Source organism: Oncorhynchus mykiss, chromosome 19 (assembly GCF_057628025.1).
Source record: "Oncorhynchus mykiss isolate SJ-2025 chromosome 19, ASM5762802v1, whole genome shotgun sequence".
Taxonomy (NCBI): Eukaryota; Metazoa; Chordata; class Actinopteri; order Salmoniformes; family Salmonidae; genus Oncorhynchus; species Oncorhynchus mykiss.
The window spans coordinates 52,142,871-52,252,010 of NC_143040.1; the positions used below are offsets into that span (position 1 = coordinate 52,142,871).

The window sequence follows — 109,140 nt, forward strand, 5'->3', positions numbered from 1 at the left end:
GAATAGCCGAAACTATAGTTTGTTAACAAGAAATTTGTGGATTGGTTGAAAAACAAGTTTTAATGACTCCAACCTCAGTGAATGTAAACTTCCAACTTCAACTGTATATTTGACATTGTTTGCTAACTGATATGTGACACGTATTAATGCCAAAATAACATGCAAAACAGGCAAGCCCCCAAATATGTTGGGCTCAAAATGTGACGGGTCGCCACTGCATGTTTCACCCTCTCATGTCTAGGCCACTTACTCATTGAGCTTTCAGGGTAACTCCAATCCCATCCTCCCCTCAGTGTATTTACCCAATCTGCAGGGACACTAGCATATTGCTCGTCCACATTGTTGACAGACACTCAGATTGTGCTTGACTTAACGCTGTGAGTTCAGGAGCGGTGAGAGCAGAGAGCAATAGTCCCAGCAGACCAGAGGAGAGCAGCCGGGGCGGTAAAGGAGCCAGGCAGGCCACCGGCGAAGAGCAGACGAGCTAACAGCCTCGGCCTCCACTCAGCCAGGCCAGGAGCTATGGAAGTGAACCATAGAAAATGCATTCATCACAGGAAACAGGCAGACACGCTAACACTACCGGGGGAGGGGGAGGACTGGGATGGGATGGGATGGGATGGGGGAGGTGTGGTGGAGGGAAGATGGTTCCATCATTTCAGGAAGCTGAGATTCCTGGGACTTGCGTATTCCCTGCTCTATATAATTATAAGAGGCAATTTCCTTTTTTGAAATAATGTCTAGCTAACCAATTAATTGTAATAATCCTCCATGTAAAGACGGCAGTATTAAACGACACGAGACAGCGCCAGGGTGATGGTGGCTTTAGGTTGACTGATGGAAGAAAGCAAAGGAAAGGAGGGTGTATTTTCTCTGTCGCTGTGGGGTCAGGTAGCTCCTACACATACTGTGTACACATCTGAGTTGTAATGGGTACATTTAGAATTATGTTGTTTTCATGCTAAATTAGGATCTTCCAGCCTTTCCAGATATCCCAAGCTGTACAGCACCCTCTCAACTGAAAATAGGCAGTTGTACAGCACCCTCTCAACTGAAAACAGGCAGTTGTACAGCACCCTCTCAACTGAAAACAGGCAGTTGTACAACCAGCCAGCTATTGACAAGTAAAAACACCTTTCATTTCTTTCGTTACAACGCATCTCATCAGAATGCAATCTCGATTGCAGGTGTATGACGGCTGTGTATTGCTTAAGTGTGTTTCATTATTCTCTGAGCAGCACTGATGATGGGAAGGGAAAGGATTACACGTCAGTGTGAGTGATTGGGTTTGAACAGAGCTGCTGCACAGACTTTGCATCAACCAAAGGCCCAAATTACACTTAGGTTGAAAACGGAGCACGCAAATACCCAGGAGAACATGTGGCACAGATATAAAGCATGGGCCACCATCTCTCTCCCTGTCTCGCTCTGTCGCGCTCTCTCTCCCTCCTTTCTCTTTTTAAATCCTCAGCTGCTCTGTACGATACGGTTGAACTTATAGTGAGACTGACTTTATTGTGTTAATTTATTGCTCCATTTGTGAAATTTGAGGCATTGCCAGACAAGTCTATTATTATTGAATAACAGGAGCGGGGCATATTTCACAACCTAAGGGTATCAGTGTCTAAGGCAGCACAATGTACAGAGAACTTTTACGTCATTTACTTCCAAAAGTAGGGTCAAATACTGTAGTATTGTGTTATATTTTGTATCCTCTTAACAGGGGAAAAGCTGACTAAGATTTCCCAGGACAGGACCATGTATCCTGTAGTGTTCAGTACTCAGGTTGACTAATGTAATGTGTAATGTAAGTGCTCAGCTGAATGAGGTTGTGGCCAGGGGCCAGGGGCCAGGGGCCAGTGGTAGGTGTTACTTTGGACCAATAAATCCTATTGCCCTTTTAGACTGGCATCGCTCCATTCACTGTGCCTAAATAAACACTGGCTCCATCCCCATCTCTTGCCCATATTCTGTTCTGTACACCCTCGGTTAGTTGTACCTTGTACCTGATTCATCTTATTCTACTGCAGTATACTATATAAAATATATCCAACCAACCATTTTTTCAATGTCATGTTTTTGTGAATCGCTCTCCCATTGTACCTGTTACTCAAGCATAAGATGATCCATGAAGCCAACACCTATGACCCTCCTTTGGACTCTGTGTGGCTAATCAATAGCCTCTAACTGCCTAGCAGGCAGACTGGGCTACAGCCCATCTGAGATTTCCTCCTTTCCCTGTCCAGCTTCACTGTTTTAAGTGCATTTATCAGGTTACACGCCTACTGTCCTCCCCATTTAATGCACTGGAAGCAGGGAGGTCAAGCTGTTGTGCGTACACGGCCCTCACTGAATCAGCATGCAGGAGTGTTTTGGTCCTGATATCCACTCAGGCCTCACACGCACACACTCACACACACACACATACACGCACGCGCGTACAGAGGCTGGGGAAGAGTCAGCCGACACTCAGTTGAGAACATAGCCCATTCTGGAGCCTGTATAGTGACATACCAGTGGAGTGCATCCTGTGAGCTGATATGGTTTCTGGACAGAGCACTCACTGAGGTCATTCACACCAATTGGAGAGAGCTGCCTGAATGGCCCTTCCATTTCAGCTGATCAACACCATAGAAATGAAGTGATCCAAAAAATCCCCTGAGCAATGGTCCTGAGGGAGCAGACAGAGGGGAAAACGACAGCAGTCCTCAGAGAGAGAAGCAAGCATGCCTGTCTATATAACACTGACTCCACTAATACTAAAACGTACTGCAAAAAAGTGCACACTTCCCTTATTTGTTTAGTATAAAAAGTATTTCTGAGACTATAACAATGCAAACACACACACACTACATAATCCTACCTGAAGTTTTGTTCCTTCATTTGAGATTTATATGGCTGGCTGTATCTTTATCTATACGGCTCTATATGGTGCAGTGGGGAGCAGAAATATCCCTGCTATCTGTGGAGTCTATCTTCTATTGCCGAAGCAAAGCCCTGGTGTAGTGGGACTGCTTCTCCCTCTGTTTTATTTTATTGCTTCTGCCATGTATTCACACGTTCTTATGGGATTTTCCAATTTACCCACTGGTTTGGAAATAATGAAGGTAGATAAGGAGCTCGGATAAGCATGAATACGTCCATCAAATGGAGAAAAACTCAGAGAGTATACTCACTTCACAGGAATTGAACACAATCACCATGGCATTAAAGACCAGTACTGTAATGTGTACACTTACAGCTAGATAAAGACATTCATTTGATGAATGTGTGCAAGAACACTTGAGCATAGCGCGTGCTGATTTTAGTATACCACTGCTGTACTATTGTCTAGTATTTCCTCTAGTGTTTACCTTGTAATACAGTATTTTTTATCTCAAATGTGGATGTCCCATACATCGTTTTTTCAGATGTGAATAAATTAAAATATTTTCACCACTGCTCAAAACCCAAATTTAAGATGTATTCATATTTTCTCAAATGATCAAATCTGCAAAGGGTTTGTTTGAATTTAAGCAAAAAAGAAATTTCATAGAAACACATTTTGATTTGGTAAATTATAACCAATCCTTACTCAACAAGATCTTTGCATTGTACTCGTATATTTATTTAGAGACATACAGCATATCACGTGTTCATGCATTTGTGTTTGTCGTTTGACCATGTGACTTTCTCAGTGATAGTAGCAGTGGCAGTAGTGACAGTGACAGGGTGATGGCAGGATGGGACATTGTGTTTCTTCACTTGCATGCGGAGTTCAGGCTCCTTCAGAGCCCCAGCCAGATAATAAAATGGTCAGGAGTAACTCACAGGGGGAAGCCAGGGATGGACGTGACCTTTTCTGCATGTCAACCAAAGGTTAGAAATCTCCCCTGGCCTTAAAGGAAAGGCACTTGTATGCCATAATGGAGGAGGCCCCTGCTTATTCTTGCAAACAGGGAGAGACCAGGTCCAATCCCAGGAGAATAACCCTGGCTGCTGTGGAATTCTTTCTGCAAATACACATACATACTCTCTATCCTCCCTTCACCTTTCCTTCTGCCTCTCAGTCTCATTCTATCGCTCTCTCCCCCTCCCCTCTCCGCAGCCTATTGGTTTCTGATATCAAACAAAGCCTTTTGAGAATCAAAATACTGTGTTGCTGCTCAAAACGGAGGGTGAAAATATAGCTGGTCAAAGACAAAAAAAAGGTGTATGTATTTTTTTTATTAACAGGAATTCATAAGTATCTTGAAGTTAGAATATATTTACTTACATTTCCTACCATTTTATATTTGAGGAGGTTTAATTGTCAAACGTGTAAGGAGATGATAGGAATTCATTTGATGGAAGGAAATAGGTGATCAACTGCCTAAAATAAATCCGCCCGTTCCTTATCCTCTTATGAGACATAGAAATCTAGTAAATATTGGTGTGGTACTTTGTCTGGAGCCCATATACATATTGCACATCATATAACACATATGACCGCTCTCAATTCAAACATTTATATTAAAAAATGTGATTTTGTATTTAAAATATGACTCATAAACCATGATATATGGAAATTGGCAGATCATATGTGATTCCTAAATGAAATATCATATAGATTACATGTTTGATGTCCTTTCCTTTTCGCCTGAGAAAGGAGCATTGACCATGCAGGTCATTTACAGTGTTATGGGAGTGCAAAACATGCTGTAAATAAATAAGAGTCGATCCGTTTCATTTTAGAACAGGGGGAGGTTAGCCCCCCAATGTCCCCTGAAGTGGTTGTCCCTTCACAATGCACATCTGTATATCACACAGAGAGGACTGGACAGCAAATGGGGAAGCAAGCGACACTCTTCAGTCCATTTGTTAATTTCAGTATGGTGTCTGTCTGTGTGGTTATGGCCTTGGGCACGGTACAGTAGCAACCCCCCTCTTACCACACCACTCACCCCATCTCTCCATCTCTCCCCCTCTCTCCCCGTCTTTCCCGTCTCCCATATGTCCCTTTGACCTTGCTCTCAATCACAGAAAGACGTAATAAACACACACACACACATACACACACATGCACACACACGCGTCACACACGTGCAGATGCTACCATTGCGATGTCATGGACATAATGCCATTTAGGAAGCCTTTCAAGCCTTGTTAACGACTTGGTGTAAACAAACCATCTCTCAATCACATGCCGACATAGCCTACACACACAAATCCACAAACAAAGTATAGATGGCACTCTAAAGAAAAGGTTCAATGTAAAATATAATAACAACAACAAAAATAGCATGACTTCCAAATTCATGAATTCATTTAAAAAATGTGACAGTGCTCTTCAGATAGGTTTTTTTAACCATAAAAATACTGTAGAAAGTGGCTTTTGCTTTTTCAGTCTAGAGCTCTACGATGTGAGACACAAAAGGTACCTCTGTCAAGTCCTGACATCCATCAATACCATCAAGCTATAGCTGCAGGGCTGGACTATTGTCTTTGTGTAGTTAAAGCTCACATATCGGCAGGTATTTTGGGACACTTTTCACTGGAATTAACACTGTCACTACACAGCTAATGAGAATGGTCAGAGAATAGATTATTGTAGAATAGATTATTGTAAGCACTTCAATAGGTATATGTAGCTTAATTGTCCTTAGTCTCTGTCTGCAACTGCAACATGTTCTGTGCATGGGCATGTTTGGATTGTCCCGACTGACTCAGTAGCAGAATGATGGGACAGCTGCACTAGCATGATACAGTACATGCATCATCATACTGGAGAGCTAGTGAATGAGGATCGCCCCGGTGTATAAGATGTTTATCTAATTTAAAATCTATTTTATATGTGTTGTTTCCCATCTTTTTACATTTCTAATAAAAAAAACACAAATATGTCTCTTATTACTTCTTCAGTCCCATGATCTAAGATGGAGGTGATGGTTTTGCCGACACTTGGCCCTAGACGTGGAGACTGACGCCCTTTACTGGCTCAGGAATAATGATCAAAACCCATCCAATGAATTTATTTATTGTTGTTACTGTTTCATTTGTGTGTGTGTGTGTGTGTGTGTGTGTGTGTGTGTGTGTGCGTGCGTGCGTGCGTGCGTGCGTGTGTGCGCGTGTGTGTGTGTGTGTCTGTTGATGAGGTAAAACAGAGAGAATATCACCCAATCCTCTCCATGCATTATTGTAATTATATTTCCCAGGATAGCTCAATTAAGTCATACTGCTCCAGGGAACACAGTGGTTTATGGTTTGACACTCACAAGGGGTCCAGTCTGTTAAGTAAGAAAAAGGAATACAACTATTAAAATGGCCACAATATCCATTTAATGAAGAAATCATTGTAGGCCCCCCCAGCTGGTGTGGATCATATGTTTTTAACCACTTTGTGCTGCTCAAGGTCAGATAAAGGTAGCTTTCTCCTCTCTGCTCTGACCGACGCTCCATGGGAGATGAACGGACACATAACATGAAGACAGGCTTTTAGCTAATGTAATGTATTCTAATGAGAAGAGCTCCATCTATGGACCACCTGTTGAACTGCATTTATTATAGAGAGCAGCTTGACAGCTGGATTTGTCAGTTCCATCTCCATCATGGACTGATTCTGAAGCTTGGAATTAAATTCAGGAATGTCTAAAAGGAAATGCTTGTAAATGGCACTATTTTCTATTTTCTTTTGTCCAGTTTATCTGAGTATAAATGACATTCAGCTTGAAAAATGTTGGAGGTCAGCCTTTATGATTATATATTTGTGTGAATCAGAACAAATGTGAATATTTGAAAGAATTGCATGTCATGCCTGATGACACAGGTAGATTCAGCACTTTAGATGAAATGTGGTTACATCACTGTCCTCAAGGCTGGGCCTTATGCTGGGCCTCAAGGCTGGGCCTCATGCTGTGTCTCATGCTGGGACTCAAGGCTGGGCCTCATGCTGAGCCTCAAGACTGGGCCTCAAGGCTGGACCTCATGGCTGGGCCTCATGGCTGGGCCTCATGGCTGGGCCTCAAGGCTGGGCCTCATGCTGAGCCTCAAGACTGGGCCTCACGGCTGGGCCTCAAGGCTGGCTCCCAAAAATATCCAGTAACATTTCCTTTTATTTACAGTATATTCGTAGACCTTGGCTGAAATAAATGAGTTGAGACAAGTGTGAGGAGCTGATGTTATCAACAATTTCTTCCAGACATCGGGAAACGAGTATGCGCTAGACATTCAACTCTTTCACTGCCAGTGTCCTGACAGGCAGCAGCCCCAGTAAGGGGGGGGGGGGTGCACCATCGTGAAACTCGTTGTGTCATTCATTATCTTAAATCTTAACTATCCTGCTGGATGGAAGTGTAAGAGACAGCCATATCTGTCAGGGGTGAGCAGAAAATGCTTTATACTCTGTGTACAGTGAGCACACCCCCTCACACAGTGAGATTAGCAGTCTGAACCGTAGACCACTGCTCTGCATGGCACTCTAAAGGGGTCATTCTTGCAGCGTGCCTTAAATTTACTGCCTCTTTTAATATTCTGTCATAGTTAAACATTTTATTGGTATTTTTTATGACCATATCCTTATGTCCCAAGCTTATGAACTTCTCTATGCAAATCACTCACTTCTCTCCCTATCTTTACAAAAGTGGTGGTCTTCTGGTATCCCTTTTGTTGAGGAAGGAAATGATTCAATGTAGACTAGTCTCAATTCGGTGAACAGGGTTGCTCTTCATACAAACAATATAACTATTTGTTGTATTTTACCTATCCCAAAATGCAGTGCTTCAGGGCTGGTGTATGTATAGCACAGCTCAGCAGAGAGCTGGCCATTAAACCATTGGAGTTATACTGTGAGTTCCTGTTCCAACATATTACTGCTCTGGTGAAGTTAATTGTAGCCAACACATTTCTCCACCTCATTTGTCAATGTAAGTCTTTGCTTTAACTTTGTCGATTTCCTCTTAACCCCCTGAATTAGAGGCAGCTAAGGCCCTCACGGGGAGATAGAGGGAAGAGAGCTGTCGTCGGCTACAAATGACTGAAGGAACTGGTGCCTGCCTCAGCCATAAGGAATTCATGACATTGCCTCTCCACTGTGACTGTACGCTCTTTGGGTTGGCCACTGTAAGCTCAGGACAGGCAGAGGAGAGAAGCTTTATGTATACATCAAAGGTGGCTGGTGGGAGGAGTTATAGGAGGACGGGCTCATTGTATTGGCTAGAATGGGAAAAATGGAACAGTATCAAACACCTCAAACAAATGGAAAACACATGTTTGACTCCATTCCATTTATTCCATTCCAGCCATTACAACGAGCCTGTCCTCGTATAGCTCCTCCCACCAGCCTTTGGGAGGAGCATTATGGTGAGAGCTGAAAAAAAGGATGAGCTGACACTGTTTTTCAACCTCGTCTTGAGTTTTCCTTGTGATTCTACTGCACTGCACTACTCTGGACTGTAACACACAGGGGACTGGCTTCTCTGAGATCAACACTTGTACTCACTTCACCTCTGTTGCTCTCTCCATTCTTGTTTTTATTTTTCCCCCTCTGAGGCCAGATGAGCCAGCAGCCAGAGACAAGGGGGGGAGAGGATGAGCAGGAGATTTACCAGCGTGGATCTGACACTTCGGGCAGGGGTTTATGAATTTGATTTTGTCCCCTGACTTTGACTCCCAGTGCACTTCTCTCTCAGAGATACACATAGAGAAGAGAACGTGGCTACTTTTAAAGATGGAGCAGTCAGACTCATTCATAACCATGTGTTGTTGTTTTTGTCTGCGGCCGTGTGGATCCTTTAGAGACAGGCCAGTGGAGGGAGGGGGCCCCGTGGAGGGTAGAGGGCCTGCCTACAGGCTGCCAGAAGACAGAAGAAGAGAGGACTGACCAGTGGCCAGGGACCTGAGCTATTGTCCTGGTGCCATGGTGACTGTCTGGGAGTGATCAATATTACATTAGGAAAATCTTGCTATATGTATTCGACTCTCTCTTCCTCTCTGCCCTCCCCCTCTCTCCCTGCCTCTCTCTCCCCGCCTCTCTCTCCCTGCCTCTCTCTCCATGCCTCTCTCCCTGCCTCTCTCTCCCTGCCCCTCTCTCCCTGCCTCTCTCTCCCTCCCCCCTCTCTCCCTGCCTCTCTCTCCCTCCCCCCTCTCTCCCTGCCTCTCTCTCCCTACCCCCTCTCTCCCTGCCTCTCTCTCCCTCCCCCCTCTCTCCCTGCCTCTCTCTCCCTGCCTCTCTCACCATCTCTCTGTCTCCTGCATGGTTTTTAATGGTAGTTATTTGATTGGGGAAGGTGCTTTAAGGAGAGAGCAGCCTCTAAGTGTTCCTGAATGGTCCTAATGAAGGTGGCAAATGGAGACATAAAGAGGGAATGGGTACACTTTTCACTTTTCTCTGACATACCGTCACTGCCCCCCGAAGCCCTTGAGGGGGCATTTGGAGAGGGTGCGACCATGCTTAAAATTCCCCTCCTCCTCCTCAGACTAATCCTTGAGGATATTGACCTTGGAAAGGGGCGAGTATCGGAGAGGGGGTTGGGTGAGGGCCGGGGTAGAGGTGGCTCTCTAGGTAGAGAATATGCACGGGTTAGTTGACCTACAGAGAAGCCACGCCCTCATACAGTACAACCTGCCTGCATGCGCCCAGCCTGAGCCTACACATATGCATGTTGCTCATAAACAGGAAGTCAGAGGAGAAATCAAAAGGAAACACACAAATCAAAAGGAAATCAAATGAACATGGCATCATAACTGCTGGAATCAATCATTCCAATTTCAGTCCTCATCTCCAACCCTTGGCTATCGATTGGAGTGTGCCGTAGTCACACACAGCACTATTGGATCCATGGCCCAGAATGTGGGTGTCTCTCAAACACCACTCCCCCTAGCCCCTGTCCCTCACCCTGACCCATCTCCATGTTAGACAAGTTCACCATCCTGTTCTCTCTCAAGCCCCAGTCAATGGGTGTCAATACTGTGGATTGTCTCAGCGACAGGGGGCTGGAAGGAGAGTCGATGAGGGGCTGATAAGCGAGAGGCTGCTTTGTTTTAGTAATGATGGATTAAAAGAATGCCCTGCCCCTTCCTTTAACCTGCAGCAAAACCTCAAACACAAAGCAACATCAATACAGGGCTGCTGGACACAAACCTTGATCCCTGTGTTAGATCAGACATTCTGCATGTCCACAGAGCACTCACACTGTATTGGTGAAAGACTGCATTTTTAAATTCTACACTGAAAGTGATGTATAAGATACTGCATAGCTTGCAGGTTCTTTTCTTATTCTGTAGTTTATGATAGTTACGGCACATGAGGCATCCTCTCAGAGGAATGTTTGTAGGATTCTGTTGAAAATGGTGCTGAGCTTAAATCCCAAGTGGGAGTACTACTGAAGCATAGTCTACAGGGATTTATCCTGAAACACTCAATGGAAGGAAGAGGGCAGAAATCTATAGAATTTGGGGCTATAAAATTGTTCATTTTATTTTTCGAGCTGATTAATTGCTAAGTTAATGATATTTTATAATGTTACATTAACACTTTAACGATTTAATACTCTTGGTTCTGCACTGCAATATCCAAAGTTCATTAGAAATGAATCAAATCTCACTGCTGATGGTGCAGCAGTCATTAAATTTGTTGTAATTATGATCTACTTCTCAATAAGACACTAAGGTTGGAAAAAATAGTGGTGCTTTGACTTTATTTTGGACACACAGTCATGTGTGCACACACACACACACACACACACACACACACACACACACACACACACACACACACACACACACACACGTGCGCGCGCGCGCGTGCACACACACACACAAACAAACAAACACAGACACAATACAGTACACTAGAGACGGCACTGTGCAAACGTAAATCAGAATATATGTTTTGGTTTTCACAAGCATTGATTCAGTCTGCTGTTTGTTTTGTGTCTGGTCTGCTCAGTCCCTCGTCCCCACAACCAACAAATCACATCTCAATGTATTTCAATACAGCCACAAGAGACCCACAGTGGATGCTGAAACCATGCAGCTACTACTGTCCTCTCTACCAAACATTTCTGGTATCGTACCATACAGTTACCAGTGGTACATGCTTCCTCTAGTGTTAGGGGACAGAAACTGCATTGCCTCTGCTGTTACTAAATAGGGGTAGCTATGATTTTATTGCAATATTGATAATAATGGGTGTATCATCCTATATTCAGTACACAAAGAAAGAGACAGTAGAAAAACACAATGATCTTTTAAAAGGCTCATTGGTTCTGTTTCCATTTTGGTACCTGGCGGATTCTCCCTTTCTCTAACCAGATACTTCCAGCGATGTTAGCCTGCAAACAATACAGTCTAACAGTCCTCCTCCTCTCCACTGACAGGCCTTTTATGGCGCGACAGTTACACTACACCTCCGCAATTACTTTTCAATTAGCACCATGAATATTTCCAACACTGCGGCGCAATTATTTTATAGCCCAGTGTCTTTGCCCATTAATGGTGCTACCAACAGCACGGGAGTGATAAACCATCTGTCCAGGCTCCCAAAGAGATAGAGAACACTTAATGGAGTGAAAAAGTAAAAGCAATTAATGTCACATTAATATAATGATAATAATGCCTTCCCTTGCAGCACTGGTGAGCAGGGGGCCTGGGGACTAGGAACTGGGCTTCCACTGGGGCTGCTTCCCTGCTAAACAGAGGAGAGGGGACCCATCCTGCCCAGGCTGTTGGTCCCAAAACAGCTCCCACTATGGGTTGGAGGCCAAACAAACCCCGCTTAAAGCTGTACTGTAAATGGGTCCCGTTTTTACTCTATGAAAATATATATCGGTGAAATATTGGTTTACCTGTGTTTTAGTGCACGTATGTTAGTGCTGAATTAATGGATAGATGGCTGAATGGCTGAAATATTGAATTGAAGAAATAAAACTCGAGAATGCATGAATTCCTGTATTTTAGAGTTTTAGGTGATCCCACTATGTGTGTTGGAAAATATACACTGTAGATGAGGCTTTGGAGTTTTGAGTGCTTTCAAGGCATATGTTCTTTAAGAATTTAAGTTCTATTAGTCCTGTGGGAGGGTGTGTATGTATTCATGCAAACGTGTGTGTGTGTTGGTGTGTGTGTGTGTGTGTGTGTGTGTGTGTGTGTGTGTGTGTGTGTGTGTGTGTGTGTGTGTGTGTGTGTGTGTGTGTGTGTGTGTGTGTGTGTGTGTGTTGGTGTGTGTGTGTGTGTGTGTGTGTGTGTGTGTGTGTGTGTGTGTGCTGTCTCCTGAGTGGCTCCCTTGTCCCCTCCTATCTCCTGACCCTTCTGTGTTCCTGCCGCCCTGCTCTGTTTGTGTTAATTCCTCTACATCTCCTGGGTGGCTTACATTAGAATATCTTAACCACTGGGCTGCATTAGCATAGCGTGATGGATGCCACTGAATCTCCGTGCCAGATAACGTCCACATTTTGCATTTTAAACTAAGCTACGCCATGGACGTGCTATCCATTTTCACATGGGGAAATTAGGCCCTGGTGGGAGAACGCCTGGCACTCTGTCATCCCAGGCAAAGCTCCCTGCCCAGGTTTTATGACACCTCTGGGGCACCATACTGAGACAGGTTGAGGGTCACTGACTGTCCAGAGCTGGAATTCTATGATGTCATTGAAAAAACATTGAATAAACTTTCAAATTATTCGACTTCTTGTTGTGAAGACTGAACAAAGTAATGGATGTTGGGTGTTTTCAGACAGAGATATCTACTTCCTTTAGTTAGGTCTATGTTTTCTGAACTCCTATAGCAGTCAATAGCAGTCCCATTCAACACTGAGCTACTTACAAGTGAAGCAACATACATCATACATCATGTTCTATTTAATCTGTATAATTCTCCAGATGCCACCTGTGCATTGGTCTCAATGCATTCAGGCTCCATCTCCTGTGTGACTGTGAGCGGCTGGGTGTTGATTTCCTTTACAAGGCTGTCACGGCCCCCAGCAGCTGATCAATAGGAATAAATCAGCCCGCTCCTTTATGTGACATGAGATAGTTGTACATTTATAAGCCTCTTTATGAGATAAGATCTTGAAACTTGAGCTTACGTCATACTTAGCGACACACTCACAACCCCAGCAGCAGCTCACAAGGTGATGCGATGCTTAGTGGGTAATAGAGAGGCAGAGTCTATATCAGACCTCTGCTAAAGAGGAGTAATGGAATAGCAACTTATGAAAAAAAATGTAATCATACCAATGCAGTTTTCAAGATACAGTACATTTTAGAATTATGTTCATATTCATATAAAAAAAGTCTGAAACTAAACAATTGTGATCTGTACAATTAACGTCTAGCAAATGTGTATGCATGTACTATTTTAAACATCACACCTTAAGCACTTCAGAATGAATGTGTCTGTAATACTGTACTGTCTGTGAGACTGATGAATTGTGTCTCTCCTTGCTTTCTCCTTATAGAAGCATGAAATACATTCCAGAGCAGCTCAGTGATTCTGTAATGTTCCGCTAATTACGTTTGACTAATTATGATTCTTTTACGTGGCAATATTATATGCTGGGAGTTTCCCCCCTCATAATGCTGTGGCCCCTCTTTCTGCTTCATTGATCATGATTGGATACAAGGGCCTCTATTTTTTTTGTTTATTTTCTAATTAAATATAAGCTTTGACCACTTTATGGGTGATAATTAAACTATTAATTCCCCACTCATTGACCGCCCAGAATGTGATCAAGTGAGACTTGGGAATTAATGTGATGGCTGGACATATTATTTTTTTCCTTCTAGGTTAGGAAAACCCAGACAGGATGCTTTCAACGTTGAGCACATTGACTGGGATCAAATTACATCCGCTTCTACAGTGAGTACAACATTGATCTGAAAGAAAAGCCTGTCTTTACAACCTAAGTGTTTCTGAATACAGCACCACACATTGCTCCCCTCTGTCCTCTCACATGCCCCATGAAGTCAGATCCCCTAGAATGGAGTGTGGAGTATGTGAACAACAGGGTAGCTAATTTAACAGCACATGTGCTGCAGATGAGGAGGAGGACCTACAGTGGCAAACAAAAGATGTCTCAACAGAGTGGTGCTGAGAGAGAGAGAAAGAGAGGGAGAGAGAGAGAGAGAGAGAGAGAGAGAGAGAGGGAGAGAGAGAGAGGGAGAGAGAGAGAGGGAGAGAGAGAGAGAGAGAGAGAGAGAGAGATAGAAGAGAGAGAGAGAGAGAGAGAGAGAGAGAGAGAGAGAGAGAGAGAGAGGAATGGGAGGGAGAGGGGAGGGGAGGTCGAGGGAAGAGAGCACGGCTGTGCTTTCCTCTGATGATGGATAGCAACAGTGGGGAGAACAAAACCAAGCATTCCTCATGCTGTCACCACAACGAAACAGGGACATAACAGGATTTGGTCACGATGCGAGCAGAGCACTTCAGAGAGATACCAGGCCATCATACCATTTCTACTGGAAGTCAACGACTCCATCCATCACACTGCAGGTCCCCTCAGCATCTGACTGCCAGGGCTCCCCTCTCCGCTCCTCTCCATGTTGTCTGTCTGTCTTTCCTGGGACTTCCCAGAGTAGCTCCAGAACCACTTTGATGCATTTATTTTTGTGGCCATTGTTGTTCTGTTGTTGGTATTCCATTGAAGTTGAAGGCAGGCGGGGGGGGGGGGGGGGGGGGGGGGGGGTGAAGGCGGGGGGGTGAATGGTGTAATGTACTGTATGTGTACAGCTGGCTGCGGTCTGAAACACAACACAACTAGATAGGTTTAGTTGTGATGGTTTAAGCTGATCTCATCAATCTTACTGGACTCCTCCAGTACTGAGATCAGTTTCTCTAATTCAGATAAATTATGCTTTGCCTACCTCACATTGGTCAATCTAGTTCCCAAACAACAAAATAGGATTAAAATCTTCAGTTGTTTAAATTCAAGATTCTGACATCAATAATCAATTGTTTTATTACATTACATTTTTCTATGACAACATAATTGTATTTAATGTAATTTTTTAACCTTAGTAAGAAGTGTACAAATAAAAGTCATGATTTGAATTGACTTGTGGACAGTCCATCTGGGGGAGCACTGTGATAGCTGACTGACCCCTCAGTGTCCAGAGGTAAGAGATCAGCACTATCAGTATAGCGGGTGAGATCCCCTCTGTAGAGTGTAGCCTCCCAGTAGCCTCCCAGCCACACCATAACAGAACATAACAGGATAGAAATCCCACTTCTTCACAGAGCTGTATGGATGCTGGTTGTTGATTAACATGATCGCGTATTCCTCCGATGTGATATGAAGGATTAGGAGGGTACAGTTAGGGAAGGGGGTATTCTCAAAATTAAAAGTTGTAGCCTATTAGTCTGTATTAGGTAGCTGAGCATGCTCCCATGCCTAGCACAGCGGCTAATAGGAAAAGATGTCTGGAAGTGTATGATTTATGGTTGCACGCAGGCAGGGGTGGAATAATTTGGTGCAGAACGGGTACTTACTGAACGGAAACAACTCAGCTACTTATCCGTACTTTCTGGTGATAAATTAGCTCTTGTTTGAAGTAGCCGGAGACCCATTTTTCATTTCGATTACTACACTTGATATCTCTTTCTTTCTTACTCTTTCTTTGTCAGCAGTGGTCCTTGGCAATTGTTGTGTATTGAAGCAATGTGTTTCAGTAGCTCTGTGCTCAGCTCAGGGCTGGTTCTTAATACTTCTCTGCCTGGAAGCTGCTCTGTGTTTTATTCTCTTTCCCCACCTTGTTGTTTTTAAAAGCAGTAATTTTGTTAATTGTGTTGTGGCCCAACATGAGAAGTAAGCAACATGGCTTCTCTCATTGACCGTGGGCTGTCCTGTCCTGCTGCCAGCTGGAGGCTGGGGTCCTGTCAGTCACTGGGCGACCCCTGCCAGGACCTTCCCCTGCTCAGACAAGGTTCCCATTGATCCCCCCGTCGGCCCTCTGACAGGAAGCAGCCTCGGCAGGGGAAATAAGCAGGTGAAATATTAAGTTATAAGGCAGCTTCCAATCAATAAACAGGGCTGGGACCGCGAGGGGCAAAGCCAGGTCCCACAGCAGCAGCTACTGTGGTCCGAGTTAATGCGATTGAGGACTGTGGATCACCCCCAAAGACCTGCAGGCAGAGCCCCCCTTCACTGACTGGAGCTATCACACTCTGTCCATGGGCAATTATCTGTAGAAGTCTGGCACCTGCTCCTATTGTCCTCTCCCTGGCACTGCCAGCCGTGCCCAGGCCCAGCCTATTGCTGGCAGACCTGGACACTCTACAGACAGCATAAATAAAACATATGAGAGCTGTAATGAGGACAGAGCTGCTGGGCCAACACAGCCAGAGAGCTGCGGGCACAGCCACAGACAGGTTCAGGGTCCACTGTAGGGCCAACAGAGCCAGAATGCCGCAGGTTCTCCAGATCCACTGGCTCCACCTTTAGTTGTCATTGAGAGCTACACTGAGATACTAACCATACAGTCAGTCCAGTGTGTGTCCAGATGTGTCTCAAGTCCATTGTCCAGACGTGGCTTTGTGATTCAGTGTGTTTCTTGGCCCCTGAGTGCAAAAGCTTGGCAGGTGTCATTACTTATCTTAGCCTTTACTCTTTGAACAGGACAGCTGAAGCCATGGCATGCACCCTCCTGTCAGGCCTGTCCCCTGTCCCTGTTAGCTCCTGAGGGGACAGGGGAGGAGGGGAGGAGGGCCAGGCCAGCGGGGCAGGGCGGCTCACTGAGAGGGCCCTTGGTCTAGGAGGGCTGGGTCTCCAGGGCCTGGTCCTCCGGCCCCTCTCCCCCTCTCCCACCCCACCACTGCTGACTGACAGCTATCTTCCAGCTGCGGGACACGCACTTCAGCAACCCGGCGCTGATAAAATGTTAATGTAATTAACAGATAATGGCTGTTGTTTTTAGCTGTCAATACTCGGACCGTGAAGGGATAAAGGATTGGAGCTCACAAAGTCACATTCAGATATCTGCTAGCCAATGTAGAATTCAATTATTTCGCTAACACTACACCCACGTTTCTCCTGCAGCCCCTACACTCCTCCACCTGTCTCCAGTAGCCCCCTACACCCCTCCACCTGTCTCCTGCAGGCCCTCCACCTGTCTCCTGCAAACCCTCTACCCCTCCACCTGTCTCCTGCAGCCCCTCTACCCCTCCACCTGTCTCCTGCAGCCCCTCCACCCCTCTACCTGACTCCTGCAGCCCCTCCACCCCTCCTCCTGTCTCCTGCAGCTCCTCCACCTCTCAAACTGTCTCCTGCAGCCCCTCCACCCCTCTACCTGACTCCTGCAGCCCCTCCACCCCTCCACCTGTCTCCTGCAGCCCCCTCCACCTCTCAAACTGTCTCCTGCAGCCCCTCCACCCCTCCAACTGTCTCCTGCAGACCCCTCCACCTCTCCAACTGTCTCCTGCAGCCCCTACACTCCTCCACCTGTCTCCTGCAGCCCCTAGACCTCTCCACTTATATCCTGCAGCCCCCTCCACCTCTCCAACTGTCTCCTGCAGCCCCTTACACCTCTCCACCTGTCTCCTGCAGCCCCTATACTCCTCCACCTGTCTCCTGCAACCCCTACACTCCACCACCTGTCTCCTGCAGCCACTACACCTCTTCACCTGTCTCCTGCAACCCCCTACACCCCTCCACCTGTCTCCTACAGCCCCCTACACCCATCCACCTGTCTCATGCAGCCCCCTACACCTCTCCACCTGTCTCCAACAGCCCCTACACCTCTCTACCCATCTCCTGTAGCCCCTAAACTCCTCCACCTGTCTCCTGCAGCCCCTATACTCCTCCACCTGTCTCCTGCAGCCCCCTACACCTCTCCACCTGTCTCCTGTATCCCCTACACCTCTCTACCTTTTCCTGTAGCCCCTACACTCCTCCACCTGTCTCCTGCAGCCACTATACTCCTCCACCTGTCTACTGCAGCACCTACACCTCTCTACCTGTCTCCTGCAGCCCCCTACACTCCTTCAACTGTCTCCTGCAGCCCCTACACCTCTCCACCTGTCTCCTGCAGCCCCTCCACCCCTCCAACTGTCTCCTGCAGACCCCTCCACCTCTCCAACTGTCTCCTGCAGCCCCTACACTCCTCCACCTGTCTCCTGCAGCCCCTAGACCTCTCCACTTATATCCTGCAGCCCCCTCCACCTCTCCAACTGTCTCCTGCAGCCCCTTACACCTCTCCACCTGTCTCCTGCAGCCCCTATACTCCTCCACCTGTCTCCTGCAACCCCTACACTCCACCACCTGTCTCCTGCAGCCACTACACCTCTTCACCTGTCTCCTGCAACCCCCTACACCCCTCCACCTGTCTCCTACAGCCCCCTACACCCATCCACCTGTCTCCTGCAGCCCCCTACACCTCTCCACCTGTCTCCAACAGCCCCTACACCTCTCTACCCATCTCCTGTAGCCCCTAAACTCCTCCACCTGTCTCCTGCAGCCCCTATACTCCTCCACCTGTCTCCTGCAGCCCCCTACACCTCTCCACCTGTCTCCTGTATCCCCTACACCTCTCTACCTTTTCCTGTAGCCCCTACACTCCTCCACCTGTCTCCTGCAGCCACTATACTCCTCCACCTGTCTACTGCAGCACCTACACCTCTCTACCTGTCTCCTGCAGCCCCCTACACTCCTTCAACTGTCTCCTGCAGCCCCTACACCTCTCCACCTGTCTCCTGCAGCCCCTACACCGCTCTACCTGTCTCCTGCAGCCCCCTACACCCCTCCACCTGTCTCCTGCAGCCCCTACACCCCTCCACCTGTCTCCTGCAGCCCCTACACTCCTCCACCTGTCTCCCGCACCCCCTGCATTCCTCCACCTGTCTCCAGCAGCCCCCTACACCTCTCCACCTGGCTCCTGCAACCCCTATACTCCTCCACCTGTCTCCTGCAGCCCCTACACTCCACCACCTGTCTCCTGCAGCCCCTACACCTCTCTACCTGTCTCCTGCAGCCCCCTACACCCCTCCACTTGTCTCCTGTAGCCCCTAAACTCCTCCACCTGTCTCCTGCAGCCCCTATACTCCTCCACCTGTCTCCTGCAGCCCCCTACACCTCTCCACCTGTCTCCTGTATCCCCTACACCTCTCTACCTTTTCCTGTAGCCCCTACACTCCTCCACCTGTCTCCTGCAGCCACTATACTCCTCCACCTGTCTACTGCAGCACCTACACCTCTCTACCTGTCTCCTGCAGCCCCCTACACTCCTTCAACTGTCTCCTGCAGCCCCTACACCTCTCCACCTGTCTCCTGCAGCCCCTACACCGCTCTACCTGTCTCCTGCAGCCCCCTACACCCCTCCACCTGTCTCCTGCAGCCCCTACACCCCTCCACCTGTCTCCTGCAGCCCCTACACTCCTCCACCTGTCTCCCGCACCCCCTGCATTCCTCCACCTGTCTCCAGCAGCCCCCTACACCTCTCCACCTGGCTCCTGCAACCCCTATACTCCTCCACCTGTCTCCTGCAGCCCCTACACTCCACCACCTGTCTCCTGCAGCCCCTACACCTCTCTACCTGTCTCCTGCAGCCCCCTACACCCCTCCACTTGTCTCCTGCAGCCCCTACACTCCTCCACCTGTCTCCTGCAGCCCCTTCACCTCTCTACCTGTCTCCTGCAGCCCCCTACACCTCTCTACCTGTCTCCTGCAGCCCCTCCACTCCTCCACCTGTCTCCTGCAGCCCCTACACTCCTCCACCTGTCTACTGCAGCACCTACACCTCTCTACCTGTCTCCTGCAGCCCCCTACACTCCTCCACCTGTCTCCTGCAGCCCCTACACTCCTCCACCTGTCTCCTGCAGCCCCTACACCTCTCTACCTGTCTCCTGCAGCCCCTACACTCCACCACCGGTCTCCTGCAGCCCCTACACCTCTCTACCTGTCTCCTGCAGCCCCTACACTCCTCCACCTGTCTCCCGCACCCCCTGCATTCCTCCACCTGTCTCCAGCAGCTCCCTACACCTCTCCACCTGGCTCCTGCAACCCCTATACTCCACCACCTGTCTCCTGCAGCCCCTACACCTCTCTACCTGTCTCCTGCAGCCCCCTACACCCCTCCACTTGTCTCCTGCAGCCCCTACACTCCTCCACCTGTCTCCTGCAGCCCCTACACCTCTCTACCTGTCTCCTGCAGCCCCCTACACCCCTCCACTTGTCTCCTGCAGCCCCTACACTCCTCCACCTGTCTCCTGCAGCCCCTACACCTCTCTACCTGTCTCATGCAGCCCCCTACACCTCTCTACCTGTCTCATGCAGCCCCTACACTCCTCCACCTGTCTCCTGCAGCCCCTACACTCCTCCACCTGTCTCCTGCAGCACCTACACCTCTCTACCTGTCTCCTGCAGCCCCCTACACTCCTCCACCTGTCTCCTGCAGCCCCTACACCTCTCTACCTGTCTCCTGCAGCCCCTACACTCCACCACCGGTCTCCTGCAGCCCCTACACCTCTCTACCTGTCTCCTGCAGCCCCTACACTCCACCACCGGTCTCCTGCAGCCCCTACACCTCTCTACCTGTCTCCTGCAGCCCCCTACACCCCTCCACCTGTCTCCAGCAGCTCCCTACACCCCTCCACCTGTCTCCTGCAGCCCCTACAGATCACAGACCCTCGTCTCAGAGCCACATCTCAGAGGCAGATCACAGACCCTCGTCTCAGAGCCACATCTCAGAGTCACATCTCAGACCCTCGTCTCAGAGCCACATCTCAGAGCCAGATCACAGACCCTCATCTCAGAGCCACATCTCAGAGCCACATCTCAGAGCTACATCTCAGAGCCACATCTCAGACCCTCGTCTCAGAGCCACATCTCAGAGCCACATCTCAGACCCTCGTCTCAGAGCTGTAGTCAGTACAGCTGGGATCATACATCATGTGACTGAGGCAGGCATGCAGCCACTGAGCCCCTCTCACCTCAGACACAGCGGCAGGCGGATGGTGACGAGGCAAGCCACAAGACAAATGTATTTATTTTAAACCAAAAACACAACGCCTAACAGGACATGGGCAGTGCTGCTTTGGGTGTCTGCTCCCTCACTATTCTCGTATTTTAATAAGTATCAAGCCCAAACAAGATTAGGCGCTTCCAGTTTACGAAATGTCAGGGAAGGCAGCGCTATCGCTCATAATAAATGGGTTTATGCAAACAGTGGGGTTTTTGCCATGCATAAGAGCTTGTTTGGTGCGCACTGCTGTGATGCTGTGTGCTGATATGCAATTATTCTAAAGAGTATCAAAGTTCAGGTGTGAGTCTGCCGCCTTGCTGGAGAAGCCAGGGATACTCTGAGCAGCTACAGATTACCACAGGAATATTTCATGAATAAAGAGATGGGAAAATATCTGAGACAACAAGCAGAAACCTGAAAGTTTGATAAAAATGCATTCAATAATGGATGATTCGCTGTGTATTCATAATAGTAAATAGATGTGGTTTTGGTTACAGTTAGGTAGCTGATAGAACTGATTACAGCAGTGTGCTTGTGTTAGGTTGGGTTACCCTTCATGACGGTAGACCTGAACTTTGATCAGTCCATCTAAAAATGTTTGTGTGTCTGCACTCTAATTAACCCAGTTTGTGTGTGCTGCTAATGATGCCTAATTATCATTTGTGTAACAAGATTGCTCTCATTGGCTGCTTACAACTGGCTTTCTACACTTATTAGTAGAGTGTTTATGCAATTATGGTTAATTGAAGTGTTAATTAAATCAGGAATACAATTTTTCTAAACCAAGACGCTAACAACACATGTGCAGGGAGTTCTGTATACATAACAACCATGCAAACCACCCGGTTCTCCTCCCCTCCTCTCCCTTTAACCCCATCACAGTGTACAGACCAGCTACCCTTCACCTACCTGCCCCCCTAACATCCACACCAGGGGGACTCAAACCAATCACAGCTGATTGGCACTTTGACTGGCTACTGAAATCAGCTCTCTCCCTCCCACTCCTTCAGCGTTAATTGCCATGCAGGAGAGGCGTGAGAGGCAGGAGGCCCAGCGGCTCTTGACCTTGTGTCTACTTCTCTGAAAATATAGTTTACCAAGCTACTAATTACTTCACACTGGAAGAAGTTAAGGTACACTAAAGCTACATTTAGAAAAATATGGTTGAATTAATAAAGACATGCTCCGGAACTTTGGCGACTACTACTGTAAGCTTTTTTAAACTTCCCGCTTTGGGCTGGATGTGTCAATGTGTAGTTCATACATGCATCATCTATGAACAGAATGACTTAACTCAATTAGCCAGGAAATCCTTAGTTTGAAAGATACTGTTTTTCTGGAAGCTGTGCTGCGCCATTTGCCCTAGATTTTTTCCCCATTTGGGCCAGCCCCCTAGAAATTAGAGTTCTAGCGTATGAGCTTAAGTCCCACGCCATTTGAGAAACAGCTAGCAAGATGCACACACAGCAGAGCGAGAGAGAGCGAAATGACCAGGTGCACATTTCTGCACATACAGTATGTGACGTGGTACACAGTGTTCGGGGACAACTTTTGGTTTGTGAGCACTACTTTCAGAGGTACTGGCTGAAAAACATACAAAAGTACTGAAGTATCTCTTTAAATAAAGTACTGAAGTATCTCTTTAAATAAAGTACTGAAGTATCTCTTTAAATAAAGTACTGAAGTATCTCTTTAAATAAAGTACTGAAGTATCTCTTTAAATAAAGTACTGAAGTATCTCTTTAAATAAAGTACTGAAGTATCTCTTTAAATAAAGTACTGAAGTATCTCTTTAAATAAAGTACTGAAGTATCTCTTTAAATAAAGTACTGAAGTATCTCTTTAAATAAAGTACTGAAGTATCTCTTTAAATAAAGTACTGAAGTATCTCTTTAAATAAAGTACTGAAGTATCTCTTTAAATAAAGTACTGAAGTATCTCTTTAAATAAAGTTATTTTGAAAAGGTAGTTCACTACATCCACTACTTCATGAAAAATTATAATGAAATGAAGTAGAATACTATTTGCAAGAACAGATCACTGTAGTCAGATGTTAACAGAATGTGTCATTTATCCTATTAAACACAAAAACAATGTTTCAAGTGAGAACTAGGCAGGTCTGATGCAGAAAAGAAAGGAAATTATTGCCTACTTCCACAATGTTTAATTTTTGCATAAAAAAGTAGTGTGTAGTTCAAGTAGATAGCTACACCTCTACATGGTAGAAAATTAATAAACTACTGACAACTACCAAGATTTAAATTTAGTTCAACTACTATTTTAATTGAGTTTTGTTGCTGCAAAATGTAGTTTAATCACTGGTTGAACTACATGTAGTTCACTACTAAAATATAAACCAGCCATCTATCAGATAGAATGGTTTCTACATTTATATTTTACATTAATGTCATGGGGCATTTAGTGGAAGAATTTGGGAAGGTTGAACACCAGGTGGGTTGCAGCGTTCTGGATGAGTTGCATGGGTTTGATGGCACAAGTGGGGAGCCCAGCAAGCAGCCAGTTGCAGTAGTCCAGACAGGAGATGACAGGATGCAGAATACACACAGGATAGACAGGATGCAGAATACAGGGAACCGGAAGAGGAAAATGGTGGACGATTGGATGGGTCTGTCCTCGCTCAGAGAGATTTTCACACAAATAGGACAGGGTAATGACTGATGTTGTTTTCTCCCCATGTCAATAGGTTTGTGTCCTCATCTGATATCATTCTGTAGACATTCTGTTTCTCCCCATGTCAATAGGGCTGTGTCCTCGTCTGATATCATACTGTAGACATTCTGTTTCTCCCCATGTCAATAGGGCTGTGTCCTCGTCTGATATCATACTGTAGACATTCTGTTTCTCCCCATGTCAATAGGGCTGTGTCCTCGTCTGATATCATACTGTAGACATTCTGTTTCTCCCCATGTCAATAGGGCTGTGGCCTCGTCTGATATCATACTGTAGACATTCTGTTTCTCCCCATGTCAATAGGTTTGTGTCCTCGTCTGATATCATACTGTAGACATTCTGTTTCTCCCCATGTCAATAGGGCTGTGGCCTCGTCTGATATCATACTGTAGACATTCTGGTTTCTCCCCATGTCAATAGGTTTGTGTCCTCGTCTGATATCATACTGTAGACATTCTGTTTCTCCCCATGTCAATAGGGCTGTGTCCTCGTCTGATATCATACTGTAGACATTCTGTTTCTCCCCATGTCAATAGGTTTGTGTCCTCGTCTGATATCATACTGTAGACATTCTGTTTCTCCCCATGTCAATAGGGCTGTGTCCTCGTCTGATATCATACTGTAGACATTCTGTTTCTCCCCATGTCAATAGGGCTGTGTCCTCGTCTGATATCATACTGTAGACATTCTGTTTCTCCCCATGTCAATAGGGCTGTGACCTCGTCTGATATCTTACTGTAGACATTCTGTTTCTCCCCATGCCAATAGGGCTGTGTCCTCGTCTGACTACTTACAGCACAATACAGTCCATCTAGCTTACTGTAGAGAGGCTACTCACAGCACAATACAGTCCATCTAGCTTACTGTAGAGAGGCTACTCACAGCACAATACAGTCCATCTAGCTTACTGTAGAGAGGCTACTCACAGCACAATACAGTCCATCTAGCTTACTGTAGAGAGGCTACTCACAGCACAATACAGTCCATCTAGCTTACTGTAGAGAGGCTACTCACAGCACAATACAGTCCATCTAGCTTACTGTAGAGAGGCTACTCACAGCCATGAAATACAGCAGCCATGCAGACTATTCACTGCATGAAACTGTTTTTTAACGTAACATTTTTAAGATCTTATACCATGCTTATTAACCTGAGTCTGTACAAATACTGTATATTCCTGTGATGATTTGTCACTGTGATATTTAAAATAATTGACCTTGTGTAATTAGATGGTATTTACTTTTTTCTTTATAAAATGTTCTAATTTCTGGAGCATAGCGAAAGAGAGAGCTGGTCAGTGCCACCCGGGTCCTGGGCATCTGAACTGGCATCTGCTGCAGCCGGGAGCAGCTCAGCGGTCGCCCTGTCCTCACCATTGGCCGACACCAACCCGCACTCTCAAATGTCTGTCACACCCAGCATCCTGCACAGTTAATTGTGAATTGGACTGCGCTGCCCAGGCCCCTCTCAGTAAGCAGCCCCTAATGACAGGCAGAGAGACAACTACACATGTTCTCCTCTCTCCCTCTGGAGGACGCTACAGATAACGGGCCATGCAGACACTGCCCTGTCACAAACCTGTCAGCAGACAGACTGTCAGACAGCAAAACAGCCCAGGCCCAGCACGTGGGCCCTATCACAGGTGCACCGGTGATAATCCCTCCCTCCCTCCCTCCACCCTGATCTGCTCTGTCTCCTGCTCTGCCGAGCCTGCTGCAAGGATTCATTAACACTTTATTCTAATGCCTCACTGTGGCCAGTTCATTATCAACACACCAAAGAGACATATTGGACATGTTTAGATTCAGAAAATCCAGCAAGAAATCCCCCAAAATGCAAATTATCCAGCCAGAGTAGTGATTTTACCAGTTCAGTTGTTAGTCTCTATAATAATCAAAAGGAAAATAGTCCACAGAGAAAACCCCAAAATGTATTATAGATCTTAGAAATAGCCTTTCACACTTTGGTTCTTGGAAGTCAATAGTCCACACAAAGGAAACTTCTGCTGGTGATCAGTACAATATCCCATTGAGAAAGTTATCCCTTGGAAAAGTTCTCATAATGGAAAATCTAGGCTTTTAAAACAGTTTTCGACTGTAGTTACCAAACACTTCTGACCATGACATAAAGATGACTTCTGCACTTTGACACACCCACTACCTATTTCATTCAAACCAGGAAGTGACTATGGGTGTGGCTAGGGAGTGACTGGGGCAGAGCCCACAGCCGATCAGCGGAGGATTCTCAGGGGAGGAAGGGGAGGGCCATCCTCCTCAGTGAATTTCATAAAAATAAACATTTTAAATCACTTAAAAAGTTATCCTTTTTAGATAAAACATATAGTAAATATATTCACGTCATCAAATAATTGATTAAAACACACTGTTTTGCAATGAAGGTCTGCAGTAGCCTCAACAGCACTCTGTAGGATAGCACCATGGTGTAGCCTGAGGACAGCTAGCTTCCGTCCTCCTCTGGGTACATTGTCTTCAATACAAAACCTAGGAGGCTCATGGTTCTAACCCCCTTCCATAGACTTACAAAGTAACCCATCAGAGCTCTTGTAGCATGAATTGACATGTTGTCCACCCAATCAAAGGATCAGAGAATTAATCTAGTACTGAAAGCATAAGCTAGCTACAGCTAGCTAGCACTGCAGTGCATAAAATGTGATGAGTAGCTGACTCAAAGAGAGAAAAGGACAATAGTTTAACAGTTTTGTACAAATTAATTTCTCCAAAATGAAGGAGAAGCAAGAGAGAGACATTTTTCGCCATTCTTTTCACTTTCAGTTTCACTTTCTTAGCTAGCAAATGCAGTTAGCTAGTTTAGCCTACTCAAACACCCTGCTCAAATAGAGGGATTATATGTTAGCTAGCTGGCTATGACTATCCAACACATCACTGGAACTCTTCCAAGTCAAGTTAAGCTTTTGGTTTGACAATTTTATTGCCACAGGGACCCGCCGGTGTAACTGCTTCCTGACTATACACTGTAACGTTACTGAATGATTGTAGTGCATTAAAGTGCACAAGCAAAGGGAAAAGGTGAGAAGAGGAGAGCGCATAGATCCGAGAAGGAATACAACGTGGCTGCTATAAAAGTGAACTGTGTTTACGCCTGATCAGGGGTGTATTCATTCTGCCGATTTTGTGGAAAAACATTTCTTAAGGGGAAGCAAACAGAACGAAACAGGGATGAACATACCTGAATTTGTCCAATATAAACTTTTGTTTGCAACTGTTGGACTAATGATTACACCCTAGATCAGCTAGATGCAAGGCGGTATTGAATGTGTCACTGTCTGTCACCTAAAAAAAAAAAAAAATATCGATCTATGTGCACCTACGTTGTTAACGTTCACTCACAGGCTAGGTTGTAGCAACCTCATGATGTGTATAGGACAAAATATGAGGATCATGTAAGAAGCCTAAAGTTATCACTTTTACATTGAACTGGGTGAATTAAATATGAATGACAGCCATCCAATATGCTGTAATAGAAATAAGGCCAGGCTCATGAAAAAAAAAATGTTCCTCCCTCATCTTAAATGGCAGTGACTGCCACTGCAGCCTATGCACATCTCAAGGAACCATGGAACCTTGTGGGTTACAGATTAAAAATAATAATCATACAATAAAAACACATGCCTTGACACTTGTCGGTCTATAAAAAGTGGTCAGATGAAGCAGATGCTAAACTACAGGACTGTTTTGCTATCACAGACTGGAACATGTTCCAGGATTCTTCTGATGGCATTGGGGTGTACACCACATCAGTCACTGGCTTTATCAATAAGTGCATTGAGGAGATCGTCTCCACAGTGACTGTACGTACATACCCCAGCCATGGATTGCAGGCAACATGCGCACTGAGCTAAAGGGTAGAGCTGCCGCTTTCAAGGAGCGGGACTCTAACCCGGAAGCTTATAATAAATCCCGCTATGCCCTCTGATGAACCATCAAACAGACAAAGCGTCAATACAGGACTAAGATCGAATTGTACTACACCGGCTCTGACGTTCATCTGACGTGGCAGGGCTTGCAAACTATTACAGAACGTGATCAAGACAAAGGAGAGGATGGTGGACTACAGGAAAAGGAGGACCGAGCACACCCCCATTCTCATCGATGGGGCTGTAGTATAGCAGGTTGAGAGCTTCAAGTTCCTCGGCGTCCACATCACCAACAAACTAACATGGTTCAAGCACACCAAGACAGTCGTGAAATGGGCAGGACAAAACCTAATCCCCCTTCATGAGACTGAAAAGATTTGGCATGTGTCCTCAGATCCTCAAAAGGTTTTACAGCTGCACCACCGAGAGCATCCTGATGGGTTGCATCACTGCCTGGTATGGTAACTGCTCAGCCTCCGAACGCAAGGCACTACAGAGGGTAGTGCGTACTGCCCAGTACATCACCGGGGCCAAGCTTCCTACCATCCAGGACCTCTATACCAGGTGGTGTCAGAAGAAGGCCCTAAAAATGGTCAAAGACTCCAGCCACCCTAGTCATAGACTGTTCTCTCTACTATTGTACGGAAAGCGCTACCGGAGCGCCAAGTCTAGGTCCAAGAGGCTTCTAAACAGCTTCTACCACCAAGCCATAAAACTCCTGAACAGCTAATCAAATGGCTACCCAGACTATTTGCATTGCCCCCCCCCCCCCCCCCCCCTTCTATGCTGCTGCTACTCTCTGTTATTATCTATGCATAGTCACTTTAATAACTCTGTACATATTACCTCAATTACCTCAACACTGGTGCCCACGCACAATGACTCTGTACCGGTACCCCCTGTATATAGCCTCGCTATTGTTATTTACTGCTGCTCTTGAATTATTTGTTTTTTTAAATCTCTTACTTTTTTAAATTATTTTGTTTTAACTTAATTTTCTTCTTAACTGCATTGTCGGTTAAGGGCTTGTAAGTAAGCATTTCACTGTAAGTTCTTCACCTGTGGATATTCGGTGCATGTGACAAATACAATTTGATGGTGTCTATCTATCCAGTCGTTTTTTACCTCAGTCCGTTTCACTGACTTCCTCCTCTGGTTAGGAAGACTCTGCAGGTGTGTGTGGAGTAAATGAAGGATACTCCTGGTAGTGTAATAGACCTGAGCACAGACGTATGGAACACATGTGATAATATCTCCTCATAGGAGCCCAAATGAGCCATTACAACAGCTAATCTGAGAGGCACACTCCATTCAGCTCTCCATCTGCCAGCCGTGTCTCTAGGTGCCGCTTGCTAGGTTTCTCCTGAACACAGCACAGCCATACAGGGGCCAGATGGAATACACACCATTAAGACTCATCCATCGGCAATAGGTAGTTGGAATGGAGAGGGAAGAGGACTGTGTAGAGGCAGTGAGATTATGCAAGTAGAAAGACCAGGTGAAAGCATTGAACAGATTCTCTCAACTCAACACTAACTTCAACATACTGTCTGTGTAAGTAATCAAGTATTTATTTTATTCACTTGGCTGTTGATGACTTGGACCCCTATGCTTGGTAGTGTAAGCATGTGGTGCTAACACATCCACCACAGAGATACACCAGTAAATGTCCTGGCCCCTCTCATGCGCTCCTCTCCTACCACCACTACAATCTCCCAGCTCTATCCCACACAAAGAGGTGGGAAGGGGAGCGAGCAAAAGGGGTGATAGGGAGGGAGAGAAGCAGTTTGTGCTGCCGTCTACCTCTGGGTGAAGAAGACATACAACATTAATGGTATCCTTTAACATCTCCTTAACCCCAATCCCCCTAGCCCCTAGCCCTACCCCCTCTCCAGCCCGCTGCCCCCCAACCCACTCCACCCCCCAGGCGTTGCTCCCCAGGGTCCTGTTTGTTTCCCTGCCAGGGGCACAGGCGGCGGAACACTGATGAGGTGCTCAGGCCACCGTGAAATGCACCATAACATGCCAGCGCGGGGGCCTGGTGAGATTGCCGTATTTACTTTTTAATCTGGCAGCCCTAATACATGCGATAAAAACTTTGTCACATTAGATGGTGACAGATGGGCCTGGAGATATTATTACTGGTCTGGGGGGGTGGGAGGAGTGTGACTGGGGGTGGAGGGGGCGAGAAGCAATGCCCCCAATCACGATAATTTTTCATCACCTCAATTACATTGTTGAGTGCGTTTCGGCAGCAGCAGGTGCACACTTGTCCTGCTGCTAGGAAGAGAAAAGGGAAACATATACATTTAAAGAGAAAATGAGGTGCCCTAGGTCTCCCATCCTGCTGACTATTCTTCTGCCATCTCTCCAAACTGATGGAAGCCCGGTTTAAATGAAGTCTAAATCTTATTTAGATAAGGGAACTGAACTGCTGCCCACCCGGGACTCATGCATCATTGTTTGTTCCAGATGGAAGGGGGGTTTGGGGGCAGTGACTGGCATATGTATGCTTTATATTCTGCAACTGATGGAATAACATGTACATGTGTGAGCTGGGAGATATTCAGATCACATGAAAAAAAGATCTATCATTGTGCACCAAAATTAGTGTAGATTTGAGGTGTATAAATATATATACCAAATGACAGGAGTCACCTGCTAATCAAATTTTATTTCAATAATTGTATTTGTGCCTGTGTGTGTGCATGTCTGTGAGTGAGTGGTGCACCTCACAGAAGAGGCTGGTGGGAGGAGCTAATGGAATTAATGGAACGTACCAAACACATCAAACATATGAAAACCACATTTGACTCTGTTCCATTGATTCCATTCCAGCCATTACAATGAGCAGGTCCTCCTATAGCTCCTCCCACCAGCCTCCACTGGTACCTCACCACTGTTTGTGCTATTGTTCACTCACAACACCAAGCCTGCCTCAAATAGCACAAGTTTACCAACTGTTTTTTTCCACCTTAATTGTTGTCGAAATTAAAAAAGAGTGTTTGTGACATGAATATTGATGTAATGAACAAGTCTGAGAAGAGAGCAGCTGCCTGCCGAGGCTGTGGGCCTGCGCTCCGCTCTGCTCGCATCATTAGGAGCTCAGAGCCTCCCTCCCGGCCTCCACGCTAGCGCAAGCCACTAATGAAAAGAATGTAGTCACAGATCTCATTTTTCAGGCAATTCTTGTGTAAACTGGAGATTTTCCAGTGTACGCACTGTGGAACAGGGGCTCCTCCATAAATCAGCCAGCTCTGCCGCTCTGCCGTGTGCTGCCTTCTGAGAGGGGGTTCTGAGCACACGCTAACCACACAGACATATGCTGCAGCAAAGCAGAATCTGCACAGGCACAGGGCCATTCACAGCACCTACACCTGTCTCACACATGCAAACACACCAACCCTCTCTCCACATCACATCCTCCCCCTCTCTATCCATCTCAACCTTGTTGTCCATCTGCCCAACCCCCACCCTCTCTCCATATAACCCACTCTCAAACGTTCCCTCCGACCCCCCCAGGCAAAGCAGCCAGCGACGCCTGCGTGCAAGCCACTGAAATGGGTCATTTTTTAATTAAATATAATATTAATTACTGCGAGCATCATTAACGGTATGTGAGATTTGACTAATTAGTGTAATAGTTTTGGAGTCACGCTCATTAAATATGAAAATTACAGCCGTAGAAAGGATTGGTTGCGTGATCAATCTTGTATGGACAGAGAGGAAATGATTTAGAGAATAGCTTTTATTGTTCAATTAACTCCATTACAACCTGGCAGACAGAAATAAAGAGAGCAGGGAATTTGGTCTGCCTTGAGAGTTTCACAGATGTGGTGCCTTTGGCTGGTGGCTTTCCCTCCCTTTCAAATGCAATCTTTTCCGTTTAACCAGATGAGACACTTGCCAAAGCACACAGTCCTATCCAGAGAAGGCCCAGCCCATCGTCCAGTCAATTAGGACAGCTGCTAAATGGACTTGTTGATCATTTCACATAACACGTTTAGAGTTCAGGTCAGTTGTTCTGACTCTCATTTCAAAACCTATTTCTGAGGGATTCATTCCAAAAAGAAAAATAGAACAAATATACATATCATCCAGCATAAAATGATGACTTCTATTAATATGATGTCAATAGGTATGAGTGAATTGAGGGAGCCAAGCCAAAGAGATAACAGAGAGGAATAGCCACAGGAGAGATTTCTGCCCATCTTCAACTCACCAGCCTCTGTTCAGGCTGGAGCTGGAGGAAAGGAGCTGTCCATTCAGCACCACTCTCCACTATATTGCAAGTACATGAGAATTTTACAAATCTCTAAAATAAGACTGTGAAACATTACTGGAGTATGGATGGCCTCCAAGGTGTGTCACTGGCCAGTTAGCTCCATGCCTTGTTTGTCCATATCAGGTTGTCTGTCATATGCTCTGGTAAACAGGCTGGCTGGGACCATGGCCAGACAGGCCAGTGTGTGTGTTAGTGACCCTGGGCTGTTTAGATTGCCTGAAGTGTGTTGGTTTAGCATTTGAAAGCTGTGAAAATAAACGTGTTTGCTGTGCATCCAGTCTGTCCAGGTGTTCTACCATATTTGGAGCCTGACGCTGGATGGTAAAACACTCTGTTGTGTTGATCACTATGGCATCTGAGAGCAGGAAGCACCCCTGGTAACATGAATGTGTGGGCTACTGGCGGTCCAGAAAAATAAACAATGAAGACCTCTTCAAATGATAGTGCTTCAATTCAGACTTAAAAATAGAGTCATTGTGGAGCAATCTTATTCATATATTTTTGGGCTTGCAAATCTTATTTTCTTTGACAGTTGGGTAATGTTCAATGTGTTGAAGTGAAGTTTGGTGAAGTTCTAACTATTGAACATATTGAATCCTCCCTGATATTCCTCTTTCCGTAAAGTGAGACTGCATTGTTCACGGCCTTGTAGCTCTGGGGCACTTTTGACGGCCTCCTCTTGTTTACATACATACCATAAACACTTCATTCTCTTTGAATATATGCAATAATACTATCTCTAGCCTCTTGAATAAGAGCCCTCCATATTGTAATGCTAACCTCCGACTTCATGCGGGATAGCCAATACTTCATCACATTTTTTAAAAAAATTGTGTCCGGTGTCTCTTTAAAATGATTGCTCGTTTTGATCTGATTAATTTTGTGTGAGCACAAACAATTACTTTTCATCTTTATCAGTTAAAGGAATCCTCCTTTTCATGGGTATCATTTATTACAAGTGGACAGCTCCTTGTTTATTCGAATTTCAAGCAGCATATCGCAGCGCTGATCTCCTGCAGTCTATATTTACATTTCAACTTCAGCTCAACAAGCTCAACAAACACACATAGCAGAGGCTGGCATCAGCAAGGATTTATTTTCATTCCACCTAAGCAGGCCAGACATAATGTAGAGATGCATACATTTCCAGGGCCAGTGGTAGAAGGAGCTGACCGGTGAGAGGCAGAGGGAGATGGAGGGAGTTTGACTAGACAGAGTGTCTGTGTTCAAGCTTTCAGGTGAGTGTCCATCATTCAGTGAGAAAGGATGGGTTCATGGCCTCTGAAATCCATCCATGGCACGGGGTCTTCTCAGTGAATATAAATGTATGTGCCTGTGCCATGGCCAGGGCCACTGTTGACAAGCCAACAGCTGTTAATTATGAATTGGCCTGTGGCGAGGGAGACAGGCTGGTGAATATGTAGAGCTGAAGGATTGGGCAGAACCCACAGAACACAAGTGTCAGACCCCCACTGCACCCAGAGTGGCAGGGGCTGCCCTGTGTGTCAATCACCGGACCTGACCCAGCCACCAGGGACAGCTTGAACTGGACACTGAAAACTACACTCTGGGTACCGTTTAAATCACCTGGCTTCAATTTCCTTTTTCTGTAAAAGCATATCTAAACAGACAATAGTATTCTTACCTGGCAACCTTTGAGGTGTGGAGTCCTCCGGACTCTAGATGGATATGGTGAAGCGGAACAGCAGTCCTCCTTGTGTCTGGAACAGCTGTTGCCTATGGATGAATTTAGAGAATAGGATTAATTTGCTCAATGCTGATTGGTGTAGTGGTCAGCCAATCATCACAATTATTCAACCCTTTGAGATAGCACCATGAATCTAGGGATCCTCAACAGCCTTTATCTGTCACCACTTAAAACCCCATATTTCTCCCTACAGCAGAACATGCAGGGAGCCTGGTGGTACAGTATAGCCACTCCCAAGCCCAGGGTTAACAGTGCCTATGCCTTTAACATGAGAAATATCTTCAGGAATTTTAATTAATTTTCCACTCTTAGCAGCTGAATCTACGTTCTCTCCCCCCCCCCCCCCCCCCCCCCCCCCAAGGACTTTTAATGAATTTCATCATTAATAAAATTAGACATTCAATTAGTCCCAAAATCCAGATTGCCAACTGTTTCATAACAGTCTTGGTCGGAATCCTTTTTTTCTGTTATTAAGGTGGGGGGAAAGAAAGTTAAAACTAATTTCATTAATCTAATTGTCATCACTTCAAACCATCTCTTAATTAGTACAAATTAATATGATTAATCAAAATAATGACAAAAACTCATTCAATTACAGGTTTTCAATGGCAAGTGGATGTGTTGGGGGTGATAGGGGTATAAAGGATTAGGGCGGGAGGCAGAGATGGCTGTATGGGACGGGATTGGTCCTGATTATTTCCATGACTGACAGGTTATCAATCACGGCCACACTTTTAATAACTGCTGGTTGAAAATTCAATGGAGAGGCTGATCTTTGTTGCCTCCCTTCTCACAATTCCGAAAGTCTATAATAAAAAATGAAACTGGTATTATAACAACTTTTTTACTATAAATAAAGCAATCTTTACCACTGCTCTAGGTGGCACTTTCCCCCCTCTTTTCTCCACTCCCCCTCTCCATCTCTCTCTCTTTCTCTCTCTCCACCCCCCCTCTCCACCCCCCCTCCATCTCTCTCTCTTTCTCTCTCTCCACCCCCCCTCCATCTCTCTCTCTTTCTCTCTCTCCACCACCCCTCTCCACCCCCCCTCCATCTCTCTCTCTTTCTCTCTCTCCACCCCCCCTCCATCTCTCTCTCTTTCTCTCTCTCCACCACCCCCTCTCCACCCCCCCCCCTCTCCCCCTCTTTCTTCTTTTCTATCTGAGAAACAAGGATCTGAAAGTCACCTGCTGTTTCAATATCCATCAGGACCTCCGATCAAACCAAGCAGGAGAGCAGAAACATGTCACCATTTGTCACATGCCACTGGGGCACACAAGCCAAGCAGCAGGTACACCCTGGGGTGTGTGGGCCAGGTAGCTGGGGGAAAGATGCAGCTGTCAGTCCCAGGCAGGTCCCCTGTCCCCTGGGACCAGCGACCAAGATGTCCCCTGTGATGCTTCTGGGCCGGACTGACCTGTGTTCCACCCATCTGGAGAGATGGGAGCTGATCAGCAGGCCCATCTAGAGTTGGTGACCCCCTGATGAGGAGTCCCAGTACTCCCTGGATAAGGTTCCCCAGGAAGAATGTTCAACTGTGCTCCTCATGCTTACACCTCCTCATGGCATCTCCACAAAGAAAGGTGTAACTCCAATGGTACCTGGGTTCACACTCTGGTCCTCCTGGGTGAGGTGGTGGTTTCATGGGCACTCTGCAGGGAATACACCTCCCACCCCTTGTAGAATCAGCATTGTACTTTAGCATGGATAAATGTATCATATCTCTCTGTCACACATGCCACATACAGATGTAGGATCTTAATTTGAGACAGTTCGCTACAGCAGGAAAAATTTCCTGCAGCAACAGCAAATGTGAATTATTATGTGCATTATAATGAATGGACATTTTTGTAGGGTTTGACACATTTTTCATTAGGAAAAATGAAGTCTGAAATGTCAAAGTGGACATTATTAACTTTTTAAAGCTCAAATACACTACAAGTTTGCATCAACAAAAGAGGGATCAAATTAAGACCCTACATCTGTAGTATGCGCTCTCATACCCTAGGATACCCATTGGACATATCTCACGCAGGAGTGGATTCATGTTCGTTACTTATCTTCTGTATTTTAGGCTCAAGTTGACAGGCCTGTTGAAAGTCTGAAACATGCTACACAACATGTCTAGATGTATAAGTATACATTTCATGTCCCATATGTGTTCAGGTATTTTCATTCATACGTTTTCCATAATGCCAATATTTTTAAACCCTTGTGTTAAAGTCTAATGTAAATAATGCAAAGCCAGTCAACAGTGTCATATTTAAGGTATGCTGTGGCCACATGAGGAGGCATATGGAGATATTTCCTACACTCTCCACTTCCCTGTTCAGATATGTCAGTTGGGTCCTAATCATGCATTTTTCTGCATGGTGAGAGAGCTGAAGTATCGGTTCCAAGCCAGCCACTGTGCCCCCAATGCAATGCAATGTCTTTCAATAATTCCACACAGTGGCTTTCAACCCTATCCTTATGGTTGTCATACCTTTTAATTAGAGTAGAGTGGGAGCCATGAAATGGGAGAAACCAGGGCTCAAATGGCATTTTTCAAGAACTAAGCCCACTCTCTCTCCATACACACACACATCCACCTCTCTCTCACCTCACACACCCCCGAGACAATGGCAAAAGGCTTCCATGTGCATAAAGTAGAAATAAACTGCAGTCCATATTTTCATTGGGGGAAAGTGAACCCAATTTACACAGTGCTCCATTTGAGAGGAGACCTCCAGTATACCCCTGCCAGTAATCTTGCCCAGATTCCCCCTTTGTGTCCTGCGTTACTGCTGAAATAAATAACCTTTCTCTACAATCAGTGTTGGGATCTTCACTTGAATTATCGGCCCGTAGATAGCTCACTCATGATCTGCTTCTATATCCATTAACTATACTGGGAAGTGATTTATTGGTGAAAGGGAAGAAATAAGAGATGGAGAAGAGGGAGAGAAAGAGTGGCTTCAGAAAGACAATATTGCCCTCTACTGGTTAGTAATGTTACCATCACTTATTACGTTGAAATGCAGTACAAAGTACTTAGAATGAATAGGATCTTAATTTATGTCTGTGAAAGTTAACTGAAACCTATAATCTCTGTATGAATACCAACTGTTTCTCACCCCACAATGTTCTATAATCCATAATGTTCTGTAACCAACCCAAAATAGTAACTTCTCAGAGGGGCCTCTAATTGCCTCACACCGAACAACCATCATCTTGGAGATGGGCTACAGACAGATTTGAGAAAGAGATGGGAGTGGTTATACTAAAGCATAATCAAAAACAGTCTCTCTGTGTTTCTCACAATACTATAGAGCTTCAGAGAGCATTGCTTGACTGAGGATTTCAACTCATAATCAACACAAGGGCCTGTGTGGTACTTGGTGGGAAGAACAGAGCGTTCCATGATGGGCAGGGGCATGTGCTAGGGGAATATATCTGCATATATCCGCAACGCGAGCCAATACTTCAGTATGTACCCCCCCCTCCCACCGGCCTTCCTCTCCTTCCCTCCCTCCCGGTCCCTCCCAGTCCCTCCTTCCCCACACTCCTGTGATGTGTCGTTACACGCTTGGCTGGCTCCTCTTCCATGACAGACTGTTACTTCCTGGAGCGGAAACACATTTGATTGTTAACATCTGGGCCATTACAATTGCAAACTAGGGCTCTGTACATCAATCAGGAAGTGATTTCAAAACAAAGAGACTGTCCTCCAATCAATCTATTGGGAAGCAGGGGCATTACATGCTCCTGCAATCCTGGCTAATTAGCGGGATAATGGGAATGAGATTTATGAATTTGCAGAGGAGAGTGGAGGTGCGAGGACACACTCAAATTAGCAGGGATGCACACCAGTCGCAATAAGCTGGATGAGCTTTTTGAAGTGTTATTTTATATCAACTTTACTCCGCCTGTCCATCTCTCGTTCTCTATGCTGTGAAAACCACAGGCTGGTGTGACCAAGTTTAATGTGTTAACTAACATCAAATAGCTTTAAGAGGACTTCAAATAGAAAGCATATTTGATTTATTGAAATAATCCCTTCTTGAGTTGGATTGTCAGAACCATTTTAAACCTCTGCCATTACCATATCGCATTGTAGGGTTTTGTTATCTTACATTGACGCCTCTGGTGATCATCATTGCCAGTGACAGATAGAGTAGATCCCAATACCTATTCCATCCATAATGAGTCCATTGAATTGGCTGTGAAGGCATTAGTTACAAACAGTGGCTCTGGGCTGTAGAGAACTGACATATGGTGGTTTCTCAGATGGATAAACAGATGAGGAGAGAGAGGGCTACAGTATCTACCTCCCTCCCTGATCCTGAACCTGGGTTTGTTTACTCCAAAACAGGTGGGGTAGAGGGCATGACCTCCAACCCCTATTGTCTGCTTGGCTTTCTCATACGATGAGAGGTGGGGCCATTTAGAGGATCATTTTATACCATATAGCAGTTACTACAACAATTGTCAACATTGTAGAACCCAAAACCAGAGAGCAGTTTGTTATTCGTTGGCACATTTTCCTCACTGACTGATTCAGCTGTAATGACAGTCACAGTGGAGTTGAGCTCTCTCAGGGCTAAATGAGTGTGTGACGGAGAGAGTGAGTGAGAGAGCGAGTTAGGCAGTGCATTGTCCCTTGTGCCACCCTGCAGGATGCCCTCCCTCCCCAGTGGCCACAGAGCCCTGACCTTGCCTGGCAGTGGGGTACATCACCCATTAAAGCTTTGCATTCTGATAAGGCCATTTCTTTTCCTTCAGCATCTCTGAATGTCATCTCTGAAATATGAAGTCATTAGGCGATATTAAAACAGTGCTGACAAACTAATTAACAGAAGACATTATACGGGATGGGCTCGATTAATCTGCTTTAATTGCTCTTTTAAATGGGGGCTCCAATTATAATGAATAAAGATTTACCGGTGATCCCACAAAACTATGCCAAGGAGTGGCTGTCTGAAGGGCAGCCGAAAGTCAGCCTTCTCTATTCTCAAGTTTCCCTCCCTATGCTCCCTACGCCCTCCCAACATGAGTGTTCCAAAGAGCCCATATCTTGGAGGAAGAAATTGGAGATGAAGCATAATAACGGTCCCAGTGCCACCACTTTGCTCCTATTGTCTTCAGCTCCTTTGCGTTTGCTCCCGGCTTTGTCTACCAGACCCAGTATGAGGCGTGATGTGCTTACGCTGTTTCATTACAGTAATATCAAAGGGATGTAGCACAGCACATACTGTAGATAAATCAAAGCAATTCTGTAGACATTTCATAAATATGTGCAAATATCTGTTTTTCCCCTGCCCAAAATTGCAGCCATTGAATAGTTTGAGGCAAGAATGGCTGCTACAATTGAACAGGAGATTATGATTTTTAAGGTGATGAAATACATGCAGCGTCACAGGATTTATTGTTTACCTCACAGTTAATATCTTATAATAGGGGAACATTTAAAAGTTTTCAGGTTCAGTATTGTGACTATAAGGACTATGGCACTTTCATTAACAACATGACTGTGTCACTATATTTAATATCAGATTGTTTAAATACGATAACATGTTAGGAGAATAATGCTGTATGCATGCTGTACTATCATATGTATAATCAACTGAAAATTCAAACGGCTTAAAGCTGGATCTTGCGCAATAGTCCCACCACCGCCTCTCTACAGCATGTTACTTCAAAGGTCCACTAGATGACACTGTTTCTCTACTGAGTCTTTATGTCATTTTGTGAGGCTTAGTGATGATAATTATGCTTTCATTTGATTTTCATGCTTGACCTTCAACATTGTATAACATTTTGAAACATTCCCCTTTCCATTCATTTCTCTGTTTTTATATATATATACTCTATCGAAGTCTCAATAAAGATGTAGGCTACTGTACCAGGTCATCACAATAACACAGTCCATGACATTTCCAACATGTAAATGTGGGGGCATGTTTTCATTACATTGTTTCTCATAATTGCTTTTTGACTAGAGGGTGTCCTCATAATCAACAAACAAGAATAGCTATCCCCCCATTGTACCCCGTCTCAAAAATCAATGTGAACTCTTATTAGTATTTGGGGAAACAAAACAGTATTTAAATATCAAATCAAATCAAATTGTATTGGTCACATACACATATTTAGCAGATGTTATTACGGGAAATGCTTGTAAAGCCTGTTGACATTACACAAACAACACAACTATACCAAAATGTAATGTTTTTTTTTTTCTTACTTAGAATGTCTTTTGATTTTCCGTATAGATGCGGTAAAGGAGTCATTGGAACGCAGACCCTGGGGGATAGAAGATAGACACCATATTGGGACACATTCATCAAATCTGATCTAACAAAGTGGATATTCGTCAAATCCGTGATGTATTAAATACATAAAGGAAAAAATTCAAACCTTCACCATTACAATTTGTAGACATAGAAGAAAAGCCGAAGCGATATAATTTGGGATGCCTTGAAGGCGTACATTAGGGGAATGATAATCTCATACGGCAAAAGTTAAATCTGATTTATAAAATAAATTAAGGATAAAGGATCTTAGAAAAAAAGTCCATACATTTCTGAACTTAAGCAGGAATACAAACTTTTACTTCTGAAGAGAGCCAATGACTACAGGTTAAACTCAAATAAATTACAAATAAACCTGATAAATATCTCACAGCTCTCACAAAACAAATACATGCTAAACCAGTTATATATGTTTAAGATAAAGATACAAAAGCAGTAATTGGAAACAACAATGCAATTAATGATCATTTTAAAAGCTTCTATGAAAATGTATATAAATTGGAATAAACAATGGTTGAATGGATCCTATAGCCTTCTTAGGCTCAACAACTCTGAAGCAACTATCAGCAGACAAAAAATAATCACTAAAAACAGAGATCACCCAAGTGTCACGCCCTGACCATAGAGAGCCCTTGTTTCTCTATGGTGTAGTAGGTCAGGGCGTGACTGGGGGTATTCTAGGTTATTATTTCTATGTGGTGTTCTAGTTTATTTTTCTACGTTGGTGATTTGTATGATTCCCAATTAGAGGCAGCTGGTAATCGTTGTCTCTAATTGGGGATCATATTTAGGTAGCACTTTTCCCACCTGTGTTTGTGGGATATTATTTTGGTGTTTTGTGCATTGATTTATTTGTTTTGTTCTTGCTAAGTTTTACTTTATAATAAATATGTGGAACTCAACATCCGCTGCGCCTTGGTCCGTCTCTCCTCACGTACGTGACACAAATAATAAATATTAGATACTGTTAAAACATTAGCAGGAGAAAAGCACCAGGAACGGACGGCTTTCCCATAGAATTCTATGTAATATTTTGGGACAAAGTAGCCCCCCTATTTACACAAATGACAAGACATGTCACTCAATTCAGTACTCCTAGTTCCATGTATCAAACAGATTTTTCAGTTATATTAAAACCAGGAATATCTGGAGAGTCCCCTGCTGATTAAAGACCCATAAGTTTAATAAATTGTGACGGTAAAATAATAACAAAGCTTATAAGTAATAGAATGGCAAAGGTCTTACCAGACTTGATTAACTCCAGCAGGGTTTATAAAAATAGACACAAACAAATACAAGAACAATGTTTGAGTTTAATACAATACCCCAAATAAACAAGATATAGATTTATCAAAAAATGTCTTTTGATGCAGAAAAGGCTTTTGACATTCTTGAATGGCCCTTTCTATTCAAAACTTTGAAAGCTTTCAACTTTCCAGCTGCAATAATACATTTTCTAAAAAATAGTGTATAAATGTTGGAAAGCTAATATACAAAAATAATACATTATCTGATGAATTTGCTTTTAGAAAAGGGGCACAATACAGGGATATCCCCACTCCCCCCTCCTGTTTGTACTGGCAATTGAGCCGCTTGCAGAAAGAATTAGACAGGACACAAACGTAACAGGTAAACATGAATATAAACTAAACTTATTTGCAGGTGATCGCCTGACATACCTGACCAACATTGAAAACTCAATGTCCCCTTTGCTAAAATATTTTCAGAATACTAAAATGATCTCAGGTTATAAAATTAAAGTAGAACGTTGTATTTATTTTGAAAAATCTGAAAATAATGGCAATAGGAAAAAGAAAATAATAACTCACGACGTACAGCAATCCTTTAAGTGGACCACAAAAAACATTCAATACTTAGGATGCTTAATAAGTGACAACAAAATACAAATATATAAATAACTTCATTCCATTACTCCACAATATGAAAGCAGATCTAATTAAATGGAATAATCTTCCCATAAATCTTACAGATGGAATAAACCTCTTTAGAATGTTGTATTTATTTCAGTAAATGCAATTACCCCACCGAAGACATTATTTTAAAAAGTATAATAGGTGATAACAGACTTTATATGGGCAACTAAAATTCGTAGAATAAAAAATAAGTCTGGGGGTGGTTTTAACTTTCCAGACTTGGAATTGTATCAACTCCCTACCCAAGGCTTTTACTTGAACATATAGTTAAAGATGCCCTATGCAGAAATTGCTCCACCATTTCCTGGTTGCTAAAATTCTAATAGTTTGCCTAATATCACTTTATGTGACAAAACAAGCAGGTATAGTGTAGAGAATTATTGTACCATCTAAACCCCTGTGAAATATATTTTCCACAACCAAATATATTGTATTTTCAGCTGTCTGAAGCTGGTGTAACTTAACACCGGAAAAAAAACACACAAAAAATTGGAAGTCGATCAATCCGCCATCATTGACACAATGGAAAAATCAAATGATTTAATATTGAAATAGCATGGGTGACCAAGAAAAAGCGAATGGAATAAATCATTTAGTGTCACGACTTCCGCCGAAGTCGGTCCTTCTCCTTGTTTGGGCGGCATTCGGCGGTTGACGTCACCGGCTTTCTAGCTACTGCCGATCCACTTTTCATTTTCCATTAGTTTTGTCTTTGTTTCACACACCTATTTTCAATCCCACAATCACTTGTTCATTATTTAACCCTTGGTTCCCCCATGATTTTTGTGAGTGATTGTTTATTTTGTATTTTCGGTCTGTCATGGTGTACGTGTATTTGTTACCTTGTATATTTTACATTTTTGAGTAAAGTACGATTGATTACTCATATCTGCTGTCCTACGCCTGACTCTCTACACCAGCTACACCTAGGACCCATTACAATTAGATTTTTCCATTGTGTCAATGAGGGTGGATTGATTGATTTCCAAGTTTTTAGTATGTGTTTTTTTAAGATTAGTGATGAGAAGAGAAACACCCAGCCCATTGTGTATCCTACTACACCCCCATATGTCATGTCTTAGTAGTTATTGTTGTTTTGGGGCTGTATCGCTTTGCTGTATTTGAGCACATTGCACAGTATTCTTTTTTACATTTTTTATTATTCCAAGATTTTGGGGTTTCTGTACAGCACTTTGAGATATCAGCTGATGTACGAAGGGCTATATAAATACATTTGATTTGATTTGATTTTTTGATTTGATTTGAACACCTTTTATTTATTAGGTTCAGAGGAAAGTAATGTTGAATTGCGTGTGGGCATTCCTTGTCAAGTTACTACAGTAGTCAAAGTCGTTTTTTAACAGTAATACAGTTGATTGGTGATGATGACATGAACATGTGTTGGGGTTGACATCCAACAAGCATTATCCTCTGATTTTTATCTGAACATAGTGTGAAATGCACATAGAAAAAACAGCCTAAATGTACAGTGCCTTGCAAAAGTATTCAATCCAATCCAGTTGGCATTTTTCCCATAATTAATAACCTGTAATTTAAATTGATTTCATGTAACGGACATACACAAAATAGTCCAAATTGGTGAAGTGAAATGCAAAAAATGACTTGTTTTGAAAAATTCAAAAAAAGTAAAAACAGAAAAGTGGTGCGTGCGTATCTATTCATGTCACGACTTCTGCCCGAAGTCGAAGCCTCTCCTTGTTCGGGCGATGCTCGGCAGTCGACGTCACCGGTCTTCTAGCCATCATTTATCCATTTTTCATTTTCCATTGGTTTTGTCTTGTCTTCCTACACACCTGGTTTCAAACCCATTCATTAACTGTTGTGTATTTAACCCTCTGTTTCCCTTCATGTCTTTGTCAGAGATTGTTTGTTATTCAGTGTTGTTGTTTTTACAGTCAAAATCACAATAGAAAAATCGATGAACAGTGTGTGTAAATGTAGAAGAGGAGGGAGGTAAGGCAATAAATACGTCATATAGGCGAAATAATTTCAATTTAGGATTAACACTGGAGTGATAGACGTGCAGGTAGAGATACTGGAGTGCAAAAGAACAAGAGGATAAATAACAATATAAGGAGGAGGTAGTTGGGTGTGCTATTTACAGATTGGCTGTGTGGAGATACAGTGATCTGTAAGCTGCTCTGACAGATGATGCTTAAATTTAGAAAGGGAGATATAAGACTCCAGCTTCAGTGATTTTTGCAATTAGTTCCAGTCAAAAAAAAGCGGCCAAAGGAAGTATTGGATATGGGGATGACCAGTGAAATATACCTGCTGGAGCGCGTGCTACGGGTGGGTGTTGCTATGGGGACCAGTGAGCTGAGATAAGGCGGGGCTTTACCTAGCAAAGACTTATAGATGACCTGGAGCCAGTGGGTCTGGCGACGAATATGTAGTGAGGGCCAGCCAACGAGATCATACAGGTCGCAGTGGTAGGTAGTATATGGGGCATTGGTGACAAAACGGACGGCACTGTGATATACTACATCCAGTTTGTGGAGTAGAGTGTTGGAGGCTATTTTGTAAATGACATCGCCGGAGTCAAGGATTGGTAGGATAGTCAGTTTTACGAGGGTATCCCCCTCTTCAAAGGGGGAGACACTCTAGACCCAAACTGTTACAGACCTATATCCATCCAGCCCTTCGAAAGCCAAGTTAACAAACAGATCACCGACCATTTCGAATCCCACCGTACCTTCTCCACTATGCAATCTGGTTTCCGAGCTGGTCATGGGTGCACCTCAGCCACGTTCAAGGTCCTAAACGATATCATAACTGCTATTAATAAAAGACGGTACTTCTACAGCCGTCTTCATTGACCTGGCCAAGGCTTTCGACTCAATCATCACAATCTTATCGGCAGACTCAACATCCTTAGCTTCTCAAAGGACTGCCTCGCCTGGTTCACCAACTACTTCTCAGATAGAGTTCAGTGTGTCAAATCGGAGGGCCTGTTGTCTGGACCTCTGGCAGTCTCTATGGGGGTGCCACAGGGTTCAATTCTCGGGCTGACTCTTTTCTCTGTATATATCAATGAGGTTGATCTTGCTGCTGGTGATTCTCTGATCCACCCTTCTTTGGCCACTGTGCTGATAAGCCTCCAAATCATCTTCAATACCATACAACACTCCTTCCGTGGCATCCAACTGCTTTTAAATGCTAGTAAAACTAAATGCATGCTCTTCAACTGATTGCTGCCCGCTCCCGCCCGCCCGACTAGCATCACTACTCTGGTTGGTTCTGACTTAGAATATGTGTACAACTGAAAACACCTAGGTGTCTGGTTAGACTGTAAACTCTCCTTCCAGACTCACATTAAGCCCAAGAATTGGCTGATGGACCTCTTCGGCTAGCTGGGAGATGGGCCTAGCTCGAGGCTAGCTCCAGGCTATCTGGTGCTTGCTTCAGGACAGAGACATTAGCCAGGAGTAGCCACTCGGATAGCAGCTAGCTAGCTGTGATGATCTGGTGTAAAGGTTCAGAGCTTCCAGTAGGAATCCGTAGATGTGGTAGAGAAAAAGCAGTACGATATGCTCTGGGTTGATATCGAGCTGTGCAGACTGGCAGGAATTGACCGGGCTGAGGCTGGCTGATGTCCGAGTTAACGGTGATGACCGCTAGCAGTGGATAACTGACTACTAGCTAGGAGCTAGTTAGCTGGCTAGCTTCTGGTGGGGGTTCCAGTTTTAATGTATAAAAATATCAGATCCATACCACATTGGGTGAGGTGGGTTGCAGGAGAGTATGTTCAGTCCGTAGATGGAAATTGAGATTGAAAATATATGTGAAATATATACAAGTAAAACTATATATACACGGGACAGGAAGGGACAAGACAAAAACAGACGTCTGACTGCTACACCATCTTGGATTCTGGTGCAACCAATTACTTTCAGAAGTCACATAATTAGTTAAATAAAGTCTACCTGTGTGCAATCTAAGTGTCACATGATCTGTCACATGATCTCAGTATATATACACCTGTTCCGAAAGGCCCCAGAGTCTGCAACACCACTCAGCAAGGGGCACCACCAAGCAAGTGGCACCATGAAGACCAAGGTGCTCTCCAAACATGTCAGGGACAAAGTTGTGGAGAAGTACAGATCAGGGTTGGGATGTAAAAAACATACGAAACTTCGAACATCTAACGGAGCACCATTAAATCCATTATTTAAAAAATGGAAAGAACATGTCACCACAACAAACCTGCCAGGAGAGGGCCACCCACCAAAACTTATGGACCAGGCAAGGAGGGAATTAATCAGAGAGGCAACAAAGAGACCAAAGATAACCCTGAAGGAGCTGCAAAGCTCCACAGCAGAGATTGGAGTATCTGTCCATAGGACCACTTTAACCCGTACACTCCACAGAGCTGGGCTTTATGGAAGAGTGGCCAGAAAAAGCCATTGCTTAATGAAAAAAATAAGCAAGCACGTTTGGTGTTCGCCAAAATGCATGTGGGAGACTCCCCAAACATATGGAGAAGTGTAGTGGGGTGCGGTGGGTGTGTTTTTCATCGGCAGGGTACTGGGAAACTGGTCAGAATTGAAGGAATGATGGATGGAGCTAAATACAGGGAAATTCTTGAGGGAAACCTGCTTCAGTCTTCAAGAGATTTCAGACTGGGACGGAGGTTCACCTTCCAGCAGGACAATGACCCGAAGCATATTGCTAAAGCAGCACTTGAGTGGTTTAAGGGGAAACATTTAAATGTATTTAAATGGCCTAGTCAAAGCCCAGACCTCAATTCAATTGAGAATCTGTGGTATGACTTAAAGATTGCTGTACCCATCCAATTTGAAGGATCTGGAGATGTTTTGCCTTGAACAATGGGCAAAAATCCCAGTGGCTAGATGTGCCAAGCTTATAGAGACATACCCCAAGAGACTTGCAGCTGTAATTGCTGCAAAAGGTGGCTCTACAAAGTATTGACTTTGGGGGGGGAATAGCTATGCATGCTCAAGTTTTTGTTTTTTTGTTTCTTGTTTGTTTCACAATAATATTTAGCATCATCAAAGTGGTAAGCATGTTGTGTAAATCAAATTATACAAATCCCCCAAAAATCTATTTTAATTCCAGGTTGTAAGTCAACAAAATAGGAAAAATGCAACGGGGGTGAATACTTTCACAAGCCACTGTAGTCTAATTTTGCTGGGGGGCAATGAGATGATTCAGGATCTTTTCCCCACAGCCTTTTCCCACAGCCCCCACGCGTTTCCATGGCAATTCCATTGTTTTGGTCGAGTTCGATTGACCTATTTACCTTCCTATTTCTATGTTGTCACAATGGGAGCTGTAGCATTGTAAACCCTGGGGGCAGTTGGACATTTGAGACAATTCTCTTTGTTTTATTTGATCATATCAGACATTACCAAGTCTTGTACTGAAAATTTGAAGACAAATTGACTTGAACAAAGCACTTTGGTTCAACCGGTGGCTTTTAAATTTAGTTTACATTTTAAGTAAATTTATGGAGGAAGATGATCTGTTAAATGATTACCTCTGTTTGTATTCCCCAATCCTCCTTATGAAGCTAATAAAACAAATGTTTTAATTTCTTTAATGTTGTCATTTCAGATGCAATTGGTGCTTGGGTGTCTAGCAGGTTTTTCAATGAAATGTTTGTTTTGTGAATTGTCACATTAACATTAACATGAAGCAGTTGACTTTAATAAAAAGCTTCAATTCTCAATCTATGCTAACTCCTTTTGGATTTTTAAAATTCCTATTTATTTATGTTTATAAGAAGTCAAAGCTGTGGCTACACCATGTTTATTTGTACATTTAAGGGTATTGTAATGATAGTCTTTTGATAGATTTATAATCAATCATCATGGCTGAATGTCATGGCAGGTTTGAAGTTGAAAGGCTTGGATTGAGCTAACAGCAGGCGGCTCTCTATCAGATAACAGGGAGAGGAACCACACCATTCATAGTTGTGGTGTCACAGTGTGTGTGAGCGTGTGTGTTTGTAAAGTGACTAACACGCTTTGAGCGGGCCGGTGCCTGGAAGAAAAAGTCAACGGGTTTGTGGAATTTTGCTTTGGTGGCACAACTCTGATATGAGGTCACATTGGGCATTACTCATTAGGAGGGAATGCATTGTGTCTGTTTTTAAGACAAGGCAGTTGTTCGCATCCGCGCTGCCCGCAGAATGAATGCAGGCCTTAGAAAGTTGACTTGTATTGGCTTCAGTGAACAATGTGAGCAACATAGTTTGTAGGACTTCAAACAGCTGTCTTTAATGACATGGATTAGAGGTACCTTAGTGGCTCAGAATTGAGGCGGAATATTTTATATGGGTTGTTACAAACATTAGTACTTAAAATGTCAAATATATTTACTAAATGTTTGGTAATGCCTGAAACTAATTGTGAAATAATTCAAGAAAATAAAATTGTGCTTGTTTACATTTAAGTAATTTTAGTAGACACTCTCACCCAGAGCAACTTACAATCAGTTATAACGAAACAAGACGTCACAAGATGAAGTTAAGTGCAGCTTTAATCTATCAACTGGACTATCAAATAACCACTCAAAATATGGTGTCTATGGAAGTAAGATGACAGTAGGCCATAGACTACAGCAATAGGCACACAAACATCTAAACAGCTTTTTTTGTACATGTACTTTTCTGGTAATTTGCAATATTTACATGTTATTAGGTTATTTATTTGGTCTTAAACACTTTAGAGTATCCAAATGTAATTGTAGCGTATTTACATTTACATAAGACACTTGATACGAATGAATCGTTGTCTCACCTATAGAGACAATTAAATCCCATGTCCATTGAGGAAGCATAAGTAAAATATGTATAAAAAGTACAAATTTCTTAACACTTGTAAGTCTACCAGACCTAGCAAGTACACTATAGTACTGAAACACTGCCTTTAAATATCAGTAAATCTACAAACATGCAACTACATATTGTATTAATTGAATCCACATGGAAACACAACGACACAGTAATAACATGTGCACTCAGCTAAGTCTTTAAAAAAATTCAGTAACACTTTACTTGACACCCCCGGTCATAACCATGTCATAATATGTCATAACAGCTGACATAACTTGTCATAACCTGTTATAACATGGTCATAACACTGTCATGACACATATATTTCAACCTGTTGTGACACGTATTGCGTTATTTTATGGCTGGTTATGACACCTACATAATAGTGTCAAACCTACCACACAAGGCAAAAACCTACCACACAAGGCAAAAACCTACCACACAAGGCAAAAACCTACCACACGAGGCAAAAACCTACCACACAAGGCAAAACATTCCATAACACCATAGCCTACGTGTCAACAGTATGTTTATGTTATATATATATATATATATTTTTTAATTGAACATATTGAATTATCATTGTAATTGCGCAAACATTGATGTCAGACATGCACCTACCCCAATGCTCTGTTGATGATGACTGGGCATGTACGTGATAGGCCTTTTTGGCTTATATGATTATGATGGTCATAATGCTTCATGACAGTGTCATAAAGTGTATTTTCCACAAGTTATTTAAAATATGATGGAGAAATAAACATGACTAAAGAATTCATAACAACAACAGAATATTGAAGAAACAAACTTTCGAAAAAAAGGAAACTTCTTGGCAGGGAAAAAAAAAGATTTTGAATACATGTGGGTTGTGACCCTCTTATGTAGGTGTCATAATCAGCTGTTGTGAGATATTATGACATGGTTATGACCTTGGTGTCAAGTGTGTGTTACCAAAAACTCATAGGAGAGAGCTGAAGCAGTATTATAATGTGTTTACTGAGACGGTAAAAAATGTGTGCCATAAGTAGGTTCCTGCAGTGTATAATACGTCATTCACAACATCATGTTTTTTTCCAGAATTTCCTCACTAAAATCCAATTCATTCAAAATGTCCTTCCTTCCTTGAGCATGGCTTTTGCTTGCTCTGTCTATAGGCAGGTGGAGGATTTGAACTCATCTGGGACATCACTGTCCAGCTTACAGATGACCTTGTAGATTGCCTTCTTCCAAGAGGGGTCAGAATCTTTAGCAGTTGAAATGGCGTTGAAAAACTCCTGAAGAGTAATTTCAGAAACCTCAAGGAATCTCTCAGGAACCTGTTGGTAGAGGGATCAAACACAATGTTGTGCTTAAAGTCAAGTATCATCATAATCACCTGCACTGGTAGCAACAAAAATCTAAGCCAACAGCTTAGATGTTGTGAGTGGCAAACCACTTCAGTAGATGGTAAGTGTGTTGTCTCATTGATTTACATTACTGGTGCTCTGTGTAACGTCTGCTTCCAACTCACACTCTCAAACAAGTAGATCCCCTGAACGCAGCTCACTCTCCAGATCCCAATCACCTTAATTCTGATCACCTGTTCACACACCTGTATGTCATTTACACACACTATTTAGTTCAGTTCTTTGCACCCCATCATTGTGAGGTATTGTTTGTTTTGATACACATTCTATTCGGAGCTCTGTTTATTTCCGTATTAGTTCTCCTGTGTATCGTAGTTTTTTGGCCATCCTCACTAACGACGCCTTTTTGCCTATTTCCTGCCTGTACTTTTGCCTATCAGATTTCCTGTCGTCAACCTCTTGCCTGATCTCCCTGACTATGTTATTAGCCTTTCCCTGCCTGTACTGTTACTGTTTTGGCATCCCTGTGTGTGACCTTCTGCCTGTCCCTGGACAAAGCTACCTGCCTCTTCCTGTGGTCCTTTGCTAATAAACACCTGCTGCGCCCTGCGCTTAAAACCAGCACTCTGTCTCCCATTGTCTCTGAACCAACACTGTGGAACCCAGACCTACGAGCATGTTTTTCAAAAATGGACAGCTCCTTGTTCTTTGTCCTCTCTGTCCATTCCGAATCATTAGTCGTCTGTGGTGGGATTCTGCTTTGACTTTGTAGCCTTAAACTTAACTGTTCGGAAAGAGAGAAAGCACCAAGCCTTCCCAAGAATTTTACTCTGCTCTCAACAAAGATCATCAGATCGAGGCTTGGATGTTGGGACAAGGATCTATCCGGTGCAATTATTTCCCATAGACCAGCTAACAGTCAAGTTCTTGGCATAACTTGTTTTTTTTTGCCCTCATCTCCCAACACAAAGCATCCCTGGGTAAGGAATGTCTTGGTCCCAAGGTAAAGAAAATGGTCTCTGCTCTTTCCCACCAAACAGCTTTCTCCCTCTGAATTTACAGCGTCTTTCTCAGCATTCCGCGTCAGTAGCAATCTGAGCCTCGATCAGGCATACTGGTCCTCTAATCCCGGGTTGTTTTAGTGGGATTCATGCGGCTTCCTCTTCCCACAGTTTGATAACGCATCGCTCTAGAGTCTAGATAATGGCTGTGAAGCCACAGGTGCAGAGTGACACATGGGTCAGGGCAAGGACACGGTCATACGTGGCCGCAGCCACAGAGGTAGGAGTTAGCTGACCAGACCAGAATCACAGAGGTAGGAGATAGCTGACCAGACAAGAACCACAGAGGTAGGAGATAGCTGACCAGACCAGAACCACAGAGGTAGGAGATAGCTGACCAGACAAGAACCACAGAGGTAGGAGATAGCTGACCAGACAAGAACCACAGAGGTAGGAGGTAGCTGACCAGACCAGAACCACAGAGGTAGGAGGTAGCTGACCAGACCAGAACCACAGAGGTAGGAGGTAGCTGACCAGACCAGAACCACAGAGGTAGGAGGTAGCTGACCAGACCAGGAACATTTAACACCTATGTGTTCTCTGATATGCTAATGACGGTGTATTACATTTATATTACATCACACACACAATATATCACATTCATGCCAAAACAACTGTATTTTTTAGCTCACTTTAATACAAATTGTAGTTTCCAATTGTTTCTCTCAGGACAAAAAACACAGAATTGGCTGTATAAACTGAGGAGTGTTGATGAAAGCAGAATGAACACACTGTTCCCATACATAAACATAATTCACTCAATTTACTTTGGAAAGGGAGGGTGTTAATGTAATATCTAATGATTTAAAGGTCATGGAAAAACATTGACAAGCTTATATACAGTATATAGTTACATTGGATACCAGGGGAGGAGCTGACCATATGGTAAGATACAAATATTTTGACTTACCTGGAAGTCATTGGCTTTGTTGTAGTGCATGTTGAGGGCTCTGAACAGCTCAGAGTCTCTGCTGATGGACATGTCTTTCACATCCCTGACCCCGTCCACTATGGCCTGGCGGGCAAACTTCTCCATCTGGATGTAGTAAAACTCCCGGAAGTTACTGAACCACTTGATGAGCTGAGAGGTGATGCAGCGATTGAACTGGGGACACAAGGTCAACAACAAGTTTGAGAAGATGGCCTGATTTTGTCATTATCAACCAAGTCATGATCAACTTGATATCAAGATGTTTGGGGGGAAAAAACGGTCATATTTCTTTTTCATTATTGACTTGTAAAACCTTCCACAAGACAATAAATGTATGTATGGATTGTATGTTTAGCCTTGGTCTGTCATTTTATTCTACGTTAATTACTCTGATCTTTTCCCACCAATTTACTGAATGAAAAAAACATCTGTCAAAGCCATGTATTTCTAATCTCAGTCTTGACATTAGCCTTCTTATTCTATCTGTTCATCCAGAAAAAAAGAAAGAACAACACCCAAGGGCTGGGCAGGCATGAAAGACCTTTCTTTTCTCTGGTGTTTTCGGACGGTGAGAAAGCCGCAGAGCAGCGTAAGGACAGAAGGAAGCTTCCCTCTCAATGACTCTGCCTGATAGGATTGATACAGACACCCGGATTAGAACTGTCTTTTGTTCAGTGCCACTTCCCACCACAGGGTCGTGGGCAAGGAGGAGACGCAGTGGGCTGCTGGCTGCAGGTCTCCCCCATGACCTTAGGGGTCAGACAGAGTAGTGAGGAGGCCTGGGCCAGACACGGACAGCCTCCAGTAGGACATGTCCCGGCCATGGTGGAAGGAGAGGAAACATGAGAGGAGACACACAGGGCACACAGACATACGGAATACCGTGGTTAGGCCCAGAGCTCACCTCACAGCCTGCCTGCCTGCCTGCATTTTAAAAACCTGCCCTGTGTTGACGCCAAATGACAGTGGCTTTATTACAGAGGCTTTTGTCACTCCATTTGCTGACTGGAGTGGCTTTTAAAATAAATAATGCCTCTCTATCTCCCTGGCCTATGCCCCAGGACATGCTACTGGCTTAACAGCTTTGTTTTTCTAAACCGTGTGTTCTTTTGTTTCCTTCCTCCAACCCACTTCTCATTCTGCCCCAAAAATACACCCACAAGTATTCTATAGGCAAATATGGTGAACGTAGAACCAACTATTCATTCTAGCAGGAAATAATATCATGTTAAATGATAATGCGATTGCTTACCTTGACATCTGGAAAGAAGGTTTTCAGCACATTGGAGCTGGGGTAACGGGTGTAGAAGAACATCAGCTTAGCTTTCTTCAGATGGTTGGGGGTTAGGCCTTGCTGGATGTGTCAATGTGTTAAGTACTTTCAGTCAATCACAATACAGTTCAAATTCAATGTTCAAAGTGTTAATGGACTAGAATACTAGGTTGCTTCTGTCTCCAGTTAAAATGGATGACACTAAATAACAGCTCTGCGGTAACCAGGAAGTCAACAATGACCCTACAACAATATTCATTCGATTAGGGATTTTAATTAGTGACTGGGGCTCTGTTGCAGCCATTTCATTGTATTAAACTAATCAAATGTTTAACATTTAAAAACACATTTTTGTCACTGCATTGGTATTTTCATAAATTATATTTTATATCATCCCTCTGAACATTAAAAGATGAGTAGTTTGGGAGGAACAACTTAGTCTTATTAAATGAAATACATCATGTAACAAATAAAATGTCTCATATTTCAACGCGATCTTTAGAGGTCTTTCTCTCTGTAGCCCACAGCCACGCCGTAGGTAATCCTTTTCAGCAGGTCACAGCACACCATACATTTATTAGGGAATCCTACCTTGAAATAAGGAAGTTGGAATGAAAGATTGATGAGAAATTGTTCAAAGAGAACCATAGCTCTTTACACAGTAAAGATAAAACATATCCTGAGAGAGAGCTGATAATATTCTTCTCCAGATGCTTACAACCAAGGACAATGACCACTTCGGAGCTTGTTATGGATCTTCACATAACTTTGAGTTGTTCAGTAGCTTACATACATATCACACAGGAGCTGCCTTACAACAGTTTACCTGTGATGTCTCTATAACATATTTGATTTTTGAAAAATGATCCCCAAAAAATTGAAAAATGACCCAAATTTGTTTTATGTAATAGTGATTATGGACATAATTATTATTACGCTGCTTATGATAATGTTATTATATTAATAATTATCATTATAGTTATCATAATCATTCATTGAAATAAAATGCAGAGTGATGTGGTTGAAAATATTCTCACTGGATTATATTTCTTGGATTGCTTGTCTCTTATTTTGCAAAAACATTATTTATAAAATGTACTCATTCATGTACTTTATAAATCTATATATTTGTTTAATGGCTGTGTATGTATGCTCAAGAAGACAAGTGTTCTGCTATGGAGGCACTTCTGCTTTCCACAGGCACTCAGCTCTGACCTTTCAGATACACCCCTATCACACTGATGATAGAGAAATATATTCTGTACCTTTTCAAGTCTGAAAAAACACTGTTTCCTGGACAGAAACTGATGCTTTCTCTGCCTTTGAAAATTGGCTTTTGTTCCTGACAATTCTTATCAAAGCCTTGTATTCCTTTTTATTTGTCTTTTTCTAGACTTAAAGTCATTACTCTGCTCAGATTAAAGAAGATGCTATAATTTTCTGTGTGGTTAGCAAGATCAAAGAAAAGAAACATTTCCTTGAAGTCTGTTTTACTGGAATTGCTCGTGCTGCAATGAACCTCCACAAGTCTTTGTTCAACTGGGAAGGCAAAACACAGGGAGTTTGAATACTGAGGTACTGGATACTAAGGTATATATCAGATAACAAAATATTACTAAACATTTAGGTTTCAGTGTGTATGTAATCCTCTATAGGTTATCTTAGTGGGGAAAAATATAATACCATTTTATTCATACAGCCATTAATTATATCAAATCCTACGCAATTATAGACGTTAACTGGGACACTATGAGAGTAAGAGAGTTTTCAGGCCAGTAAAAGGATATATTGAGAGACATGTAGGAGTTTCTCTCTGCTATGCTCTGCAGGTCCCCACACTCCATCTTGACATGAGGGAGACACAGACTGTCCACGGTCACTGGACCCAGGCCTGATGGGTGATGGTGGTGGGCCAGGTGGCTGGATGTCACTTTGGACCTCATGGACCAGGGTAGGTCCACCGAGTTTGGTGACGTTCTGTCCATGGATGGGGGCATGCATGGGAGACCTCCAAAGTTAGTGTGGGGCCCGTATTTGAGGAGGTGTTCCAGCATTTGACTGTCATGGAGAGGTGTGCTGTAGTTGAACTGGAATGGAGACTGGTGTAAGGGATAGGGCCTCTTCACCGTCGGGGTAACTGAGCTAAGCTGGCTCAGGGGCGGCTTACGGACCACTAGAGACAGAGCTTCGGTCTGATCCTTAGGACTGCAAGCCTCACTTCTCTCATAGTGCTCTAGAGCCTGGGGTTTGACTGGCTCCTCAGTGTGTGATTGCTCCTGGTTACAGGGTGCCTGGCTCTTCCTCTCAGCTCCCATAATGACGTGCTCCGGGGTGTGACACATGCGCTGATGAGATGACTGGTTGAGCCCTGTGGAGGAGAGTTTCTTGAACACCCTATCTACACTCTCACTCATCGCTTTGGAGAGCTCATGCTTCAGAGTCTCCTGTAGGTTCTTGCCTCCCCTTTGATGTGTCAGATAACTTCTGTCTGTCTTCACTCTGTCCTTACAGCCCCCTTTACCACTGTCATGCTTCCTCTCTAACTCCTCATCCATGTTTATACGGAACATGAACCCAGACTCTTTGCTTGGTGTGGTGTCATCATTTTCAGGAAGGCTGGCTGTGCCTGTGTCATCTCTGTCTTCGTGCACAGCGTCGTCCTGGTTATAAACCTGTAAGAACTTATCCTGGAGCTGTCTCAGGATTCTCTGCATGCTCTGGAGCTGCACCTTCAGTTTGTGGCACTCTTCATCCTTACTGCTGCTGCTGCTACTGCTGCCTCTGTTAGCTGGAGCTGCCGCATAGAGACTGTGCTCCTGATGCTGGGGGAGCATATGTTTATGTTTGTTCTCCCTGTAGGCCTCTCTAGCCTCCCTGGTGTCTGACTCAGCCCTTTCACTGTCCCCATGGAGCCTGCTGTTGGGAGACCCCGCCATGCTGCGGATGATGTTCTCCACACGGGCACGCTTGGCCTGGAGGTGATCACTCAGGGGCCTGTCCTCCTCAGGGCTGACCCTGGTCAAGAGGTGCCTGCCTGGGGATGCAGACTCTGCCGCGCTGTCCTTGGATGAGACACTGCTCTGGTCCTCCTGACTGGAGTCAGCCATTGTGGAGCTGGACACAGTCGATGTGGGTAGGTAGAAATGGCTTTCGTCCAGAGCCTTCTTGTTGTGTATGGTTTTGCGCAGGAGGTGAGAGATGATGGATCCATTGGAGTATGAAATTAGAGGCTCATCGTACATGTTTCTACGGAAGCAGGGGATCATGAGCCCAGCCTTGTTATCCTCCAGACCACTGTCACTGGGGTTGTGCATGTTCTGGTCAGGGAGGCTCAGGTTCATGCTCACTGTGCAACCTTTTTACTAGCTGTGTCAGGACACCTTGGAGTGAGTCAGTATGAGATGACTGGACCTCAGACTGCTCTAGAAAAAGTCAGGGGAAAAAATGAATATACTGTGAATCTCTCATTCTGTACACTATCTATAGTACAGTATATATGTGAACAGTATAGCACACTTAACAATATTTTTGATTCATATGGTTGTGTTTTGGGGAAAGTAGAAAGTTAAACATACAAAACATAGACCAGAGGACTTGCACCAGAACACTTCGACTACTAAATGTTAGTAGACAGCTCTCCCTCATTTCTCTACTACATACCACTTAGATTCAATCAACTCTGTTGAATATAATTTATGTAATCATGGTGGGAAACAATAATCTCCTCCCACCATTATGCTTATGACACCTGAGTTAGGAGCTTAAAGTAGTGATGTCCACCAACACAGTTTTATTTATTTAAATAATATAAAATATAATGCAATAGCCTCACATTTTTAGAACATGACATTTAATCCGGGATCTTATAATGACTACCTCAGCTAACAAAGTTGTTATTACATATTTATAGCATGGAATATCAAACGACCCGTCGCTCATTATATGAAGACCCTCAGATTTATAAGTGAAATCTCTAAGATCTCAAGGCACAGGGGAGTGCACACTAGTGTCTCCCTTTCATCTTGGGTTGGAGATAGTCAATATGAATGATAAAAAGAATAGCAGTTTTATACTCATGAAAGGTATTCTTTAATCAGTATATGAAAGGCAAGAAAAGATTCCGAAAAACCACACAAAGGTTCAATGTACAGGTAACTGCCAAAATAATGGAAACACTTGAGTAAATGAGGGATACAAAGTACATTAAAAGCAGGTTCTTCCACACAGGTGTGGTTCCTGAGTTAATTAAGAAATTAACATCCCTTAGGTTCATGTATAAAAATACTGTCCAGGTTTAAAGGTTTAAAAAAAAAGGTTTAATGAGCATGAAGATGATGTAAACCATATGCTATGGCCTTGTCAGTCATCAGATCTCAACCCAATTGAACACTTATGGGAGATTCTGGAGTGGCGCCTGAGACAGCGTTTTCCACCACCATCAACAAAACACCAAATGATGGAATTTCTCATGGAAGAATGGTCTTGCATCCCCCCAATATAGTTCCAGACACTTGTAGAATCTATGCCACGGTGCATTGAAGCTGTTCTGGCTCATGGTGTCCCAACACCCTATTAAGTCACTTTATGTTGGTGTTTCCTTTATTTTGGCAGTTATCTGTATATTATTAAGAGAAAAATAAAGGGATTAATATTTTAATCTCTCAGTTGCGTTAAATTGTAGTTTCTTAGTAAGTGGATTTTATTCCGATGTGTGGACCATGTATGCACTGTTTTAAAATCTCTATAAAAACAATAGGTTAAGTTGGCTCGTAAAAAATGTATCCTGGTGAAAACATGCATGGATCGAATTCACCTTTGACTACAAATTACAAATGACAGAATTTCAGTCTATAAAAACAAAACAACTAATTTGTGAGAGATCCACATTTTATACATTTCTATTTCACCTATTCCTCACACCATAAACCTCTACTTTTATATAAGTCCAAAATAACCATAAGCCTCGAGCGAAGAACATGAACCATTTTTTACAATAACAATTTATCAGAAGACAAAACAACAACAAAAGTTGTAAAAAGAGGCATCCTCAATAAATACAGTGAAGTCATTCATATTCCACATACAGCACCTATCTCAGGTGTCATAATTTACAGCACATTCCATATTGTATACCTGGTATATGACTGAAGAGCAGATAGTCTCTACACTTGATTTACAGTTTAAATAAGGATTATTTCATCATTATTTCATCTAATTTATTTGATGGAAACCCTCCTTGCAACTTTTAGTAAAGCGAGCCTAATTAATATATAGTAAGGTTTATCTAATATATCGTATTCTTTAGGCAACTCATGATGAAAGGTACATTATGAAGTACTTTTCTTTTGATCAATCCTTAACGAGGCAAGATATTCTACCATAGTACCAAACAGCCTATACATCAATCTGCATAGAAATGACGAAACAATCCAAAAAACTGTAATCAATATAATCAATATGAATATATTTTCACAAGACAAGCATTACAAACTGTTACAGTGCAGCTTGTATCTGTCATGAAAAGTATATGTACTTATTGATGATGAGCTAAGTTGAGAGTTCTTGTCCATCAAATGTTTGATAAGTTAGTCTAACATCACCTTAAAATACCAAATAAACGTGCCTTTATTCACTGAATTATTGATAGAAACAAAAAAAACGTACAGATTGCAACATTGAAATCATAAGCAGCCAAGTTATTTGGACGTGGACAATGCTGTCCATTATTGACATCAACTAAGGTCAACCAACAATCAATCATAGCCATTAGTTTTGAAAATGCGGATGCATCTGAGTTATTTAGACGTGGTTGTCATCATGAGCATGTGCCAAAGTAAAATAACACAGAGCATGTGAACCTTACCTGTTACGTTGAGTAGAGTCGGGTCGGGTTATACGCCGAGTGAAGAGATGAGAAGAGTGCGGGAGCGACTGTCATTGTATCAAACAAAAACAGAGGCGTGGCCTCGGAGTTGACTCAAACAACTGGGAAAGTGAAGAGACAAACATATAAAGGATTGTCATTCAAAATAACTCCTCAATACAAATGAGTTGAGCTCATATTAGTTGCATTTAGATTTAAAAAAAAATATATATATATAAAAAATTACAACAAATCTATGGATTGGCATAATAGGCCAATATTTCAGAGCGATGAGTTAGTACAATTTGCAAGAAAACTGATTATGGAATTTGAAAACAATATAGGCTACAATTTGTGGTGAACTCATAGTTTGTTTTAGGCACTAACTTTATTGAGTGTAGACTAGAATAAATCACATTGTCAACGATTCGATTGGCCTACCATACGTAAAATGTATATACGCATTACTGTAAATCGCTTTGGATAAAAGCGTCTGCTAAATGGCATATGTCATGTTACTATTTAAAAAAAGTTATATTACACATTAATAAACTGTCATAAAAATACACATGTATAATAATAGTATTATGCAATTATATTTAGCCAGTCCTAGATGAGTAAATATAAAACATACATTAAGCTATTTTATTGTAGATCATTCATTCCCACTCATGCCACTAGCTTTTCCACAGTGAATCCTCTTTGGGGTAGCCTTTGATCACTCCCCACTTTAGCTGGTTCCTCACCGGTCCCACACTGCTTCCGCTGGATCTAGCAATTTTGGGTTTCCACTAGTTACCTTAACCGGTCTGGTTAAGGTTAGCGTTAGATTTAATAAAATCATAAGATAATTACCCTGCGAAACATTACCTAAAGAAACTAAAAAAACACATGCACATTAACTGTGCTTTTTGTGTTGAGCATCCAGAAACAGTTTTGCATTTATTTTGGCATTGTCTACATCTAAAGAAATTATGGCAAGATATTTATAGTTTTATAAATTCACAAATAAAAAAATAATTTCCCATGTTTTCTATAAGGAATTCGAGCAGTACTTTAAGACCATTATACATTATTTCAATAAGAAAGCTGATAAAAACAATCAGTACGTGCGTATCTTTTACGGTATTTGTATAACCTGTAATTTGTTGTATGTTATCATTGTCTGTTTGTATGCTTATTGTATGTATCCTGGTGTTTCTGAAGAAATCACAAGAAACATTTTTAAAATAGGCGGGGTTCATGACTTTGTGACTGTGGTAACTAGTGACGACCCAACTTGGCCTGCTGAAGGAGATTCCCTTCCGCGGACAGGTTTCTGTCACTTCAGCCGCCATGTTATCCCACTCCCGGTGTGTCACCCGGAATGTTAGCCGTTTTATCGCTGTCATTAGTCAGGTAAGTATTACACCATTGGCAAGCTTGAGTGTTTTCTGTGATCGCATGCGTAGATTCATCCATGCTGCTGCCAATGCTAACGTTAGCTCGCTAGCTAGAGAGTGGCGCCGCCGGTGCGATCAGTAGGCCGTGGTAGGCCTTCTTCGCATTGTCAAACCAAGGACAGCCTGACACCCTGTTTGGTTCAAACCTATTTTGAATTCTAAAGTAGTCTCCCCCATGTAGCAAACGTTAATCTGATTTGTTAGCTGACATTTTGGTTTTACGCGCTAATTTGTTCGTTAGTCAACCAGTGGTTTATTTAGCTAGCGTGTGTCTTGGAAACAATCTGAGGTCATTTGAGAGTTTTGGCTAGCACACATACCTGTAACTATTTGTGTAACGTTAATGATAAAGACTATTGTACGTGGCCTAGCAAGTTAGTTATATTTATCTTGAACTATGTCATCTTTTATTGAGATTAACTTTACATTGCACATGATGTTCGAATTCCCTCTTCAAAGTTCCATCACCCCTCAATTGACTGTCCAATCTTAGTATAAGATAAACAGACCGGTTTGAAGTTGAACTTTCACACACAGATAGCCCTCTATTCAGTCTATTTTCACTTGGTCATATATTAAATTATAGTAGTATGATAATGTAGTTGACCCTATGTCTACATTTGACTGTCAGACTGTTCATGTGGACTGGGGTCCAACTTTAACGTTAGAAATTGGGGAGAGACATAAATTATATTTTTTTTATCCAGTCGGATTAACACTCCAAACAGTCTGCTTGGAGGCGTCCGCATGGTCCTAAAGCAAACCGTTGACTCGTTTTGTGTCACATTCCCAATGATAAAACTGGGGGGCGGCATGTCCCCAATGAAAGTTGCAACCCTGCATGTGGACGTTTTAAAAACATGGTCCTTGGTAACAAATACCTGTTGATTTTATGCATATTCAGTCCCTTGTTTTGGAAGAGGGGAATACAGTAAGTGGCATATGATATGAGCAATCTGGGTACTTCCAACTTTTTAAAACTATGTGAATTGTACTGTAAACCACCTGAACAACATCACATCAGGATATTATTTAGAATTGTTTAATAAACACTTTATATTGATAGCTAACAGTTTGCTGTTTTCTATGACAGGGAAACAATGTATTGGCACGGCAGGCTGTGTCAGGTGAGTGTGTTTTGAAACCGCATTTAGAAGTTTTCAGACCTTGACTTTTTCCAAATTTTGTTACATTACAGCCTTATTCAAAAATGTATGAAATTGTTTTCCTCCCTCAATCTACCCACAATAACCCATAATGACAAAACAAAAATTGATTTAAAAAAAAAATGTTTGCAAATTTATATAAATTAAAAAGATGAAATATGACATTTACATAACTATTCAGACCCTTTACTCAGTACTTTGTTAAAACACCTTTGGCAGCGATTACAGCCTCGAGTCTTATTGGGTATGACGCTACAAGCTTGGCAGACCTGTATTTGGGGAGTTTCTCCTATTCTTCTCTGCAGATCCTCTCAAGCTGTCAGGTTGGATGGGGAGCATTGTTGCACAGCTATTTTCAGGTCTCTCCAGAGATGTTCGATCGGGTTAAAGTCCTGGCTCTGGCTAGGCCACTCAAGGACATTGAGACTTGTCCCGAAGCCACTCCTGCGTTGTCTTGGCTGTGTGTTTAGGGTCGTTGTCCTGTTGGAAGGTGAACCTTCGCCCCAATCTGAGGTCCTGAGCACTCTGGAGCAGGTTTTCATCAAGGATCTCGCTGTACTTTGCTCTGTTCATCTTTCCCTCGATCTTGACTAGTCTCCCAGTCCTTGCCGCTGAAAAACATCCCCACAGCATGATGCTGCCGCCACCTACTTCCCCGTAGGGATGGTACCAGGTTTCCTCCAGACGTGATGCTTGGCATTCAGGCCAAAGGGTTCAATCTTGGTTTCATCAGACAAGAGAATCTTGTTTCTCATGGTCTGAGAGTCCTTGGTCTGGGTGCCTTTTGGCAAACTTCAAAGCAGGCTGTCATGTGCCTTTTACTGAGGAGTGGCTTCTGTCTGACCACTCTACAATAAAGGCCTGATTGGTGGAGTGCTGTAGAGATGGTTGTCCTTCTAGAGCTCTGTCAGAGTGACCATCGGGTTTTTGGTCACCTCCCTGACCAAGGCCCTTCTCCCCCGATTGCTCAGTTTGGCTGGGTAGCCAGCTCTAGGAAGAGTCTTGGTGGTTCCAAATTTCTTCCATTTTAAGATGATGGAGGCCACTGTGTTCTTGGGGACCTTCAATGCTCTAGACATTTTTGGTAGCCTTCCCCAGATCTCTGCCTCGACACAATCCTGTCTACTGACAATTCCTTCGAGCTCATGGCTTGATTTTTGCTCTGGCATGCACTGTCAACTGTGGGACCTTTTTATATAGTCAGGTGTGTGCCTTTCCAAATCATGTCCAATCAATTGAATTTACCACAGGTGGACTCCAATCAAGTTGTAGAAACATCAAGGATGATCAATGGAAACAGGATGCACCTGAGCTCAATTTCGAGTCTCATAGCAAAGGGTCTGAATACTTATGTAAATAAGGTATATGTTTTTTATTTTTAATACGTTTGCAAAATAATCTACAAACCTTTTTTCGTGTTGTCATTATGGGGTGTAGATGTGTGTAGATTGCTGAGAAAAAAACATTTAACCCATTTTAGAACAAGGCTGTAACATAACAAAATGAGGAAAAAGTCAAGGGGTCTAAATGCTTTCCGAAGGCACTGTAAATCACAGTAGTTCAACCCAGCTCTTGCCTGTATGAAGTCGTTTTAGATTCTGCACGAGAAGGGAGTGATTTACTGTTGTCATCTGCTCCAGGACTGTCCGCTAGCCATAGTGTCACAGTCAACAACCCAGCGTAAGTATTATCAATGCACCATTGACCTCCGTCTTCTCATGAGAGCATGGCTTCACCTGTGTTTTAGCCTCGTTATGTGCAGTTGCACTTTCTATATTGACACCTTTTTATCTGTAGGAAATGCGGAGCCAGGTCCAGCGTCTTCCAAATCAGATACTTCAAGACGTCTTCAGCTTGCAGTATGTATCGGCTTCGACTTCTCCCTTCTTTTTGACCCTTGTGATCTAAGCAGTAATGTGTATAATACTACAGGAGTTGTATGGAGTCAATATTGTGTGGTCTTCTAGGGAATGAAGTTATCACAGTAAAGACACCTGCGTTTGCGGAGTCAGTCACAGAGGGGGATGTGAGGTGGGAGAAAGGTAAAGTAACTTAGGCTTATTTTATTTGTGTCTGTTCTTTGTGCTCATTTAGATGTCGGTTGCAGCCGGGTAGATATTTCTCTGTTAGCCACGCTAAATATAACCTTCTCCTTGCAGCGGTTGGTGACTCTGTCAAAGAGGATGAGGTGGTTTGTGAGATTGAGACGGACAAGGTACCGCTCTGGGAGTCTATTGTTCCTTTGAAATGCCATTTTTACAACCTCCTTATATATTAATAGACTAATACGGTTGACTGTGTTTTGTTAATAACAGATACATGGATAGTTTGTTGTGTCATGCATGGTCTGCAATGGTTTGTCTTGCTCCACAGACATCAGTGCAGGTGCCGTCTCCTGCTGCTGGGGTGATTGAGGAGCTGCTGGTCCCTGATGGGGAGAAGGTCGAGGGAGGACAGGCTCTCTTCAAACTCCGGAAAGGAGGTCAGTACCATTGAGTTTACCAGGTGTATCATCGGCACATCCTCCACTGTTCTGACCTGATTGTAGCATGTTAATGTTGGAGGGCCCAATAAAAAAAGTGTCTAAATTCCATCAATTCAAGACACATGGTAGATGTTGTTTACAGAGGTATTAGATCATATTTATCTACACTGCAAACACATTGTCTAGTGTTAATCTTGCCTGATGCACATTCTTATAACTTTCTCTCTTCAGCTGTTGCTGCCCAAGCTGCAGAGGCCCCAGCAGCAGCAGCAGCTCCTCCACCCCCTGCTGCTGCCACACCTCCATCCTTTGCTGCCTCTTCAGTGGGCCCCATCCCCACCACAATGCCACCCGTGCCACCCGTGCCAGGAGCTGCCATATCTGCCACACCAGGTTAATCAATCAATCACATTCATGTATAAAGCCATTTTTACATCAGCAGATGTTACAAAGTGCTTATACAGAAACCCAGCCTAAAACCACAAAGAGTAAGCAATCCAGATGTAGAAGCACGTTTGCTAGGAAAAACTCCCTAGAAAGGCAGAAACCTAGAGAGGAACCAGGCTCAGAGGGGTGGCCAGTCCTCTTCTGGCAGTGCCGGGTGGATATTGTAAGAGTACATGTCCGTTAAGGCCAGATCATTCTTCAAGATGTTCAAACATTGTTAAGAGGAGAGAAAAGAGAACAAGAGGAGAATTAGAGGGAGCATACTTGCATTCACACAGGACACCAGATAAGACAGGATAATTACACCAGATAGCACAGACCCTAGCCCCCCCGCACAGACTATTGCAGCGTAGATGCAGGAGACTGAGACAGCTGGGGTCGGTAGACATTGTGGCCCCGTCTGACGATACCCCCGGACAGGGCCAACCAGGCAGGATATAACCTCACCCACTTTGCCAAAGCACAGCCCCCACATCACTATTGGGATATCAGCAGACCACCAAATTACTACCCTGAGACAAGGCTGAGTATAGGCCACAAAAATCTTCCCTACCGCACGAGCCCAAGGGGCCCAAAACATGATAGGAAAATCAGGTCATAGGACCTACTGAAGAGCTGATTCTTCAGTACAGACTTAAAGGTTGAGACTGAGTCTGTGTCTCTCAGATAGGCAGATAATTTCATAAAAATGGAGCTCTATAGGAGAAAACCCTGCCTCCAGCTGCTTGCTTGGATATTCCAGGGACAATAAGGAGGCCTGTGTCTTGTGATCGCCGTAGCATACCTTGTAGTTATGTACGGCAGGACCAAATCAGAGAGATTGGTAGGAGCAAGTCCATGTAATGCTTTTTAGGTTTGCAGTGAAACCTTGAAATCAGACCTAGCCTTAACAGGAAGCAAGTGTAGAGAGGCTAGCACTGGAGTAATATGATCCCATTTTTCGGTTCTAGTCAAGATTCTAGCAGCTGTATTTAGCACTAACTGAAATATATTTAGTGCTTTATCTGGGAAGCCTGAGAGTAGAGCATTGCAGTAGTCTAACCTAGAAGTGACAAAAAAGCATGGAATAGCTTTTATTTGCACAAAAAGTTTCTGATTTTTGCAATGTTGCGAAGATAGGAAAAAAGCAGCCCTTGAAAAATGATTGAAATGTTCGTCAAATGATTAGATCAGGGTCCAGAGTAACTTTGTGGTCCTTCACTGTTTTATTTGAGATGGCTGTACAACCATCAATATTCATTGTTTAGATCAAACAGCAGACCTCTTTGTTTCCTGGGACCTAGAACGAGCATCTCTGTATTGGCAAGGTTTTTAAAAGTAAAACAATTCCCACCATCCATTTCCTTATGTCTGAAACACAGGCCTACAGGGTAGGCAATTTTGGGGCTTAGTTTGTGAACCGGCCACTCAGTGGACTCAATGTCATGAGAGGTATTTAGCCTGACCTGTGTGCACTGTTGATTATGGAAATTGAATAAATCACTTAGCCCTTGCCTGTTGACAGTGACAATTGCTAATGGCTAAATGGAGGTGGCGTGGCACTAACAGCTCCTGTTCCCCTGTCTGTCTGACACAGTTTCAGCCATCAAACCCACTGCTGCCCCAGCCGCTGTTGCAGATGGAAGGGGGATACCAGCCAGGACAGAGCACAGGGTGAGGGATCATAATCACGAAATACTGCAGTAAAGCACCCATGTTATTCACAATAGCTCAGACTGGAGGTGGAGTTGGTAGAGTAAGCAAAAAATAATAATCAACTATCTGCTAGTCTGCATAGCTGTTGTGGCATTGTTTTACATTTTTTCTTCAGAGAAAATATTTAGAGAAATTCTTAAAATAGTTTTTCTTTTTTTGTTTTCTTTCTATCTCAGGTGAAGATGAACCGTATGCGTCTGAGAATCGCCCAGAGACTGAAGGAAGCTCAGAACACCTGCGCTATGTTGACAACATTTAATGAGGTCGACATGAGGTAGGAAATAACAGAATAGGTTGCCCTATATCCCTATTAACATTATTAGATAGGAAGTCCTTCTTAAGGGAGATGATTACTCAACCACCACATTTTTAACATTAGCAATACACTTTCCGTGAAACAGATTCACTTATATTAATGTATACATTTTATATTAGGGATTATATGATAACTGGAAATTTAAATCCTGTATCTAAAATAAATGTCTGGATAAAGTAAGGTCAAAAGTAAAGAAATGCTATACTTCTCTATGTTATTCAAGCTGAGGCCATACAGACAATGGTTATAGATTGGATCTGCTCAACAGGAAAACCTTTTTGCAACCTGATCCCCTCTTAAACGATGGAATGTAAATATTTGGTCCTAATGTTGGTGAAAACAAAGATAAGATTTGTTAAAACGGGGGCTTTATTAATTTACAAGGAAATGTTAGTGCTCATGTTTGCCCCCCTGTGCTGAAGATGAAACTTTGAGGATTTCTTTTCTGTGTAAATGTGGGGTGTCAGCTTTCAGCTATTCAGGGGTTTCTGTGCATCTTAATTGAGTTGGCATTGATGATCTGGAGGAAGACTTCCAGGCCTGGGCTCATCTGGAGCCGAAGGAGCAGCCAGAGCAGGAGGCCAGAGCATCTACTGGGGCCCACAGAGACCTGCGCTCTGAGTGGACGAGCTGCCTCAACCGATATGGGCTTTTATGACAGGCCAATAAGATTTAGAGGGTTTGGAAAGTGAAGATTTTTATCGCTTCTTCTCTCCTTTCTCGGAGAGTGCGTGTCTTGGGAGGGGCTAATGCCGTTAGCGGAGAAACCCTAGAGTTTAAACCGGGTTAGAGACAGGAAAACAAACAATTAAAAAGTGAGATATAAGAGTCCTTTTTCATCATACAGAAGAGAAATGAGCAATGGTGTAACATTAGCAGCCCAGTGTCAATGGCACTCAATCACCATGACCTGGAGAAGCAGAACTTTGACAGAAACATATGTATTGGTTTTTAAGATTGGTTGAAAAGATTGAGAGAGTAGTGCATGTTTGTGCTGTCAATCAATATCAGAGATGTCTATGAAAAATGTATTTTAGTATGGTCAATTACGTAACATTTTCCTGAAAATAAGTACATATACTGGGTGTTGGTTAGGACAGCAGCATTCTGACTTGGTCAAGTTTCTGTCCATAGCAACATCAGTGAGATGAGGAAAGCCTACAAAGACACTTTCCTGAAGAAACACAACATCAAGCTGGGTTTCATGTCTGCATTTGTCAAGGCTTCAGCATATGCTCTGATGGACCAACCTTCCGTCAACGGAGGTATGCTCTCCTTTACCCAAAGTCACATCCATCTTAATAAGGCAAAAAAAACATAAGTTTTGCCTCTTTCATAGACAACCTTCAGAACCACAGTGTATCTATATACTCCACCAAGGCCTCTCTGGCCTATTTAAACTAACCATAGCCAAGTAGGTTTGATCTTCACTGCTAACCCATTAGTATCTAAAATTGTCTGTGGGTTTCCCCACCCACAGACAGAAAGAACACTATATGCTTCAAGGAAGTGAATCATAGAAGCTAAATCAATTTTTAAAGGTCATTGGTTAACCTCTTAAATGTAATGGCAAAATGTTAGATTTTTGCCTAAATAGACATACCCAAAAGTAACTGCTATTCATGTGTAATTACATGATTCTGACATGCAAACATTTGGAAAGAAGACATCTGGGAGATTGTGAGGAAATGATCAGAAGATAGGAGTTACATAGTTCAGAATTGACAAGATCAAGCACACACAATCTTTTTTTTTTTAATGTTGAAAGTCATATTTCATTGACCGACTGACTATACGTGCGTTATTGATCCCCAGAGCTGGAAACACATCAGATGGCTTCCACAACATGTGCTCACTATCAGGGGGAAAATGGGATTGATAGACCTAACAACTAGAAATGGGCAGATGTTTTAGTAAGTGGTGTCAGGTGTGGTCATGGGACGTTTCCGAGTGTCCTTTACCCCACCAGACTTGCCACCAGGGGTCTTTTCACAGTCCCCAAATCCAGAACAAATTCAAGAAAACATTTGGTATTATATAGAGCCATTGTTGCGTGGCACTCCGTTCCATCTCATATTGCTCAAATAAACAGCAAACCTGGTTTCAAAAAACAGATAAAGCAACACCTCACTGGACAACACCTCTCCCCTATTTGACCTAGATAGTTTGTGTGTATGCATTGATATGTAGGCTACGTGTGCCTTTTTAAAACCTTTACGTAGTTCTGTTCTTGTCTATTAATGTTCTTTCTGTATTTTGTGTGGAAGAAAGAGTAGAGCTTTTGCGATAGGAGATCCCAATAAAATTCCAAATACCAAACCTCTCCAAAGTGGCATATGCCTGTAAATTAGATAAATCCAGTGCTATAACATATATTTGCAATCCCTAAATGTTATTTGTTCAGTATAAAACACAATTTCTACCATATCAACCTCACTCAAACATTGTTGTGGTATTAAGGGGTATCCAGGGTACATTCCAGTGTCCTTTCAACCTCTCCAAAGTGTCTGAATATGGTAATTGCACTGTTTTTGCACCCTGGATGTGCCTAGTGCCTGTTCACTATAGAAACGACATTTCTACAACATCAACCTCTCTCAAACATTGTGGTGGTGTCGGGGGACATCATACAGGAGGTATCCAAGTGTTTTTTGTTTTTTTTTCAACCTCCAAAGTGCCTGAATGTTTAGCCTAGGCATATCCAATGTATTGGTCCCACATACAAATTAACTGTTTACAAAAACAATATAAAAGCAACAGATACACATACAAAAAATATAAAAATGTCTTACACACGCATCCTTCACTAAAGAAGGTTTAAAAAAAATAAATAATAGAAATAAGCTGAACTATTTACAAATGGTGTTTGTTTTATATCCCAGGTGTAGATGATTAGATTTCACTTTCAGCACAGCTTGTGCATGTCGTGATAGTCTTTGAAGCAGTCCCTCTCTGCCAGGAAACAAAAAATGAACTGGCATTTCACTCCCCCCTGTGTTTTGCTTGCAGTTCTTCCTTTTTTCTTTTGGCATGTGTGTTGGATAGTGGCGCTCACCTTGAGTGGGGGGGTCTTGTGATGGTTGCGAGGTTGCTTTGGGCCTCCAATTCAGCCATTTCCATCACCAGCTGCTCTCAGAAGGCCAACTGGTAGAGAGGAGCTTGACCTTTTGCTTTGGCCATCTGCTTGTGGAGAAAGAAAGCATTTACTGTAGCAATGTCCACAAAATGGTCAAAAAAATAGTATTATACCACTTTTTGGTCTTGTGGAGGGCGGGGTAGTAGGCTACTACCAAGCTTATCAGAGCATCAGATAGGTCGACACCCCCCATGCTGGCATTGTAGTCCTTCACAGAAACAGGAATAGGGACATTCTTCCCTTTTCACCCTCCTTGAGACATGGCTGTTATTGAATGCCTTATGCTGTGTGGTGAGCATGGTTACTTCCCTAGTGTCCTTCCATTTCACAAAAAGCAGCTTGTTCCAACGTATGGTCCCCCTCTCCACTGTCTTTGTCATGTCGTTTACCTTGGTCTTGGGGAAACTGATTCTGTTAGGGGCTTGTGGCAACATTCGTCCTATTTTCTTTTACAAGTGGTCTATGAAAAGTGGATGTAGAACCATCAGACGGGGTGATTGACATACCAGTGCGGGGTGAAGACCTTGACTGGCAGGGGCGCTTGCTGGGGAAAGGTGGCTCCCAAATGTCATCATCCAAATAAAATAAAGATATATATTGTTGTAAGGCACAAATAATTGCAGTTGACAAAATGTACAAAACAACATTACTGTAAAGTAAAAACAAAGCCTAAACTTTCTGTACAGTGACTCACATAGGTGTGAAGCACACAGTAACATTTTGGAGACAAAGGCAGAGGTGAGAACCACAAAGCAACAATAGCCATGAGAGTTTAGTGGCCTCCAAAGTTACAAGGATGAAACTTAGAACAGCATACAGTGAACTAATATGAAACATAGACAATAACTACTTTGGAATTCTAATAAGATGAATTTACTTGTTACATAGGCCTATGTCAACTAAATCCAGTGCACCAAAAGCAGACTACTTGTAAAAAACATAATACACATAGTAAATTAGCTATTATAAAGTCATGAAAATAATTTCCTTACAGATCTAAAAGTGGATCCAATCCTTCTAGAAAGCAATCTTCATCAGCCGTGTCAAAATACTCGTTGTCCAAATCGCTCCCCTGATCTGAGTCCGACCAGTATTTTATTCAAAGCTTTTATTCAAAGCTCCCCCCCCCCCCTTGAGAACAAATTGTATGCTAAAGCAATGGAATCTGTTTACAATGTAATGTAGCGTGCTCGGTGTGTCTCGTCTCTGAGATTGGTAGCAATAGTTCGCATTACGGATAAAAGGTTCTAGACCAGGGGTGGGCAAACCTTTTGGCTTGAGGGCCACATCGGGATTTTGAATTTCATCGGAGGGCTGCATTTTATAGGGACTATAAAGGGACTTTACATTTAAGAGGTTAATACAGTATTTAAACTTTGAAAACCTATTTTCATAACTTTTCTCTTTTTAGTAATTGATGACACCACCAAAGAGGTTGTGTACAGGGACTACGTGGACATCAGTGTGGCTGTAGCAACACCAAAGGTAATGCCTATGGTTGGCTACTCACTGTTAACACATTTACAACAGGGCTAATGCAGCTGAAGTCGGAAGTTTACATACACTTAGGTTGGAGTCATTAAAAATTGTTTTTCAACCACTCCACAAATTTCTTGTTAACGAACTATAGTTTTGGCAAGTCGGTTAGGACATCTACTTTGTGCATGACACAAGTAATTTTTCCAACAACTGTTTGCAAACAGATTTCACTTATAACTCACTGTATCACAATTCCAGTGGGTCAGAAGTTTACATACACTAAGTTGACTATGCCTTTAAACAGCTTGGAAAATTCCAGAAAATTGTGGTGACTTTAGAAGATTCTGATAGGCTAATTGACATAATTTCAGTCAATTGGAGGTGTACTTGTGGATGTATTTCAAGGCCTACCTTCAAACTCAGTGCGTCTTTGCTTGACATCATGGGAAAATCAAAAGAAATCAGCCATGATCTCAGAAAAAATGATTGTAGACCTCCACAAGTCTGGTTCATCCATGGGTGCAATTTCCAAACGCCTGAAGGTACCACGTTCATCTTTCTGAACAATAGTCCGCTCAGGAAGGAGACGCGTTCTGTCTGCTAGAGATGAACGTACTTTGGTGCAAAAAGTACAAATCAATCCCAGAACAACAGCAAAGGACCTTGTGAAAATGCTGGAGGAAACCAGTACAAACGTATCTATATCCACAGTAAAACAAGTCCTATATCGACATAACCTGAAAGGCCGCTCAGCAAGGAAGAAGCCACTGCTCCAAAACTGCCATAAAAAGCCAGACTACGGTTTGCAACTGCACATGGGGACAAAGATTGTACTTTTTGGAGAAATGTCCTCTGGTCTGATGAAACGAAACTAAAACTGTTTGGCCATAATGACCATCAGTATGTTTGGAGGAAAACGGGGGATGCTTGCAAGCAGAGGAACACCATCCCAACCGTGAAGCACGGGGGTGGCAGCATCATGTTGTGGGGGTGCTTTGCTGCAGGAGGGACTGGTGCATTTCACAAAATAGATGGCATCATGAGGAGGACAATTACGTGGATATATTGAAGAAACATCTCAAGACATCAGTCAGGAGGTTAATGCTTGGTCGCAAATGGGTCTTCCAAATGAACAATAACTCCAAGCATACTTCCAAAGTTGTGGCAAAATGGCTTAAGGACAACAAAGTCAAGGTATTGGAGTGGCCATCACAAAGCCCTGACCTCAATCCTATAGAACATTTGTGTACATGTAAACTTCTGACCCACTGGGAATATGATGAAAGAAATAAAAGCTGAAATAAATCATTCTCTCTACTATTATTCTGACATTTCACATTCTTAAAATAGTGGTGATCCTAACTGAACTAAGACAGGGACTTTTTACTAGGATTAAATGTCAGGAATTGTGAAAAAGTTTAAGTTGAGTTTAAATGTATTTGGCTAAGGTGTATGTAAACTTCCGACTTCAACTGTGTTCATGAACCGAATCTCTGAATATCTCATTCGTCCTGTCTCCCAGGGCCTGGTTGTGCCTGTGATCCGTGGGGTGGAGGGAATGAACTTCGCTGACATCGAGAAGACCATAAACGAGCTGGGGGAGAAAGTAGGATGACAAGGATATGTGCTGTTTCGCTGTACTATATTTTTTGACTGTTGTGCATTTTCTAAGTTGATGATGTTTGCAGGCCCGTAAAAATGAGCTGGCCGTGGAAGACATGGATGGCGGCACCTTCACCATCAGCAACGGTGGCGTATTTGGATCAATGTTTGGCACGCCTATCATCAACCCTCCGCAGTCTGCCATCCTTGGCATGCATGGCATCTTCGACAGGCCAGTGGCCATCGGGGGCAAGGTGGGTGTTGGCTCTGTTCTGTAGACTTTGAATTACTCCATATAATATAGACTCACATCTCAGAAGACCCCCTAATCAGATGTGGTATAGGGACAGGAAGCAGTATTTGTTTGTCTCTGAAGCTCCTCCTCTGCTGCAGGTGGAGATCCGCCCCATGATGTACGTGGCTCTGACATATGACCATCGGCTCATCGATGGCAGAGAGGCAGTCACCTTCCTGCGTAAGATCAAGGCAGTGGTAGAAGACCCCAGAGTGCTGCTTCTGGACATGTGAGCCAGCCTCTCGGCAGTCACAACAAACCCCCCTTCACACCCAGTGGCTATACCCTTCCTCCTGACGATGTTTATTGTTGAATAACTAGACAGTGATACTTGAAAAGAGCGAAAGGTGCATTGGACTTATTGCATGGCCTGAAATGATGAGAGTTTATGCTAAATGTTCTATATGTCTGGGGCAGGGGTTTCACTAAAACGGGTCTCTGGAGATGGAGAGGGTGTTGTACAACGCAAAGCACCATTTGCCATTTTCTACCTACAATAAATATTTGTCAGATAATTGTAATATAAATGACCAAAAAAAACGTATGTATTGTTCATTTATTTTTTCTGAGAAAATAACAATTGCAATTGCTAAACACTATAGCCTAAGATGTGGTACATGGGACAGGTTATTATCTGTGGGTCCTTAAAGCATGAAAAAAAAAAAAATCTGATTCACACACACCCTAAGAAAAGTATCTTTATGTTGTGTAAAATGTTTTAACAAAATCTTAACTATCCTTTGTTGTTTACTGTTTACAAAGATACTTCCCTTTTTTACAGAATGCTCTCAAAATGACTGACGATGACAATAATTCAGAAACCAGGTGACTGGTATGGTTTAAAATAGCTATCGCCAGGGCTTGGAAGCTAAAAGAAATAGAGAAGTTTGAAAGATGCATGCCAGTGGCCACATCACAAGTCCATTTTAATTTCTCATGCACAAGTCAGTGGATAGACTGAGCTGTGGTAAATGTTTAGTTATGAAGGCTATGTACAGATGACCAAGCAAAAATACGAGGCTTTGCTTCTTTTTTATTAACCTCAAAGTATTTGACAATGAAAAAATGTTTCATGCTTGGTTTGTAAGGATATTCATGGATTCACTGAACAAAAATATAAACGCAACATGCAAGAATTTACAGAGTTACAGTTCATTCTTTACCCCTACCACTTACATGTACAAATTACCTCGACTAACCTGTATCCCCGCACGTTGACTCGGTACCCCCTGTATATAGCCTCGTTATTGTTACTTTTTATTACATTTCTTACTTCTTGAACTGCATTGTTGGTTAAGGGCTTGTAAGTAAGTATTTCACTGTAAGGTCTACCTACACCTGTTGTATTCAGCGCATGTGACAAATAACATTTGATTTGATATAAGGAAATAAATTCAGCATCTGGTGTGTCCACCATTTGCCTCATGCAGCACAACACATCTCCTTCACACAGAGCTCTCGATTCTGCAAACCCACAGTTTCCTCATGTGGCTACTCTCAGACAATCCCGCAGGTGAAGAAGAATGTGTAGGTCCTGAACTGGTGTGGTTACACGTGGTTGTGAGGCTGGCTGGTTGCACAGCAAAGTTCTCTAAAATGACGGAGGCGAAATTAACATTACATACTCTAGCAACAGCTCTCGTGGACATTCCTGCAGTCAGCATGGCAATTGCACGCTCCCTCAAAACTTGTGACATCTGTGGCAACACATTTTAGAGTAGCCTTTTATTGTCCCCAGCACAAGGTGCACCTGTGTAATGATCATGCTGTTTAATCAGCTTCTTGATATGTCACACCTCTCAGGTGGATGGATTATCTTGGCAAAGGAGAAATGCTCACTAACAGGAATGTAAAAAAAACATTAACAAAAGTTGAGAGAAATACATTTGTGTGTATGGAACATTTCTGGGGTCTTATTTCAGCTCATGAAACATGGGACCAACACTTCGTTGCGTTTATATTTTTGTTCAGTATATTAACAGAAATATTGCTTGTCATTTTTATGACAGAAGTACCCCAAAAGTCAGCTGATAAAGAGTACACTTTAAACTTTAAAACATCTTGCCCTACCATATGTCAAAAGGACAGGTGAGGTTTACACTAGCCTCTATCATTCAAACATGGAGGTTGGTTGTGTGTCTGCTGCTCTGAATTATACTTCTAATCAATCTATCATCTTTCTTTGGGAAGTAAGATGCTCAGGAAGTAGCACCAGAGCCGGGGCTTCAACTATTTTAGCCACAAGGGGGCAGTGGCTGCCCAGAACAGTTCAGGCTGCATTTAGGCCAGAGACACACAGGTAGTCTGTTGGCATGTTAACTTGACAGTGCCTTCCAGGAGACACCATTGAAGAAGGGGTGACACTTGATGTCACTCACACCACCGCCTCCAGAGCCCAAACGATAACCAGGATCAAACTGCAGCAGCTGTGGAACATGTAATTGTCACTCATTCAGAAATACATGAGTTTGTACAATGTTTATGGCTCTGTGTTTCTGTGGTAGCAGGCTAGAGTTGATATGTTTACGGTAGCTAAAGTACAGGCCACATGGGTGTGTAAGGGGGATGCAGTTCTAACCTCAGTGAGCAGGGAGGCGGCTGCAGTACTCAGGTGGTCTGGGATCAGGAGCTGGGTGTGAGAATGCACCCCGGCTGGGTGGAACTGCCACAGGGGCTGGAGGCACAGGCATACAGTTTCATAAAACAACCATGCCTTGATAATGGTACCAACCATGGTAGCAACTTTGGTTTTAGAACTGGGGGGCACATATACACTGCTCAAAAAAATAAGGGGAACACTAAAATAACACATCCTAGATCTGAATTAATGAAATATTCTTATTAAATACTTTTTTCTTTACATAGTTGAATGTGCTGACAACAAAATGACACAAATTATCAATGGAAATCAAATTTATCAACCCATGGAGGTCTGGATTTGGAGTCACACTAAAAATTAAAGTGGAAAACCACACTACAGGCTGATATAACTTTGATGTAATGTCCTTAAAACAAGTCAAAATGAGGCTTGGTAATGTGTGTGGCCTCCACGTGCCTGTATGACCTCCCTACAACGCCTGGGCATGCTCCTGATGAGGTGGCGGATGGTCTCCTGAGGGATCTCCTCCCAGACCTGGACTAAAGCATCCGCCAACTCCTGGACAGTCTGTGGTGCAACGTGGCGTTGGTGGATGGAGCGAGACATGATGTCCCAGATGTGCTCAATTGGATTCAGGTCTGGGGAACGGGCGGGCCAGTCCATAGCATCAATGCCTTCCTCTTGCACGAACTGCTGACACACTCCCGCCACATGAGGTCTAGTATTGTCTTGCATTAGGAGGAACCCAGGGCCAACCGCACCAGCATATGGTCTCACAAGGGGTCTGAGGATCTCATCTCGGTACCTAATGGCAGTCAGGCTACCTCTGGCGAGCACATGGAGGGCTGTGCGGCCCCCCAAAGAAATGCCACCCCACACCATGACTGACCCACCACCAAACCGGTCATGCTGGAGGATGTTGCAGACAGCTGAACGTTCTCCACGGCGTCTCCAGACTGTCACGTCTGTCACATGTGCTCAGTGTGAACCTGCTTTCATCTGTGAAGAGCACAGGGCGCCAGTGGCGAATTTGCCAATCTTGGTGTTCTCTGGCAAATGCCAAACGTCCTGCACGGTGTTGGGCTGTAAGCACAACCCCCACCTGTGGACGTCGGGCCCTCATACCACCCTCATGGAGTCTGTTTCTGACCGTTTGAGCAGACACTTGCACATTTGTGTCCTGCTGGAGGTCTTTTTGCAGGGCTCTGGCAGTGCTCCTCCTGCTCCTCCTTGCACAAAGGCGGAGGTAGCGGTCCTGCTGCTGGGTTGTTGCCCTCCTACGGCCTCCTCCACGTCTCCTGATGTACTGGACTGTCTCCTGGTAGCGCCTCCATGATCTGGACACTACGCAGACAGACACAGCAAACCTTCTTGCCACAGCTCGCATTGATGTGCCATCCTGGATGAGCTGCACTACCTGATCCACTTGTGTGGGTTGTAGACTCCGTCTCATGCTACCACTAGAATGAAAGCACCGCCAGCATTCAAAAGTGACCAAAACATCAGCCAGGAAGCATAGGAACTGAGAAGTGGTCTGTTGTTATCACCTGCAGAACCACTCCTTTATTGGGGGTGTCTTGCTAATTGCCTATAATTTCCACCTGTTGTCTATTCCATTTGCACAACAGCATGTGAAATTTATTGTCAATCAGTGTTGCTTCCTAAGTGGACAGTTTGATTTCACAGAAGTGTGATTGACTTGGAGTTACATTGTGTTGTTTAAGTGTTCCCTTAATTTTTTTGAGCAATGTATATCATTTATACCCCCCCCCCCCCCCGTATTATAAACACTACAAACAACCTACCCGACCGCTCGGAGGTGTCCGCATGGTCCTAAAGCACACCGTTGCCTAGCTTTGTATAACTTTCCAATTATAAAAACCGGGGGGGACAAACAAGCAATTTCCAAATATTGGGAGGGGAACATGTCCCCAGTGAAAGTTGCGCCCCTGGTACCAACAACATATGGGACATACATTATCAACAGGCCCAGTGGGCAGCAGTGTCAATATATACAGGTTTGGATTTACTACAGCACAGGGAAAGAAACAGAGACCATGGAAAATAGAGTGTTGTTTACCATTCCAGTAAGAAGTTCAATCAGCAATGCCCCCAGACTCCACCAGTCACAAGCCTCTGTGATTTTGGACACACCTCCAATCTCTGTTGGCCAACAACAGAACTTGTTCTTTACAGATTTATTGTTGGATCAAGCTAAATGTCTGATTCTTACCACTAGATCACACTTTATATCTAAGGTATGAACCCTATGTGTAACGGTTGTAACATGTGACTGAAGTTTATTGAATAAACAGTGTTTTCACCTGGGGCACAGTACATCTGGTCCATAGCTTTAGAGTTGATTTCTGACTGAACTTCACTCCACTGGCCAAAGAATGTCAGGCAGACCTTTCCTAGTGAGAAACATGAAATTATGTCACAATCAAAGTTAGTTGAGTTTTCAAGACTCACGCCAAAAACAGACCAACAATGACACCCCTTACCAAGTTAAAGTGATTTAGGTGACTAACCATTACTCGTGAGCAGGATATTCTTTGGGTTGAGGTCTCGGCACACCACACCTTGCTGGTGAAGACTTTCCAGGGCCAGGAGGATCTGAGCCCCCAACAGACGCACCTCTGCCTCAGGCAGCCCCCAGCTACTTTGCCTGGCCCTGTCTCTCCCTCTGGAGGCCTTGGCTGGGAACTTGGGTAGGTGGCACCAGCCATCCACCTCAATGATTTGATCCTCATCCTGTCCATCCGATTCCTCTGACTTTAGGAAAGCATCCATGTCCCCCTTCCGGCACTGTGGGGAGGCCCCTGTGGGGTCAGGGGTGTTGGGGTAACATAGTGATCCTTTCTCTCTGGGGAGGTCCTTACTCACAGGGCTCAGCAGCTCCCAACCCTCCTCCACCTCCTCCCCTGGCTCTCTGCCAGGAGGCCCCACCTGATACTTCACTCCTGTGAGGGCCAGAGAAGTGCCTGGCTGGGTCCCCAGCTGTGTCCCAGTACTGTGACAGTGAGGGACTGAGGGGGGGTGAGAGTTCCCTGAGGATGTCCTCATGAGCTTCAGCTTGTCTACTGTAGAGGGACACGCAGCTCTGCCAGGCTGGGAAGTCTCTGTGTCCCTGGTTACTGAATTCACCATGCTCTCCTCAATGTGATGGTTTACCTTCTCCTTCCCTCTACCCTGGTGTGTGTCTGTCACCATGCTCACAGTGTTCTCAAGTTCTCTACCTGAAACACTGTCTCGGTGAGAGCCATTGGAGGTCAAAGTTGCTCTCTCACTAACCTGACTTTGATTATGGAGGGGTAATTGCAATGTATTGGGAACGTAACTTTTCTGTGAATATAAACTGATAGTAGGATTCTTGAAGTTCACTGTTGACCCTGTACCACCAGAAGAGGTCTGAGTTGTTTGAGGTACAGATTTACCTGCAGCTATATCTGAGTCAGTACGAGTCCCTGCATAGGGGGCTGGACTTTCACAGTTACGAGTCAGATCAGCCTTCCACACAATGTTGAAATTCAAACTGGATTCAATTTTTTCTGTTCCAGTGGCCTTCCTAGAGGGCTCAGAGGTGACATCAGGGGCCTGATCGATACACGGATGACCACAGAGAGCAGGTTTGTCCTGAGTTTTAGAGTGCAAACACTGACTGAGGCCTGCTGGATGGATATGGGGCCTGGTGTCTGACCTAGATAAGGAGGGCTGTGTCGCCGGAGTGTGTGGCACTGCAGACCTGGAGTTGTTCTGCAGGCAGCCTGTCTCCTCGCAGTAGGAGTGGGTCCTACAGCTTTCTAGACGATGCTGAGCCTCGAGCCAGAATGTCGGGGAGTCTGTGTCTGAACTCTCCTCGTTCTCCGTCTCCAGGAGAGAGGTTTTCTCTGTGCCCCCTCTGTCATTCTGCTGGTAGTCGGAGCTGATGGTAGGGGAGGTGTAGCTGTTCTTCAGTTTGATCCTGTGCTGGCTGGGACTGGAGCATTCTGGGTGCTCTTTGGCTCGGTCGTTCCTGACCTTGTGCAGTTTGGAGAAAAGCTTCCCACCTACAGATCATAGAAAAGTCAACACATCAGACAATAGTTGTTTTTCTTCATTTGAATTCAGCTATCTTTTCTACTCTCTATGGCATCCTTGACCCAAAATGGCTGAAAAGTGCAGACATCAGCAAAAAATGAAAACTGTTGGTCCACTGCCTTTGCATGGCTATAGGCTAGATAAGAGCATCAGCTAAATCTCTGCAGGTCTGGCAGGCAGAGCCTGTGTTCAGCTCACCTTGAACATGCTCCAGATGCAGGTACACAGCATCCTCACTGACATAGTACCTCAGCAGCTTCACCATGAAGGGGACGCCCTGGGGGATGATAGTGGGCTGGCCCCGGCTCTCCCAGCTCGACTTGGGCAGGCTCTGTGACGACACAGCTCAACAGATCAACACACATATTACTATGCTGTTATTACCTTTGTCAAAATACAACTTATCACTACTGTACTACACATTATTTTCAGGCTAGTCTTAATAAGTCTATTGTTAATTGATTGAAAAATGAATCTTTCTACAAAAGTTGGCCCTACCAGTGCCTAGAAAGCATTTTTTCTGAGACCTACACCGTAGCCAACCCTGCAACAGTATGTTCCAATAGCAACTCTCTGGTTACAGAGATGGGAGGTGCATTTGCACTAAGAGGGTCAAAGTAGAGGGCTTTTAGCCAGATCAATGGAGAAGGATACTCATGGAGACAAGGCTGATAATATTCCTATCAACTGGGCTGCCCTGGCTGGCTGGCAGGGATCCAGACAGTATAACAGCCATCTGTGCACTGGATATGCATCTACACAGATAGACATTTTACATTTAGCAGACACTCTTATCCAGAGCAACTTGTAGGAGTAATTAGGGGTTAGTGCTTGCTCAAGGGCATAAAGACAGATTTTCCACCAAGTCGGCTTGGGGATTCAAACCAGCAACCTTTCAGTTACTGGCCCAATGCTCTCAACCACTAGGCTACCTGCACTGCTAGATAGCTGCACTACATGTGTACTCTGTCATTCTGCCCTGCCACCCTCCCTCCTGACATACTGTATCGGCAGTGCTGAGGCATAAGTACTTACTTTAACAACAAAGTTCTCCTTGGTAATCAGGCTTTGGACAATCAAGACCTTGGGGAGAAGACATACATTTTATGTTAGTTTAAATAGAGCTGAGAGTAAATTGAGTAGGATGTTAGTAGATGGTTATGACTGTTTTGGGACAAGTTCATATTTGGAAAGGTAAGCATCATGGTTCACTGGATCTATAAGACATGGTTAATAAAGGGTTAACTACAGCCAGGACGTCTGTTCAAGAGATTATCATCAGCTGGAACAAACAGTTCATGTATACTGGTTGAGAGCAGTGAGTGTACCTACCTTATCGATGATCCCCACCACTTTACACATCTCCAGATCCTCCACTGGGGAGCTCAGGTGTCTGATTGGCCGGAATCTCAGACTACTGTAACCCTGGTGATAAAAAGAGATTACTGCACAGATGTCAGCAATGTGGACACGTGTTTGTGTTGAATTCACATCTGAAAGTGATTCTACTCTGGGATTAGTTACAATCTTAGGACATATATTAGAATGTTACATAAGAGAGAGGGGAAGTGAGAGCGCCCAGCGGCCCAGTGCGAGCCACCCTGGCAGATCGTGTAACAGAGGGGATGTTGTGCTGCTCTGTAGCCAACCTCCAGAGACTGTTAGCAGCACAGACTGGTTGCTCTGATGATGTGACTCAGACTTTCCCAGAAGGAAATGATTCAGAGAGGTGGACATATAAATAGCATGTCAACCAACTCTTCAATAAACAGGCTAGACATATAAATCAATACAGGACTGAAAAGCTGGAAAATGAGTGCCCAGTATCATTGAGTAACACAGATGGTCAGAACAGGTTGATTACCATTCATAAGATGTGCACAGTAGTATGGCATGTTAATCGTGTCGAAGGAGGGTTTACTGTAAAAAGTAATCTTCTTACCCCTAAGTGAGAGTTCCCCTTCCCCAGGTTGTCCTGCAGGTGGGAGATAAAGATTTCCTCGGCCCTCTTTAGATACTGAGTAGTCTTCCTCTTCACTGCCTCCCGACGCTCCTTGTTAGGGTCCACTGGAAGACAGACCAACCTCAGATTTCTCTCCCCCTCACACAGAGAGGGACTGAAACCTCACTTCACTAAACTGAAATCAACTCACAGGGATTGACATTAAGGGTTGCCCTATTGCCCGGGGCAAGTGAACTGAGCAGTTGCGCAACTTGAGCCTGCTCTGAGGTTGCCCTATTGGCCAGGTGATAAAAAAATAAAAAGTAAAACAACCAAACTGTAAAGAATTCCAGTAGCCTAAAACTGATCTTTCTCATTCCTCCACATTGTTTATCCTAAGTGGATTTATGGTAGTTATGCCAGTCAGAGAAGCTGAGCCTGCTCTTAATTGTATTTTTTACTGAACTACCGAATTCAAAGAATTCCAGTCCTGCAAGTGATCATAATCTGCGGGCAACCAAAAAATACTCCTGACTTGCCGTATGGGCAAGTGCCTTTCAGACTTTAATGTCAATCCCTGACTCATATAATTCAAAAGCTTCTGTTTGACCTACCTCACTAAAACAGCAGAGGAAAGAGAGCAGAGTAAAATTCAGCAAGCTTTACCAGTATGGAAATCTCTCCTCTGACTTTGGCTTTCTGAATTCCTGTTTTTCCTAGCAATGGTTTAATTCTGCTTTTCAATGGATGAATCATGGACCGACAAATCCACATGTTCCTGTTTCATACCATGTGACTTGTTCTCACTGTGTTGACTAGCTGATCTACTCAATATCACCTTAACCAGATCCCTGCATGTTGACAGAATACAGTACAGTAGATTTACCGCTGTACCTTGAACTCCATTGAGCAGCAGGTCAACCCCGTTCTTGTAGTAGCTGAAGGCAGCCTCATAGTCTTCACTGACCTCCCTGTCCAGAGCCATGCGGATCTGCTTGGCTGCCTCCACCAGGTAGTCTCTCTTGGCCATGGCTGTCCTGGCTCGACCCTGTGGAGGTCCAGATGGGCCTAGCAGCCGCACAACAGACCCGGTTAAAGGAGTGTACTGTATGTAAATCACACTGATCTGTATGTTCTAGGAGGGATCATTTAACGACTAGCCACCACTAAGACTTTACTCTCTTTAAAGGAAGTTGCTAAGAATAATCCCTATGCTGGTAGTGAATGATTGATCAAATCTCCAGAGGTGGTAACTGCCGAAAACCAAGAGTCACTTGTCTGAGAAAAACGTGACAGCAAAGCACGAGACAGAGAGTAATGTGATCAATAACAGACTGTTTCTCTCCCCTTCTCCATGCTAGCGTCAGATCATAAACTTGTGGAGTAAGTTGTCTCACATTTGCTCCCTGGTCCTATCAGCAGTGGGACTCATCACTGGCAGCAGTCAGTCGGCTCACTGGGGGGTTATCCTCCTCCACTTGAAGGTTAAAGTCTTTGTTGACGAGCATGACGATACGAACCTGGGTAATCAAGAGAGTTTGGTTCAACTTCAGCAGAGCACAGGAAGTGATTGAGTGTGCTGCTCCTGTATTATTGGTGATGAATGAACAGACACTGTCAGTGCTGCCGGGATGGCCGAGGATCGGACGATGACTCAGAGTGCTTAACTGCCTGATGTCCACTCACTCATGTCAGACTAAATACATATAGGAAAGCTGTGGGCAGATCCCTGTTGTCAGGGGACGTATAAATGCTAATGTATTGCAATCAGAGAAGCTCTTAGAATACCACAAATGTGCACTATGAAAATGTGCTGATGCCTTACAGTACCATTGTGACATGGGGTTAGCGTTGTATACACACCCACACACATACACTCATTATCATCCCTCATAGTCTGAGGAGGGGAAGTCAAGCCAAGTAGCACTGCAGCACCCTAGTGTGTCTGTCGTTGAGAATCCACACAGCAAAAACATGCAGTCAGCCTCCTGCAGTATTCCCATGATACATGCACCGACATCCTTGATACCAATGACAAACATATCATGTGATAATAGAGACAAGATTCACAATGGAATAATCACATTTGTTTGTCTCGAATGGATAATTGCTTGCATCACACACATCATGGTCGCCACACGACAGACAGGGATGCTATAGCATATAATAAGCCACTGTCATGAAACACAGCCATCTGCAGTCTCTCTTGATCCTCCCTCACACTGCTATTTAAGCATCTCTGATCTGGCCCTCCTTAGAGGGGGAGGCAGGCTAGATAGATCTAGAAATCAGTGCTGCTACACACACACAAACACCACTACATATATTCTACCTACCTGATGTGATCAGAGCATGCCCTGGACCCACCGCTCCAGTAGCAGCCTGCGTCCTCAGCAGCCTCCCTCCCTTCACGGACCTCAGGAAAAGGAGGAGAGAGCTCAGCGAGGCTGCCTATTGGCTTGCGATGATGTCACTAAGGGTACCATTAGCCATAAGGCCTTCACTTCCCCTCTCATCCTGACAGATGCAAGATTTAAAAAGACAGTGCTATTTTTGTCGTGCTGTGTCTCCAAACCTCTTTTTCAATTTCAGATAGATTTTGCAATATGTTACAGTATGCTATAGTGTAATTGTGTATGAAAATGTGGATGAGTCAATGGATTTGTACAACAATTACCTGAAACCGTATGAATAAAATAATGTGCCTGGTTCATTGTTGTATATGCAGTGGGTGGCTGCTATGTGGGCTCACCCTGCCTGGTTAGTCTAATCAGCTCTGACTTGGTCCTCAGTACCAGTGGGAGCCTGCTTCTCACTGGAGCACAAAGAACAGACCCAGGGGAGGGCTTGCTTACAGAGGAGCCGGGTGGAAGCTCCAGCCTGAGCCAAAGGAGGGGAGGAAAGGAGAGGCCCAGCCCATCAGCCCTTTGCTAGGGTGGGAGGGGTCTGATATCATACTGGGGATGAGTCATATTGAGGTGCAAGTTATACGGATTGACTCAAATTCGACTGAAAATTAAGGGGTGGGATACTGCACCCCAATACTCTTTCTCATTGGACTGCCTATGTAATGGGAGGGAATCTGACACAGTGGCTGGGTAATTTTAGTAATGATAATAATGCACATTTTATTTTTCAATCCAATTTCAAATGAACCAAAATAGAACACATACAGTTATTTCAATGCTTCAGTTTGATATTATTTAAGGAATTCAAGAGACATGATTTTAGAATGCATGTCAATGCATCAGGCAAAGTAATGAATATCTATCTATTCAGCAAAGCCCCATGCTGTCAGAAAGTCATATCAGTCGCATCAATCAAGATACGATTAGACCAGAGGGGGAATCTAGTCTTTGATAAACTTGACACTATAGGACACATAGTAGCCCTTGTTGTACATGTAGATTTTCTGATCAATAGGGTTGTAGTGCAGGTTTAAATATGCATCCTGGAACTTCTCAAATGGAATGCGGAGGTAGTTCTCCTGCTCTGTTTTGGTGTCATAGGAGTAGAATATCTCCTCGGTGTGAACATCGACTGGTCTAGTAGCATAGAGAACACCACACACCATGAAGGTATTACCTACCAATGATTTGTACACACCGGTACTCCATACATCCTCTATACCAAATTCATCCTCGTTTACTTTGGCAATGACCATTTTACGGCTGAGAAATCCATGTTCTGATTGGCTGAGAAACTGTATGAGAACGTTGCACTGGCCTTTTCAATTACTCTGTAGTCATATTTGGATGTGGTCAAATTCAGTTTAGCCATGCTGAATGGGCTGTTTTTCCTGGTAATACAGGGTGTTACCATGAACAATGTAATTGTTGCCAGTACCCTGCCATCCATTTGGTAAGGTATGTTGTTTAAATGAATTCCTTAAAACCAGATTTTGATAGTTAGAATAAAGATAAAATGTATTCACTGAGGCACTGCTATAGGCACCATACAAATACATTGATTCAAAGCCACGATTGGGTTTTGAGTCTTTCCCCCACCCCCCAAATCTGTAGCCTGCATTCAGGTTTGCATTCAGTTGGCTGACCACTGGCTTCCCTACACTGGTGATGCCTTTGTGGTTGCAGGAGCCTGGGGGGAAATATAAATAGCTATTAATAATATGTATGAGAAACAAATCCACAAACTACTGCTTTGATGTAATGATACAATGTCAACAATGCTACCATAACAGAGGCTCCTTACCAATATCTGGGTTTATGCCCTCCTCTTGGTTCTTCTGGCACTCCTCCAGCTTCTTCTGCAGTTTTCCAAACTCAATATGGATCGCCTCCAGGTTACTCTTGTCATAGCTCTCCAACTGGTTCACAATCAGGCTCATGTTGCGAATCTATGGATGCATGTGTACTAAGGACAAATAAGTATTTAGTTCCACACAGCAACATTCCTCTTGCTCCTGCATCATATTGCCTGTCACTTATTTATTATGCCACTGTCAGTCATTAATAGATAGACAAATATATCGGAATGACTATCACACATTTACCTCTGTGTACAGGCTGTCGAACACAGGCGAGGAGGAGTTGAGGGAATCCTTCAGCTGTGTCACCAACAATTCAAACTCTCTCAGCTCGATCCTGAGAAGCTCGAAGTCCAGTCGGATGTACTGGTCAGGGCCGCTCTCCACAATCTCAACTCTCATAATCAGGTTCCTCAGCTCAGCCAAAAAGATCACCAGCTTTCCCTTGGAACTGTCCAGCTGCAAGAGAGACACAGGTAGTAGTCCTGGTGTAAGATATCTAGTAGGCTATACTGTGAATGAGGTCTCAGTTAAATATACACATGCATCTCCTCCGAGGTTTACAAGACGTTCCATTTACTGGAGTAGGCAACGTTTAACATCACTTTAAAACCTGGTGTGTAAATGCAATATGATTGTAATCCTGTTCAGGGGGCTTACACCTCATGGTGTTCAGTACAGTACCTTATTTATCTGGATTCCCACTTCCAGCATCAGATCCTTGGTGACTTGCTGCATGTGTTCCACACGGTCGGCAGGGAAGGTGGTGTTAGGTAGAAACGCATGACAGAGGCATTTCCACGACTCCCCTACAGATGCAGTCACATTGCCAGAGTCCCAGTCCTCTATTGGCTGGAGGAAAATACAAGATCAGAGTAAACTTCACAGTGGTACTTCACAATGGTAGTAAACTGGCAGTCTATTTGGAAGTATCTCTAGCTGTTAAGTTTAAGTGGAAGGAGAAAATGAAAGTCCCTTACCAGCCAAGGCAAAGGAAAGTCAGGAGCAGTAGAAATGGAGCCATCTTGTCTCAAGTGTTGTTCTGGTGAGTCTCCTTGTCTGTTCGCTCTGTATTTTTAAAGACCCTCCTATCAGGTCATCAGAAACATATTGCTTCTTCCCAAAGTTACTGCTGTTGCGTAATAGACTCCCTTCAATTCTTGACACAATATATGCAGGCATCCTTGTTTGTTAAAATACTCAAATACAATTTTCTGAAACCTGTCTCTTATCCTTTTATTGATCACAATGATGATGTGGACATAGAGTTCATGAGAAACAGGCCATATGGACATATGATGACGTCATGTTATAGATGGTACCTGATATTATCAACCGCGTAACCTTACTATCAGTCATCAGCAATGTGGCAGGATATCATATGTTGACATAAGCATATGTCCTCCCTACCTTTTCCTCCCTATTCCAATTATATAGCCTAGCAAGTTCCAGCACACAAATATTACTTTATTTCCCCTCATGGGACTTAGATTGTATGTTGGTAAGAAGTATAGTACTGGTTTAAGTGTTTGATTCTTCCCTAGTTTTTCCATGAACCACATTTTAGTAGTTAATTCACTCAAGCAGAGTTCCATAGTCCGATCAATACTGTTATGCATGTTTGAATAATAATAAATTGCTGATATAATAAATGGCTTTTGTAAATGATTCTTTAATTTACAGGAAATGATGGCCAAAGCGGATTGGGTCTATCGTAGTATTTTTTAGACAAGGGAACAAGGAACATTTGTTTTTTCAAGACTTTGCTGTAGTCTACACATGTAAACTTTCAAATTAAATTGAACGCGTTTTATTTTCTATGTGGTTAGATATCAATAATGAGCAGACTAAGTATACTCAGGAATGAAGGGGGTTATTGTTAATTAATTCTTAACAACGTGCTGCATATTGAGAGAGATTATCCCCTAATACAGTATCACAATATCCCGCTATAATGTTGGGGACACAGTTTGATACCTACAGTACATGAAGATTAACAAAGTCTACAGCCCAAAACTACGTTTCCTCTAACTTTAAGTTTGGAACTGAATTTGCTATCAGCATAAGGGACTGTTGTCAGCATGGAAAAAAACATTTAAAGTATTTTATATAAGATATAGTCAGGCTTATTAGCCACAACTGACCTTCATTTGGCTGATACACATCATTATATAAGTACTAATACACCTCATTATATGAAGATCTGGTTGTGGTGCCTATCACACTCCTTCAGTTTGAGCGGTATCTTGATGTACTCACGACGGGTCACCAGCAGCAGGTTCTCATTGTACCACTCCAGCTGGGTCAGGACCACCAGCATGGAGGAGATCTGACAGAGAACACAGATGAGCAACCACAAGACCAACAGTTTTAAATCGTACAGAAGAGAAATATCTCAAGAGAAAAGTCGACATGGTCATTGACCATAGCTGTATCATGACCATATGAGTTGTTAGGAACAGTCTTGGGTAGAGTCCTGGTACTAAATGGTATCTTAAACCAAAGAGTTCATAGTATTGAGCTAAGGCACATCAATTCAACAACTAACCCGATACATTTAAAGATAATCATACCATCGAATTTAGCTGGGTAAGAATAAGGTTTGCATGAAACGTGGCCATGTATACTGGAATAATATTTATTTTGTGTAATACATGGTCTCTATGTAATTATTATTATTAATACCTATTATGAATATTTCCAATAAAAATGTACAGTGGGGCAAAAAAGTATTTAGTCAGCCACCAATTGTGCAAGTTCTCCCACTTAAAAAGATGAGAGAGGCCTGTAATTCTCATCATAGGTACACTTCAACTATGACAGACAAAATGAGAAAAACAAATCCAGAAAATCACATTGTAGAATTTTTAATGAATTTATTTGCAAATGGAAAATAAGTATTTGGTCAATAACAAAAGCTTATCTCAATACTTTGTTATATACCCTGTGTTGGCAATGACAGAGGTCAAATGTTTTCTGTAAGTCTTCACAAGGTTTTCACACACTGTTGCTGGTATTTTGGCCCATTCCTCCATGCAGATCTCCTCTAGAGCAGTGATGTTTTGGGGCTGTTGCTGGGCAACACGTACTTTCAACTCCCTCCAAAGATTTTCTATGGGGTTGAGATTTGGAGACTGGTTAGGCCACTCCAGGACCTTGAAATGCTTCTTACGAAGCCACTCCTTCGTTGCCCGGGCGGTGTGTTTGGGATCATTGTCATGCTGAAAGACCCAGCATGATGGAAGGAGGTTTTCACTCAAAATCTCACGATACATGGCCCCATTCATTCTCCTTTACACGGATCAGTCGTCCTGGTCCCTTTGCCGAAAAACAGCCCCAAAGCATGATGTTTCCACCCCCATGCTTCACAGTAGGTATGGTATTCTTTGGATGCAACTCTGCATTCTTTGTCCTCCAAACACGACGAGTTCAGTTTTTACCAAAAAGTTATATTTTGGTTTCATCTGACCATATGACATTCTCCCAATCTTCTTCTGGATCATCCAAATGCTCTCTAGCAAACTTCAGACGGGCCTGGACATGTACTGGCTTAAGCAGGCGGACACGCCTGGCACTGCAGGATTTGAGTCCCTGGCGGCGTAGTGTGTTACTGATGTTAGGCTTTGTTACTTTGGTCCCAACTCTCTGCAGGTCATTCACTAGGTCCCCCAGTGTGGTTCTGGGATTTTTGCTCACCGTTCTTGTGATCATTTTGACCCCACGGGGTGAGATCTTGCGTGTAGCCCCAGATCGAGGGAGATGAACAGTGGTCTTGTATGTCTTCCATTTCCTAATAATTGCTCCCACAGTTGATTTCTTCAAACCAAGCTGCTAACCTATTGCAGATTCAGTCTTCCCAGCCTGGTGCAGGTCTACAATTTTGTTTCTGGTGTCCTTTGACAGCTCTTTGGTCTTGGGCATAGTGGAGTTTGGAGTGTGACTGTTTGAGGTTGTGGACAGGTGTCTTTTATACTGATAACAAGTTCAAACAGGTGCCATTAATACAGGTAACGAGTGGAGGACAGAGGAGCCTCTTAAAGAAGTAGTTACATGTCTGTGAGAGCCAGAAATCTTGCTTGTTTGTAGGTGACCAAATACTTATTTTCCACCATCATTTGCAAATAAATTCATTAAAAATCTTACAATGTGATTTTCTGGATTTTTCTTTCTCATTTTGTCTGTCATAGTTGAAGTGTACCTATGATGAAAACTACAGGCCTCTCATCTTTTTAAGTGGGAGAACTTGCACAATTGGTGGCTGACTAAATACTTTTTTGCCCCACTGTATAACGATGGGTCAGTGGAGCGGTTACTGCATAGTAAGACACAGCAGCAGCAGTCACTTTGATGATTGTGTTTGATTCTGTTCATGTGGAGTTTTATCCACGCGTTTCTTTTTTTTCTTCACTTTGGTGGTTTTGGTTTTAGTGTCTGGCTGCTTGGAGTTCAGTGCTGGACTGGACCTGGTCAGGTGGTTGGCATTGGGGCTCAGCTTGGTGTGGTCAACATCAGGGTTGGAGTCAGAGAGCATCCCCTGGGCCGAGGAGGGTTTGGATTGGGGGTATCGTTGGGAGTCATCTATCAGGTTGGGCTGGGAGTAGGAGCGCATGGTGGGGGAACTGGTGGGCCGTTGGTGGGTGCTGCCCCCTAGCATGGGGAGGTGGATGTGCTCACTGCTCAGGTTTGTGACAGAGTAGCGGCTGCTGTTGGACATGACAATGTGGTGCCAGGAGCTGAGTGGGGTGGCAGAGAAGTGCTGGGGGCCACTGGAGTCCTCCTTGGTGCCCCCTGGGGACATAACCATGGAGCTGCGGGGGGTGTTGGCCTCCACGGCGCTCTGGAAGGTCTTCAGGATGCGCTCGCTCTTCTGCTTCTCTTTCTTCTGACGGGACTCCACCTTACGCAGCTGCCGCCGGTGGTCCCGCATCATCTGCTTCCTGGTGTCGGCCAGGCCCCTGAGGAGAAACCAAAGAATGTATTTAATGTGATGATTCACTTAAACTCATTTCATTTCAAGTCAGATGTAAACTGGACTTTCTCAGCTTTTGAATGGGGAAAACATTGGCATGGCACTACAAGCAATTACACATAGATAAGACTGCCCTACTTCAAAACTCTGACCATACAGATCTGCTCATGTTTTGTTTGTAGGGTAAACAGGTGTAGACAGTTTATGACTAGTTTCTGTTCAGTTCTCAGGTTATTGCTGATGTTAGGTGTTTTCTTTACACACCCATAATAGTCTCCCCACTCTGGCAGTTTGTTCTTATGATAAAAGCCCACCTGTAGTCTACCATCCCTGTCCTTTCACGATCCAGTCTCTGAATCAACTCCTCAATCTGGTATCGATCCAAGGGGATGTTGGATTGCTGTAATGGTTACATAAGACATAAGAGTAAACAAATAAAGACTATGAGCTAGCTGGCCACTAACTTCAATATAAAGTACATCTTGGAGCATTGGAAATGCATTAGCGCAACAGACCTAGCAAATGTCAGGGACTATGGAATGAGCAATTAGTTTGAGACCTGCACAGCCTTCCTGAAGTCTGCCACAGGCACTCGCATTGTCCCATCTTTATCGATTTTCCGAAAGAAGTCCCAAAGACGCAGCTTCCGTTCATCCAGATAATCCTTCAAAGAAAAGAATAGAGCAGTTGCGACAGGGTTTTTCGTCTTAAAATTCCTCCCTATTTAAAATCTTGCACTGTCTTTAAAAACAGACAAAATAAGTCCTAGTTTGTAGAATTAGCCGTAAACAAAAAAAAAAATACAATGCTCTGGTATGCAGTGATATCACTTGTGATTACCACTTTTCTACATGACTAAAATTGTTTTATGAGTAACAGTATCCTACCACAGTACCTGGATTACTTTCATTGGGTCAAGGCGTTTGGGTGGTTTCTTAGCAATAAAGCCCCCGACCCCTGCATACTGCACCTCTAGAGAGGGATGCTCCTGGCATGTCAGATCCAGCAGCTGCACAAAGTTCTCATTCACCAACACATTCTACACACAAACACAAAATATTCAGTTCAAATGCAGGGACCAAAACACTTCTGTACATCAAGAAGAGAACAACAACGCTCACGGATATGTTGATCTCCTCCAAAGCAGTTTTGGGGGTGTTCTTGACCACAGTAACAAGAGCCAGCGCCCCCTCCACTGTCAGAGAGTTATAAGCCAGCTGCGGGGACACAAAACATAGAAAGTCACCCTAGTTTCATACCACACAGGTCAATGGGTGTGTGCCCTGTCCATCAAGCACCTACCATCAGTGCTCTGAGAGTGTCGTTGGCCTCCAGCCCCTTGCACAGCATGCCCACCCCCTCGTTGGTGATGCGGTTGTTGTTGAGGTCCAGGTACACCAGAGTGTTGTTGAATTTCAGAGCCTCTCCTAAAGCCAAGGCCCCCTCATTCCCAAAGCCATTCCAGGACAGGTCCAGGTGTTTCAGGGTCACATTCACCTATGTGAATTGTAGGTATTTTCATCACATACTGTTTTACTCTTCTTTCTTTTTTTTTATACAAACTTACACCTTAAATGTGCGAATTGGGTTGAGTATGTTTATCCAAACCTTGAGGCCGGCACAGAAAGCCACAGCTCCTTTCATTCTCAGATGGTTCCAGCTCAAGTCTAGTACCTCCAGAGCTTCATTGTTTGCTGTAGGATTACGTCAGTGACAGCAGATGCAAAACACTCACATTGTGCATGATTCTAACCCTAATGACTCCATTTGCCTGTATACTCCATGAGACTGCTCAGACGTAATGATGTGAGATACAAAGTGAAAAGGTCTCTACCTAACATCTGGCCCAGATGCTCCCCACCTCTCCCACAGAACTGATTGTGGCTCAAGTCCAGCTCCTTCACTCTGTAGTTGCTCTAAAGGGAGAGATATTGCAAGTAGCTAGCTATAGACTGACAGTGACAGTAATATCATCAATATACCTGCATGTTTGAATGTAATTTCTTTTCACTTACTGCCAGGGCATCTGCAAAACTTTTAGCATCGTCCTCTATGAATCCATTCCCTGTGAAGAAATTGTTTATATAAAAAGATTCAGAAATAGAGTAGAGAAATATAGTATCTAACAGACCATTATTTTTGTTTCCATTTTCAAATCTGTGTGTACTACCTGAAAGTTTGATGGATTTGATGGAAATGTTATCGAGCAACATTTTTGTAATGCACTCAGCCCCTTCAGACTGTAGGTGATTGTTGGACAAATCCTACGGGACAAACAGTGGGCATGTTAACACAGAGCTATAATTCCATCATGAAAGCATGACCCGCAAGACTCTTATGCCCTCTTGTGGCAGATTCAAATCAAGGATTGTGGGACATATCATGTCATACATATCCCACTTCTGAATAAACATGTTATAGAGATACCAGATACAATGACTTTACCTTCTTACAAAGAGCTGCCTAAAGACCATCTCATACAAACTTACCAGATGCTGAATGGTGAAATTTGCCTTTAACATCTCTAGAAGGTATCTGGCTCCCTCAGCCAGCAGGTAGTTGTCTGCCAACTCCAGATTGGTGATGTGCATGTCAGTCTGAGAAGAAACATTGGAACATAAAGAGCGTTCCTTGAACATATAGAGCGTTCCTTGAACATATAGAGCGTTCCTTGAACACATAGAGTGCTCCTTGAACATATAGAGCGTTCCTTGAACATATAGAGCGCTCCTTGAACACATAGAGCGCTCCTTGAACACATAGAGCGCTCCTTGAACATATAGAGCGTTCCTTGAACATAGAGCGTTCCTTGAACATATAGAGTGTTCCTTGAACATATAGAGCGTTCCTTGAACACATAGAGCGCTCCTTGAACATATAGAGCGTTCCTTGAACATAGAGCGTTCCTTGAACATATAGAGCGTTCCTTGAAAATATAGAGCGTTCCTTGAACACAAAGAGCGTTCCTTGAACACAAAGAGTGTTCCTTGAACATATAGAGCGTTCCTTGAACATATAGAGCGTTCCTTGAACATATAGAGCGTTCCTTGAAGTGGATATTGTGTTAATAGACGTCCACCAGACTTACCACCAGGGCGATGGCTAGTGCCTTGCCCCCTGGAGGTCCCAGGCCATGGTGGTTGAGGTTCATGGTGGAGGTGCCCAGGTTCCGGAGGAAGTAGGAGACAGGAACCACCCCGACCAGCTTGCAGGCCTGCAGGTATATCTCAGCAGTCGATGTGTCTTTACTGGTCTTTTTCACCTCTAACAATGACAACCATCAGTGTGAGACATGCATCAAACAAATCAACTTACAATACAAACAATGATACATTGTAATAACAACACTGAGCTGATGTGTTATTATCCATAAAATGTCAATATAATAGCCTACTCACCATCAACCTCCAGGTCTGTATCCCACTTATCCTCCAGGTCTAGGTCTTCTGCAGAGGATGGACTGTCATTATCTGCTAGGCAGAGGGACTTGAGAGATAGGACAGACATCTTCTCTGTCCTAACAGTCACATACTCCCGGTCTAAAACATGTTTGTTGAATTTGTATTTTACTTCCCGTTATGACTTTGGCTCTTCCCACATTATGCACTGGTATCTGTGAGGGCTGAGCAACTGTTGTTGCAACAGTGAAATCAAATACCCACCTGAGTTGTCCCAAACTGTAATTCAATCCTAAAGTGACCATGGTGTGTCATAAAGAATTCACCACTCACAGGGAAAGGCTAAGAGAAGGCCTATTGAGTGTTTACCTACAACGCACAAACAAAATGCTGCATTCCTAGTTCCAGACCATGACAATCTTCTACAAATATTCCTACATGAGCAGCTTTCTTGTTGTTGAACTCATTTTATTTGTTGTCACTGTCATCTTTAAATCTACAGTAAAATGATAAAATCGGGCACTGAGGTGGTTGCAGCAGTCACGGTTAGTTCTACCTGGAATCCTTGGGATGTTTTTATCCTAAACCATACCCTTACCTAACCATTTCAAAAATGTCAATTTGGGACGTCGCAATGATTCCATTTAGCAAGGACATTGCATTGAGGTATGATTATTGAAGGAATTTAAAGACAATCATAGCTAGCAGACCAGATAATTTAGCGACGTTGTCGCTATTGGTATCGACTTTTTATTGGTAAATGATTCTAGCGACAAAATCATCTACTTTTCAGACTGTCTTTGGCGTTTATATGATTTTGATATCATTTAGCGACTTTTTCCACTCTATTCTGCCGCAAACAGAAGTGACAGCAACAATCCACACACAGGCACAAAAGGGGAGGAATGTTCGGCGGGAGAGGGGGCAAAACGCTAGGAAAGGGGACTGACTGCATGTGTGCCGCAACAAGGCAAAATGATGCTGTGACGTCGTCGCGGCAACGGCAAAAACGTAATATACCGACAAATCAAGGAGCCAATAGCGGAACTCTGGAATACAGTTGACAACATTGGAATAATAGATGTCAGAATAATAGTTGAGAAAATTATTTATTTGAGCTTTTATTTCTTTCATCACATTCCCAGTGGGTCAGAAGTTTACATACACTCAATTAGTATTTGGTAGCATTGCCTTAAACAATGTAAACTTGGGTCAAATGTTTCGGGTAGCCTTCCCCAAGCATACTTCCAAAGTTGTGGCAAAATGGCTTAAGGACAACAAAGTCAAGGTATTGGAGTGGCCATCACAAAGCCCTGACCTCAATCCTATAGAAAATCTGTGGGCAGAACTGAAAAAGCGTGTTTGAGTAGTTACACCAGCTCTGTCAGGAGGAATGGGCCAAAATTCACCCAATTTATTGTGCGAAGCTTGTGGAAGGCTACCCGAAACATTTGACCCAAGTTTAAATTGTTTAAGGCAATGCTACCAAATACTAATTGAGTGTATGTAAACTTCTGACCCACTGGGAATGTGATGAAAGAAATAAAAGCTCAAATAAATAATTTTCTCAACTATTATTTCTGACATTTCACATTCTTAAGTGGACAGGACATGGAATTTTTACTAGGATTAAATGTCAGGAATTGTTTTTAAATGTATTTGGCTAAGATGTATGTAAACTTCCGACTTCAACTTTTATTTATTTATATATATATATATATATATATATATATATATATATATATACACACACACACATCTCCCAGTTTATGCTTGAAAACCAACATTATAAGAGGTTTAAAAATAGGATATATTTTACTCAAAGTTACATGAACTACAGTAGGGCATTGTTCGCAAAATAAATGGATGCAGTTCAATGCATGATTAATATAATTCACCAATACATTTCTTGGTAGTCCAAAAAATATTGCTATCAGGTTTTAAATCACAGCTGGCCTGGTACGTTGTTTGCTGCCTCCACCTATTCAGGATGCACAATTTCAGTTTCAATGTATAAATATTTTGAACAAAAATTGACGACCAAGGTAACTAAGGCTGGGAATGTCAAACCACCGCGATGCGCTGCACTACACTACAAGTCACAAGCGAGCATAAATGAGTCATCTACTTTATGAAATTACAGCCTGATGCGCGCACGTCGTTGAATTCAATTTCAGTTGCTCTGCTTTCCTGTGTCCCGTTTACAGCGCACAGCGACCGTGGTAAAGTACGTTTCAGAGTTGGATATTCGCCTGTTGTTTTCCTCACGTCCACCAACAGCAGTTAGGGACCGTCAACATAGTGACAAAATACATTTTTCAATAGCTCTTTAACCATTACTCCAAACACTTTCAAAACTGGTTGTAGCTAACCCGATGGCACAGACACACATCGCACACCCTTTAGTTTGTCCATTTTTATATCACAAGATTTTAAAATAATTTTTCCAAATGTAGAATTTCAATAGCTCCTTGGTCATGTGACCTAGTGACTTCAAACAAGGTTCAGAATGTCCACTCAGTAGACCTACACATTGCACATCCTTTAGTCTGTCCATTTTCATCTCACATGGTTTTACATTAATTTTTCAACATTTAGAATTTCAATAACTCCTTGGTCATGTGACCTAATGTCCTGTTGACTACCCTTCTATATTGCACACTCTTGTTTGTGTACTGTAAAAATCACGCGGTGTAACATACATTTTTCATTATTTCAAATTTGCAATAGCTCCTTGGTCATGTCAATTACACACTAAGAAGCATGCAGTGGATATACACCCATATTGCATAACCTCTAGTCATGTATCTTCTATATTGTTGTACATTATTATTAGTTTGACAATAAGGGGGTTCAGTCCAGTGTTGTGTTTACCCTTTTCTTTAATATTTATCTACAATAATTGGTAGTTCTAAGTACTTATTTCCCACCCCCCCCCCACAGTATTTAACAGTGGTACACAATAGGAGAGAGACATATCCCCTTTCATCGTTAATATCAACCATAAAGGAAAAGGGCAAAGTACGAGAGTCATGTTATTAATTGTCCAAAGCAGGGATGGAGAGTGAGCTAGTGAGGTGGGCTGCAGTGGGTTTGCTGGTCAATACATATACTGAACAGGGATGGAGAGTGAGCTAGTGAGGTGGGCTGCAGTGGGTTTGCTGGTCAATACATATACTAAACATGTAACCACAGTAATGCTGGCCAGTAAATCAATTAATAAAAATGTAATATTGACAAATTAAATAGAAATTGTAGACTAATCTTTTCCAACAAGTCAACAGACACTTAACTTCAATTAAGTATGAAACATTTCACAGTGTTAACATTCTCTTTATCCTTGGTTGATGTACATGTCAGAGCCTCTTCAGTGTGGATGGGGTATAGCATACATTTTCAACAACAGACTGCACTTCCAGTTTGTGTTCTTTACTCTGTGTAACACGTTATAATTAATATCAAATATCAATGCAGTATGACAAATTAGCTATCCCATTGTGTTATATAAATTGTCTTACATGCCGTCAGTGTTGTCAAAAGATTATAAACATGTTAAATAAAGTTACTAACCCAGTCAGTCTTTGGGCCACATCCAGGTTCTTTATCAGTGGCACACATGAAGCAGTTGTTGGCTTTGTTGAACTCTGAAATCATAAGCATGAACTGAACATATGGCTGTCCCACACAACTACATAAACAAAGAATTTACATTTACTTTGAATTAAATGTCATTACATACCAGACATTTTAGTATATCCTCAGCCATTTCTTTTCGCAGTTGCTCCATGTGTTTTTGAAGGTTCCATATCAATTTGGGAGGGGATGTTGGGGAAGTTCTGTGCAACTTCCTTGGCCATCTACAGTCGTGGCCAAAAGTTTTGAGAATGACACAAATATTAATTTCCACAAAGTTTGCTGCTTCAGTGTCTTTAGATATTTTTGTCAGATGTTACTATGGAATACTGAAGTATAATTACAAGCATTTCATAATTGTCAAAAGCTTTTATTGACAATTACATGAAGTTGATGCAAAGAGTCAATATTTTCAAGACCTCTGCAATCCACCCTGGCATGCTGTCAATTCACTTCTGGGCCACACACCGATGGCAGCCCATTCTTGCATAATCAATGCTTGGAGTTTGTCAGAATTTGTGGGTTTTTGTTTGTCCACCCGCCTCTTGAGGATTTACCACAAGTTCTCAATGGGATTAAGGTCTGGGGAGCTTCCTGGCCATGGACCCAAAAACATTAAAAAAAATAAATAATTTTTGACCTAATTGTCACATAACAGCTAACCTTTCATTATTGAAAATGTAACTATCAAACCTGCATTACAAAGACCCCATAGCTGAAGGAGCCCTGCTGCATGGTGGGAGTTATTTCCCCTCCTTTCCATTTCACGATGGCAACACCCACCCGTAGCACGCGCTCCAGCAGGTGTATCTCACTGATCATCCCTAAAGCCAACACCTCATTTGGCCGCCTTTCGTTACAGTTCTCTGGTACCTGTGACTGGAACGAATTGCAAAAAGTCAACAACTTCAGCAATTTTATCTCCCTTACCAACTTCAAGCATCTGCTATCTGAGCAGCTAACCGATTGCAGCTGTACATAGTCTATCGGTAAATAGCCCACCCAATTTTACCTACCTCATCCCCATACTGTTTATATTTATTTACTTTTCTGCTCTTTTGCACACCAATATCTCTACCTGTACATGACCATCTGATCATTTATCACTCCAGTGTTAATCTGCAAAATTGTAATTATTCGCCTACCTCCTCATGCCTTTTGCACACAATGTATATAGACTTTTTTTTTCTTCTTTCTACTGTGTTATTGACATGTTAATTGTTTACTCCATATGTAACTATGTTGTCTGTTCACACTGCTATGCTTTATCTGGGCAGTTGCAAATGAGAACTTGTTCTCAACTAGCCTACCTGGTTAAATAAAGTTGAAATAAATAAAATAAAAATAAGAAATGTCCGCCCAGTCGTCTTTTCCATAACAGAACACTTAAAAATAAAAATATTGGAATTCTGATTAGTTATAGGCAAATGAATACGCAAACCAAATGTGTATGCTGTTTTCCTTATCACTATAATCTAGTAGTAATTTATTAGTAGAGGTAATTTCCTTTATTACCCATTCTACACACAGCCTAAATTATAGGCACTGAACCATTTACAGAACAATAATAAAACTAGAAAATAGGATCCAACCCTATCACAGAGTGAATAAATGTAGAGTGTTTGTAGACTTTGATGAAAAAATATTAAGTGACAGTTTCATCAGTACGTGCTTAAAGAAAGTCATTTCACACAGATGACAGTGCCCACCAAATCTATGACAATAGAGAATGAATTGTAAGCACCAAAGTGTGTTAAAGTGTGTTTGTCAAAATAATATCTGAAAATGTCAGTTGTTGAACATAATACTTCTATTTGCAATAGCAATTTATGATATATGCAGTGGAGGAATATTCCATGTACCAACACTACATGTAGGACACTCACATACAGTATTTTCCATTTCACCTTTATTCAAGCCAGTTGAGAACAAGTTCTCAATTATAACTGTGACCTGGCTAAGATAAACGCAAAGCAGTGTGACACAAACAACAACACAGAGTTACACATGGAATAAACAAACGTACAGTCAATAACACAATACAAAAGTATATATACAGTGTGTGCAAATGAAGTAAGATTAGGGAGGTAAGGCAATAAATAGGCCGTAGTGGCGAAATAATTACAATTTCGCAAGTAAACACTGGAGTGAGATGTGCAAAAGATGAATGTGCAAGAAGAGATATTCTGGTGCAAAGGAGCAAAGAAAAATACAAATAAAATAAATACAAATATGGGGATGAGGTAGTTTGATGGGCTATTTACAGATGGGCTATGTACAGGTGCAATGATCTGTAAGCTGCTCTGATAGCTGATGCTTAAAGATAGTGAGGGAGATATGAGTCTCCAGCTTCAGTAATTTTAAAATTCCTTCCAGTCATTGGCAGCAGAGAACTGGAAGGAAAGGCGGCCAAAGGAGGCAGTGAGCTGAGATAAGGCGAGGCTTTACCTAGCAAGAACTTATAGATGACCTGGAGCCAGTGGGTTTGGCGATGAATATGAAGCGAGGGCCAGCCAACAAGAGCATACAAGTCGCAGTGGTGGGTAGTATATGGGGCTTTGGTGACTAAACGGATGGCACTGTGATAGACTGCATCCAATTTGCTGAGTAGAGTGTTGGAGGCTATTTTGTAAATGACATCGCCGAAGTCAAAGATCAGTAGGATAGTCAGTTTTACGAGGGTATGTTTGGCAGCATGAGTGAAAAATGTTTTGTTGCGAAATAGGAAGCCGATTCTAGATTTAATTTTGGATTGGAGATGCTTAATATGGAGTCTGGAAGGAGAGTTTACAGTCTAACCAGACACCTAGCTATTTGTAGTCCACATATTCTAAGTCAGAACCGTCCAGAGTAGTGATACTAGGCGGGTGGGCAGATGCGGGCAGCGATCGGTTGAAGAGCATGCATTTAGTTTTACTTGCATTTAAGAGCAGTTGGAGGCCAAGGAAGGAGAGTTGTATGGCATTAAAGCTCGTCTGGCGGTTAGTTAACACAGTGTCCAAAGGGCCAGAAGTATACAGAATGGTGTCGTCTGCGTAGAGGTGGATCAGAGAATCACCAGCCGAAAGAGCGACATCATTGATGTATACAGAGAAAAGAGTTGGCCCGAGAATTGAACCCTGTGGCACCCCCATAGAGACTACCAGAGGTCCGGACAACAGGCCCTCCAATTTGACACACTGAACTCTATCTGAGAAGTAGTTGGTGAACCAGACGAGGCAGTCATTTGAGAAACCAAGGCTGTTGAGTCTGCCGATAAGAATGCGGTGATTGACAGAGTCAAAAGCCTTGGCCAGGTCGATGGATACGGCTGCACAGTATTGTCTTTTGCCGATGGCGATCATGATATCGTTTAGAACCTTGAGTGTGGCTGAGGTGCACCCATGACCAGCTCAGAAACCAGATTGCATAGTGGAGAAGGTACGGTGGGATTCTAAATGGTCAGTGATCTGTTTGTTAACTTGGCTTTCGAAGACCTTAGAAAGGCAGGGTAGGATAGATGTAGGTCTGTAACAGTTTGGGTCTAGTGTCTCCCCCTTTGAAGAGGGGGATGACCGCGGCAGCTTTCCGATCTTTGGGGATCTCAAACGATACGAAAGAGAAGTTGAACAGGCTAGTAATCGGGGTTGCAACAATTGCGGCGGATAATTTTAGAAAGAGAGGTTCCAGATTGTCTAGCCCAGCTGATTTGTAGGGGTCCAGATTTTGCAGCTCTTTCAGAACATCAGCTATCTGGATTTGTGTGAAGGAGAAATAGGGGAGGCTTGGGCAAGTTGCTGTGGGGTGTGCAGAGCTGTTGACAGGGGTAGGGGTAGCCAGGTGGAAAGCAAGGCCAGCCATAGAAAAATGCTTATTGAAATTCTCGATAATAGTAGATTTATCGGTGGTGACAGTGTTTCCTAGCCTCAGTGCAGTGGGCAGCTGGGAGGAAGTGCTCTTATTCTCCATGGACTTTAGTGTCCCAGAACTTTTTGGAGTTTCTGCTACAGGATGCAAATTTCTGTTTTAAAAATATAGCCTTAGCTTTCCTAACTGCCTGTGTATATTGGTTCCTAACTTACCTGAAAAGTTGCATATCGCGGGGGCTATTCGATGCTAATGCAGTATGCCACAGGATGTTTTTGTGCTGGTCAAGGGCAGTCAGGTCTGGAGTGAACCAAGGGCTATATCTGTTCCTGGTTCTAAATTTTTTGAATGGGGCATGCTTATTTAAGATGGTGAGGAAAGCACTTTTAAAGAATAACCAGGCATCCTCTACTGACGGAATGAGGTCAATATCTTTCCAGGACACCCAGGCCAGGTCGATTAGAAAGGCCTGCTCGCTGAAGTGTTTTACGGAGCGTTTGACTGTGATGAGGGGTGGTCGTTTGACCGCAGACCCATTACGGACGCAGGCAATGAGGGAGTGATCGCTGAGATCCTGATTGAAGACAGCAGAGGTGTATTTAGAGGACAGGTTGGTCAGGATGATATCTATGAGGGTGCCTGAGTTTACAGATTTGGGGTTGTACCTGGTAGGTTCCATGATAATTTGGGAGATTGAGGGCACCTAGCTTACATTGTAGGACGGCCGGGGTGTTAAGCATATCCCAGTTTAGGTCACCTAACAGTACAAACTCTGAAGATAAATGGGGGGCAATTAATTCACATATGGTGCCCAGGGCGCAGCTGGGGCTGAGGGGGGTCTGTAACAAGCGGCAACAGTGAGAGACTTATTTCTGGAAAGGTGGATTTTTAAAAGTAGAAGCTCAAACTGTTTGGGCACAAACCTGAATAGCATGACAGAACTCTGCAGGCTGTCTCTGCAGTAGATTGCAACTCCACCCCCTTTGGGAGTTCTGTCTTGGCAGAAATGTATACACATACAGAGGCATTTTTCAGCTATGATTTTACCACTTAGAATCCAGAATGGATATGACAATGGGGCCAGCACAGGATGTATAACACACTCACAACAATCTACTTTTTGATCTTCTTGACTTCTTATCTGGTAAACTGCTACTATGTGTCAAGAAAATAGCTCCAATTAGGGGTTAGTGTACTCCAGTAAAAAAAGGGCTTGTTTAAATTAAAAACTATTGCCCCGTGTCCCCGTTCATAGGGGCATGAGAGACTAGTCAGTGGTAGAATTGAGTTGGCACTTTATTGGCCCAAACACCCATAGACCCACAAGGTTGAGGTTACTCAGGGACAGTAATTAGTAATACATTTTGCATTGATGCATTGTGTCTAACTGTCCAAGAATAGGATCCAAAGTGTTAGGAAATATTTGTTCCCATAAATACAAAGGTGGATGTCTCTCCTCATACCTCTGGCACTTTAGTCAGACTGACAGACTGTGCACCACAGAGCCAATCAGGAGAGAATACATATAGGTCAATGGTGCCAATTGAAAGTCAAGGGTGTGTCTGTGTCTTTTGGATTACTCTCTCTTTACAGAGAACCCCTTGTGGTTCAAGTCTGTTCTGCGCATGTCTGAAAGTGACAGAGCCAGCAGCCAAGAGAGTTTATCACAGTATGTCATAAAAAAGTATTACACTTATGAATGTATTTAAAATGCTAATATGTATTAGTTCATGCAAATTACTATGGAAGCAATATAGAAATGCATTGATCCCTTAAATTATTTTACTATTAAATGACCCATATCACAACCCTCATACCCCTTCACAAAAATGTACCTAAATCAATTTTGGAAAAAGGATTTTACTCACAAAAGACATAGGAATTTATTAGAAGTAGTTAGAAGTAGTAGGCCATGCATCAAATAACTATTTTCATCAGAAAAACTAATCCTCAAATGCAATATTGCATTTTGTAAGTTGTCTGCAGGTGGCTTGTTGTGAATACACTCAAATATCAAGTCATTATCAGGTTATGGAAACTGCGTTCTAATACTCAACGTAGAAGGATTTGTCTTAATGTACAGTATATGAAAGTGATGCTATGAAAAGGATTCTTTCACGTTATCAAGCTCACCGTGACTGACAAATCCCTGCCTATTACTGTGAATAAAAAGAACACATGAAACAGTGTTTTTCATGAGGCCTACCTGTGCACCTTCCTTTAAGCACCTCTGTTCGAACTCTCCTGTCCTTGATCCATACCACATACAGCCATTTGCGGATCTTTTCAGTGTCCATGTGAAAGATAGTTATTGCGAGGATGGAACATTTGTTGACTTAAAAAAAAAAAAAAAAAAAAAAAAAAAGAGTTAACACCCATGTAAAATGAAGCTTACAGATTTAAGTCTAATAGCATGAGATGAAAGTAGACAAACATCAGAGTGTGCAATATGAAGTGGACATTCTGAACCTTGTTTGAGGTCAGTAGGTCACATGACCAAGGAGCTATTGAAATTCTACATTTAGAAAAATTCATGTAAAACCATGTGAGATGAAAATTGACAAACTAAAGGGTGTGCAATATAGAAGGGTAGTCAGTGGACATTCTGAATGTAAAATGTTTTTAAAAAAGTTTTTACTTTGTTTATGTTCCCTAACTAATTCAATTTAGGAATACAAAATGTTGCTCACATTTCCACGTTTATTAGCTTTGGAAAGCGAATTAGTGTCCAAATCGTGAAAATAAAATCTTTGCAATGTTGTGCACATTTTTTTTCCAACATCATGACACTTATTTGGAGTCTGTGGCTCAAGTGGTTTGAAAGCGCGAATATCCAACTTGAAACTGTCTTTACCTCGGTTGTCACTGGGGGAGTGGGTGAGTGACTGACTTCACCTCATTGTTTTGTCGGTAGCTACAGTGAGAGATGCAGGTGTCCTTTTGGCTTGCTAACAAGAAATGTGAATCGCTTTGCTAGCTAATTATGCTGAACGACTGTTATCCACAGTTATGTATTTGGCATCGATCAAATGGGCAGGCTGGAAGGCAAGTTCACATTCAGTTGTCAAGACGTGGGTTTGGACAAACATGCATTGTCAGGTAAACTGCAGAAGGAATACCAGGCTACTATTCAGTGCAATTTTGAAAACTAGCTGAAAAGGTTTGAGAGGGTTTATCTAATGTTCCCTTATTAGATTTTAGCTCACCTTGTTATGGCTAGAATTAGTTGATGTGAAATGGCAAACAAGGGAGAGAGAGCCTATCTTTCCATGGTTATGTGATCAATAGGGCCGTGAAGTTCCCGTGGTATTTACATAATTGCAGAAATCCATCCATGCAGCTTTTGGTGAATGCGTTCTAAAGTCGCCTGCAAACACAGTCCAATTCAAAGTGAATGATTGCAGGCTGGTGTGGCCTGCAATTGGCTTATTATAGGCCTACTGTAGCTCTGATTGGCTATAGCGCACCGATCTGCATAGATTCTGGTGGTCTTGGACAAGACAGACGCTTTTATTTACTCCAGTGTCTATTAATTGTCCAAACGCACAGCCACGTTCCCACTCTATATTACTGAAGAATTGAAAAAAAATGCCTTACTATGCATCCTTCCCAAACATTCTATGAATTTATGAAAACTTGAAAATGGCCATATCTAAGTCCTCCACTTGTCAGATAAAAAAAAGGTGTCATATTATTCTTGGGGATGGATATACAGTATATGAACAGATTTTAATAGGATTTGATGTTGCTAAAATGCTGTCAGTTCCACTTTCATAACGACTTCTGTATGTTACACTTTCACTTATTTCCAATAGATCCTGAGGACAAACATCCTTCTGCATCAAGGTTAGCTTTTGTTTCTTTTCAAAGGGACAAATTTTTGCCCCTTGCTTAGTTTATATTTGTGCCTCTCTCACGGTGCTGAATACATGCTAAATGTAATAACATAGTCTGTCTGAACATGAGAAAGGACCTGGACAATCTCCCACTACCTAAACCTGCGATCAGCCTACGGCTAATTCACCCCTGCAACAGATTGAGGTGACCACCATGCACTCTGAGGCTGGAGCTACGGTCGACGACGTCTTCTACTCCAAGGCTTGGCAATTCTGGTGCTGATCAGAAAGGTAAGGGGCATATATCCAAAATAATTACATAAATAGCCTTTGATATTGACCTTTTAGTCTAGTTAGTATATAGAGAAAGAAGAATTGAGCTATAGCTTTGCAAAAAGTTGTTTCAGGTGGAGGTCAACGGCAGAGCGTAGGTTTGAAGCTGCTTGGTCGTCTCTTCCCCCAATTAGAGGAGGATCTCTGGTCAATGAAAGGTTTACCCAATTAATTGTTCCATTCGGACCATCTCAGTCTCCTGGCCAGGTTCCAGCTGGACCGAAACCCTGTGTAATTTGGGCTGTTTGTGATCAATTGATAATCAGGAGGACCGAGGTCAAGCATTTAGAAATGTTTGTTCAAACTGTACTTGATTTTCCCATGGTGTGATTCCATGTTTTATAAGTTAATAATTGTACTTAATTGGTTCCTTGGGCTCACATGGTTGTTTCCTACCTGAAGAGAATCTACTCATCCCAAGGTCAAGAGGGGATGGGATGTCCTCTGAAGAATCGTTTTTGTTTACATGAAGAGAGAGAAAAAAACAAACCAAAAAGGTTGAATTTAGTTCAAAGTTGGAATTTATTTGACATTCTCTTACTGTTGAGATTTGAATGCATGAAGCTTTTAGATTTTAAAAGTTAATATTTTGTGAACAAACTGAGTAAACAATCTGCTACACTAGTAAATTAGAACATTTAAATCTTTACAAACTGTGTTTGATGTGTTTTGTCCCTCTGGCTTTGGGCCAGTCATAGTATTATTTTTCAAATGATAGAAATATTGAGTTCATATTTTCCATATAACAATATCAGTTTGACAGTATTTTGGGAAGATCTACATCCTGTCTTGCCTGGCTGAGATGGTGTTAATCCGTGACAAGGACTGACGAGTTGTGCGTTCCGAGATGCTGTTCTGCACACCACTTATGAGCGCCATTATTTGCCTGTTTGTGGCCCACCTGTTAGCTTGCACAATTCTTGCCATTCTCCAGTTGGTCGCACCATTCTCTGTAAACCCTAGACAATGTCGTGCATGAAAACCCCAGGAGGCTAGCCGTTTCTGAGATACTGGAATAGGTGCGCCTGGCACCGACGAGCATACCACGCTCAAAGTCGCTGAGGTCACTCGTTTTGCCCATTCTAACGTTCAATCGAACAGTAACTGAATGCCTCAATGCCTGTCTGCTTTTTTTTATAGCAGGCCACGTGACTCACTGTCTGAAGGCGCAAACCATTTTTGTGAACGGGGTGTATATTTCCACACTATGAGGTTGGAATAATACTGTGAAAATGATAATGCCCTTTTAGTGTAAGAGCTGAAATGTCAGCCTGTTTAGCTGGGATGGAGTTTCAGCCTGCCTGGTGACATCACCAGGCTGTAAATTAGATAATACATAGACCATAAGAAAGAGTTCCAAACCTCACAGCGAATAACTGGCAGTCCTAGCAAAATTCTTGCTTGAGAAATTGCTCTTCGCTAAGAACCTATTTTTGTTTATTTTTGACCATTGAAAACAATCACAGTAAGGTACTTCATCGTTACCTGCATTGGACCTTTAAGATTGTGACCTGAATGTTGGCAGTGTCCCATTAATATGGGAGATCTCTTGCTCCAGCGAGGCACTGTCTGTCAGGGAGAAAATGTGTGTGGCTGGCTGAGGCATGAATGAATTATTCATTCAGATTGCAGGGAGGGAACGTTCATGCGTGATAGGGCACAGTCAGGGGTTCTGTGTGTGTACAATGCAGTCTAGAGCAGTGGTTCTCAAATGTGGGGTCCCCCCCCCAAAAAAAATAAGTTAATAGTAGAATGCACAAGGTGCCATTTCAAAATTCGGTAGTGCATAATCAGTTTCTCTTTTCATGTTAGTCATTGCATACCTTGAGAGCTATTTAGAACTTGTTAGAAATAGCCCATGTCAGCAAAAAACATTTATTTTGTATTTTTTGCCCATAGATGTTCAAATATCACATGAGTACACATTAGACATGGGAACATTTATAGAATTGCAAGAAAGTTAGCTCAAACTGCAACATTTTCTGACAAAATGTGAAGAATTTCAGGAAATAAGCTTTAAACCTGCAAAATTATCTCCACCAACAAGAGGGATGTGAACCGTTTGTGTCATGAATAGTGATTGTACCCATAGAAATGGACGTAGCGCATGTGCAGGTAGGGTGTTCCCCAGTGCTCGAAGGGGGGCCCCAATTGAAAAAGTTTGGAAACCCCTGGTCTAGAAGACCAGCTAACGGACTCCTGTCACCACTAAAACATCCAGTTATATATCTCACTGGAATGACACACTGTCAACGTCTGACACTTTAGCCTAACTACAATAAATCAGATGTTTTCTCTAGCAGGTTCTTCCAGGGAAGTAATTTCTGTATCTCATTACAATCCATCACTGAAAGAGTTATAAACATAAGTTAATATGAGTAGAATAAATACCTTAGTGCTTCAGTTCCTGGATCTACCTTGAAACCTGTTCAGGAGTTGGACTGCGCCGCTCGAACAGAGATTCCCTCTGTGGCAACAAACACACCCGCTGAGGAGAAATGGGTCAGTAGTTTAAATTTTTTTTTTTTTTTAAAGTAGGCTACTATTCATTCTGTATTTTAATTTCATAAAGAGTTCTGGGCAGATAAGGTGGGGGAGGTACTACTGGGATCTACTTTCAGATAAGACCAGAGTTATGTTTTGGCTTCCCCAGTGCCTTCATACTTTTTGAAATCGTTCTCCATCATTTTTTACACTGAACATTACCAACATCACTCCCACTTAACAAACTGTGACTTCAACTGCGATTCCTTAAAGCACTTGCACCATACTTCTTAAAACACATTTCACATGCCATACCTACCTACATTATGTACATGTACATTCGGCTAACTATACATTCAGCTAGCTGTACCTTTGGCTAGCTATACATTCGGCTAGCTATGCAGTCAGTACATTTGGCAAGCTATGCATTCAGTACATTTGGCAAGCTATGCATTCAGTACATTTGGCAAGCTATGCATTCAGTACATTCGGCAAGCTATGCATTCAGTACATTCGGCTAGCTATACATTCAGTACATTCGGCTAGCTATACATTCAGTATATTCGGCTAGCTATACATTCAGCTATAACTTACACTAACAGGAGCAATTTCATAAGAGAACAGTCACCAGTATTCTCTTGTGCTGTATGAGAGCTATCAAAGTCTTGCCACCTCTCCCTGGTCTGAA

The 109,140-nt window shown here is 43.0% G+C and overlaps 5 protein-coding genes across 8 annotated transcripts; 1 reads left to right on the forward strand and 4 right to left on the reverse strand.

Moving 5' to 3' along the window:
- Window positions 1-48,138: 48,138 nt before the first annotated feature.
- LOC110498358 (prospero homeobox protein 1-like) lies at window positions 48,139-56,556 on the reverse strand. Its single transcript, XM_036953847.2, has 4 exons — window positions 54,929-56,556; window positions 53,119-53,228; window positions 51,846-52,040; window positions 48,139-49,844 (listed from the first exon to the last, which is right to left on the reverse strand). The coding sequence occupies exons 1-4, from the start codon at window positions 56,478-56,480 to the stop codon at window positions 49,677-49,679; spliced, it is 2,025 nt and encodes a 674-aa protein (XP_036809742.2). The 5' UTR covers window positions 56,481-56,556; the 3' UTR covers window positions 48,139-49,676.
- Window positions 56,557-60,181: 3,625 nt separating this feature from the next.
- Window positions 60,182-74,201, forward strand: LOC110497925 (dihydrolipoyllysine-residue succinyltransferase component of 2-oxoglutarate dehydrogenase complex, mitochondrial). 2 transcript variants are annotated; one of them, XM_021574400.3, is made up of 15 exons: window positions 60,182-60,400; window positions 61,538-61,571; window positions 63,251-63,290; window positions 63,408-63,469; window positions 63,578-63,652; window positions 63,770-63,825; window positions 63,984-64,092; window positions 64,327-64,488; window positions 66,119-66,195; window positions 66,414-66,511; window positions 67,688-67,818; window positions 71,101-71,174; window positions 72,691-72,774; window positions 72,857-73,024; window positions 73,164-74,201. In XM_021574400.3, the coding sequence occupies exons 1-15, from the start codon at window positions 60,338-60,340 to the stop codon at window positions 73,296-73,298; spliced, it is 1,368 nt and encodes a 455-aa protein (XP_021430075.2). In that variant the 5' UTR covers window positions 60,182-60,337; the 3' UTR covers window positions 73,299-74,201. The 2 variants fall into 2 exon arrangements, with proteins under 2 accessions (XP_021430075.2, XP_021430074.2); XM_021574399.3 differs by having other exon boundaries at window positions 60,238-60,400; window positions 63,197-63,290.
- LOC110497926 (ribosomal protein S6 kinase-like 1) lies at window positions 74,079-84,161 on the reverse strand. Of its 3 annotated transcripts, none has more exons than XM_090211343.1 (12): window positions 84,023-84,161; window positions 83,084-83,206; window positions 82,581-82,754; window positions 81,687-81,811; window positions 81,077-81,169; window positions 80,780-80,827; window positions 79,943-80,075; window positions 78,196-79,713; window positions 77,989-78,078; window positions 77,745-77,827; window positions 75,644-75,739; window positions 74,079-75,491 (listed from the first exon to the last, which is right to left on the reverse strand). In XM_090211343.1, exons 3-12 carry the CDS (start codon window positions 82,714-82,716, stop codon window positions 75,381-75,383), a joined length of 2,433 nt encoding a protein of 810 aa, XP_090067469.1. In that variant the 5' UTR covers window positions 82,717-82,754; window positions 83,084-83,206; window positions 84,023-84,161; the 3' UTR covers window positions 74,079-75,380. The 3 variants fall into 3 exon arrangements, with proteins under 3 accessions (XP_090067469.1, XP_036810774.2, XP_021430076.3); XM_036954879.2 differs by having other exon boundaries at window positions 79,943-80,089; window positions 84,023-84,115; XM_021574401.3 differs by lacking the exon at window positions 84,023-84,161 and having other exon boundaries at window positions 83,084-83,923.
- A 647-nt stretch (window positions 84,162-84,808) lies between these two features.
- olfm4.2 (olfactomedin 4, tandem duplicate 2) lies at window positions 84,809-88,103 on the reverse strand. Its single transcript, XM_090209701.1, is given in 7 exon segments — window positions 84,809-85,355; window positions 85,358-85,484; window positions 85,486-85,784; window positions 85,899-86,043; window positions 86,200-86,412; window positions 86,638-86,805; window positions 88,098-88,103. Coding segments are annotated over 7 exon segments (1,278 nt in total). The 3' UTR covers window positions 84,809-85,035.
- A 2,087-nt stretch (window positions 88,104-90,190) lies between these two features.
- On the reverse strand, window positions 90,191-94,529 carry LOC110497927 (leucine-rich repeat-containing protein 74A). The gene is made up of 13 exons (XM_021574403.3): window positions 94,321-94,529; window positions 94,011-94,186; window positions 93,412-93,519; window positions 93,093-93,186; window positions 92,938-92,987; window positions 92,757-92,838; window positions 92,531-92,616; window positions 92,225-92,419; window positions 92,044-92,139; window positions 91,818-91,961; window positions 91,482-91,586; window positions 91,237-91,322; window positions 90,191-90,908 (listed from the first exon to the last, which is right to left on the reverse strand). Exons 1-13 carry the CDS (start codon window positions 94,427-94,429, stop codon window positions 90,293-90,295), a joined length of 1,947 nt encoding a protein of 648 aa, XP_021430078.3. The 5' UTR covers window positions 94,430-94,529; the 3' UTR covers window positions 90,191-90,292.
- Between the last annotated feature and the right edge of the window lie 14,611 nt (window positions 94,530-109,140).

What these genes read in the sequence shown, in the direction of transcription:
- LOC110497927 (XM_021574403.3), bottom strand. Translation starts at nt 94,429, where the DNA reads ATGTCTGTCCTATCTCTCAAGTCCCTCTGCCTAGCAGATAATGACAGT. An exon ending in ATTTCACCATTCAGCATCTG is followed by an intron (nt 93,187 to 93,411) that starts GTAAGTTTGTAT and finishes TTTGTCCCGTAG; the next exon opens with GATTTGTCCAACAATCACCT. An exon ending in CAAATCCATCAAACTTTCAG is followed by an intron (nt 92,988 to 93,092) that starts GTAGTACACACA and finishes ATTTCTTCACAG; the next exon opens with GGAATGGATTCATAGAGGAC.
- LOC110497926 (XM_090211343.1), bottom strand. Translation starts at nt 82,716, where the DNA reads ATGGCCAAGAGAGACTACCTGGTGGAGGCAGCCAAGCAGATCCGCATG. An exon ending in AGGAGAACTTTGTTGTTAAA is followed by an intron (nt 80,076 to 80,779) that starts GTAAGTACTTAT and finishes GTGTCGTCACAG; the next exon opens with AGCCTGCCCAAGTCGAGCTG. An exon ending in CCGCCTCCCTGCTCACTGAG is followed by an intron (nt 75,492 to 75,643) that starts GTTAGAACTGCA and finishes CATGTTCCACAG; the next exon opens with CTGCTGCAGTTTGATCCTGG.
- LOC110497925 (XM_021574399.3), top strand. Translation starts at nt 60,338, where the DNA reads ATGTTATCCCACTCCCGGTGTGTCACCCGGAATGTTAGCCGTTTTATC. An exon ending in GGCACGGCAGGCTGTGTCAG is followed by an intron (nt 61,572 to 63,196) that starts GTGAGTGTGTTT and finishes GCCTGTATGAAG; the next exon opens with TCGTTTTAGATTCTGCACGA. An exon ending in TGGCTGTAGCAACACCAAAG is followed by an intron (nt 71,175 to 72,690) that starts GTAATGCCTATG and finishes CCTGTCTCCCAG; the next exon opens with GGCCTGGTTGTGCCTGTGAT.
- LOC110498358 (XM_036953847.2), bottom strand. Translation starts at nt 56,480, where the DNA reads ATGAACCTGAGCCTCCCTGACCAGAACATGCACAACCCCAGTGACAGT. An exon ending in AAACTCCTACATGTCTCTCA is followed by an intron (nt 53,229 to 54,928) that starts ATATATCCTTTT and finishes TAACACATTGAC; the next exon opens with ACATCCAGCAAGGCCTAACC. An exon ending in ACAAAGCCAATGACTTCCAG is followed by an intron (nt 49,845 to 51,845) that starts GTAAGTCAAAAT and finishes CTCTACCAACAG; the next exon opens with GTTCCTGAGAGATTCCTTGA.